Here is a 121,896-nt window from a genome sequence, read left to right as displayed (position 1 = left end):
TCAACAGTTAACTGGTCTAACAGCACCAGGACTGAGTATTCTTCATTACCAGAATGTCTTAAGATCCACACCTTGCCCGAGGATGATTTCTGACAGAAGCTGACTGTTTCCTGGAAAAGTACTGAAACAAATTCAAGGCTGCTAGTATGAAAAGAATTAATTACAGTAGTAAAAAAATTCAACAAATCCTAGCTGAACCCTGAGCAGAAACAGAATAAATAGTACAACAAACAAGACATTGATTGAAAAAAATACTAAATTTTAATTCCACCAAGCAAAATCTAGTGAAATGAGTGCAAAACGTTACAAACAAATTTTATTACAAACATTTTAATACTATTGTAAATAAGAAAGACAACCTGGCAGAACAGGATCAATTCAACCAGAAAATTGCTTACAAAGGACCTGCTCTTGCTCCAACAATATCAACAGCATTTTACAGGCAGACTTCAAGGAAAAACAGATTTGAGCCTTTGAATTTTTATTGTAACTTTACAAAAGCATGTATCTCAAAAAAGCAATAAAGGACAAAAAAGTAGCTCCACTCTATAGGTGTTTTCCTATGAAGGATGTCTCAGAGTTGCAACAGTCTCCATTATATACATTTGTAATCTTTTAAAACTAATTATCCCCTGGAATTAATAACAACCAATATGAAGGAAAACAATATAGCCCAAGAAACACTTTCTTGTTGAGGCCTCGAAGAAAGGTCTAACACAGTTAGAAATGCCATATAAATTTGTCACTCCTACTAAATTTAGGAAAATGCAGCCACCCTTAGTCATCAATTCTTTCTATAAATGTACAAAAGGGGACAATATTGCATTGGATTTTTTACTCTCTTTTGTTGCCTTCTTCAGAATAAAACCATGGTAACATGCTCTTAAAACTGATGTAAGTAACTTTTACTTATATTACTTAGTGCCTATAGTATGTTTCCTATGTCTCAATATATTTTTGAATATTTACTTAAGGATAATGCTTTTCAGATATCCTGGTTAAATAATTTTAAATTATGTTACTACTGGAATTTCAGATGATGTCAGCTAAGTTAAAGTATTTTTTTATAACATCTTTTTATTTTAATATTTTCTGAGATCAAAAGATAGAAGCAATTTTGGCTTAATAGATGAATCAGTCCCTCTGTTGAGATAAGAGCAGTAAATTCCTAAGATTAGAGACACAACAAAAATTGCAGTTAGAATCCCAGTCCTGGCATAGATGAGAAAAATGTTTAGAATTATTGATAATATTTCAGCATACAGACCTACATCTGCATGTAGCAAAACATGAGCCCCATGTCCTAAAAACCTTAATTTTTAAAATACTTGTTTGTATCAATATAAAGTGGGAAATTCACCAAATGTTCTACTATGACTTTAAAAGTTTTTAAAAAGTTATGCATATGCCACCAGTAATGGAGTCAATTACCTTTAGGTAGAGACAAAGTAACTAGATATACTGCTATTACAGTATATTACATATATACTGACATTATTTCTGTCAGAACCATGACTGTGATGGTGAATTTCAATTATTATATCTCTTTAAATTTGCATATATTTAAAAAGATGGTAAAAGTTATTTAGTCCAATCAGTGTTACTAGACTTGTAATTTTTAATTCTACACATATATTCTCAAAGAGATTATTCCATGTAGCCTGTAAGAAAACTATGTATTAGTAGCTGATTTACTGCTGTTTTTCAGATTAAGTGAAAGTTTCTGGTTCTGATCACTTTATAGCCTATAAGAGACTGACCATGCTGGCCCTACTCCAGTAAAGAAGCATAAGCACATGCTTAATAAAACCCCTGAAATCATTCTATTTCATCATATCAGGCAGATGGCACCTTCCACAACACATTTCTCCTTGTTCTCTGCTAGAACAGGGGAGTACACCACCTACTGAAAAAGCACAGGTCTCCCACACAAATCCTGATACCAGAGGGACGACATACATATACTCACATACTCTTCTCGATGAAACCACAGTGTATTTTGGAGGGTCATACCCTTAGAAATAGAGGCTTCCTTGTACCTTCCTGAAAAGTAAACCCCTGAACTACCTTGTACCATTCTTCAGCACCCGATTCTCGAAATAGTTTCCAATATCCTATCTATAATTTAATAGATGCTCTTTCACTTTCATTTGAAAATACTGTGTAAAGCAGCAATTATGGAATGATTGCTCAACTGGCTGTAGTTCTGTAACTGTAACTCAGCAATCTATATACAGAGTAACTATAAAGTGCTTTAGAATTGTTTCACATGAAAGGTGCAAATAAATACTATGTCCTCTTATACGATCCCCCTGGAGAACATAGTCCTGGTGAGTCCACAATCAAATGTTACAGCAATTTAAAAATTATATTGATATATATACATATACACTGGAGAATGCTTCTTTCTCCAATATTTACTGGGGTTAGTGTCTCACGGCATCATAATCAGCAGGCCTGCTGCTTGCCCTCCATTAGCTGTCTTGCTGGATCCAAACACACTCATCTGGGTGGGTTAAAAAAGGTGCAGTGCTACTCTGGCAATCTGCACAAAAATGGTCCCTTTAATGTGCAGAACCTGGGGTTGTTAGTTGATTCCTTCTGACTGTCACTTCATGAAAAGATCGAACTGTCAGCACACTGCAGTATCTTTTTCTCTTTTTGGCTCAAAACTTCAGGCACTGTGTGCAGCACATCCCCACAACAGAATGCTGACAGGTATCAATTGTCAAAATTTCCCAGGATTTGGATTATGCCCTTGAAATAGCTCTAATGAATGTCTATACAATGCATCGTGCAGCACTGCAGTGCTTATAATCTCCTGTTCCCAAAAGATTTGACTACGAATGGGAAGATTATTGCTTTTATGTGTGAGGAATTGAACACCAATGAATAAGAAAAGTGTGCCAATGTAAGAGTCGAACCCCAAAATGATTCTATGGATCACATTCTTTTGTAGTACACAGAAATCCCCCAAGAACAAGCAGTATTGTATATTTCTACAGAGTAATTATTTTATATATTGGGGTAAATCCTGTTTCTACCAAAATCAAGGCAAAACTCCTACTGAATGAAGTTTGATCTGGATTTCACATTATATTTGGAACCAATTTCAAGTACTTTGTCACACATAGCAAAAGTATCAAATAGCCTCACAGCATGCTTGATGCACTCTATTACAATTCTGAATTATAAAAACCTAGTATCAAAGAGTTTGACTTCTTCAAGGTTTTTCTATTCAATTATTGTGGTTCACATGACTCTGCCTTCCTTAACTGTGATTACTACAGACTAAAAAGGGAAAAAGAAATAACAGAGAAAACAGAACACAATAAATCCTATTACCCAGTTGACTGAATAAATGTAGATTATCACCATGTCCATATCAAATCGCCATCCACGGCTATCATCCTCAAAGTCCATGTAGTCCATCCTGTGAGCAGCATGTGGGAAATGCCTCCTTGTTACAGTACCTGAGCGTCTTTGAAATCCTGCTGAAAAACAGACTAGGAGATAAAAATCTTTATAAAACCAATCACATTGAGTTAAAAAAAAAAAAGTTAACCCTCCTTCCCCCATTTATTTACAGAACAAATGGAAGCAGGAAGTCTCACACTTCATTGTTAGGTTTCCTCACTTTGTTGGATAAGAAGCTCTTTGTGGACTTGATTTTGAGATTTAAAAAGTAACTCTGTCTTTCATGTTTGGAAAATAGTGTGTTTGTTTGTTTGGATTTGATACAATAATGCTATCTGCTTATTTTATCCAGACCTATAAAACTTCTCTTCTGGTTCATTCTTCCACTGATTTTGATTCAGTGATCCAAAAGTGAAAGGTTCCATATACTGTAATTAATCTCTTGAGTAATTAATATCTGTATTTTCTAAGTCTACTCATCTGAATTCTTCAGTAATTGAGTCAAATTCTGATGTGTACACATAGTTCAACAGCGCAAATACATTTGAATTCTTATTTCTAGTATTTGAATTTTTTTTTTTTCAAAACACTCTTCCAAATAACTCCTTGCTTTAATATTATGTCTCTATATGATACATATGAGGTTAAAATTAAATTTTTATCCTACTGTTTGTATGCTGATAATACCTTAAAAATATACGGGCAGATGCAAACACAGCCTTTCAAACAGAAATAAAAATCCTGTGACTCCAAGAATGGCTTGAGAGTGGGGTCCTACCAAAACGTCCTTCCTCTTCATTCCTCCCCTGACTTCTCTATGTAGTAAGAGAAGTACTGTAGGAGCAAAGTTCTTGCATATGTCAAGATACGAGGTTAAAGAAGTGTCTTGTACAGCTGTATTAGACAGCAGAGGTGGGACAGGAAAGAGGCTGGGAGCTGTGCTGCAAAGGCAGAAGATCTGTCCAGTTCTGACGATAGACAAGGAGGGAATGCAGTCATACTGATCTAGATTTTTGTTCCATTTTCAGGTAACTCTCAATCTTTATGATGCATTCTTTGATTCTGGAAAACAGGTCTTTGCTGAGCTGCCCAGATTCTTTTCCCCTTCACTGACATCATGGCTTTTGGTGTCTCCAAGTGGGTAGGAAGTGTCCCTTTCAGTATGCACCACTGAACACCAGTGTGCCTCAGCGTGTGTTCCTCAGCTTTAAGCTACTACCGTGCTGCCTTCTAGTCTACCTTAATTACGCCTCCTTGAAATTCCTCAGTCTTCTGTTTTTGACTAATACAAATAATTGTGTATAACTGGTGTTCACATGCCAGTAATTTTCATTTCAACATTCTCAGATCTTACTCAAGGTATTATAACTGAGAAACATTTTAAAAAAATGTCCTAATACAGGACTGCTGGAATTTCAATATTTTTCCTTTTCAGTGGTGGGTATTTATTGTTTCTTTGTATTTTTTTCTGAATTAGCATTTTGCCCCAAACTTTTATATTACAATTGTTTCCACACCTTCCACAGAAAAGTATTTTCTCTCTTTGGTATCCTTTTTAAGAGAGTTAATTGGAGACTTTTTTACTCCAAATTACAAAGGGAAACTCTTCCTCCTGTATTCATTTAATGATTGCTTTACTTAGAAATTTGACTAGACTACTGAGATACAGAAATTCTTTCTCTGGAGAATCACTCACTGTTAGTCATAGCTGCATTTCTTTTAATTTTTTATTTCTAATGACAATTTGGATCAGTTTGTCATGTACAGATACCAAGTTTTTAGATTTGTATACATCAGAATCTCTTCAACATTATTTATTTTGTTTTGGAAACTATACATGAAATCTTCATGCCAGTCAAGAGAGTGATGATATTTTGATGGTTTTCAGTGATTACAAGCAGGCTAAGATTCGTCCCACAGATAAATATGCTATACTGCCTCTAAGAAAAAAAAAAAGTTAAAATTTCCAGGCATTTGCTTCTAAAGAGTTTTATATTATAATACCAAAAAATTTTATGCAAGTGCATGAGTTAAACATCCGCTTAAAGATGCTGAAGATCTGTTTCAAGTGTGATACGTACTTCCTTGGTTTTTATGCTATACTTTAGATTATGTTAAATTAAAGTTACATTAATTTAAAACAGTATCTTTGATTACTGAAAAATAACATTAGTAATTAGTAACAAAATTCTGAAAAATGTTAGTTCTCTTTACATATCCCTCTGTCAAGATGCAGTTTACTTGAAAAACACTCATTTAAAAACATCTCAATTTCAACCCTGTATTTATAAATTTCTTTTCTAACACTTGTAAACATTATTCTCAAATATAAACCTCGATATATGTTGTTATGTTCTGTTTTTTAAATTTGATTTGCAAATGGCATTAAATGTTATCACTAATGATGTATCATTCACTTTGCTTTTTACATGTGAAATATAGTGTGTATTATCCTCTCTGGAGGATCTTAGTCAGGACTGCTACCTGTGCTTTCTTTTTATTTATTTCTGTACTTAAAGTAAATATAACAGAAAATGCTAGATGCTGGGTTTGGATCAACAGTGATAATCAGGGAATTATGCAAACATGTAGCTACATTAGTTTTGACATTTGGACACATATTATCCTCATTTTGCATGTCTGTGCAACTCACCTTAAGCAAACCTGCACTGAGTTTATCACAGATTAGACTTTATAATGTAGTCATTCTACATTCAAGAACAGCAGTTTCAGTATTCTCTAATTGCTCTTCCTACAGAAAGCCACAGAAAAATTGTTGGTGCTGTAATAAAAGTATGTATACAGTCAGGAACTGCTTACTATACAGCATGTGTTATCCCTGTGGCTTCCCTGCATGCGAGTAAAGCTATTCAAAGTCGACAGCCAGTTATGTGGAACAAATTTCAATTCCATTGTTGAAACAGTCTCTTTTTTACCATCTGTAAACTGATTAAGCTTCATCTGAAAAGGTCAGTGGTACAACTATTATGTAAACCAAATTCTGCAACTTAAGAGAGGCTGACGAAGAGTAACTGTTTATTTTCCCTGAACTATATTACCAAATAAACTTGTGTACAGTACTGAAACAAATGATCAGATTTAGAAACCTTGTATGATTGTGTGCAAAGGTTAATGCAGACTCTATGATCCACCCTGTAACTACTGTCTTTAACAAATTCTGACATGAAAAATACCTTTAGATGTCTGTCTCTACAGCTGGAGTGGAAATAAGTCATGTCTCTGCATCTGATTCTAGCCATCTACAGATAAAAACTGAGAGCTGTAGAATTCCTCAAAAACTGTGCAGCAACACAAAGTAGGGGTTTGTATTATGAAACAGAATAGCTGAGGGAGCTTCAAACCACTTATAATCTATTTGCTCCTTTGTATAAAATAAACCCTATCTCATTGATGAAAACAGTCCCTAAATAATTTATACACAGTCATGTATTTGTTAAAACACATATTTTACTTAACTTTCTTTGTGCAAGCCTGTGTTTCTATACCCTGAACAAGAATTTCCACTCAAATCCCATGCGCATGCAAGCACAGTGCCAACAGTCTGACAGACTGTTAGTGGAAACCTGTTACTAGATAATAAAAACAATGCTTTGTGCAAATCAGACTTTTATACCCAGCAAAGCATGCAAATAAAAAAGGATTTTCACCATAGGCATACCTGTTGCATGTGTCCTTGCCAAAGTTTTTGCAACCTCCTGTTGAGGTACTAGTGATACTCAAAATAAGACTACAGACAATTAAAATATTCTCCCAATTTTATAAATTGACTGACCTCATTTTGCTTTGACTAAAGAATGTAAGATATGAGATGGAAAATTTCATTCTAAAAATGTGCCCAAATGAATACCATGCAAGCTATAATAACCATTTACATTGTAAGTGCTCATGTAAAATTAAATTTCCTAAGAACAAGTGTTCTTAGGAAATCAGATGTACCAAGGTCATTTTGATGCAGTGTCGTCTTTCTGATTATGAGCTGCAGCAGATAGAGCTACTGAAAGACTATAGAAAAAAAGGCAGATAGAGATTGATATCTTCCCATATGTGCCCTTGCAGCACCCAGCAGTTTAGGACCCCGTGCTTTGGAAACTGTGCCCAGAACAGTGTGTTAAAATGGCATTGATAGGATTTTCCTTCCTTGCATGTGTCTATGCATACTTTTGAACAAGATCTCATATCACCTCCAATTACTATGCTTTGTGTCCTTTGGTGGAGTAGTCTTAGAGGAAATAAATTGATTTCCTTTAAGGTGAAACTATATCAGAAGATGCACTACAAGAACTCTGATGTGTTCCAGTAATATGCTTCAACCACTAATAGGCATTCAGCCCTTGGGACTGGAAGTAAGTTGCCCCTGTTGCCTAAAATGCAAATGTTGACATCTGGCCCTCAGCACCATTTTTTTTTTCACTATCTGTGATGGCTGATATAATTGCTAATGCAAGAATGCCTCTGAGAGACAGTGAACAATATTTCCTAAAACATCTTTATGCCATTCATAGCTTTACAGACCTCTTGTATCTGTTTTTCGTAATATTCTTTACAAACAAAAAACTTGTAAATTTCCTTCATATGGAAAAGTTTCCATATTTCAGATCATCCTTTACACATTATGCTTCACCACGCTTTATCCTTCTTTGAGATGATGTAATCTAAAATTATATGCAAAACTGGACATGTGGGATCACCACAAATCTAGAAAATGACATCATGTTTTCCATTTTGTTATGATCCTAATAATTCCTGCTTACATTTTGGCTATGGCTGCGCATTGAATGTTTTCAGAAAACTAATCACAGTATTACCCAGATCTCTTTTCTTAAGTGGCAAAAGCTAATATACAACTCAACATAGTGAATATTCTGTATTATGGAGATTGCATAGCCTCTGTGGGTAACTGCTCCACCACTTAACTGTGATCACAGTGTGTTTTTCTTACTTGCAGTCTGAACCTCTCATATCCATTATTGCTCATCCTCCTGCCATGCACCACTGTGAACAGCTGGTCTGTCCTCTTGGTGGTCTCCTTATAGGTATGGTAAGGCTGCTTGGAGATCATCCTCAAAGCCTACCCCCCTCCAGACTGAACAAGCCAGCTCCCTCAGACTCTCCTCACAGGTCAGGTGCTCCAGGCCCTCTGCTAAACCTGCTCCAACTTACTGCTGTCTTTCCTGTATTGGGGGGTGGGCAAAATTGTATTATTTTAGATGTCATCTGCTGAGTACTAGGGGATAAAAACTTCCCACATCTACTGCTGTTCAGACATGCTGTTCATAAAGCCCAGGATGCTGCTGGCCTCCTTTGATGGCAGCTGATGCACAGCTTGCTCTCCATCAGGATGCCCAGGTCTTTTCCACAAAGCTACTTCCCAGGCTGTCTGTGTCCAACCTGTCCCACTGCCAGGGACTCTTCCTTCCCAGGTGCAGGATTCATCATTTGTCCTTATTGAATTTCACAAGGTTCCTTTCAGCACATTTCTCCAGCCTGTCGAGGTCTCTCTGGCCACCCTGCTGCTGTCTATCAAACTGTTCTCTGATTTATTGTCCTCTGCAGATCTGATCAGAGTGCATTCTGTTTCCTCCTCGAGGTTGCTGATGAAAAGAACTGTTAGCTGCTGAGTTCATATTTACTATCACCAGTGAAGTGAATAATTTAGTACCACTGATCAGCTGAATATGTATCACTTTTCCAAATCACATATTAATGTTCTGAAATACACAGACTGTTGTGGGGTTCCAACAACAATCCAATGTAGTTTGCTACATGCTCTTTTACATCATACTTTCCATCTTCTACCTTGGTCTGTTTTTCTTTTTATATGCCCTGCTGAAAGGACCTTTATCTGCTGAAGCACCTGCTTTACTGTTTCAGCCCATTTCTCCTGTCTGTCTTGGTCTCTCTGAATCACAGAATCACCAAGGTTGGAAAAGATCTTGAAGATCATCCAGTCCAACCATCAACCCAACATTAACAGTTCCCAGCGACAACATATCCCTCAGTGCTAAGTCGACCCGACTCTTGAACACCTCCAGGAATGGGGACTCCACCATCTCCCTGGGCAGCCCATTCCAACAGCCCGTTCTGTAAAGAAATGCTTCCTAATATCCAGTCTAAACTTCCCCTGGTGCAACTTGAGGCCATTCCCTCTTGTCCTATTGCTTGTTTCTTGGTTAAAGGGACTCATCCCCAGTTCTCTGCAACCTCCTTTCACGTAGCTGTAGAGGGCGATGAGGTCTCTGAGTCTACCAATTGGTCCTCCAATCTGTTGTCATCTGCAGACCTGATGACAGCATGGATAAATGGACCAAAATTTCTCAGAATTCTGCACTTTTTTCAAGGATAAAGTGTTTTTATATTGCTTTCACAAACAAGATGTCATCTGGAACTTCTTGCATAAACACCAGCCTTCCCCCACATGCACATCATGTGGCATCATATTCTGGTTACGCTACTAATATAATAACTAAATTGCAAGATTGCTAGTTAAAATAAGCTGTGAGATCTGTATTTCCAACAAAGAAAAAGGTATATATTGCTAAAGAGGTTTATGAGAGGATGGCACTTATCCTGTGTGAATGACTGCAGGCATGTCCCATTGACTTCTGATCTCATGTCCTAAGCTCTAACTCAGTCTCAAGCCCTCCACCAAACTCAAGTCCCTGAAGCATCCAGTTCCCCAAATGAAGGCCACTCAATCACCACCCTTCTCAGATCCAGAGTTTTAGTTTTTCTCCTCCTGCTGCATGAAAAGCTTGAACCTCCCTAGCCTCCTGTCTCAAGACATTTCAGCTCCACACACATACTGTCACAGAAGTCAAAATCTCTTTTTTTTCTAGAGAAAACCCGCAAATTCCAAACTCCTCTTATCTCAGAATGCACACCATAACCTCCACCTTTCCTATGCTAAAACTTCTACCATCACTTTTCAAGGTCTTTCTCACTGCCAAGTCCAACCACCTTCCCAAACCTCCCTCACTATCCTAATTCTACCTTCCTTTCACTTTTTCTCTGCTGTCTTTGAATATTTCTTGGCTCTTGCCCTTCTGATTTCACCTATGGGCTTCCACTGGCTGCCAGCACCTTATAACCATGTGTGACTAAACTTACATGATGGCCTAAATATCTCTCCATTCTTTTTCCATTCCCAAAATCCAAGTCCTGCTTTCTGCTAGCAGTTGGGCTTTAGAAAACCTGGATGTAAAATGTACTTAAGCTGGACATAATCCTTATTTGAAACCATTTTTATGTTCACTATGATGTCTACCTTACTAGCTATAGGACTTCTACAGGGCTTTTGGTTTCAATGTGGAAATGTGTGACAGTCCCAGAAAAGTAAATTCTGAGTAAGCAGTTATTTGCACATGCATAATATGCAATTTCTTGAACTCAGTGTGCATACAATACAGAGTCCTTCTGTATATGAACAAATCAGCAGCATTCAGGCAATTTCATGGGGAATACACAGTAACTGCTTTTCAAGACATCAAAGAATGTTGTCTGCAAAGGGTCTAGAAAAGCAACTGATTACTGTGAAAATCTGAAAAACCATGTCCTGAAGCCTTTCATATGGGGCACAAGATTCAATTGCATTAGGGCACTCCTTTTTATAATGCAGAGTGGTTAGGAAACAGTGTTCACTACTGTTACAACCAGCTTTTTGTTTCGTGAATTTCATAGAACATTTGACATAAGAAAAAGAACATCGTGCTATATACAAAACTATTCAGAAATCCCAAAATGTGGTAATGCCACTAAATGACATAAAATTAATCTGTTGAAGTAAAAAGTTTATAAAAACTGCAGTTCTCAGAATCAACCACCATGCAAATAATGCTTCTTGCTGATCAGTATCAGCATAAATATTGGCACTTATATCTAAGAATCATCTCTACTCTCTTAAAACTTTAAAAATCCTACATGGATCTGGGAAGAGATATACACAAATGAACCAGAAATCACTTAGCAATTAAAAGATAATTGCTAAATTACCCAAAATAATTCACTGAATTTCTTATAGCATTTACATGCTTGCAAATATTTATTTCATACTGCTTTCCATATTACTTTCAAGATTATAAATAGGATCATCGATTCATTTTTTTGGTAGCTATTCTCAGGGATATGGTGTAGTTGGGAACTGTCAGTGTTAGGTTAATGGTTGGACTGGATGATCTTCAAGGTCTTTTCCAACCTAGATGATTCTGTGATTCTGTAAAAATGTGTGAAGGCTAAAATACCTCTTGCTATTTTATAAACTAACAATTCAGCTTTTACTGATTAAAACACAAACCATAAAGCTAGCTAGTATATCTTATCAAAGAGTTGGGTTATTTGAAAAGAAAACAAGAAAAAGCTTTAAAATTAATGAAAAAAATCCATAAAGACACATTAAATGCATGCATACACATTTTATATTGACTGCTTTCCATAACTAACATTTTCACTGATTTATTAAATATGAAATCTATATTCAGTGACTCCTGTGACCAGTCTCTCTCATAAATTCAAAGCAAAACTAGAACAACTCATGTTTTGTATCTTGGGCTGTTTATTTCCCTGGAAGCAAATGACTCAAGAAGCAAGAGGTCTGTGGGAGGGCAGAATGAGCTTAGAAAACATGCTCTTCCAAACATCTGTGTTTATTCCATAATTATCAATACTCACAAATACAAGCTAATTGACTAGTTTAAGCACTGGAATGCATACTAAACCAAGAGTAATTAATCTCACATTTCACAATGTAAAAGCCGTTTGACTGTGGAAGCCATGAATGAGTTTTTACAGCCAGCCAATAAGATTTTTTTAACTAACCAAGTGAACTATTTGTTTGCTTTTTTATTCTTCCCCTAAGCCATAACAAACTAAGTACCAAACAGGCAGGACACAATGTAACATCTTTTAAAAATGACTTATAGCAAAACATACTCTCCTACTTTAAAACCACTTTATTTCAAAATTCAATTAAGGGTGATAAAATAAATACACAGATGAAATAAAAATAATATACAGTAATTGAAATGCATGTCCTTGTTTTCAGGGTGCAAACTAGCTCTGTGAGTAAATGAAACACTGGCTTTTCTAACTGCCCTCCCCTTCACCATACTTGTTCTGACTGCAATCCATATAGTTTTGATGACTGATATCAAAAAATGAAGCTGCAGATTCTCCCTCTGAGATCATGTCATGGATCTAACTGCACAGTATGCATACATTCTAGACCATAAAATGTCTTCCATTAATTTTAAAGGTAAGTTTTTCACATATATATTGATGAGGTAGATAAACTGTATCTTAACAGTGAATTTAACTTGTGGACAACTTCTCTCCTTGCCATGACAGTGCAGACAACAAAACCCAGGGAATCTCAAACAGCAACCTGAAGTATTTAACTTTCCATGGTATGTGCAATAATCTACAAGAAAAATTAATTTTAGAAAGTATTCAGAATATTCTATTAATTTTATCATTAATTTTTAATCTATTTTCCATTTCTCTTACACCATCTTTTCACTAAATCTCTTACTCATCATCATCTCAAACTCTATTCACCATCAACACCCTATTCTGTTGTTCCTACTTTTTATCACTGAACTTTTCTAAAAATCATGTTGCAAGTTTATGTTTTCTTTTCATTTGTCATCTCACTGACAAGCTGATCAAGTACTGTATTTCAGCTGTCAGCAATTCTTGCTAAATTTTCATTATAAGTGCCTTCACCCTTTTGTATCATATTGTTGTAATGGCAGCACGTCCCTCCAGTTTCATTCTTCCTTGCAACTCCTCCCTAACCACTTGCACCCCTTCAGGCTCTGTTTGTTCAGACTGCTATCGTACAAAATATGTAGAGGCAAAGCTACTGATATTTATAGGTAGGCTTAATATAATAGCTCAAGATGACTGAATAAGTATAAAAAATAGCATTAAAAAGGATCTTGTACTGATGCTTGTCTCTAGTGTGAATGCTACTTGGCATACTGCTCAATCATCTTTAGATACTTATTTCTTGACTTGCATGATTGCTATATTTTGTTAAAAAAAATTAATACTAAAGATCATTTAACAAAAACTTCACAGATTTTCGTTATACAGTGCTCTCCACAAATGTTTCAGTGCTCAAGGCTTCAATGTTTTAAGCCAATTTTAGTGGAACACTGCAAGATAACAGTTATGCAAACGCTTTCTTAAAAATAAATTCATGAATCGGCTCTACTTGTCTTAAGACAGTCAGTCTGACAGCAAAGGTCAGAGGCAATACACAAGATAGGCATGGCACAGCCTCACCACACCCCTGTGTAAGACAAGGCTGTGTGTATCTACACAAAGCATTTAGCTTATTTGCAAATCTATCTGTCTGGCAACATGCCTCCCTTAATTTCTCCATAGAAACAGGTGAATGACCTATCTTGGAGCCATGACATTGTCTTGGAACAAATTCATATTCAGTCCTAGCTAATGACAACCCCAAAAATTTCTACATCCCATCTGAGCAAACAAAAGGAATATTAATTCCTCCAGAGAATAAAAGATACAAAGCACAATACTGTATCTTGAGAAAGCTGTCATAGTGTTTCTGAACTGAAAGTTTTCTGATGCTGACAGTACTTAACCAGTTTTTAGGAAGGTGACCAAGGTATTATGGAAAGAGCTGTCTGAAAAGGCTTCATATATGTTCAACAGAAAATGAAAAACAAATTTTCACAAAGAAAAGTAACTTAAAGGGTTATAAAGAAAGAAGCTATTTAAAATTAAAATGCTTGTGAAATGTTAGAAAATCCTTCCATCAGTCTTTCACTAAATGTGTAATGGTAGTTATCTCGGACTTTTTGTGACACCATTTCAAACATCCTTTTTTACTTAGCTAAGATATTCAACAAGTCTCCTGACTTTGCTGTTTGCTCATCTCTTGCTTCTTTGAGAAGGTATGGTTAATCTGGCTCTGATCTAATAAAAATACAATCACCTTTTCTTCCTTAATATTCTCACACGTCACCTTGAGTGCTTTCATGCTTACTCTTTTGACCTTAATCAAATTCAGATTTCAGCTTTTGTCTTCATTTTTAGGGGTCTCCAAAACTCTGCTTTGCCCAAAAAATGTTGTCTCACTTTTTATAATTATGCTATGTGAGTACCATATTCCTCCAGAATTCCTAGCAGTTTTCTACCTAATAAGTGCTCTAGGAACAAACTGAACGCAGGTTCATGTCCAAATTATGTAATGGTGTCGATCTATCTGTGTCACTTGTACAGATATATGAAATCCTGTCCATGTTAGGTAGCAGAAACAATGTACATATTCATCCTACTTCCTTTTCTGCTAACTCACTGATAATAATGAAGCCAACATATCCCTATATTCTACTCTCAGACAAAAATTCTTTGTTACTCTTACAGTAAATGGAATTTCTATGTAGGCATCGAATCAAAAGACTGAACACCAGGCAAACTTAACTTTCAAGGTAAGATGTGTTTACACCAGCAGAGCTGAAACTCTTTAGTGGCCACTTCAGTACAAAATGCTCTCCTATGCAGTGGATTTCAGTGCTACGTGGATCAGGGGAGTATGCAGGGGATGCATGTCTGACATAACTTTTACTAAACGTAATTAGTTCACAGCTAGTTACGAATATAACCAATTTTACTGGTCACTGCTCAGTGGCCACAATCTTTCTGACATTCTATTTGGCATAACTGGCAAGGATCACTTTCCACTTCCACTAAAATGCACAGAAAGATACTTGATAATTCTTGCCAGTGATAAAAGCAGAAGGCATCTTTGCTTCCACTTGTTCACAGAGACCTGTCATAACCTTAATTAGTCTCAGCAGAATCTTAACACAAAACATTTTACTCTCTAAACAAATTCTGTGATGAAAGACTACCACTTCAAAAAGATAGTAATCCAAAGTTTAGGGTGGCTTAACTAAGATTATGTATAGCTTTAACTGTCTTTAGAAGTCAAATGATAAATATTTATGTAATCTTATTTAATAAAGACATAAAATCTTTTTATGATGCCTAAGTTAAAATTGTAATGGAAGACATCATTGTCATCAAATTGTAGGATATAAGAACAGGCATACTAAGAATAGACTAAAGGTCTTCCTACACTACCATTCTTTCTCCAACAAGGTCAAACAATGAGGAATTGGTGAATGACAAGAAAAGAACGTAAGAACAGGGAAGCACATTGCAGTACTTTCCTGGTATTCTCTCTCAGCTCCCAGGGGCTTGCAGTTCAAGGATCTCCACAGGCAAATGTGGTATCTTTGTGTTTAATACACTTTACCCCATTTTTCCTCCCAGAATCTGCCATTATTTGAACCCATGCTCTGGGATAATGATAATTTTATTTAATGTCCTCTAGTTCTTTTATTACGACAGTGCATAACAGCAGCCTATTCACTTCTGCCATGCCTCTCATGATTTTAATTACCTCTATCATCCTCCCTCTTTAGTCATCTCTTGTTTTGGCTGAAGCACTCTAGTCTATTTACATATTTCTCATCAGGAAGTAATTTAAAACTGACATCCTTATTTATCTTCTCTGTACCCTTCCAGTTTACTACCTCCTTTTGAGATGAAAGGCAAAACAATGTAAACATTGCTGAAGATCAGTCAGTACCATGACAGTCTTCTTCCACTGCTTGCACTTGGCTTTCATTTTTATTATCCCTAATATTTCAGTACTGTAAGCAAATGTTATCACCTCCATTTCTAGAAACAAATACGCTGGATAGTACAAACAGTACCATATACCCATCTAAGGACCAGACTGCTAATGTCCCTCCAGAACACATCAGCAATTAGAAAAATTTTTCTCTGCTAATGTCTTCTGGAGAAAATGCGTTATTTATTTTCATCCTTTGTCTGGTACATTTTAACCAGATATTAGTGGATGAGAGGACTTTCCTTTTTATCCTGAACACAGCTTTGTTTTTTCAAGCATCTTCGAAAAAGAAACTTCTTAAAAGGTTCCAAAAAATTTTGGGATTTGTAAGCTGCATGGTGAAAAGCACAATACCTCTAACTCCACTACAAGTTAATTTGGGTCCCTGTGGTACAGCTGTGGGACCACGGCTGTGTAAGAGGTCTAAAATGTTCCTAGTTTCTCTTGCCGGCCAGTATGAACACTTGGTTCCCTAAGCAGAAATAAAGACGTCAATCTTAATATCCATTCAGGGACATGTCAAGAAATATATAGGGAAAGGCTACATATAGTATGTTCTTTTGCCATGGCTATTCTATCACAATCCTTGGAGTTGTATAATTTTAGCTATCAACATTACTGGTACATCAGTCTTAGAACATCGTGGTTAAATGGAAAAAAGGAATCCTGGTGACACATATAGACTGGCAAGAATTAAATTCCCTTCAGTGCATTCATGAACCAATATGACTGAGCAGCCATTAAATTATGAGAGGTGTATCATTCTCCTACTAGCTGTGGATGCAGTCTTCAGGACTGGAAAAAGGCTACAAAATATCTTTTCCAATAAGAGTGTGGCTTGGAAGAAGTCTGATGAACAGTCTCTACAAAACAGCTTAAAAGCTAAATAAGGCTGTTGATACTTACACAATGCTTTGGTGCTAATACTGTTGGCAAAACAGCAGGGACAGAAAGTGGCAGTGCTAACAGGGCTGAAGCTTAAGACATCTCTGTGGCACTGACCTTTGTACCCTGAAGTTTCCCTTCCATTTTATTTTGGGTTTTTTTCAAATTCACTTCTGCTTGGAGAGTTGCAAGAGTGAAGGCTGAAGGCTAGTCAGAGGGAAGCTATGACCTTTGGACCTTGGAGCAAGAAATAAGTTTTGTGTTTCTTACCTGATGGACCGGATGGAGCTGAAAGAACTTGTGGGCAATGAAAACAGGTGCGAGTGTTAGGGTGCAAGTGCTGACAAATCAGCAAAATGACAAAGTTTCAGTCAGTGCAGCTGACCTAAGACACACTCAAACAACAGCGCTTGGATTCCGTGTTTTCTGTCTTAGTATACTATACACCTAACAGACGCTCAAAGACAACACTTCCCAGTAATGTGTGTCTCCTTGAGGCAGAAAATTCAGATACTGTGAAGACTGTAGACTGTAAATGCATTGACAGGACAAGAGGTAATGGCCTCAAGTAGTGCCAGGGAAGGTTTAGACTGGATATTAGGAAGCATTCCTTTACAGAACGAGTTGTTAGGTGTTGGAATGGGCTGCCCAGGGAGGTGGTGGAGTCCCCATCCCTGGAGGTGTTGGGTTGACATAGCACTGAGGGATATGGTGTAGTTGAGAACTCTCAGTCTGAGGTTAATAGTTGGACTAGATGATCTTCAAATTCTTTTCCAACCTAGATGATTCTGTGATTCATCTTGTGAGAAATGCATGTGTGCACATTAGCTTTTTGTGATTCCACAAGATATACTGAATGATTTGAAGTATTCTGGCTAAAAAAGGAAATAATTCTGTTGAAGAAGCATTGCATGGTCCCACAACTGCAGTCTTGAGTAGTATATTAAAGGAACAAACAACTTAAAACAAAGGAATGAGGAAGTAAGGAAATTAACTGAAAAAGTACAGTAAGGAAGGATATAATAGTAGGACTTGGGAAAAAATAGCTCAATATAAAAATTATTCTGAGAGATGACTTATACTCCAGCATTTTAAAAAATACATAAAATTAATGCTACACATTCTATTTTTAGGAACACCTATCTTGTTTCTCTTCTCAGTAGATCACAGCATCAGAAACTTGAAAACCAGTATCACTTTTTTTCTTCTTTTTAAACTGAGAATTATGAACTTGAAACCTAGTTGAGGTAACTTTATAGCTGTATATTTTCACAGTTGTTAATATCGTTCCTTTATTGCTTATCTGACTGAAATCATGTTAACAAGAACCTTGAATGAGGAAAGTAGATTTTAAAGTGTTGCACCCCAATTTTAAAGACAGAAAGATACAAAAATGCACCAACAATTATTATTAAAAGGTTTCACAACATTTCTTTAGGAAAAAAAAAAAAGGTAGGAAATTGCGCACCCCTTTTCTCTAGAGAATGATTCCACAAAAGGACATGGCATATGTGACCTACTGAGGTGGTGGAAATTTCTGCTAGTATTAGCAGATGTTGAAAACACTGTATCTTGCAAACCTTGACTGGTGCAGAAGCCAACAGCTTTTTATTAAGTCACTAAACAGATGAGATCAGTAAAGAACTAGCATAGAATTCGTTGTATGTGATATCGAGGAAACGTTTTCTAGATTAAGGGTTTAAAAAACCAGATTAAAATAATGATTTCTAAATAGGCTTTCTCACTTTCAGTTTAATTATCATATTTTAAATAAAAACATGAGCATAAAAACAGTTGGAGGGAACTTCCTATTAGCCTAGGAATAATTATATCTTGAAATAGTCACCAAGAGTTGTAACTCTGAGGTTTCATAAACCTCCCCTTCCCCCCCACTCATTCTGAACACCTAGCTATGTACTTATTCTCATGCATATCTGCATTTTCCTCTATAAGCAGACAGCCATCACCCTTTTACATTACCATTACTATCTTGATTACTCTGTTCTGTATCTTTGGTCTCTGCAATGTATTTCTATCACAGATTTATGCAAAAGCTTCTGAAATAATCCTTTTAGGTCCAGAGCACTAACTGTCAGTCTATTTTTTTAATTCCTGCACTTAACTACACCAGAGTCACTGTTAAATTAAGTATTGTATTTTCAATTTAAATTATCTTTATCACTTCTTTTAGTCCACATTTCTGATATAAAATTATTTTTGGAGACTTACCCTTAGTTTGTGAACTTTCTGTGACTGTACAGCATTTATAGAATGCAATTTAATGTCCTCTAGTCTAATCCAATTTCATGGCATGCAAGGGCTACACTTACGATGTTATTAAACTATGAATATGTAAAAGGATCCAGTTGAGCATACTTGCAATTTAACTATCATATTTAAACTACACTATTTAATGATTTTAAAATCTATTTAAGGAAACCATTGTTTGAGATGTTATTTCTATTGTGCAATTACATTTTTTAAAAGTTACCAAAACTAAAAATAGTAACTAATGTAGTATCTTTATTAATCTCATATAAAACAAGACATTTTAGAGGAATATTTAAAATTAACTTGTTAACTTTCACATATATTAAAAATCTGAATAGTAAAAAAAGATTGGCTTTCCTTCTTGAATTGCATCTCCATTTTATCATTAACTGATCCTTGACCAAACAGAGCATATCATAAACAGAACAATGCCACTTGTAATGTTTATGAAACAAATGGAATTCTGTTAATGATTTTAATTGGAAACAATTACAGTGCAGTATAAGGATAAACTACTCTGGAGCAATTTTCATCAGCTTGAAAGCACAAAAGTGCTAAGGTTTCTTACTTTTTGTATAGAAACTCAAAAGCTATGGATGTTTGCTTTTTGTGGGTTTTTTAGCTACAAGTTAATTTTACATTCCTCATGGAAATTCTCATGTGAAAGAAGACTCTATATTGATTACAAAATCTTTTGGGGTCAGTGCATCAATTCAGGAAAAATAGTAACGAAAAAGAAAAGACGCTTGATTTTATCTACCAGTCCTGCAATGTTCAGAGAAGTCTAAATTAGTACAAACTGGTAAGCTTTCTATAAAATCTAGGCTTCTCAACATCCTTCTCTCCTTACATCCAATCTAATTGTGAGGTCTGATTTAATCAGGCCTAGCATCTCTAAGGAGTGGTTTACTCTTTAAAGTTTATTATTTTTATGTCTGGAGTATTTAAGATTGCGGAAAAGGTTTTGTCAAATGGAGAACTGGAATGATACAATGTTTGAAAACAGCTGCTAGATTCTCAGTGACCACAGAACCTGCTGGATATGAACTAGACAAAAGAGCATACACATTTCTAACAGGGCCACAGATGTTGTCTTATAAAGAGGCAGTTATTCTCACATTCAAACTTGCATGTTTTCATTGCTTTCTAAGCACTGTAATCACATCCCTTTTCACTCCAGTCACTCTACTCATGTAGCCACTCTTTTGTTCTTTCCATTCTTTACATTTTGCTTTGTGCAACTCTAACATCTTATTAGACTCTTACCTTCCTAATTAAACAAAAATTAATCTAATTAGCCCCCTTCCCCTACTGCTCTCAGTGGTATTAAGGTTTGCATTTGAAAGGGCATATATTACAGTGTCAGAAGTCTTTTCCTCCACTATGTTCAGTCTTATACCCCTGTGAAGTTCCCAGGAGCCTCCTAAGGCAGGATGCAAATATGAAACTTTAGATGCTGCCAAGCACAATTTAGATATAGGCCCAGAAAAGCAATCCAGGAAGAAAATATTATACACTCGTGTTTTGAACTGACACAAACCCTGAAGTAGCTTTTATTAAAATAAAAACTCAGAAGAGAGAGACACTGCAGTGACACTTGTATTTAAGAAGGTGAAGTTTCAGTCATTCAGGTTTCCTATTAACTAGATTTAATCATGTTCCCATTCGATGTGGGACTTTTAGGCTATCCTTTGGAGACATGTAAATCCAGCATTCTGAATTACCTTCATAGAACGACATGCCCAATATTCAGGCAGCATGACAATGAAGCTGTATGACCTCTCCAGATCTTTCTTTTATTTTTAATTATTTGTTTTGTACAAAGCTCAGCACGGTAAATTTCATATTTATGAAACATATAATTCATATGACACTATGGAACATATATGAACTCTATCACATACATAAAGTCATGTATTACAATAAACCAATAAGCTCAGCATCAACATCCACACTACATTAACTGCTGTTAGAGAAAAGAAATATGCATCTTTGTTTTTTCTGCCAACAGCTTCCCCTCTGAGTAATACCAAAGATGATACGCTGGTCCTCAAACTTCTCAAGTCTGCTCATTTTTGATAGCTAGGAACACTTCTTGTTATTTTCAGTATCAAATCATGACCTTCTATGAAACAGTTTTGCAAGCAGAGGACCAGAATTTATTAAATTTGACCTGTAGAAAAGCCTGGGTAGACTCACAAAAGGAATATAAAAAGGATGTCCTGGTTTATTTTTTCCACATACTTTTAGAAGCAATCTATATTGTCCTTACAAACAGCAAAAATATATCTGTTATCAAGACTCATCAGAAAAGAAAGTAACTATACAAGTAAACGTAGATGAGGCCTGGTGAAAAAAGGCCATTAGACTGAAAACAGGGAGACATGGGTAAACAGCAGATACAACATTTCTGTGGTCTAACTTAAATGTTTTTCAGCTAACAACCAGTTAATAACCATGAAAATGTTTAAGTGTTAAAGCAACAACAAGAAGACTAAGCCTTCTTCATATACTAAGCACAAAATAAAGCTAAAACACCCACACCCTTTACTTCATTTCATATGTATAAAACAAACAATAGAGAATAATATATAAGATATTCTTTTTTTTTTTTTTTTTTTTTGCATGACTTCTTTCATAAAAGACTGATTCTGATGTTTTTTTTGAGAAGTCTTTATTGACCACACTCAGAACTAGTAACTTTTTTCCCTGAGTAATTTTCTTTATTCCACTGTGCAGACACATTTTTTTCCAAGCAGGAAACTACATACAATTATCCTGATAATGTGCACAAAATTAAAGATTTAAGAATACATAAAAAGGTACACACACAAATCGTCTTTTTACAATTTGAAGTTTGTCTTTAGATTCAGAGCACTGTGTATGAGTCACCCAGGAGAATTTAACTCAGCTCTACTTTAATAATCATCCATGTCTGATCTCCTGTGTCATGTATTAGCTAGAGACTTATTTTCAACTACTGTACTCAAGATGAGTAAAGTTTAGGGAAAAATTTTAAAACTTACCTTCAAAAACTCTGAAGGCTTTCTTGCAGCTTGGCAGAGGCCATTTTGCAGAATTTGATTTTTGAAAATTTTCTTTTAACTTCAAATATTCCATGGGGAAAAAAGATTTGGTAGAGTTGTTCAGTTCTACAATAATTAATGGGAAAGAAGGTATACATCAATGCTGTAAATACAGCAATAATTTCCATACATTTCTACTACAAAATAAAAATGTCTTATCTACTGTGTAATGCTTTTTCTGATTATAACATCTCTTAAATTGTTTTAAAATCACATAAACCAAAGCATTTCCAGATATATCAAGAACAAGTCTTAAACATGCCGTTTTGACACTGTTCCTCTGAAAAAAGCATTTAGGAAAGATGATGTAAAAATCTAGCAAGGTGAAGTACATAATAAATCAGGCTATTTAACTTACAGAACTATGATGACCTCTATGAATGACATCTATCAAAATCACTGTGGTATTAATTCTCAGTTTATATTGTTTTTTGTTTAACACCATCAGTAATGTAATGAGAGGGGAAGAGTCTGAAACTTTTTTTGGAGATTTTTAAAATGTTGAGGATTAACAGGAATTAAGAACACATTTGTAGAATGAGTAATGACATATTGCAAGAGTTGACATAACATTAATCTCAAAAAATCATCTTCTCAGGATATAGTTTCAGGAAATATCTACATGGACTGCAACTCAAACCTGTCAAAACTAACCTATCCATAGCAATACAACAATGGAAAACAATTTAAAAATAACCATATGTTCCTACCACAGAAAGGAAGTGATCTGCTGGTAACAGATGGAGTTGCCAAGCTAGTAGTTAACAGGGAAAACTTCAAAAACCCCCCATTTTGGCCCTTCAAACCACCATGGCTCCAGATAAATACTAATTACAGCAGCTGCTACCATAATTCTTTCTGTACCTTAAAAGAAAGAAAGGTCCTTCACAGATCTTTGAAAAGGCTTATGGATTATTATTACCTGGTTCATTGTAATTGTACATACTTTTTCAATAATCAAGATTTTATGGAAAGATCAAATCTTTTTCTCTGGCAAATTTGAGAAAGCTAAGCTTTTTGTGAGCAGGCTCCAGAAGGAAGAAAACATTCCAAATGCCCTTTATGTAAGAGGAAGGCATTAGCAGATTTGAAGCAAAACCAACATGCTGGTCTTATTCTAAAAATTACTCTGTATTTCACCACGTCAGAACACAGGTGGAATGAGGCTACACAACACATGCGGAGTACAGAAACCTCCAAATCCTTCTATCTCATTATGTGAGAACAGTGCTACTGCACCCATAAACCTCTGTTGGTGAAGGGAAAGAGGCCATTTTCTCTCCTAAATGTAAAAGGAACAAGCTGTCTGTTTTTCACTAGCAGTTTTAAATTTTTATGTAAGAGCTTTATATGCTGCTGAATGCATTTGGATTAAGTAGATTCAGATTCAGAGAAACAGCTTCTGATGAGACTCTGCTTGCCTCTCACAGCATCAACAGAGAATATTTTAGTTTCCTTCTACAGACTATAAAAATCAGCTCAGTTCTTTCAACTTATTGTTCAAATTTGAACACTGAAATCTCTGGTGAGGCATCTAATTTGTGTTTTTCAGAAAAGGCAGTGGTGGTAACTCTTACTGGCTTTTAGGTGGTTGCTTGGTTAGGCTTTTAATGAAAGATCCTTTCAGGCTGGCCAGGCCATCTGTCTTTCTGTATGTATGTGACCCTTTCCCCGACACGTATTTGGATCTTCGATGCACAAACACTACGCTGAAGCTGCATTTCTCCAAAGTGCTGGATTTATTTTATGAGTGCCATATCCGTCCCTTCTTGGCCACACAACATAAATGAAAGTTTAGATGAATGGAAGCACAGAAGCCAACACCTGCTCACTTTCCCCTGATAGGACAGGCAATTAAAAGACAAAGTAACTTGGATCCTGGGCCCCCCAGATGTCAGTATATCCTGATGGGAGAAGGGCTTTTAACAAAGCTTTTAAAAAAGATGGGAATGTATGGCAGACACCATCAGACCAACCTATCTGGACTAGAATTCACTCTCAAAGGAACCAGTGGAAAAGCCTCACTTGATCGAGGCATCAGGCCAGATGAAGTATCCTCATGGGTCAAATCCAGCTTTGTAGCTCTGGGTTAAGCACTCTTTTTCTTCATAATTGGTGGATAATTGACCAGTTATCCTTCATCTTTTTTTGACATGTTACATGCATTCTTCTGTTCCAGTTATGTTCAGTTTGCAAAACTGTACAAGCTAAAAAGTGAACTTCTGAATATACCCTTAAATGTTTTCTTTTTGATATGCCCTTGTAAAATAAAATGCAGTTATACAGAAGGAAAGCTGCAGAAAATATCCAGAATAAGTGAGTAAAATAAGACAACCCAGCTGTAGCATTAGAGAAATATATAAAGAATACTAACAACTTTTGCTTTGCTGACTGCACAAACCTACAGCAGCAGTGACTTTAGCGTAACTTTTAAAAGGCTTAATAAATCTCTTGAATAAAGAAAATATTTAGTCCCCCTTACATTGGTCTGGCACCATTCATCTTTCTTAAAGTGTTGATTTTACTAATTTCTCTCAGGATATGATATCATCATCAATATTTCTTCATAAATTTAAAAGGTGCTCAATACCTTATGCACTGAGAAAGTACAAAAATATTTTTCTTAGTATATGTATAATAAAGTAAATTTAGTGTATCTATTTTCAAATACACTGCTAACTCAAGCATATATTGTTACATACCAAACAGCAGTAACAAAAAGCTGCTGTAAGGGCATATGGATTTATCTCATCTGAAGTTTTAATACTAAACACATCTTCATGTACTGTTATAGCTCTCTATTTACAGTAGAGTCTCAATTTACATATTTATGACACTGTATTTACACTTTAGCCACACAAATCCTTTTCCTCAAAAAAACTACACACCTTTATTTTCACAGAATGGGTTAGGTTGGAAAGGATGTCTTGAGATCAACAAATCCAATGCATCCTGCTCAAGCAAGGTCAGCTAGAGTGGGTTGCCCAGGAGTGTGTCTGGTTGGGGTCTGATTATCTCCACAGATGGAGATTCCACAGCCTTTCTGGGAAACCTTTTTGATCACACTCACAGGAAAAAAGTGTTTTCTTGTGTTCGGATGGAATTTCATGCGTTTCAGTTTTGCCCACTGCCTCTTGTCTTGTCAGTGGGCATCACTGTGAAGTCTGGTTCCCTCTTCTTCATTCCCTCCCATCAGGTATTTTTACACATTGTATATTAAGTACTTAAAGGCTACAAATAATCATGGTAATATTTCATTTAAATGACAGGACTTTAAATGTGTTGAAAAGTTCTGCAAATACATTTTAGCAAGTATCTACTCTCTTTGTGCTCTCCCAGCAGTATTTTACTGCAACAAATCCGTTAAATGCCTTTTAAAAAATTTAAATATCCCTAAAACAATAAAAAGTAATTCTCTATTGGTGAGACACACTTCATCTGTACATCAAATCCAAAGGATCATCAAACATTAAGCAAATGAAATGTGAACTGAGGTTGAAGCTTTCCATCCATTTTCTTTTCTGCAGTGCTGACATAGTCCCTATCTCTGGCCACCAGCAGCTCTCCAGTGAACCAATCTGGGGCAACTAGTTTGTCTGAAAAATATCTGAAAAATGCCTCCTTCCCACCCAAATGAGTTCATATATTTAGCCCAATGAGTTCCTCTAACTGGTCTGCCGTCAAATTATACAAAGTTGTGCCTGTGCAGAGGAAGAGTCTGTGCATAACCAGAAATAGAAGCTGGGCAACTCTGCTGATCAGTGTGAAATCATACTTTAATCTGCATCCTCAACCTGTCATCATCACAGCACTCTCTCAGTTTAAAGAGGGTTGTTGCAAGATCTCTGCAGCATGCAAAAATAAACAAATACTCCTGCATGGCTTAGTCATTTATATTACTTTGTGACCAGTCTATCCACATTTTTAAGTGCTGTTAAGGGCTTAGCTCCAGATCTCATAGTGCAATTTTATTCATGGTGCTTGAATTTACCTTTTTAAGCTTCAGGCATAAAAGGCTGACTTACGTTGTTCCAGGTAACCCATCTACAGCACTACTTACCCTCTTCTATCCCTGTACCCATTCTGACACCAAACACCGCTTATCCACCATGTTTTCCTACTAATACAAGTCAGGAACACTAGAGATGAGAGAGTAAAAACTGTATTGTAAAAACTTTAATTTTTCTACCTGTTTGGAAAAAGACTCGGGCAATTGTAGTGCGACACAGTGGACATGGAGTGCTGGCTGGATTGTCTTTGGCAAGCATCCTTAAGCAAGGTTCACAAAAGATATGGTGACATGGATAGCACATGTAAGGATTGAAATAAACATCCAGGCACACTGCACAGAGATAGCTTTCTTTATCTCTTCTGAGTTCATGCTCATCGTCTGTATGCAGGTTATCATTTGCAGCCTGCAAGAAGAAAAAGAAAACATCTTTTCACAGCTCAGCTCATAACTATTTTGGATAAACCAATCAGCAGGAAGGCGACTTTAAATAACACTTAAGAAGTTGGTACACACTGGTTGTTGAAGTTGGTGATATTCTTAATTTTTAATACAGGTTACTTTTAACAAGATGATGAAACATACTGATAAGACAGGAATGTCACAACAAGCACTCTGTGGGAAAGGAGAACAAAAATCATACGAGACAGTAAAGAAGGAAATAACAAAACCAAAAAGGCTGCGTAAAACTGTACTGTGATCAGATTTTTTCCTTTAAAAGAAATTTTAACAATTTATTTGTAACTTTATTATTAAATACCTAGTTACTTTGCCAGGAAAGGCAAAACAAAACACAAATCACTAAAAATAACCTGTGGATTGTTCTGCCTTTGAAAGGTAATTTGTGAAGGGCACGTTTCAGCAAGAAAAGTGATTCAGAGTTTGAAACAAGCCACAACTTTGTTATACAATGCAGAATCCAAACCTTCAGAGTAGAAAGTCTAGAAACCCCTAGCATCTTTGGTAACTGCTTGTTTTTGCCAGCACATATGCTCCAAATTTCCTTGTACTGATATATTTGTAGGGGGACATAGCTGGACTTCTGAAATGGTGTACATGCTATATGAGTGTAACAACTTGTGCATATTGCCAGGTTCCTGCTTTGACCTTGTAAGATGACTAAACCTTTCCATGTAATCTGAAGATCTTACACTAATGGCAGCCAGGGTTTTTGATTTAAAGAAAAGGTATTTCTTTTCATCTCTGTGGAAGCCACACAAGAGACACTGACTTTGCTCTAGCTCTTCTATCCATCCTCTCTGTTTCACAGATAACAGACCCCAGCGTAGTCCAATATCCAAGAGACCCACTAGGGAGGAACTAAGACAGGAGAGTATCAGACACTGCTGAGTATCAAAACTCTTCTTGCATGTCCCTTAATCTAAATTCCCAATCCTTCCCCAATGATTGCAGTTTAAGTGTCTTAATTTTAAGCTGCCCTGCAGTACCAGTGACTTCTTGCAAGCTCCAGTATCCATACTTAATACTCTCATGATCCTTGCTCAACCACTGCTCTGTACCTCCTGCTTCGCTACTACTCTAATGATAGTCCTGCAAGTCCTTCCAGACATCTATTACTGACCTATTGTTGATGCATTTCTACCCAGTAAATACTACACTGTTCTAGAACAGTTGTTTGATTTGCATCTAATTGGCATACTCACTAGTATGTAACACAGGCCACTTTTGATACTCATAGGCCATGGCAAATGGCCTGATACCGGTATACCAAATATTAATGACAATTGTTATTTGTGCCCACTGTAGAGATGCAAGTCTCTAGATCTGTTTCAGAGATGATTACATGTATAGCTTACTGGTTTGGATTTCTGTGGTTTCTCATTATAGTTAGTCCTCTTCTAGCTGAGATACTGTACACTGCAACTAATGAATAAGCCCTAACATTTATGGGTACTGTGGAGTGCACTTAAAAATACAGAGCAGAAGTATTTACCCAGAATTTATCAGTTCTGGGTAAGCACTCATCCTGCCAGTCCAGCTCAGCCTTTGCATTGCACTTTCTAGAACACCAGGTGCCAAGAGGGCTTGTAAATTCTGGCCTGCTGTGACACTAACATATGGAGATAGTCTGGGTTTAGCACTGTGTCCAAACATAAGCTCTAGTGCAACCCTAAACATCAATCACTGTGTAGCTTTTGTAACACTTATTTCAGAACTAATTACTCCAGCTTAATTTTCTCCATGACAGACTTGAGATAGGCCCAGAAAACTTCAGTGTGTACTGAAATTTACTGCAGAGGCAACTATGCTGTACTGACAAGCAGCCAGCGGTCTGGCTGGGACTAGCTTCTGACTTCTCTAGCACATAGAGAAGCTAAACCAGACACGACTGGGACTATTACTTCTGCTCCATGCTGTAGGAAAGAGTGTTAAAAGTAGCACTGTATGACAATTAATCAGCAGCATTGTTTAACCCAGGCTATCTCTACATTTACAGCACAACAACGTTCACCAGAACAGAATGAGAAAAGGTAATTGCAAATTGATTATAGCTAGGTAATTTTAGAATGAAGGAAGCCTCACATTACCATTTTTTGATAAACAGTGGAAAATAATTTGGCACAGAAATTGAAAAAGTAGTCTGAGATTAATACACGACAGAGATGACTTCAGCAGAAATTAGGGAACACTAGTATGTTCTGACAATGACAAACCCCTCCAATCCAGCTATGTGGTCTTGGCAGTGTTAGGTTAACGGTTGGACTTGATCATCTTAAAGGTCTTTTCCAACCTAAATGATTCTATGATTCTATGTAAGGACAAATCATAATTAAAACCTAGCACAAAACCAAAAGATGGGTGAGGGAAAAGCAAGCTTTGGTCGATCAGTTTTGATGGACAAATAGATAATGTGTACAGAGGAGCTGCCTGTCTCATTGACTACAAGTTAAACATCTTGCATGAGCCGAATAAGTAAATGCGGGAGCTAGAAACAAAATGGCTGAGAACTCAAGGGTGTGGTTGGTTCTGAGATAGGTTTGCAATCACAGTAAGAGGCACAGACAGGAGAATCTCAGAGACAATTGCAATTAGAAAGAAGAACAAAATTATTCTAATATGGAAACTAGGCTCTGGTTAGGAGTAATTTGCTTAGTGGAAGAGCTGTCTTTTCCACGGCTTTGCGCTCCTTCTCAAAAGACCTATCTAGGCACATGGCATCACTTAGTACTGCAAATCTAAAATCAGAGCAATGTTTTTATGCAAGAAGCCCTCATTTAAACAGGCATTGTTTTTCATTTGCAATTAAGCAGTGCCTATATGTTCCAACTACAGCCAGAGCCTCGATGTTTGAGAGCTTTACAAGCACGAACCAGAATGTTGGGTTTGCACAATTACAATACAGACAAAATTGAGAAAGGCCATGTAAACATCAAGGACAGTGATGGGAGCAAAATACTGCCAAATACTTACTGTAAAACCTATTATTAAATAATAATATTCCTAAGAAATGAAAGAAAGGTAAGAGCCTTCAAAAGTGTCCATCTTCCAATTCACTTGGAAACTGCTAATACTGACTGTATCACCCAACAGTAACCCCAGGTATTTCACTGGTTGACAGCAGAAGAATTTTAAAACAAAAAAAGAGAGGAACAGAGGATCAAATTCTGCTTGAAAAGTCTACAAAGAATGTTAACTAACAAGGAATCTAACATAATTTGGCTGGACTACATGAAAGTATTTGATTCCGTCCCACATTCAGGGAGGACACATGCACCAATGAATTACGTGACAGTTAATGTAAAATTTACCTGTAATCATATGAAAGATCTAGAACTAGTGGATGTAGACACCAACAATGAAAGATTCTATATATATGCTACTAGTAAAAGAGAGTTCAGAGTAAAATCTGAGACTATGATCATAACAGTCATAAAACTAAATAAAGCACATGTAACACTTATGCCAAGATGCCAAACTATGGAAAAAAAAGTGCAAAACCCTTCATTCTAAAACAACCATCTCAGAATGATTTGTAAGCTCAAAAATGTTCACAGTTAAATAAAATGATGACCAAGAAGAGAAATCAATTCTATACTTCACATGATTATCTTGCAAAGATAACTGCCTGAAATAAAACGTGGAAAACTTACATAACACCGTATTTCATAGAAATACTAACCCATCAAAGATTAATGATCAAAGATGGAATTTTTTTAAAGGCCTTGAAGTTAAGTGAACATTAGATAAAGTTTTCCATATATTTCACTTTTTAAACAGAAGAATGAAAGCCTAAAGATACCTGGGTATGCTTCGTCCATGCAAACAACTCCAAGTTAGTTAGTAGCTCACTTACTATTAGTGCATAATAATTGTACCAATAAATTGCCCTGAAATGACAGCAGCAGAAGAATCTAAATGCCTCACGGGGCTATGTTCTTTTATTAACCAAGAGTTAAAATAGAATGGCATGGACTGACTCTCCCCATCTAAATGAAATTAGTGTGAAAGCAGAGTCAGGGATAAGCCTTTCAACATGAACATGCCATTTTCAGGGGAACACTCTGCACAACTGTGGTACTAGTAATGAGAAATAATCTGTATATTGGGATGGGATGTGCTAAGCAGCACAGTGCTGTGCAGTATGGAGCACTAGAGAAACACCTAGCAGTGGGAGATGCTGGACTGAGTAGTAATGTTCACTGTGAAATGGCTGAGCATTAAATAGTATAGGATGGTGCTGAAAATTGTGTAAGAGTGATGGAGAGCACTGTGGAACAGCGATTGGTGAAACAAGACATGCATTATTAGTGTGTGGCCCACCAATACAACCAAAAGTTCTCTTAAAATGAGAAACGTTATTCATCCTTGCCATAAAAGTGTGGAGATCCCATTCCAGACTGCACTTGTAACATAACGGTGACTACATGCTCAGCTGGATAATAATCTTTCTTAGTAATTCCTTACTAAAAGATACGGACGTATGTGGTGATCAGAATATATATTCCATTAGATGTTACATAGACTAGTTAGGAGGGGAAGAAATTTATTTCTGTCCTTGTATGCTTAATGTAAAGGGGGATAAAAGCAGTCTCTTTGTGGAAGCTGTTCCTTCACTGTTCTCTTACATGAACAGTACCACAAAAGGTGAACAGTGGTGTTGGAGGCTCAAGAAGCGACATTTTCACCCTTACAAACCAGGATGAAGGCCTAATGTCCTGTACATTCACACATCTCACATTTTCAAAGAGCACAGTATGTATAAACTCCTTTGTTCTTATGGGAGCTGCCTCTCGGTGATCTGTTCCACACTATTTGTAAGCTGTACTAAACAAATCTACAACGATTTGCAGCTCTAAAATAGACTGTAAGCCTTCAGTTATACTATTGTAGTGGTTCAGGCCCTGCTGGGACTGGAGACCCTGTTGCCATTGTCCCTCACCCACCCTCAGTCAGTCAGGGTTGGAAGTTAACCACAAACCCCGGGGTTGAAATAAGGAAAGATTTAATACAACAGTGTAATAAACAATCTGAACAACAACAATAGCAATAATAACAACAATAAACAGTAATAACAGTATACAAGACAAAATACCACAGTGAACATAGCCAGCCCGCCACGCATGCTTCCCATGACCAAAGCCACAAAAGAAAGCTTCCTGCACTGCTGCGCCGGACCTGACCTCAGCATGGTATGAATAACCCGGCTGGAGAGCCCTTCCCCCTGCTGGGGAAACTTAACCCTATCCTAGCTGAACCAGGACATAATCCACCCCTTTGTTCTATACCATCTGTGTTATGTCCAGCTGCCATTTAGCAGTTAACAATAACAAAATAAAAAGGCACAGTATAATTCACGCATTGTTCTCACCCAGAATCAAGTCCCCCTGTGGTACGCATCGGACCTCTCCATTGTCCTGCATCACCCACCAGGTGCACCCAGGTCCTTGGGCAAAAGCAATCCCGTGGATGGGTTTGCCTTTACCTTTGCCTGGCGCAGGACTAATCCAGACCATTTTTCCCAATATATTCCTCATGTGCACCACAGGGACTTTATCCCCATCTACAGCACGTGAAGGTTTTGACTGAGCTGGGCCAGCTCAATTGGCAGATCCTCTTGTGTTGACTAGTCAGGTGGCCTTTTTTTGCTAGATGCATGTCCCAGTCTTTGAAGGTCCCACCTCCCAGTGCTTTCAATGTGGTGTTTAACAGTCCATTGTAGCGCTCGATCTTCCCAGAGGCTGGTGCGTGGTAGGGGATATGGTAGACCCACTCGATGCCGTGTTCTTCTGCCCAGGCATTTATGAGGTTGTTTCGGAAGCGGGTCCCGTTGTCTGACTCAATTCTCTCTGGGGTGCCGTGTCGCCATGGGACTTGGGTTTCAAGGCCCAGGATGGTGTTCCAGGCGGTGGCGTGGGGCACTGGGTAAGCTTCCAGCCATCCAGTAGTTACTTCCACCATTGTGAGCACGTGGCGCTTCCTGTGGCGGGTCTGTGGCAGTGTGATGTAGTCGATCTGCCAGGCCTCTCCATATCTATATTTCAGCCATCACTCTCCATTTCGCTGGGGCTTCACCCGCTTGGCATGTTTGATTGCAGCACATCTCACATCCGTGGATGATCTCTGCAATGGTGTCAATAGTAAGGTCCACCCCTCGATCTCGAGCCCACCTGTATGTTGCATCTCTACCTTGGTATCCCGAGGTCTCGTGGGCCCACCGGGATATGAACAGTTCACCTTTGCGCTGCCAGTCCAAGTCCACCTGAGCCACTCTAACCTTAGCAGCTTGGTCTGCCTGCTGGTTGTGTCGATGTTCATCAGTGGCCCGACTCTTGGGTACACGGGCATCCACATGGTGCACCTTCACAACGAGGTTTTCCACATGGGCTGCAATGTCCTGCCATACTTCAGCAGCCCAGACTGTTTCACCCTTATGTTGCCAGTTGCTCTGTTTCCGTTGCTGCAACCATTTCCACAGGGTATTCGCCACTGCCCACGAGTCAGTGTAGACGTAGAGCCTCAGCCACTTTTCCCGCTCACAAATACCCAAAGCAAGCTGAACGGCTTTCACCTCTGCAAACTGGCTCGATTCACCCTGTCCCTCAGCAGCTTCAGTGACCCGTCGTGTGGGACTCCACACAGCAGCCTTCCATTGTTGATGTTTTCCCACAATGCGACAAGACCCATCAGTGAACAGGGCATATCGCTTCTCCTCATCCGGCAGCTCGTTATATGGTGGGGCCTCCTTAGCACGTGTCACCTCCTGTTCTGGTGACATCCCGGAATCTTTGCTCTCTGGCCAGTTCGTAATCACCTCTAGTATTCCTGGGCGGCTGGGATTCCCTATTCAAGCCCGTTGTGTTATCAACGCAACCCATTTACTCCCCGTGGCATCGGTTGCATGATGTTTGGAGGAGGCCTTTCCTTTGAACATCCACCCCAGCACCGGCAGTCGGGGTGCCAGGAGGAGCTGTGTTTCAGTGCCAACCACTTCTGAGGCAGCCCGAACTCCTTCGTACGCTGCCAGTATCTCCTTCTCAGTTGGTGTGTAATTAGCTTCAGAGCCTTTGTATCCCCGGCTCCAAAAGCCTAGAGGTCGGCCTCGGGTTTCCCCAGGTGCTCTCTGCCAGAGGCTCCAGGTAGGGCCATTCTCCCCGGCTGCGGTGTAGAGCATGTTCTTAACCTCCTGCCCTTCCCAGACTGGCCTGAGGGCTACTGCCTGGGCAATCTCCCACTTAATTTGTTCAAAGGATTGTTGTTGCTCAGGGCCCCATTCAAAATCGTTCTTCTTATGGGTTACGTGGTAGAGAGGGCTCACAATCAGGCTGTAGTTTGGGATGTGCATCCTCCAGAACCCCATAGCGCCCAGGAAAGACTGAGTCTCCTTTTGAGAGGTTGGTGGGGCCATGGCTGTGATCTTGTTTATCACCTCCATTGGGATGTGGCAACTCCCATCTTGCCATTTTACTCCTAGGAATTCAATCTCCCTTGCAGGCCCCTTAACTTTCTCTTGCTTAATGGCAAAGCCGGCCTTCAGGAGGATTTCAATTATCTTCTTCTCTTTCTCAAAGACTTCCTCGTCTGTGTTCCCCCATACAATGTCATCAATATACTGCAGGTGTTCTGGAGCCCCACCTTTCTCCAGTGCAGTATGGACCAGTCCATGGCAAATGGTGGAGCTGTGGTTCCACCCCTGGGGCAATCGATTCCAGGTGTACTGGATGCCTCTTCAAGTGAACGCAAACTGTGGCCTGCACTCTGGCGCTATCGGAATGGAGAAGAACGCGTTAGCAATGTCAGTCGTGGCGTACCACTTGGCTGCCTTCAACTGCAGTTCATACTGGAGCTCCAGCATGTCCGGCACTGCAGCACTCATTGCTGGCGTAACTTCATTCAGGCCACGGGAGTCCACAGTTAGCCTCCACTCGCCATTAGGCTTTCTCACTGGCCATATAGGGCTGTTGAAGGGTGAGTGAGTTTTGCTGATCACCTTCTGGCTTTCTAGTTGACGGATCAGCTGATGGATGGGGACCAGGGAATCTCGGTTGGTGCGGTGCTGCCGCCGGTGCACCGTCCTGGTAGCAATCGGCACTCGCTGCTCCTCAACCTTAAGCCACCCCACCACTGAGGGATCCTCTGAGAGGCCGGGTAAGGTGGACAACTGTTCAACCTCCTCCAGGGCAGCTACACCAAAAGCCCACCGGTACCCTTTTGGGTCTCTGAAGTGCCCTCTCCTGAGGTAGTCTATGCCCAGGACGCACGGGGCATCTGGGCCAGTCACAATGGGGTGCTTATGCCAGTCCTTCCCAGTCAGGCTCACTTCAGCTTCCAGTAGGGTCAGCTGTTGGGATCCCCCTGTCACTCCAGAGATGCAGATGGATTCAACCCCACTGTAGCTCGATGGCATCAGGGTGCACTGTGTGCCAGTGTCCACCAAAGCCTTATATTCTTGTGGGTCCGATGTGCCAGGCCATCGGATCCACGCTGTCCAGTAAATCCGATTATCCCTTTCCTCCACCTGGCTGGAGGCAGGGCCCCTCTAATCCTGCTCATCATCACTCACTTCTTGTAAGAATGATTTATTGGTCCCCTCAAGAGGGTCAGACATAACGTTCACCATTCTATTCTGTCTGGGGGATTTTTGACTGGACACTGGAGCTGCGCTCTTCTTGGAGGACTCCCCTTTTGTGATGGTTTTCCCTTTCAGCTGCTCTACTCGTGCAGCTAGGGCGGCAGTGGGCTGTCCATCCCACCTCCTCATGTTTTCTCCATGGTCGCTGAGGAAAAACCACAGGGTTCCTCGTGGTGTGTACCTTCTGCTGCCTTTCTCTTGGGTGGGGAAACGTTTACTTCTAATGGCTGAGACACCTGTGTGTGCTGCGATCAGCTGGATGACCTGCTCAGCCTGGTGGCGGAACTCAAAGAAGAGGTTGAGAGATTAAGAAGTATTAGGGAGTGTGAACGGGAAATTGACTGGCTGAGTAACACCCTAGCACCCCTGAAGCAACAGGAGCTAATGGAACCAAACGAGGCAGACAATCCCTCATCATCTTGCTATCAGGCAGAAGGAGGGGCCCTAATAGTCGAGGGAGGCTGGAAACAGGTCCCAGCTCGGGGAGGCAGGAAAAATCTCTCCCCACCTCCCTCACCCTCTATAGTGTCCCTTCACAATAGATTCGGGACCCTGGAACTTTTGAACAAAGAAAGGAAGGTGGAAGAAAATGAGACAAACGAAGAAGACCAAGGTCCACCAAGGCCAGGTCATTTCAGACCAGGTATTAAAACCAGCCCTGAAAAGAACCCCAGAAGAGCCATTGTAGTGGGTAACTCCACTCTAAGGGGTGTCGAAGGCCCCATATGCAGACCAGACCCACTTCATAGGGAAGTCTGCTGCCTCCCTGGGGCCCGCATCAAGGACCTCACAGCAACACTCCCTACCCTAGTGAGACCAAAAGATTACTACCCTCTAATGGTTTTTCAGGTAGGTAGTGATGACATCACCAGGAGAAGGCCTAAAGCAATGAAGAGAGACTTCAGGTCCTTGGGAAAACTGCTTAAGGGGTCGGGGGCACAAACCGTGTTCTCCTCCATCCCTTTGGTTGGGGGGATGGATCAGGAAGACTACAGGAGAATACAGCAGATGAATGGGTGGCTCCAAGACTGGTGTTACCATCAGGGCTTTGGATTCTTCAATCATGGGTTGGTATACAGGGCACCTGATCTTTTGACATTAGACAGGATGCACCTGTCCCGGAGAGGGAAGGGGATTTGGGGGCAGGAGTTAGCTGGGCTCACTGACAGAGCTTTAAACTAGATTTGAAGGGGGAAAGGGGCAAAACATCGGCCCATATGAAGTGCATGTATAGCAATGCACACAGCATGGGTAACAAACAGGAGGAGCTTGTAGCTGTGATGAAACATACGATGTTGTTGCTATTACAGAAACATGGTGGGATGTCTCCCACGACTGGAGTGTGCCAGTTGATGGTTACAAGCTCTTTAGGAGGGACAGACAGGGAAGGAGAGGTGGTGGAGTGGCTCTGTATGTGAAGGACTGTTATGATTGCTTCGAGCACAGGTGTATTGAAGAAAGGGTTGAGTGTCTTTGCATTAGAATCAGGCAGAAGGCCAACAGGGCAGATGTTGTAGTAGAAGTCTACTACAGGCCACCCAACCAGGATAGAGAGATGGATGAGATATTTTATAGGCACTTAGGTGAAATCTCACAATCGCTTGCCCTTGTTTTTGTGGGCAACTTTAACTTCCCAGACATCTGCTGGAAATACCACATGGCAGAACGAGACCAGTCCTGGAGATTCCTAGAATGTGTGGGAGACAAAATCCTGATGCAACTGGTGAGTAAACCAACCAGAGAAGGTGCCCTGCTGGATCTCCTCTTTGTGAACAGAGAAGGGCTGGTGGATGACGTGGAGGTTGGAGGCCGACTAGGGCACAGCACTCATGAAATAATAAGAGTTCTCTATTCTTAGAGAGGTCAGGAGAGAGCTAAGCAGGACTAACATCCTGGACTCCAGAAGGGCTGACTTTGTCTTGTTTATGCACCTGCTTAAAAGGATCCCCTGGGAGACTCTCCTGAAGGGTATAGGGGTCCAGGAAGGCTGGGCTCTCTTTAAGAAGGAAGTGTTAATGGCACAGGAGCAGGTGGTCCCCAGGTGCTCTAAAAGAAGCCGGCACCAGAGAAGACCACCCTGGCTGAACAGGGAGCTTTGGCTGCAACTCAGGGGGAAAAGGAGAGTTTTACAGCTTTTGGGAAAAGGGGCTAGCCACACACAGTGATTACAAATATGCTGTGAGGCTATGCAGGGTGTAAATCAGAAGGGCTAAAGCCCAACTGGAAATTAATTTGGCCTCTGCAATCAAGGATAACAAGAAAAGTTTCTATAAGTATGTCAGTAGCAAAACAAAGTCCAGGGAGAGCCTCCATCCCCTGCTAGATGCAGGAGGAAATATGGTAACAGGTGATGAGGAGAAGGCTGAGGTGCTTAATGCCTTCTTTGCCTCAGTCATTAATAGCAAATTTAGCTGTATTGATGAAATCCAGCCTCCACAGCCAGAATACAGAAACTGGGAGAACGAACCCCCTGCAATCCAGGAGACCTGCTGCATCACACAGACATACACACGTCTATGGGACCAGATGGGATACACCTGAGAGTGCTGAAGGAGCTGGATGGGGTGCTCGTCAGGCCATTTTCTATCATTTACCAGCAGTTCTGGCTGACCGGGGAGGTCCCAACTGATTGGAAATTGGTCAATGTGACGCCCATCTATAAGAAGGGTTGGAAGGATGATCCGGGAAATTACAGGCCTGTCAGCTTGACTTCGGTGCCCAGGTAGCTGATGGAGCAGCTCATCCTGACTACCATCATACAACACATGGGGGACAACCAGATGATCAGGCCCAGTCAACGGGTTTATGAAAGGAAGGTCCTGCTTGACAAACCTGATCTCCTTTTATGACAGGGCAACCTGCTTACTGGGTGAGGGAAAGGCTGTGGATGTTGTTTACCTTGACTTTAGCAAGGCTTTTGACACTGTTTCCCACAGCATTCTCCTGGCAAAAATGGCTGCTCGAGGTTTGGACAATCGCACACTTCGCTGGGTAAAAAACTGTCTGAATGGCCGGGCCCAGAGAGTTGTGGTGAACGGAGTTAAATCCAGTTGGTGGCCGGTCACGAGTGGTGTCCCCCAGGGCTCAGTTTTGGGGCCACTCCTGTTTAACATCTTCATTGATGATCTAGACAAGGGGATCGAGTGCACCCTCAGTCAGTTTGCAGATGACCCCAGGTTGGGTGGGAGTGTTGATCTGCTCGAGGGTAGGGAGGCTCTGCAGAGAGACCTGGACAGGCTGGAGCCATGGGCTGAGGCCAACTGGAGGAGTTTCACTAAGGGCAAATGCCGGGGGCTGCCCTTGGGCCACAACAAACCTCAGCAGCGCTACAGGCTTGGGGAGGAGTGGCTGGAGAGCTGCCAGTCAGAGAGGGACCTGGGGGTGCTGATTGACAGCCGGCTGAACAGGAGCCAGCAGTGTGCCCAGGTGGCCAAGAAGGCCAATGACATCCTGGCTTGTGTCAGCAATAGCGTGGCCAGCAGGGACAGGGAAGGGATCTGACCCCCGTACTCGGCACCGGGGAGGCCGCCCCTCGATTCCTGTGTTCAGTTTTGGGCCCCTCACTACAAAAAGGACATTGAATGACTCGAGCGTGTCCAGAGAAGGGCAACGGAGCTGGTGCAGGGTCTGGAGCACAGGTCGTACGGGGAGCGGCTGAGGGAACTGGGGGTGTTTGGTCTGGAGAAGAGGAGGCTGAGGGGAGACCTCATCGCCCTCTACAGCTCCCTGAAAGGAGGGTGCAGAGAGCTGGGGATGAGCCTCTTTAGCCTAGCAGAAAGTGAAAGGACAAGAGGGAATGGCCTCAAGTTGCACCAGGGAAAGTTTAGACTGGATATTAGGAAGCATTTCTTTCCGGAAGGGGTTGTCAGGTGTTGGAATGGGCTGCCCAGGGAGGTGGTGGATTCCCCATCCCTGGAGGTGTTCAAGAGTAGGGTCGATTTGGAGCTTAAGGAGATGCTGTAGGTGGGAACTGTGCTAGGCGAATGGTTGGACTAGATGATCTTCAAGGTCCTTTCCATCCTAGATTATTCTGTGATTCTGTGATATTGGCCCGTGCAGGTGGAATGTAGGACATGTCCTCTTCCACTCTCTGGACCCTCTGAGACAGTTCCTCCACAGCTGAGACCAGGGAATGGTGAGATGAAGGGAGATTTCCCTCATACTGCCGGAGCTTCCCAACCACTCCATCCACTGTCAGAGTGTGGGTGTCTGTCCACCAGGACACTATTGCCAATGCTTTCGAGTGTGCTTCTGGTGCGCTCTTCAGGAACTTTCGCCACATCAGGTGTGTGCAAGGGGCCTGATCTGGGTCCATGGGTGACTGCTCATCATTCAGAACACCATAAATCATATCAAACAGCCAGTTCCCCGGGATTCTGAATGCCCTTCTCAATGCTGGTCCATTTGCCTAGCTGACATAGGATATCATCCTTGTAGGGGTGCCTCTCCCTTACACTGAGCAGGAGTCGCTTCCAAAGGCTGAGGGTGTGAGTCTGTTTCCCTATTTCCCTATCAATGCCAGCATCCTTGGCCAAAGATCCCAGCTGCTTGGCCTCTCTCCCCTCCATCTCAAAAGCACTGGCTCCATTGTCCCAGCAATGGAGCAGCCAGGTGCAAATCTGCTCTCCTCCCAGGCGGCCGAAATCTCTCCACATATCTCACAGCTCAGTCAGGGATAGAGATTGGACGATCATCTCTGGCCCTTCCTCCTGTTCCCGTGCTGGGCCTGGCTCATCCCCATCCCCCACTCTGCGAGCTGACTTTCTGGTACACTTGGTTTTCTGTATTGGGGCGACTGACACTGGCACTGGCTGGCTCTCTGGCTCAGCTGCTGTGCTGGTGGAGGCGACTGAGACTGACTCTGCCTGTCCCTCTGGCCCATCTGCTGTACCAGTAACTTCACTCTCAGACCCTGCAGCCCCTTCTCCCCCCTGAGGGCAGTGAGTGGTATTAAAAAGGACACAGTAGGCATGGGCAAGTCCCTAACACATCACAGTGAGTTGTGACTCCTGGTCTTTGCCAGATTGGTAACACATCCTTTCTAAGCACTCCACCAGTTTATCAGGGCTCTGCATTTGTGCGGGAGTGAAATTCCAAAGCATTGGAGGTGCCCACTGACTCAGGCTTTTCCCCATCTTTTCCCACACCCCTTGCCACTCACTATTATCTGACCTCGGGGCAGGTTTCTGCATATTGCTATTGTTAGAGAAGTGCCACATGGCCCAACACAAGATCTGGCAGGCACCCAGAAAGCACTGTGCCGCAAACACACTGGCCTGAAAACTCCAAAGATAATTGAAACTCTCAAAAACGGAGAGGATCTCTTCCCCTGGCTCACCTATAGCAGGGGTGAGACTCCTAACAAAAGCCCAGGCAGCAAACAGGTACCAGCTCACCCCCACAAACAGAGATACAAACTCATTATAAGCAGTCAGTAGCCAGTATAACAAAACAAGCCCCTCTATACATTTTCCACCGACAACAAACATCAGCACTGGGATCATACACTGGATATAAGGATTAATCCAGCCCCACCATGCAAGCAAGTGGTCCAGCATTGCAAACATTTTTTTTATCAAACAGTACAAATACAAACAGAAAAATTACACCCAACATATTGCTCCAACACACTCTGGTCAGGGTCTGTCCCTTTTTGAGCCTTATTTCAACCCTCTTGTGCCCCACGTTGGTGTGCCAAAGAAGGCTGTGGTGGTTTAGGCCCTGCCAGGACCAGAGACCATGTTGCTGTTGTCCCTCACCCACCCTCAGCCGGTCAGGGTTGGAAGTTAAGCACAAACCCCGGAGCTGAAATAAGGAAAGATAACAGTGTAATAAACAATCTGAACAACAACAATAGCAATAACAACAACAATAAACAGTAATAACAGTAAACAAGACAAAAGCTATACAGAGAAATACCGCATTGAACACAGCCAGCCCACCGTGTGCTTCCCATGACCAAAGCCACAAAGGAAAGCTTCCCGCACTGCCCCACCGGACCTGACGTCAGCATGGTATGAATAACCCGGCTGGAGAGCCCTTCCCCCTGCTGGGGAAACTTAACCATATCCTAGCTGAACCAGGACAACTATATGATCAGAATGATACACCCTAGGTCTGAAAAAGTTTAAAAGAATAGATATAGAGCCTGTTTTGTACAGAAATGGATCAAAAAGAAAAATAACTACTTCTTGGTTGCTGCTAGAAAAAAAAAAAAACCAACAGTGGGTTTAGCCTGACTTCCAACGGCAGCGCCATGTCTATCCATCTATCAGATTGTCCTGCAACAGCTTTTGAACCCATTAGATAATTGTAACCAAATCTGATATAAAGAGCTGTGACCTCAGGTATACTGGCTTCCTGAAAATTGCATAGAAATTGACAGCTAGACTGAGTAGAGAGACTGAAATGAGTGCTATTGCTATGGGAAAGTCTGCAGGTGCTTTGTTGGTTTGAATAGAATTTATCTAGCCTAATTTCTGCAGACTAAATTGGTGACTTTTTATGGAGTTTTAAAAGCAAACTCAGGAAAAAAATTCAAGTCCAAGTTTTAAATGTAAGAAAACCCCTACCAAAAATCTTTACTGGCCAAACTAGCAGGAGTTCTTCCAAATCAGGCCATAAGGCCCATCAGGGTTTTTATGCTTTTGAGAACTCTGTTTTGGTTGACTGGTAAGATGAATGGAAAAGGGCATCTTTTCAGGTGTCTGGCAGACCTAACCTTGAAACATATAAATCGTAATAGGGCAGAGGTGACAACGCCTATGGCTTAAATATCTGAACAAATCAGTAATTTAGTCTGAACTCCCTGCACTCTAAATTTCTTCCCACACAACATTTCAGAAAAACACAAGGGCAAGCCAAAAACTTCCAAGAAGAGCAAAGCAGCCTAAGCAGCTCTCTAGAGCTATCAACTGCCATGTCCTCCATTCACACCCTCTCTGCTGCATTTGGATTGGATAAATTGCTCAAGGGGAAACAAATGAAGGACATTTTCTTCATTCTTCTTCTAGAGAACTTGTGTTTAAAGCTAACGGTGGTTTTTTTGTTTGTTTTTTGTTTGTTTGTTTGTTTTTGTTTTTGTTTTTCCTGTTTTTTTTGTTTGTTTGTTTGTTGGTGGTTTTTTTTGTTTGTTTTTTGTTTTTTTTTTTCAATTCTGTGTCATTTAGAAGTAGCTTTAGGCAGCAGAGATGTTCTTTGCAGATGAAGGCTTCTCACACAACTACTGATAGGATACCTACACTTTCTGTATATGGGGCTCTAAAGAGACAACAATAAATTAATAGAATAAACAATGAAAGTGAAAATCAGAATATTCTCAACACATATTCTCACTCTAACCTCTAGTTAGCCTCTTTCATGTTCCAGAGAAAATAAATTACCTGTCTCCCTGCTTCTCAGAGAAGATACTCTTCTTAATACTCTAATTCCCTTTCCCTCTCTATTTGAGGGGAAATCAAATCAAAGGTCGTTCTCAGGTCATGTTTATTCACAAGGGCTACTGCTTTTCAGACCTGAAAAGACTTTTTGACCCTCCAAACTGTTTTTTCCACACTTTGACTAATCAAATATGCTTTATTTGATTTGTTTAATCAAATATATGTACACATACTAACTTCTAGAAATCTCAAATTGCTTCTATCTTTAGGTAATGATAGCTACAATAGTATTACTACAATCTTTTCTTAATCCTGAATGATCTCATAGTGAATAATAAGTTGAATTTCTTATCTAGTTACAGTTTACTGAATTAATATGCATAGGCCATAGTTGAGAAAATTAAGTATTTATTTTTAGTGTTTACTGTATCCAAACATTACACATGCTACAAACAGTCAGGTCAATAACTTTATGAGTTTATCATACTTCTGCCTAAGATAATTATCCAGTCTATTATTTTAATATTTGAGCACTTCACAAGTGCACCTCATTTAGCTGAATTTATTTTCTCTAATATATATTAAAATTTCTTGTACTTGTCTACTGTGACTTTGTACTACTGTAAACCTACTCGGCTATGATAAAGTCATGAAGTTCTCCACAGTGCTGCTTGGACTTAACTAGGTGACTGTCTTTTCTCAAATCACTGGTGAGTCATTAGAAGGTTCAAGTCTGTTAGCCACCAATTAAAATGCATGCAGAAAAATTGGACAATGTACAGAGAAGATGTTAGAGATTAAAACAGTGAGCCAATAGCTTGAAGATGAGATGCTCATAGAGAGAAAATGATGCTTGTTAGTTATGAACCCTAATGTGTACTGTCTTCTTTCGTTCAGGTATAGTAAGACACAGTTCGGAGGAAGGATCAAAGGTGTTGACAAGGCTGTGCATACTCAACCAATCTTTGAGAATTATTCTGAGTTCACTACTCTCTCAGGAGTAAAAAGATGTTGTGTGATACACCCTAAAATACAAATAAATCTTCTCATATGTTGGCCTGGAAAAGTTTCCTTGAAGATATCATTGAAGCACACAGGAGATAGGAAATAATTTTTTTGGTCCCAGGTGGAAACACTTGGGATAACTGGGTACTAGGATCTAGGAAACTGATATGTATGGACACAGGGCCTCGCTTCAGTGCTTATGAACATCATTCGGAGCGCTGTACAGGAGACTACTCAAGTGACTAGTGCCAGGAATTATGTATTTCATTTAACCTATGTGATGTTGCCCCTTGGATGAGGCCACTCATATCATCATCAGAGCAGAGGCCTCACCAATGGAAGATGTAGGGAAATTAAAAACCTGACAATTCTGTGGAGTCTTGTAAGGCAAAAAACTCGTCAGGTATGGAATGTCAGGACACCTTCATAATGTGGATATAGAAAACCACTGGAAGCATATAGCTTGTGCTTGCCCAGAAGGATCTTCTTCTCTTGCTACCTACATAGACTGCTTTTAAAGGGTCTTTCTGAAGTTCTACACAGGTTGTTACTCAAATCTCTTCTACAATAATATACCCAAGTTCGAACATCTACAATTTAAAACTGACATTGAGAATCAGAGGGCACAACAAAACCCCCTAAAATATATCATAAAACAGAAAGCAAAGGAATTCAATCAACTCCATTTTTTAAAATCTACCATAAAAAGGAATAAGATGCCACATCATACAGATGAAATTAACAGTTCAAACCAAAAATAAGTCAGAAATTTGAAGTGAGAACTGTAACAATTTAAATGGATTATCAATGTGATAAACTCTCCACCACATACAGGCTACAGATGCGGACTATTTTTTTCAAATAGCTAATCTCATGGCCTGTAAATTAATGGAGTAGGTACAAGACACTGAGTGCAAAGCCTACGGGGAGGCTGTTTAGCAGTGTGTAACTACTATATCCCAGCTGCAGACAGAAGTTAACTAAGAGATAGTACTAGCACTGAAATGGCTAGTGTAATTCAGCACTCTACAGAACATAAAGGCCATCCTTGTACATGGGCACTTCACTGGAGTCTAAGTAGGTTCAGCCTGCATTATTCTTTGGAGAAGCAGTTAAATTCAAAAAAATATCAAGGCAATTTGACAATATCTGGCTTTCATAGACCTAAAACTATTACAAAGGAACAATAAAACCACAATTTATTCAGAATGGATTTAAAGTTTTACAGGGCGTATTTATTTAATCTGATTGTTTAAATCAAATTAATTAATGAACATTATTTAAAGCATTTTTTAAACTTCCAGTTAGAGATTCATTGAGTTACAGAACTGTAATAATCTCAGTAGCCTGTTAATGACAAACATTATTTAACAATAGTTAAATGCATTGTTAATATGTTTTCTTTAAAGTAAAAGGACAATTTTAAGTACATAACTAGAGTGTCTTAAGAAAAACAAATTTATAAAATCCCTTGATACATGGCAAGTTAACCAGTTTTTCTGACTGAAATACTTTTAGTTCAGCACATCTTTAATCTTACTTATGTCAGGAGATAAAGACTTAATTTGCAGAAGAAGTGAAAAAAACCTCATAAAAATTGATAAAGGAGAATAAAATTATCTAATATATTTTCTTTTTACACTGTGTACACACAGAATAACGACTATTTTATTCTATGACTGATTCATACTGTTTCAATCAGGTTGAATCAGGCCACATCAAACTGAAAATCCCTTGTGCTAGATGTTTTACATGGGTATTATGTACATATCCTCTTTCTTTTCAAGCTTCTTATATAATATATTTCAGTTTCTTCTCATGATGGATTTGAAATTATTTAAAAAATTTTTGTTGTGCAATTTGGTTAATCTCTGCAGTTCCTTCTATGGTGTAATTGAGCTTTTAAACTTTTGGGATATACATCTAAACTAGCAGCTCTAAATATTATTAGCCTCTTGGAAATTTCTCTTAGGAGAATCATATTCATTGTTTAAGGAACATCTGTAAACACAGCTTTTATTAAAATCTCTTTAAGATCATGGCAACTACTTAATTGACTTATCATAAAGTATTATACCTATTAAATAATTTAATTATCAAGATTAATTCAGAGACAGGTTAATGGAATAAATGTTACTCAAAGTACTTGAATCGCAATCATCCTAATGCTTTACTATTTATATCCACCCCTAAACTAGTATATAAGAAATAAGTGCCATGTTACAAGCCTATCTTTTTATTTTGATTATGCATTTAATAAAACATGCACATTATTTATTCAGGCATTTAAGAGAATGATGCAAGCATTATAGGTAAGTTGGCAAATGAAGCTTTACACCAAAAATAAATATGCAAGAGTAGAGCATCCAGGCACTGCGATTAATGTCATTACACCTAACAATAAAGAAAATATTAATAATCATTCATACTTACTGTAACCAGGATTCCAAACAAAAAGGAAGAAAATTCATTCGCAGAGGCCTTTCTATGAGTCTCCTAGGTTGTGTTGGCCCTTCTGGTGTGAATTCCATGCAAATATCTTTTTTTACAACTTGTTTTATTTTGCTTTTAATAGAAGTTGTAGGGGGAAAAAATGACAGTATTGTCCCTCCTTTTGGTATTACAGATCTCCTTTGCATTTTAGAAACTGAAATGATGTACAACTGGCAGTTACACATGTGATAAACATATTGCTGAGGTTTACAGACATATTTGAACTGCAAGGTTAAGCTATAGTCCTGAACAAGTAAACAAACTGCAAGTACAAAGATTGACTTCTGTTGAGCCCTCCTCTCTAGTACAATGAGAGTACAAGTGTTCTCTAGTACAACCTAGTAGTAAAAAGACAGAGTCCTGTCAATTCACACACATAAAAAGCTAGAGAATCAAGAAAATATTTCTGTTGAAATATTAATATTATACCTGTACAAGTATCATATTTTTCAATTTTAACACAGATTTGCAGAACTGAAATAACATACAATTGTATGCATTTATTTTTGCATTCTATTTCTAGGCTTTGTGTGACTGTATATACTATTACTCTGTTAGGGAAAATATAACAAAATGTTTGTAAAAGAATTTCTGGAACAATGCTGCAGTATGCTCACAGCTTTGCATAAATATAGTCATAATATATCAAACAACATATCTGAAATTCTTCTTATCATTCGTCATAAATCTAAAGCAAATTACAGCGATGTATGACACAATCTGAGTTAACAGATAGCATACAAAAGGTCTCTTTGTTCAGAACACCTACTCTTATCATTGAAATAGATCTCTTCCCCAGCACTATACAGCTGAAAGTGGAGTAGAGGACATGGGAAGAGTGCTGGTCAGAGATGAAGGTCCACTCCTGTTTTGAAGAGCACTGTCAAACTGTTTATAAAAATATATTTCTGCTTCTAGAACTCAGCTTTATAAATAACATCAATCTACAGTTTTAAAATTTCCTGCCAAAGACTCATTGTTCCTGGGATTTGCCAGCTCCAAATTATATTTCTCTCTGCTTGTAGAGTCTACAGCAACGGCATAGATTTGTCTGTTAACAGTTATCAAAAGATCAACACAATGAGAGTTACACGGAGTTCCTGGCTACTAGATATAGTTATAGAAGATGTACTACTGATTTGGACAGAAAGATATGTTTTCTGAACTCTTGTTATGATCTGGACTGGGAGCTCAGGGGGTTGTAAAGGTTCTGTGATCCCCTTGGGTTAAATTAAAGTGAAATGACACCAAACAACCAGTTTAAATGTTTTAGTTGCGGTAGAAATGGCTTAAACTTGGAAAAGGATAATAAGCAATGTGTTTTCTTATAAATCTGTAACAAAGAAAAGAAAGGGAAGAAAAGAAAAAGGAGAGAAAGAGTCAAAGAAATCTGGTCACCACTGCTGAATCCAGCGCTGGTCTCAGGTCAGGTAATCCTGGGTGGTGAGTGCACACACGGCAAAGTTTTCTGTTGCCTTTTAAGTTCATCTTATCAGCTGACTAGCATACTAGACAAAGAGAGGCAGGTATTCTATGAACTCATTTCCATGAGAGATGGGGAAAAGGTGGAGTATGGGTTCTGTGCATGTGTTCGGGGGGATGGGCTACATTAACCCTTTTGTCCAACTGAGTTCGTGGTCGTGATCTCTCCCTACCACCTTTACCTTTTCCTCAGTTTTTGTTTATTGATCAATTATCCAGTCATTAGCTCCATCTGGTGTTGGTTGTTTATCTCTCTTATGAATCTTCTAGGCAATAGTTGTAAATTAAGGTGTAGGTATTAACCTGAACATATGGTTTTACTCAGTCTATGTCTCCTCTCTTCAAGGCTTATCTAAGGAATTTGGCCATACAACTGCAAGGGAGTGGAGCTGTGCACTCTTATACACCCCGTGCTTCCCCAGGCAGATAATTCATTCCTTAGACTAACCACATAGGCCACAATTTGTCTTTGAGGCTTTTCGTGTCGATGAATTTGAGGCATTAATTCCTCCAGTTCCTTACAACTCTCATCACAGGCTTTTTCAAAAATGTCTTTAAAGAAATTTTACACAAATTTCTGAGTAGTATTACATAACCATGACCCTCCTTTCAGTCATTCACTGTGCTGGCTACAAGATCACCCAAATTTTATTAATACAATAATAACACAGATTTGCAACACAGGCTGGGGCAGAAGCGAGAAAGTTCTTGCCTTTTATTTATCAGACAGAAGAGAATTCAGGTAAGAACCATCATGACTATGACTCAAAAGAGGTATTTAACCCAGATAAATTAACTGTGCCTCTATCTTTATTCATCTTGATGTACATTACAGTATGCCCAACCTTGACCCTTCAGATGGGTACCTGTCAAATGTGACATCCTTCTGTCTGGGCTGGGTGCCCACAGTGTCCTTTTCACTGGGCTGGGTCATGCCTACATCTCACCCCAAAACCAAGATACAAATAAGACACACTAGATTTAAGAATCTGCAAGAACCCTCTGTTTCCACAATCGATGTGTAGTTTGTTATATACTACAGTAAAAGAAAGATTTACCTAGTGAGATGAATTGCTTTAAAATAAGTTGCCCTAAAATTAGGGACCTAAAATTATATTTAGACAATTAAATGATTGTTCCAGTTTTCAAAAGTTTACTTATGTGGATGGAGGAACTGGGTGATCATCTTGCTCACAACAATCAGGCCACCTATTTAAAGTGTCTTGGCAGGATTTCTTAAACTCCATCTAATTACTAATTACATAAATAGTCTCCATCTCTAAACAGTGTTTAAAGTACAACATTCACTTACACTGAAGGAAAATAAAGACAAGTAAAGGGCTTCGAAGAATAATATATCTAAGAAACTTAGGTAGCCACATTTCATCACTGTTGCTTATATTTTTTATACCTAGTAAAATCACTACTGAATAATACTAACTTCATCAGAATTGAATCTTTGAATTCACTTCTTACGCAGTTTTGGGATGACTAAAAAATCATACACAGTTTTTCCATAAAATGCAAACAAATGAATCACTGAAATACATACATTTATATTCTTACTTCAAAAAGTCAGGAAAATCATGGTAGATTTACCCTTACTACAAATTTGCAAGAAGTCTAAATCTGTTTGACAGATTTAGATTGACAGAACTTTTACTGCCTTTCTGGAGATTTTCTTTAAGTTGTAAATGACACTTCAAAAAGAAAAAAATGATTTAAGGTTAAGACTTGAGGAGTCATCAATAACAAGAATCAAGATTTTTTTCTCCATTTTGATTACACAGTTACTCTGACTCAGTAAAACTTGCAGTTTGTAATCCATCTGTAGTAGACATTGTAATGCAAAATTAAAAAAAATAAACCACCAAAATACAAAAGTGTTTCAGGTGTAGCAATAGAAAAAGTTCCTTTTGTTTCTTATTTTCATACAACCTTTGGAGAGTGATATTGACATTTGATCCCGCACTGTTTAAAAAAAAATCCAGGTGAATCTGCAGTAATGCAACCCAACTGTTCCATATATTGATTTTCTGACAAATAATATCTAGATGTTCAATTTGATTAATGAATCTCTCCTTAACTCTTAATCTTTCTGATATTTTATCAGAAAATTTATCAGAAATTTTATCATAAATTTTGGTTCTGTGATGGCAGCTGTCAGCAATAAGCACTATATTCTTTCCTTGTCATTTTATTCAGTCATATCCAAAGTCATCCAAACTGCACAAAAGCTTGTTTTCCTCAAATGTAACCACTGGATGCCTCAGTCTGAAAGTGCTGAATGTGGCTGGCTTCAAAGGGGTCAGTTGTCAGTATACTGATACCTAAATAAATGCTCTTTCCAGATACTTGATTTAAGCTGCTGTTATCCAAGTCTTTTCTGTCTGATAGGCATAGCGGAAATTATTGCTTATTTTTTATTTCTCAGTTTAAATGAAAAATCATGTATGCATGCATGCACGTTTCTGTAATATTAGTAATTTCATATATACTTCCATAAATATTTCCTCTCCTACAGAGCAAACTACATTCTCTGAATAGGTATTACAACAGTCAGAATTTATTTTATGCAAGACACGAATTTTCTGTGTTGTATAAGCAGCATATTGCATCCTACTTCATTTTCCCCTGAAGTTATTTATGAAGACGGCAAGGCCATTTTCAATTTTAGGGTGGCAACATTTCTCGTGAGTCTTCCTACAAAAGCCTTGAGGGGTCTGAATAATGACCTCTGAGGATTTCAATCTTTTCTCTCTATTATAGTTTAGTACTGCAGATTTATCTTCTAGTGAAGTCTCCCACAAAGCTTCTCAGAAACCGAATATGAAAATCAGAGATTTTAAAGCTTTTCTTTGGAACCACAGGATGCTGAAATCGAAAATCGAGCTGAACATCTGCTATTTAACATTACTCTGCCTGGATTAAAAAAACATGACTATTAACTATTAAGGTTGGTGCAACATACTCACCAACACAAAGATTTAACAATTACTGTGCTAAAGTCTGTAGCTGACTATAAATAGAATTAGTAGCAAAAAGAAAGCAACCTCAAAGTAATCAGTAACCATGTAAGAGAGAGCATACAGACAAAACACTCTGTACCATTTACCCTTGAGCATCACTTCTCAAACACCATTTGCAATAACTTGTTTAAAACTTAAACCATACAAAGCATCTAGATGGTCCTGAAATTGAAGCTTTCTGAAATTGAAGCTTTCTGAATTTTAAGCAGCAGACTGATGGTAAGACCTTTTCACAAGCTCTGCCAGCTGTCCCCTTCTCTTGTACAGAAATCTCTTCACCTGTCAGCAGTGGGCTATGTGGCACCACTTCAAGTGGCATAAAGTTGTTACAGTTTGATTTATGATACACATGCTAGTCTGCTAATTATTATGTCATAAATTTCTGTTTAAAGAACATATTGCTATGAGATTAGACTTTTGGATCAAGAAAACAAAGGAACACCAATGCTAGAAGACTTTCTACTTGCATTGGTGTTGACATTTTATTAGCAAAAGAAATAAGCACTTGACTACATTTGCACAGGAATTTAATTCAAAATTTCTCTTGTTCTGTAAAGGGAATATAGCCCTGTAGATGACATAGAAGTGGCAGAAGAAAGTTTTGCAAAGACTGAGCCATATGAGGAAATAACAAAACGTGTCTTCTGCTTAGCATTTCAGAGTACTCTGACATGGGTGGTATTTAGGAAGTAGAATTAGACTTCTTGCTTAGAACATCTTGGACTTCAGTCTTCCAGACGAAGCCTCACTGCCAGTTACTAAGCTGTGATCCATTGCTTGTAATGTTACAGTTTCACTCTTGACAAGATCCACTGCTACAGGCTGATCTTGACTGAACATTTGTCTTCTGTGTCTTGGGGTAAGCAAGAAAGGACCTGCCTCAAGACAGGCTCCCACATCTCTGTCTTCAGAGTGGATGTGAGACGCAAAGACAAGTCAGGAAGAAGGGCCAACATGAAGCACTGCTGTTGAGCAATGCTCAACAAAAAAGGATTACTTTTTTTGTGGGATGGTGGACCTGAACTGATCTTCTTGCTCTAATGAAATTAATCCACATTCTGATTAGCTATGTAGGACAGTGGAAACAAAAGTTTCTTTATTTTTGAAAAAATATACCTAGGAATAAATTATGATTCTGCTACCATGGGTGTTCTTTCATTCAAGTGTATTTTCTGTCTTTCTTGTAACATTGACATTCGTACTGCACAGTAACCTGGGATTTATCTTTCCATTATTAGCTAAATATAAAACAGCAATATATTTCATTAATGAAGTGATCTGTACAAAAATGCTGTTTGTGATCTCATTTTCACCTACAAATTATTCTTTTGATAAAAAGTATTTGTAAGAAGAAAATGTGCTTCAGACCTTGTGAATTGATTACACTGTAACAGAAACTTTATTACCGTAATTTAATCACATCATCTCCAGAAACTGAAGCTACTCCAACACATTCTGTTATAATTGAAGAATTCAAATTTCTTGGTAATTTTATGTGGTGAATACATTTGGTCTATGTTCATCTCCAAATAGAGCTCCAACTAACTTTCTTCCTTCCCATCTTGCTTCCATGTACAAATAAGTAAAATGATAAAGCTTCCTTACAAAAAGAACAAAAGACTTTTGTAAATGACAGTGAGTAATAAAGATCACCCATGAAAAGGCAGAAAAACCTCAATGGACAAATTCAGTCCTAAAATAGTTACAATCTCTATAGCTAATTAAATTGCCTTCCAGATTCGTTAGGTCAGTCTTCTCCAAGGTCCTTTACAAGGGGATCCCATTTCACTTACTGACCTTAAGAGTTACAGAAAATTACAGTCAGCTAGAACATACAGGGAACACAATTTTCTAATTAAGAATAATGCAACAAATTGTCAAGCTGTAGTATCTAGATATCTGAAACTGGTAACAAAAGAATAGGAAGGAAATGCTCAAACAATTTTAGCACTCCAGGAAAGTACAGCTAATAAAGAATAATAACAAATAGAATTTAAAAACAATGCTCATCCTTCTGGCTGCAACACTGAGCACATAGAGACAGAGAATTAGAGCAAATAATTTTGATATTCAATTAACCTACTAGCCAGTATCTTAAGAATTCACGAGTCAAAAAGAACCAGCAGCCACATAAAGACTAAGTTAAAAAAAAAAAAAAGTATACTTGGAATAATACAATAAGCTTCACAATGGGTTTGGTTGTTTTGGTTTGGGTTTTTTTTTTTGTGTGTGTGTGGTGTTTTTTGTTTGTTTGTTTGGTTTTTGTGTTTTGTTTTTTTTTTTTTGTTGTTGTTACTGAATTTACTGGGAATATACCGTTTCAGTCAAACAGTACTTTTTAGGGTCAATAAAAAAATCCTACTCTGATGTCAGGACAACTTCTTATAGGAAGAATCCACTTCAAATCCATGTTACATATAAACATTTTCGTGGTTAAGAAGCAGAAACTAAATCCATTTGCATTCTTTATTAATTCCAAAAGCCTGCTGGGCCCTGTCTTTCAAGACCCAAGAAGGAAATAAATGAATAGGACAGAATTCCTTTTACTGAAAAACTGAAATCAATATAGGATGAGACAAGAAACAAAGTGATTTAACTCCATCAAACAGAAAGTATAAATGTATAAAACGCACAAAGCCTTCTGTAATTAAAACAATGCATTTTAAAGCTATCGTACACTTGGCACTTTGGTAAGATTGGGTGAAATCAATGTCCCATTGAAGTCACCTGGACAGGTCTAGGATTTTGTTCTGCAGAATTAGATAAGAAGACTAAGCAGGCTACTAGGAGGTTATTGCAGCAGTATAGCATGCATTCATTCAGAATTAATACACGCACAAAAAATATATTTATAAATGTACAGCTGTAGCTACTAATTTGATGATATAAACAGAGGCACAGAGTAGTCTTAGCAGTTATTTATCTTTCAACAAGAGCAATGTTACCATAAAATATTATTTGTGCATATATTATATTTTGTACATATAATATTATTAGATGCAAGCAAGGTTCTTGTTTAAGGGTTAAAATTTTTCAGAAAGTAGTCAAGAAAAAAACCAACCTTAAACATGATCACCTTCTCATATCTAAAACAGTTCTCAAGCTTTTGAATTTATCTTAGCACTGGTACACCTTATCTAAAAAGCTTAACTGCTCATGCAGTAAAACCACTATATACATTAATTAAAAGTCTCAAGATACCTGGATTTACAGAAGTGAATACCCTGCCTTATACTTCATGCATTTGACCCAGCTTAGATATATAGCAAAATGAATATATAGATTTGACTATGGTAGCCAACATACAAAACAATTCATCATCAGTAGACAACGCATCTCAAAAAGTTCACTGCTGACAGTTTGAAAGTCCTTCAAAGACTGACAATGAGAAGGTATAAAAGTTTGAAAATTTGTAGAAATATAAACAAAACTGGAACACACAGCTTACAATGTTTTCATGTGAAGAACAACTCAATATCTACACAAGCAAAAAAGGAACATCCGAACAGGTTATTTTAGACTCATTGCTCTAAATTATGCAAAATGAATTGCAAATTATTTTTGTGGTAAAGCACTGTTTGATATAAGCTCATATATCCCCCTTTTAAAAAATTCAATAGATTTCTAATACTGCCCACTTCTATTAACATTTTAGTTAAAGATGGTTTTATTTTTAATTATCTATACAAACAGTAAGAAAGGATACTACTTCCTACTTTGCATCAAGTAAAACAGTGGGGGGAAAACAAGGAGAAACTATCAAAATAATTTAACTAGACTTCAGCAGAGAACATACCTCACACAAGAGCATCCCACATAATTCTGGACTCTCGAGTGAGGTCTTGGAAACTTTCCAATGTCAGCTACCAATTTTAATTTCCTTAATGTGGGCAGCGTCCTATGTTCTAGTTTAGCAGCATGGAAAAAGTATTTTCTAATGAGGAAACATAACAGGCAAAGACAAAAGACCCAATACAGTGAAGCAGACAATGCGAACCAATGCCATTTAGTTTGGTTGTGCTGGGTTGGCTGCCTCCTTAATGTAAGTTTATAGCTGATAAACTGTGATCAGTGTTAGATGTATTATTTATCTCAGTGCTTCAGGCAAAAGCAGGGCATGTTTGGAGCAACAAAGCTCACTTCTATGTTGTTCAAAGACCTACCTATCTTAAAAAGAATAAAACTTGTTAGGCTGCATACTTTTCATTTTATAGCCTTCACAGTGCATGCAATGAGAGGCTAGAATTTTATTTTGGGTCTTAAAGGATGCAACCTAAAGTCCTCAAGCAGAAGATACGACATAAAGCCTTTGTGAAGCTCACAAACATTACAAATAGACTGCACATGACAAATTCAAGTCCTCTAGCACCCGACATTTTGTTACTAAAAAGTTCTTAGCCCTCATTCTGCAGATAAACCTTCAAAACAAAATTTAACTGATGGAACAACAACTCAGCGATGCAAACTCCACCCTTCTCAAGCCTGAGTGCAGTCATAATTCTCAAGTCCATCACTGTCAACTTTAGTTAACCACTGATCATTTAGTGGATACATGGGGTATGAAATGGCAAAAAAACAGACTCAGCTGGGAACTGGAGATGCTGCTGGGAAGAAAATGCCAAGAAAAGCACAAAGATGTGTCAAAAAACAACTACCAAAGAGAGAAACAAGAACATTTCTTCATAGCAGTTGGTATATGTCTGTGCTTTGTATTTTTGGCTAAAACAGTGCTGGTAACACACCAGTGTTTTGGCTATTGCTGAACAGTGCTTGCACAGTGACAATGCTTCCTTTCTTCCCACTAGTGCAAGTAGGCTGCTGGTGGGCTTGAGGTAGGGAGTGGATATAGCCAAGACAGCTGACTCATACCACAGGATGTCACGCTTGGCAATAAATCTTCAGGGAGATGAGGAAAGTGGGACATTTGTGGTTATGACATTTCTCTGTGCAAGCAACCATTACGTGTGATGAGGCCCTGCTTCCCAGGAAGCAGCTGGACACTGTCTGCTGATAGGAAGAAATGAACAAATTCCTCATTTTGCTTTGCTTGTGCACACAGCTTTTACTTTCCCTATTAAACTGTCACTATCCTGATCCATGAGTCTTCTCACCTTCCTTCTATTTCCCCCATGAGCCTGTGGATGAGATGAGTGTGCAAGAGGCTGGGTGGGTGTCTGGCTGCTGGCCACAATCAGCCCACCACAGCCTTGAAGATACTGAGCAGATACTACTAAATAAGCGTTTAATTGTTCTTCCACAGACTTTATCTTGTCAGGAATAAAGAAGCACACAGACCACAAAATAATTTTCTTTAAAAAAACCCAAACCAAAACCAAACCCAAGTCATATGTTGCATAATTGTGGAGGATAATTATACAATTACACAATTAAAGAATACAAGAAAACATAAATTTTGCTCTGTGTACTAAACATGTACACAAGTTTTTAGTGGTTCTTCAGCCTGCAATCACAGTGCATTCACACCACTCCTTACATTACTGTACGTAAACTTGGAGATTCACAGCTATTTTTTAAATGCCAGAAGAGAGCACTTCATATAAAGTGCTTTAAAATATTATTTTAAAAGATCTTGTAAGAAGCAGTAATATAATAAAATCCAGTTAGATCTTACTCCTATAATTCTTACACAAAACATCATCATAAGCCCCACTAAATGCTGTTCTTAATTCAGTATCTCTCAAGCATAATCATCCACCTTTAAAAACAAGAAGAAATCATGAAAACTATTCTTTTGCACAATATCTGCACAGCTGCAGTAGAAAACTACAGAGTTAAACTGTACTTCCACATTCAGGGAAAGACAGACTGAAATGACATACTATACAAATGTAATTTGATAAGTAATAGAAAGCAGCACATATTAACTCCTGAGTATAAATAATGCTTTATTATTTCCAAGTAGTTCTAATATAATTAATTAGTTGAAACTATATCAACTGAGTATGTTTCCTAAAAAAAAATGAAGTCCAAATAACATCTCAATTCAAACAATGTGTGCTTCCATTTCAAAATACACAACCTTACTAGATAAAACTTTATATAATCAATATAAAATGCCAGCATAAAGATGCCAAGAGACAACATTCACATCAGCTTTTGAAAAGATTAGACAGCATCTAAGAAAGTTATTGAAAGACGCAAAATTAGTTTAATTTGCAAAATCAAAATACTACTTCTAACTTATTACCAGTTCTAAAAAGGTCAAAGCATTTGATGCTGTCCTACAAAATATCCTTGTCTCCAAAATTGAGAGACATGGATTTGACAGACAGATCACTCAGTGGATAATGAATTGGTTGGATGGTCGCACTTGAAGAGTTGTGGTCAACAACTCGTTGTCCAAGTGGAGACCTGTAATGAGTGGTGTTCCTCAGGGGTTAGTTTTGGGACCAGTATTACTCACCATCTTTATCAGGGCCATGGACAGAGGGATTGAGTGCACCATCAGCAAATTTGCTGATCAAGCTGTGTGGTATGGTCGACATTGTCATGGTTTGAGCTCAGAGCTCCCTCCATCCCCCCCAGCACTGAGAAGGGGAAAATAAGCAAAGACACCGTTCATTCACCCCTTCCCCCCTAGCTCTGAGAAGGTGGGAAGCAAAAGACCCAGGAACTTGAGATAACGACAAGGTGGGATGACATAGTCCTTTAAGGCACAGACTAAAAATGGACTCATTAGGGGAAGGAAAAAAAGAGCATAAAATTTATTACAGACACTAACAAAAACAGGTAACAAGAGTAGGACTGTGAGAAGCATTACCAGATTCTGGAAACACCCTCCCCCACCCCTCTTTCCTCCTGGGCTCAGCTTTGCTGCCAGTTTCTCTACCTCCTCACCCCCAGCAGTGCAGGGGGCAGGGAATGGAGGGGTGCAGTCAGTCGCACCGCTTCTTTCACCTTGGGGCAGGGGTAAACTTCTGGCATTCCTCCCCTGTTCCAGCACGGTCCCCCTCTCACAGCAGACAGTCCTCCACAAACCAACTCTGACATGAGTCACTCCCATGGGTGTGTGGGTCACCCCCACATGTTGCAATCTCCCAGGGCTGACCTACAACAGTGGGGCCTTCTTCCCATGGGGTCCCGGCCTTCTTCAGGCACAGTCACCTAGCACGGGTGAGCCCCCCCCCCCCAGGCTGCAAATCACCATCTGCTCCACCACAGACTCCCCAGGGGGGGTGGCCCTGCCATCTTCCCATGGGATACAGGGGAGTCTCTGCTGCAGCACACCTCCCTCCCTTCTCCTCTTTCTTCCACTGACCTTGGTGTTCACACAGATGTTGTCACAACTTTTCACAAATCTCACCACTCCTCCCAGGTTCCCCTTCTTAAATACATTACTGCAGAGGAGCAGCTAATTGGCCTGGTCTTGGTGCAAAGGTGGATCCAACACGGAGTCAGAGGAGTTTCAAGAAGGTACTTATAGGGGGCCACCGCTGTAGCCTCCTCCCCTGCTACCAAAAAACCTCTGCCACTCACTCAAACCAGGACAGACACACTGGAGGGAAGGGATGTGCCATCCAGAGGGACCTTGACAGGCTTGAGAGGTGGACCTGTGCAAACCTCATGAAATTCAACAAGGCCAAGTGCAAGGCTGGGGCAATCCCAAACATGGATAAAGGCTGGGCCATGAGTGGATTGAGATCAACCCTGCAGAGAGGAACTTAGGGGTATTGGTGGATGGAAAACTGATTATGAACCAGCAGTGTGCACTTGCATCCCAGAATGCCAACCATATTCTGGGCTGCATTAAGAGAAGTGTACCCAGGAAGCTGTGGGAAGTGATTCTGTCCCTCCTCTCCATTCTGCTGAGACTCCACCTGGACTACCGCATCCAGCTCAGAAGAAAGATATGGGCCTGTCAGAGCAAGTCCAGAGGAGGCCGTGTAAATTTTATGAGGAAAATCTGAGAGTTGGTGTTGTTCAGCCTGGAGAAGAGAAGGCTCCAGAGGGACCTTATAGCAGCCTTCCAGTACCTAAAGGGGCCCTACAGGAAAGATGGGGAGGGACTCTTTATCAGGGAATGTAGTGATAGGATGAAGAGTAATTGTTTTAAACTGAAAGAGGGTAGATTTAGATTAGATCTAAGGAAGAAATTCTTTCTTGTGAGGGTGGTGAGACACTGGAACAGGCTGCCCAGAGAAGCTGTGGCTGCCCCCTCCCTGGCAGTGTCCAAGGCCAGGCTGGACGGGGCTTTGAGCAACCTGGGCTAGTGGAAGGTGTCCCTGCCCAGGGCAGGGGGCTGGAACTAGATGATCGTTATAGTAGTTCCAACCAAAACCATTCTATGATTCTATGAAATGATACTGTATCTTACACGTGACAAGTGCTTAGAAACACTTCGTTCTGAATACATATATTAATTATGCCAGAATTAGCTTAAGGGTAGGAGAACAGATATTAAAGAATAGTTAAGCAAAAAAAATTATTTTCACAGGAGGAACGGTGGTATATGGGAAAGGGGAGAATGACACATATTCCATTATACAACTTCAGGTTTGCATCCCAAATATCATTCCATATGCTCAGGCCATACTCTTAGACACTCAATACCTACTCATAGTTTCATGCTGTAAAAATCACCACACTGGTACACTGCAGTATATATAGCCACTTTGACCTGACAAAGGAGATATCCAAGACCTGATTATATCTTGAGACTGCAGGGCACCATCTGGGAGCTCTGATCCAGAGCCAAGTGATTTGCAGGATGGACACAACTAGTATGCTCTGGTGGGAGTGAGCTCTAAGCAGAGTGACAGGACCAGGGCCACTAGGCTTCAGGTTAGAGGATGACTCCTTGGCCTTCTTTCAGCAATTACAAATGTACCCAGTATGTCTAAGTGTCTGACCTAGATCTGTTAGAACCAATGCAGAGTTGAAATATGATCTGCAGTGGCTAAAAGGTCTTAGAATTACACAAAATAGGACCAGAAGAGCCTCTGAATCACTGAGCCCAGTACTCTAAAATTATGAGTGGTAAGACTGGATGCTGTGCCTTCTCCACAGTCACAAATCCTAAACCCCATTCCAGCATCCTGAAACAAGTTCTAGATTTGTACTGAAAGCCAAAAGCAAACCCAACAATCTAGCAAACTAAGAGGAAGGAAATCAATGGCACATAATATTCGGAAGGAAACTATGAACTTGTCCAGAGGTCTGTACTACATACCTGATTTCATCAGTGTGAAAAATTTCTTCCTGGCACCAAATCTAGTCATTAAGCTTCCTAAGAGGCAAAGCTGACCAATCAAACCAGAATCTGAAAAATTAATGCCAAAACACTCTTCCTACCTTATCTCTAGATGTCATACATTTCTAGTGATTGGTGATTTTCGAAGTGCTTAAGTCAGTAGAAACAGTCAAATCCAATGGTATAAAAAAAAAAATCTTTCCTATATCTGCCATGGTAGGAATAATACTTTGAAAAGAAAGGAGCTCAGACAGTGCCTTTGACAAAAGGTTTCTTTAGCATATAAACTCGGTCTTATTTTTCACAAAAAGAACATTTAATTTTCAGTGTTTATAAGATAAGCACATAATCTGACAATCTGAAAGATACACTTTTCTAGGTCCGTATTTCAAAAGGACAATCTTCCAGAAGTTTAAGTTTCACACACTAACTTGAAACAGATGCTGGAGTCTCATTTTTTCTTTACACTCATTTACAGAACAGATACCATCATTTAGCTCTTCATTTCTATTAAATGAGGTTACGAGTGGTGTCCCCCAGGGCTCGGTTTTGGGGCCACTCCTGTTTAACATCTTCACTGATGATCTGGACGAGGGGATCGAGTGCACCCTCAGTCAGTTTGCAGATGACACCAGGTTGGGTGGGAGTGTTGATCTGCTCCAGGGTGGGGAGGCTCTGCAGAGAGACCTGGACAGGCTGGAGCCATGGGCTGAGGCCAACTGGGGGAGTTTCACTAAGGGCAAATGCCGGGGGCTGCCCTTGGGCCACAACAACCCCCAGCAGCGCTACAGGCTTGGGGAGGAGTGGCTGGAGAGCTGCCAGTCAGAGAGGGACCTGGGGGTGTTGACTGACAGCCGGCTGAACAGGAGCCAGCAGTGTGCCCAGGTGGCCAAGAAGGCCAATGGCATCCTGGCATGTGTCAGCAATAGCGTGGCCAGCAGGGACAGGGAAGGGATCTGACCCCTGTACTCGGCACTGGGGAGGCCACCCCTCGACTCCTGTGTTCAGTTTTGGGCCCCTCACTACAAAAAGAACACTGAATGACTCGAGTGTGTCCAGAGAAGGGCAACGAAACTGGTGCAGAGTCTGGAGCACAGGTCGTACGAGGAGTGGCTGAGGGAACTGGGGGTGTTTAGTCTGGAGAAGAGGAGGCTGAGGGGAGACCTCATCGCCCTCTACAGCTCCCTGAAAGGAGGGTGCAGAGAGCTGGGGATGAGTCTCTTGAACCAAGTAACAAGCGATAGGACAAGAGGGAATGGCCTCAAGTTGTGCCAGGGAAGGTTTAGACTGGATATTAGGAAGCATTTCTTTCCAGAAGGGGTTGTTAGGCATTGGAATGGGCTGCCCAGGGAGGTGGTGGATTCCCCATCCCTGGAGGTGTTCAAGAGTAGGGTTGACATAGCGCCAGGGGATATGGTGTGGTTGGGAACTGTCAATGTTAGGTTAATGGTTGGACTAGGTGATCTTCAAGGTCTTTTCCAACGTAGAAGATTCTGTGATTCTGTAATCTTGCATTATGCATGGGGAACTATTTCTTTTTGGGACATCTGTTTGAGTTGTGATTAACTGTCATCAATGCAAAGAAAACTGGCTCTTTGCAGTCACTTGTATTTAGCAGGTCTCATAGGACAGATCCAGAATCACATGAAGGCTGATCTTAAGCTTTCAGTGACAGATAAAGGAGCAGTCTAGCTACTTTCATATAGTGTAAAGAAATAAATTTAGCACATCAGAGACACTTCTGTGCAATGTTAGCTCAAATACATTTGCATTATGAACTTAAAACCAGGAATGTATGGTACTGCATCATGCTCTTTCTTGACAGTGCAAACCATGGAAACAATTTGTATGTAGGCCTCAGTACATTCATGCTAATCATCCTGCGATGCTGGAGAGGACAGCAAAGGAACTCAGGAACACCTGCAGAATTCAGCTTGCTCCACAAGACAGGCTTATCAAACACAAACTCAGCACTTACTAGGCCAGATCCAGAATGATCGTATGTGAAACAACTGAAGTGTCTTTTCAGCATGGTTGAAGAATCCATTTTTCTTGGATTTTTAATTTCCAGCCCTTGAAATACCCCAGGATTCCTAGTACTCCAGATGAAGTACCTACACTGTGCTGAGTATTTTCAAAGAAAAACTCTGCCTGGAAAATGTGACACGCTTTGTTTTGCACAAGGTCAAATTTAAATTTGAATTAGCATATATAATCTACCTTATCTCACAGGCAGATATTTTATCTTACAGTCCCTGGTCTGTCAGTGTTTCTAGCCTCACCATAGCATGTCTTTTTTCTCCCATAAGTCTCTAAAAACTTTTTCTTCCACTGTAACCTCCCTTAACTCTCTAACCATAGCACCTATTTCAGCCACACAATACACTATTTATTTCTAATTTTGTTAACCAAATTCAGTTGGTCATGTGCTTCTTCATATACAAGGTGCTGCTGAGCATTTCATTTTATGACTCCAATTTTTATTGTTTACTTCAGCTGATCTTCACCCTTCTAGTTGGTTGTTCTCTTCCACTGAATCATTACTGAAAGTAAACTGCATGCCCTTGAGGCAGGGGTTATTGAGTTTACTTACACTGAAAAACATCTAACACTTCTGAAGTTCTTGGAAACAAAGATGCTAAGATACTCTACCTCCTAAAGGTTTCATTGAAAATTCTATAAATCACTTCTACAGAAAAGCTAAACACTAAACAAAATATTGCTTACAAACCAAATGGTTTAGTATGAATTCAGCAATATTTAAAACAAACAGTATAGCAGCTTTTATGGGGAGCTCTTACAGTTCTTATGTCTTAGGCACCATCACTGTGTATTTAGTGTAACTGCACACTGTACACTGGTACATTTCTACATTTAACTTAATTTCTGTCCTTCCAAAATGCCATGTTCTTTATTCCAATTTGTGACTAGCATAATCAAGTTTATGTACCTTGAGAAGTAATATAATCTGTGGGCCACAAATAATTTGTGATGATTGCTATTGTTTAGATATACAGCAGTCTTTTCCAAAACAACACTACTGGAAAGAAAAATATAAAATAATTTCTACAGACTTTGGAAGGAATGTCTAATACAATATGATGAAGCTAAGCTAAACCAAATCCTCCTTAGGGAGAGAATGAATCAAGCACAATAATTAGCCTTCATATACTGGCAAACCTTTTACTTTCAATCATGTAATTGTTGGTAGCCACATATTTGGCACAATGCCAGAGCAATATTTTAGGGCAACTCTTTAGTGTTGAAAAATACTTTTTGCTAATTTATCAATGTGCTTGCTGCAGTGGACCATGTTTAGGAAATCTTTTATTCCTAAGGAAAAAAAAAATAGCAGAAAAACTTATCCCAGTGCTTGATAGAATACAAAGTACAGCATGCTACTATGTAATATAATTGTTATTAATGAGGCAGTGCAATAGCTAAAGCTATGATACTATTCCCAGAACACATTCTCATTTTCAGAGCATGTTTTTCATTTTCAGAAATTCTGACATGGCACTAAAAATCTTCTACAAAGGCAAAATTAAAATGCCACTGACTGAAGTTATCTAAAAACATGGCTGGACCTGTTTTCTGCTATAAAATGATAAAAATACAGTAATTTCTGCAATTTCAGGTTAGTCTTAAAAATACTTGTAGAGAGCAGTTAATTGTAACTATGTTTATGATGTACTGCCATGTCCACTCAGGCTACAATTAACACGAAAGTAAGGAGACAAACATGAGAGTGAGTATCTGTCTTTTCTAGAATCAACTGAGGACTAAGTTTGACCTCAGGGTATATCATCGGACTTTGGTTATCCAATGTTATCAGCATGCAGGTCACCCAGGCACAATTACTAGGTAGGAAGCTCCTATTCATTGTTCTTGCATTACTGGGTGGAAATTAAAAAGTACCCCATAGAACTATTAGATATGTTAGTTTCTTAGGAAACACAGGAGTCACCAGATACATAGTTTGCATTGTACCTTTGCTATTTGTTGCCATGCACATTTTTTAACCCAAGAATATGCTCAGTGCCTGGTGGAAAGAGGGCTGTACATAACTAGATGAGCAGGGTGGTTTTGCACTGTAAAATGATCACTGTCAATTACATTTCAATTCAAAAGTGGAACAGACAGCTAAACCAGGGTCTCAGATATGCCCATTCAGAATTAAACGAATAAATGTTTGTATTAATACCCCTAAAAAATTCTCCCACATAAAGGACACTACATAATTGCTGAAGCTGATCATAATTAAATAAGAATAAACACAGGCTTCTTTCTATGGTACTACTGGTCCTCTACATCCCAGGCCCTCCCCCCCCCCCCCATATATTTTAAGATTTTGTATATCACCTAGGAGAACATTTATTTTCAGAGTTAATTTTTAAAATAATGTTTCAGATTCTGCTGCTGAAAAAGCAGTCCTTCCCCCCAAAAAATCCTAAACCCAGTAATCTCTATAGGAGTATAAAAATGCTATAGAACCAACAAACTCCCTGACTATACTGCAAAGCAATGTATCAGTGGACACGGTGGGTTAGAATAATTCATGATTTAAGTCCAGATTATTAAATACATTATATATATAAGGCTACAAAAGCTACAAGGCAGATACAAAAGTCCATGTTAAAAATTTATGAAGATAAAAAATGGATCAGTTTTTATATTCACATTATAGAGCCAGGGTATCAATACACTGTGATTATGCACTAGCCCTCAACTTAATTTCATTTGCAGAAAATCAGTTCTGGATAATGTCTCATATATTTCCACTGAGAATAATTACATTGCTATAGCCATCATAAGAAACATCCATCAAGTGAAGATGATTTGCTGATAGGAAACAGTATGACTGCAAATGACCAAAACTCTAATATTGGCACATTTTCTAGTAGAATTGTTAGAATACAAAACAAATGAATATTCACCAAAAATAACATGTATAAAGCCATGCTTTCATGTTATAGCTCAGCTGATCTGACCCACTAACACTTTACCTCCAACCACACAGTTCCAACCATACTCTTACACTGGCTGCAGCAACCTATGGAACGCAGCATGAGCTGATGTGGCAGAAAAATCAATAGAGAACTATTTAGTTTTTGCCTTTTTTTCCTCTCTGGATCTGGGCACTGTGGAGTCAGATGAGACAAGAGAAGTAGAGAGTTGTGGCCAGAATTGTATGGTGATTTCTTTTCACCCACTGTAACATGATACTACTGCCTACATTGCCTACTCACACTATCATTTAAACTGAAAAGATAATTAGATACTGGCATATTTTGGCACTGCCATGTGATTCTGTGTTGATACTTTGAACAAAGAACTGTGCAAATTGCCCAGAAAGTCATTCATAAAACTATGTTGCAATAGCATATGACTGTCATGGTGAGTCATATACCTTCCTTGCTGCTCATGCTTGGCAAAGGAAGAATGTAATTCCTGAAAAGTTCTGGTTCAGTCAGAAATCCACTGTGCCAGTCTACCATCTGACAGGCCAGCATTCTTAGACAGCCTAAACGAAGTTGTTAGTAGGAACCCTGAAAAACTAAGATTCAGCATAGCACAATCATCATACCTTTTGCTCTGTTCTGTGCCAAAACCAGTTTAGTTAGTAAGCTTGTCAAAAGGTCTGTCCTGTAAAGTAGCAAGTACCTTGAACTGCTAGTGAGCTTCTAGAAGAATGTCCCATAGAGCCACCAACAGGCTTTAAATCAGTAAAGGTGAGCTATTGGCACTGATAAGAAATTTGTACTTCAGCACAAATTTTTGTTGAAACAAAATTTCAACAAAGCACTGGGTTTTTCTTAAATTTGACACTATACACAAAAATTTCATAAACACAAAAAAGTTCAACATTATTGCTCTATACTAAACTAGAGGGGTTTTCCTTCAAGAAATTCCTAAGATCACAGGAAAATACAGAGATGTTCTTGGATAAACCACAGAAATGGCCGTAATTTGCTTTCTACTAATATGTCTTAACTTACCTCTTTCTTAAAAGTAGAAACGGAGCCAAATGAATAAAAGACACTCCATTCTGTGTGTTACACGTTCCCCCACAAGTTCCCGGCCTCTTTCCTCCACATCCAAATATAAGTGTGAATTGATCGGTACCACTCTTTATTTCTATTTGCTACTTCTTAGATTTCACTTCTGTGCATGCAAGAAGTCATAGCCTCTGGAGAGCCTGCTCTGCTTCACCCCACTCCTGTCTATTCTTTGCAGTTCAGCTTCAAAACAAAGCACAGTAGAAGCAGGGAAGGTATATGCATTTGCACTCCAGCTGCAGTTCTATCCAACACAGTAGGAACATGACAAGAGACGGCTTGAAGAAAAACACCTGTATCTCCTCTACTTTCTTAAGCTAAGTGATCTCATTCTTGGACACTAGATTCACAGTTTGTCAGCAAAGTTCCAACTAGCTCTGTCTGTGCCCAGTCTCTTCCCTCTGCACACACAAAGGACCACTTACAAACTAGTATCTGGGGCACAAAGGACTACTGCAGAAGGTGACATGTGAGCTACATCTGGGCCACAGTTTACTAGTTGAGGGGTCTTGCTACAGAGGTTTCAATACCTATGGCAACAAAATAACATTTTAGTGCATATTTCATGTATCATCTATATGGCTAGGAAAACACTGACAAACATTTTTTACAGTATCTGTTTTGAGGTGTAAGAATTGTTTTTTCCACTCTGCCCAAAATCCCATGTTCTGCCTGCTGTTCATGAAGAATTATTTGCACAACTGAACTCTACTTGCAATAAGTTATGATAAAAAGCATACTGCATGCAAAAATAAAGCAAGTCTGTTCCCACAAAATGTGCATACCCATATTGAAAAATGACTGAAGACCAGTGGGAGACAAGTAGGAAAAAAACTTGTCTTAAAGCTCAAACAAGATATTGAAGATAAGATGATGAGAAAATGCACATGAGACTTCAAAAAATCAACGGTGCTGGTCCATAGCCTTTTCATATGGTACCATGTGTACCACATGGAAGGGCAAAAAGAGACAAACTTCTGTCAAGAGCACAGGGAGGAGACTAGATAGAAAAATTTAGGACAGATAAAGAGACATCCTGAATCTCATCTAACCAGACTGCTGGATTTGTTGAGATTCAAAATGCTGAACAAAATCTGTGTTAGAAGAAAGACAAAAATGTATCTGTGTAGCTGAAGGTGATGAAATAGTGGTATAGATAAAGTGAAACAGAGAATTCATAAAACCTGCTGCTAGAGATGAAAATAATATCTTTCACTGTAACTGTGTAAAACCAAGACAGGTTTTACTGAAGTTTAATCTAGAGAACATGTGGAGAACAACTCAGAGCCCATCTCAGCACTCTGGCTGAGCAACCACCTCCTACCGCAGCTCTCCACTAAAAAGTGAGATTATATTTTACTAATAGTGGATCAAGTTAATCCCAGAAGATCCTCATCACATTCTGTACCCACTGTGGTGGGTCACATATTATACTTTGCAGCATATGTCACTAAAATTCGGTACTGCTCACATATTTTTATAAAAACAGCTTCAGTGCGCTACGCAATGCTAAATTTATACTTAAACTAAAGGGAATTGGGATACTCTAAGAACAGAAGAAATCCAGATGACAGACATCTGCACAGTTAATACCATTCTAAATACAGATATATTCCATAGATTAACAATTTCAATCCAGAAACACTCATCTAGTAGTATTTCTAATACATTATTTATATCCTCCTAAAACAGCTTACCTTTAGAAACCAGATTAGTCTGTTGTGCTGTGCTGCAGAGGGAAACAACAACATATTGCCACAGCAACTACAAAAATAGCGTTCTGCTTTTCAGTTTAGTAGTTCCCTGTAGAAGAGATTTGATCATCCAGAAGAAATCTGTTTCTGTTCAGCATTTTTCTAATGTATAAAATCAAAATTCAGTTTGCTGGTATACCAAAATCAGTATTCCTCTTTACTGTAACATAATTAACATACTCATTTCAGTCTGGATTTTGGACCCACATCAAGAGGAGTATTACTTAACAGTACAAGCTGTGTCATTATGCAGCCAAGAGGAGCTACCAGGTTTGCCTGTATTGAATCTTCAAACAATCTCTTTATATATCTTTTCATACAACCTTGCCTGTTTTGGAGCAAGTAAGATTGAATACAAACCCACTTAACACCTGGAAAATATAAAGAATGAAAACCATATTCAATTTCTCATATGCAATGCTACATTCTTCTCTTTGCTGTTCTAGAGTCCCATTTTTCCAATGTTGTCAATAAAACAAACAAGTAGTTCTTAAAACCACAGAAAATCTGTCAACTCTGATGCTAACAGGAAATATACTTAATAGTATCTGCTACTGTAAGGTGTAAGATTAAGTCTCTCTGATCTTAACAGGTATGATAAATTAAGTATATTTGGCATGCATCACACTTGAGGAATATAAGGAAATTAATCTGACTGAAGAACAGCAGGTCCTATATAGGACATGCTGCTTTGGGGCTTGGTTTCTACAGATTTTCGGTTTGTGATTGGTACATTTTTCTTTTGTAAAGTTCATGTACATAATTTCCCACATTAGAACATGTAAGAGTCCCTTAAGTTTACCTATCTTTCTAAAATTTTCTAAATAAAATCAGTTATATAAAGATAAAACTACACCATAAATTGTGGCTGAAAGGGAAAACAAGGGTAAAAAACATTGAGAAAACACACAAAAATGAAAAATGTAAGTTCATTTCCATATGAATGACTGGCACCCAGTTTTTATCTTACCTGTTTCCAGAATCCCAGCTGTATGGTTTTGTTCTAATCACATACACCTTTTTTTTTTTTTTTAAAAAAAAAAAAAACCAACCCAACAAACCCTTGCTATATCCAATTGGAAAAGTCAGAATGCTCCAAAAATCATCTATTTCCAATTCAGGAAGCGCACTGAATATAATGCTCCACATTGCTCGGTTTCTTTCACTATTTAATGTTTTTTAAACATGTCTGCAATTCAAGCCCTTTTTCATGTTTTAATGAATGTTGTTTGCTTTGTTTCTTATGAATTAAATATTGTCTATGACTTATTTTCTTAACCCATTGATTGCTCTGCATGAAAATGAACATGACAAGAATAACAGTGGAGTAAGCACATAGATGGAGTTTTGGTTTTCCAGTAAAGTGCATTTCAGAACTGCACTGTAATTCTAGCTCTCCTCTTCCTGTGACATACTAATTTTAATCTGCAAATGGAAGCTGAGATATTCTAAATTAGATCTATTTGGATGTTCTAATTTTACTTTTAAGAAAAATACATGTAAGTGGTTTTTCTTACCCCTATTTTTTGTTAGATATTCATTTTCTAGACAGCTTTTACCAAATCATGAATTAAAATTTTTGCATTTATGGAAGAATAAGAGAATCACCATTCTTTACCAGTTGCTTATGCTCAGTCTCCCTTAGCTAAAATCACATTTTAAGTTCTCAAGTTACTAGCTAATTACTTGCAATTTGCTTCAGAATCTGTATTATCAGTGCACTTTATCAAAAAGACTAAAGCACAATCAAAATGCAAAATGGCTTTTAAAAGCTATTGAACAAAATATAAATTAAATAGATAATGCCATTAAAAGTTGAGAGAAGCATCAATTTATTTCTTTGAGTGTTTATAATGTCAAATATTTATTTAATTCTACGTAGTTTTACTGATCATTCAAAACTGATTAGTAAAAGCAGTGCAAGCTTTCCTTACTCTGTACATAGAAGAAAATGAGACATACAAAATATGAAAATAAGATCACTTAAAATTTTTTAACTTATTGTGCTACAAAAGATTAAGATTTGATTAAGCTTTCGTCAAACTGTTGGATTTCTTTTGTAAAGACTATGGGGAGGAAATCTTACTTAATGAAGATTAATATATTTGTTTCTGACTGATGGTGTTTTCAAAAATGTTAGAACATTACTGAATCAGAACATTTCTTTTCTTCATGTTCACTATGTCCAAACTTCTTCTTGTTCATACTCCAGTCTGCAGTCATTAGATAGAAAACATCAAATCTTGTAATGAAACATGAAATAATTTTAATTAGAAACTTAGTTGCAAATTACCAATAATGGGAACTGACAGATTTCTATTATCTTTACAAAAAGCAGATATACTCTTGAAAGAAAATTATAATAAAAAAGAAAAAACACATACACATTCCATCCCACATAATTCTAAATTGTATTAAATATGAAGCATGTTTCTAGCTAAGTCATCCATAAAGGAAACCTTTACCTTCTGATGTGTAATAATTTTAATTTAGTGTTGATAGAAAGCATTTGGGAAGCAGATGATATCAGAAAAAGCACTGTATCAATAAAATCTTGGCAATAGGTAGCTTTAAAAACTGTATCTTGTCACAGCTTTAGAGCCACAAGGTTGTTAGACCATAACACAGGAAACTTTTGTTTCGTTTTACTTATTGGTATAAGCCTGTACTTTGGATGTGAAAAAGACATTCATATGCCCAAAAAACTGCCAACTTCAGTTGTAACAGTAGATGCTATCTTTCCTTACATTTAATTCTGCAATGCAGCTACCATACAACATCTCTTCAGTATTTTGCAGTACTATGTATAATAATTCATTTTACCAATCTGCTAATTTATTTTTTCCATTTCCTACTAGAATCACTGATTGCTTATCAACTTCAGAAGCAGTAAGTTTGTATGAAATCTATTCTGTTCTATTCTGTTTGTGTGACATCTTTTTGATACATACAATGACTTCTCAGTGACTACCTGTAGTTTTACCTAAAATAGTGGCAGAAATGTAAAGAAAAAAAAAAAATTTCAGATAGTATTATTTTCTCTGAAATGCAGATATGAGGAAAATAAATGCTTAGAAGTTGGATACCATAAACTTTAAAGGGGAGTCATGGATGAGAAACATTCATAGATACATTGACCACTACAAAGCATGAAGAAATAGTTCTTTAAAAAAAAAGGTGGGGAGTTTTAATTCTCCCAGATATTAGGAATTTCTTCTTCCCTGAAAAAAAATTTTTTTGAAGAAACAAGCCCTGCACTCTACTTAAATCTTCGTGCAAGCAGTATTTAATTTACCTCAATTTAGATGTATTCTGAGAGTTTAGTACCAGGAAAACCAACTAGAAATATAAAACTTACTCAAATTCTTAGTCACTGAGTCAGTAACAATTTGTAGAAGTGAACAACTACAATCCTGGGGCACAAAATTCTATAAAATTTGTAACAATATATTCTTATGCAACGTCTCATCTTAAACTCTCTTCTTGCTGTGTATTTGATAAGGTTCTTCTGGTAGTACACAGTAAATCTCATAGATGTTTAAGAATTCTTGTATTCTTGTTCATTGGTCAACCATTGTTGAACTTTGATTTTTATCTGACACAACTCATATAATTGCAATATAGTCTGCTCTTCACTCTACCTATGTAGTAAGAATCCATGCTGAAATTATGGGATGCACCTAACTGCACACCACTGATACCTAATTCCATGAACAGGTCATTGTCTTTCTTAGCTGAGGGACAGGAAGTCTCATAAATTGTGATGATCTAAGTTGTCTGTGGGCTTCCAGAAAAACTAAAATAATAATTTCTAATACTTACAGTTTATACAAGAAAAAAGCGTTCAGTATTTCTATAGTTGTAGGCTGTTTGCTAATACTTTCTTGGAATGGCAATCAATATAACCTTGAAACAGCAGCAATGATCTGTATGTTATTTATCAAAAAGCATCACCTTTTTGGGGAGACAATCAACAATAAAATACGTAACTTACTTCACTGGGCTCAGTTTCATTTCCTTTCTTCTTGCTTTTGTCCAGCAAGATGCAATGTCTGCAAGGGTGGATTGGGATTATCCATGGCATGGCACATTATACCAGCTGTTTGTTGAGCCTTAGGTTTGTAGCACTACCAGTACAACATTACTATTTCTATCTGGAAACTCTTTCTACCTGAAAACATTAATATTTCAGGTGGAGGTGGCTGCATTTGGAGACTTTGTGTGTCTCTCTTCAGAAAAACTACACATTACCAAGGGTGCTGGAGAAGCACAAAAAGGTGACTTCTTAGCACACTAACCACCAAAGGTGGCCTAACACATGAAGCAGCAGATTTAACAAACGTAAATCATGCACTGGGCCTGAATTCATCACTCTTAACACCTTGTTGCTAATCCAGTTTATGATCAGTAACAGAATTAATCTTCTAATTACAATAATCACCATGCAGTAACAGTAGTTACAATCAAAGCAAAAGCAAAGATAGACAAGCTTTGGCTCAGAAGTTCCTCCTGTCCAAAATTTCTCCCCTCCATGTATTAGCTAGTTAAAAAAGATACTGCTTCTTATTGGTAACCATGTAGCCCTGTAATGCAGTATCACTGCTGCTAGGATTAGTCACAAGCTTTCTACTGAACTTGCCAGGCCTCAGGGCTGAGGCTGGCCACACTTGCTCTGGCTGAACTTTCCTTGCCCCTGCCTGCCACTTGGTTTAGCTCTGACAGCAATTTCTTTAACTGACCAGATGTCTGCAGCTAACTTGTTTTACTTTTGTTATCTTCGTACAGTACAACCACTGACAGTGGTTATTCCATACAGAATGAGATATTTACAACTTTAATATAATGATGCAGCGTAAAGAAATACAGGCCTGCTAAAGATAACAGAGGCCTTGAAAAATGGAGACCCAGGGTGCAACATGGAGGAGTACACACATGGGATCACAGAATCACAGAATCATCTAGGTTGGAAAGGACCTTGAAGATCACCTAGTTCAACCATCAGCCTAACACTGACAGTTCCCAACTACACCATATCCCTCAGTGCTGTGTCAACCCAACTCTTAAACACCTCCAGGGATGGGGACTCCACCACCTCCCCGGGCAGCCCATTCCAATGCCTAACAACCTGGATCACATGAGATGGGGCACTGGATTAGCACTGGAGACCACAACAACTGTGAGCAACTTCCCAGGGCTCTGTTACAGAAACGCACACTTAGGCCTGATCAGAATTCGTTTTAAGGGTAACAAACAGAACAAAGAAACTGCATCTTACATATATAAAAGGTACTACATAAGGTAATTTGGATGTAGCATGAAGCTGCATACCAGTAAGAAAGAGCAAAGGTATAAAAGTGTGTTACCAAACACACAAAAACAAACTCAAGTGGATCCTGGAGTAAAGAAAATGAAACTGTTAACATGAACATTACATTGCTTCCAGTGGACTCCAGATGCTGGCAAGCTGCAGTAACATGCCCCACCACCAGATCCCAAGGTCTGCTGCCAGCCCACAGATCCCGAAGCACAGTGCCATGGACAGAACCACAGAAAGCAGGGAGGAACAATTGAGTGCCTATAACAGTCTCAATGGCAATGTTATTCTTTCCTTTTTCTTTAGCAATTAAATCTGGACTAACAATAATCAACTCTTAGACTTCCGTTAAACAAAGAACAAATTCTCGGCTTTGTATTCACAATGTGTGTTTCAACCATTAATGCTACAGCACCATCAGTGCAATATCACTATTTCAGAAAGAGTAAACAATAAATCTATCAGGGACTGTGAACTCCGTAACTGCATGTTAAACAAAGAAGCACTTCAGTCTTCTGTATCTCAAAGCTTATTGTGCTTTAAATGTAAGATCAACCAGTTAAGTACAGAATTTTAAAACTGCTATGTTATATTGAGAACTTATCCAGAGCAGGAGTAGTTTTGAATACTGAAATCAGAGTTCCCACCTTTCCCAAGTTAGAAAGGTTTATAGTAACATTTGAACTTCATTTCTCTTACAGTCCCTCGAGGAAGTGAATGAGAAAGCTGGTGCAGATATAGCACCAGCTGCGCAAAGTCAAAAGGCTCTCCCACTATTGCATCCCTTAATCTTAATTTTGAGGATTCCCAGCTTGTCAGTCACTGCAACCGAATATTACTTCATATTAAATCCCCTACCTTTTGGTAGAGATTTCAGCATATGGGATTAGGACTTTTCCTCTGTGTTTCTTGTTTCCTTAATTTAAGCAGCTCCTCCAGGACCTCATATTTCCCTAACAAATGTCACAGTTGAGATTTTGTAGCTACTGCTTTCCTCTTCCACCTGTGATTTAATTTCTCTTCCTTTGCTTCTTGCTTTACTTTGGTACCAATATTAAATAATGCTTTCACCTCTCCAACAGCCAGTTGAGGAATCCATAAGCAGTCTGAGAATAATTCTTGTTATGAGTATCATCATAGAAAGAGTGACTGAAATTCAAGTACATAAACATGACAAGACAACTGAAGGACTTACAGTTTAAATGCAAACAAAACAATGCAAGAATTAGAAACCAATGTACACATGAAAGAGACAAGCATAGATTAAGTGAACTAAGGTCATGAGTTAAACCTTTGAAGCCTAGCGTCTTCACTACAAGATGGTCAGTTGCTAGAGAACATCAGTATGGACTTGAAAACTCAAGGCTCAGGGCAAGATAACAGCACCTGGCAGTGCGGATAAACAATGCAGTATCTCACCCACCTGTTATATCCTGAGTTCAGATTAATATTGAGAGTATGAAAGCAAACTCACTTCATAGAAACCGACCACTAGTCACCTTTGTAAGAAAAAACTTTTGTGTTTTAAAAAAGATACAAAAGAACTGGTGATGTGTCAAGTTATAAAATGAAGCAAAAAGGCCAATAATATTTTTTCCAATGGATCAGGATCATTTCCAAGAGGATAGTGCAGTTCTGAAGCTGATGACACAATCCTCCTCTATGTAAAATGATTGTGAAGAGAAATGAAATAAAATTGGAGAAACCACAAATAGTATTTCTGTCTGAGATATTTCAGAAAGTTATTACAAGCTTCAGACATTAATAAACAATGCAAACATATAACAAGATATACACAAAAGGGAATTTATAACTTAAATACTTAATCTTTTTAGCGACAGCAGTAATAAGAACCATATTGGCAATTCCTAGATTTAAATGGTTATTATCATACCCTAACAATGTAATAGAAACCTAAAAATCTGCCACGAACACAAGTGTGTGCATGCACACACAAAATGCAAGTATCCCCCTCACAGGCATTAAGAGCTTTCCCACGCAGGGCAGACAGAGGAAGCTTGGGTCCCTCTGCTGTTAACATGCTAGCTCAGTCCCACACCCACACCCCAGAGCCTGCATCAGCACAGGCCTCTGGGCACAAGTACAGGAAGCTCACAGAATCGCTCCTGTTTACAATCCAAGGTTTATTTACTTCAGATTAATAATAGAGTGCATTCTGCCATAACACAACTTTTGTGGGCACATTTCAGCTTAGTGCAAGACAGAAAAAACATTTGACAGATAAAGTCATCACCTTACAAAATAAACTTAGAGGAACTGCCTATGCATTTACAGAGAAATTCCAAAGACTGAACAGGTCCATTCTCTTGAAAGGCTATTCAGAAAAGCTTCAATTAAAGATAAAAATGAGATGCACAGAACCTTTAACAGAGAGAGCTTAGAAGAGATTCATCTCACATCAGGATTCTGCTCCAATGAAGTACTTCTTAAAAGACCACTTAAATGAAATACTTCCCACTGTCATTTATCAAAATTCTTTCACTCCATCCAGTCAGACGGTTATGTTTTTTTCTCTTTGTTAAGTTTTACTATATGATTGCTTAAGTATACGTGGTAAGTATGCTGGAGATCATGGTTACAAAGTACCACAAATCTGCTTCCTCTTTTAAGTACCACTGTAACAAAAAGCACATATTTACAAGGAAAGGTGTCAGAATGCTGAAGAAAAAGACCACCAAGTGGAACTCGCAAGAAAAGGAAAGATACCTAGACTGGCACATGGGAGTGTGTGGCAGAGGAGCATCCCCTTTTGCAACATGTCAGACTGTATAGAGGATGTGATTTTCTAGATCCACATTTTCCTGAGAAGATATCACAGTGATGCGACACACGGCTGCACTAGCCACATGTGCTGCTTGACACAGTCTGAGAAGTAGGCCTGTTGAAATATTCCATGCCACAAACACAGATTTTCACCAAGGTTACAGAAGTCAGTGCAAAACCAAAATATTTTCCCCTCAAAACTTCTACTCAAAACCAGGTGATTTATTTTACATAATTATTTTTGAATTTTTTGTACTTTATAAACTGTATGCTTACTGATTAGACATACTAGATTTAACAACTGTGTATCATTTGCTATATGAAACTTAAAAATAATGTAGGAATTGGTTAAGCATGGTTTAACAAGAAAATTATCTGAAAGGGTATTTTTCTTTCTTATCTATCACAAATTTGGAATATTTCCACAACATTTTATTATTGAAAGTGACATCTAACAAAGATTAAAGTGGCTGGAGAAGCTGCAGATGACACAACTGTGCAGATGCTTATATACTGTGCTTTTGCATCATCATTTCAGTTAACAGAAACAATGAGGCCTGGAATTTAAAAGTTATTTTATGGACTCAGACACCTAAGAATCTTTAGACTTAACTAGAAAACAACTATTCAATATTAAAGCATCCAGATTCAGAAAGGTTCTTTGCTCTTAGTCTCAGAGAAGCGTTTTACAAAATAATAACAAGTTTTCAATATATCACAATGCTAATTCAAATCTTTCTCTAAGCAAAACAAAAAACCTTTCCAACGATAAAAGAATATATACACACACCATACTGAAAATGCTCTTAATATGTCCCAGACACATCATATTTTCAAGGCGGTTCTTATATTTAATTTAGAGACAGCCTCTATGTATCTCTCTCTTGATCACGAGTTCACTGCTCTGCTTCAATTTTGTACTGTATTCTAAAGGCTCTGTTGACGGTATGTTGGAAAGAGCTCAAGTCATTTGGTGCCTGAGCAGAGTAGAACTGTAAAGGACAGCAGAATACTAAGGGTGAAAATAATTTTGGTACAAATGACTAATGAAAGATCCATATGTGAACTACTGGTGTTCTATATCCTATTGCATTAAACGTAAACCAATGAAAACAATTTAATAGCTAACCTAAGCACAGTCCATTCAAATAAGCGTAGTATTTCTCAATAAGGCATAAATATTAAATTGGACTTGACTACTATAAAATGTAAAGCAAATCACTTTTAAAAAAATAATCTGTGAGGTAAGGTTTACATGAGCTTTACATGTCACTGCACTTCACCTGTGGAATGTTCTCAGATTATCACAACGACATACCTACCCAAAGTGAGAATAATATCTATACTGATGAGAGTTAGTATGTTTGCTCTTGCTGGCCACACAGTATTTTGTAGCAGAAATTTTAAGATGAGAAATTTTCTTTTGAAGGCATACATATCATTAGTCTTTCCATGAATTTCAGAGCAAACAAAAACTTGGTAATTAATTTTAGGTTATAGTCCTGATCTTTCTCCCTTCACCCCCATGAAAAATTGCATGACCGTCTATGGTCTTTAATTCTGTTCTGCTTTTAATGGTTTAAAGAAGGAAACGATGGTTGTGTAAGAATATGTAAAATTTCTGTTAGATTTGTAGACAAAGTATTTACCTACTAAAGACTAATATTTTAAATAGCAACAATCAATTCTTTACTTAAATAAAAATATTTGTGTTACAATAAATAATAAATACAATCATCTTTTAAAACATAAATTTTTCTTAACTGTAAAGTTAACTCAAAATGTCATTACCTAGAAGTTAGAAAAACCTGAAATGCTAGGGCTTTTCATTTAGAAGATTTGAATGTTTAGTTTTCCTTTAATCACATTGATTAAATTTTACTGCATTTTTTCCCACTTCAAATCTATTATTATATCACAAAACAATAAGAAGGACAACAGAAACTAGGTATATATACCCACCAAGATTTGATTTTACACAGAAAAGGTGATCGGGTTGAATTGGAAAACTACAGGTAGAAGAGGTCATAAACCCTTATCCTTGCAGGATATCTGACTCCAGACAGTACCATCTTAAACCAGTCTTAAGAGACAGCACAAAAAAAGTAAAAATGATTTATAAGAGCAAGTCAAACTTCACAAAATAAGTAGCATAATTAATTTTAAACACCTACTTGCTTTTGTAGCCACCGTTCTTGCCTTCTCTGTTTTCTCCTCAAGCTTTTCAACTTGTTTCTTTCTCTCTTATTCAGCTTTTGGTTGAAGGAAATACTTGCAGGCTGCATAAGACCAACAGGTGTGCTGTATTGTTCCTCTTCTACAGCACTTGGTGGTGAAGAAAGGTTCATCACAAAAGGTGACCCATCAGCAATGGCATTCCCAGAAGATTGTCCAGTAGTTTCAAAATCACATTCACTTTCTGTTTCTCTGTGTAGTAATGTGGTAAAGGAAGTAACTTGAAACCTTTTTTGTAGTTTGTCAGCACTGGAACTATATAGGCCCTCAAAAGAACTATCATCTTTCCTATTGGACTCTAATTGCAATCCACCTCGTGTGTAAACAGGTGGATTTTCATTTCGGCCACGGTAAATTGTTCCCATACTGCAAGTTTCATATAATGCAGGTAACAAAACAAGCCTCTCTGTGACATTTAAATCGAAACTACGTGATCTTCTGTGAAAAGGTTTTACAGTGGATATATCATTCATAGGATAGGAAGCAGAAAGATTTCTTTCTTGATTTAATACCTTTAAGGGAAGTCTTTTACTTTTAATCTCAAATCTAGGAGCTCTTACTTCTAGACAAAGTGCTTCTGTTAATCTTTCAGTGCCATTATTATTTCTGGCCATGTATGAAAGCCCTTGATTTTTGATTTCCAAAGTTGCAGTTACCAATTCATGACAGGTATCTTTGCTAAAACCAGACTGAATTTTGAGGAGAGGTAAGTGTTTTCCTGATGATTTTTCCAATTTAACAGACAAAGCTGGCTGATAATCAGTTCGACTTTTGCAGAAATGTATATTTACTGACTGTCCGCAGGAACATTTTGTGTTGCAAACAAAGTTAAAGTCCCCTAAGCAGGCCTCGCAGAAGGGACAGTGAAGTTTTCCAATTGTCCAATGTGCCTATTGATAAGAAAAGGAAAAAACCCCAACACATTCATTGTAAAGAGATGATTAAGAAATCATTACTAGAGTTACTTTCTCCTTTAATAAAAGTTTACTTTTTGTTTTTCAAACACAATAAAAGAGACTTCACAGCAGAAAGAAAATCCATCATAAATAATGTTTTGATCAAAACTCTGTTTGCTGCAGTGATAACTAATTCTAAGAAATCTAGAATACATGTTTCAAAACATAGGTGCTTTGAAATATGTTTTAAATTTGTACACAGAATAATATTGCAATACTAACAAAAACATTAGATTGTTTAAAGTGGTGAAATCAGTTTACTATGTTAATCTGGAACTGGCAAGCACAGTTTCTCAGCTGAGTCTCCTGAGTGCTGATACACTTCTTGCATACTAAGTACAGTGGAAGGATAGTTCTTACAAACAGAATATAGATTTTTACTTTGCTTACCCAATGAAAACTTGAAATGGTACTTGTATGTTAGTGTACGTAGTATTACAAAATAATCTGTGTGCAGACACTATGACAAATCCTTACTACTCTAGAAGGAGACAGGTTTTTTTCATTATTTGTAATTTATGAATTTCATTTTAATCCTAAAGGCACTTTTTCAAAAGAAAATACATATCACAGATCTATAAACTCCTACATATTTGCACAACTCTTTAGTATTTTCAGTAAACATATTCATCTGTCAGCAGAAACATTTTTGAAGATTAAAGTTATGCAAGAGTTTGCAGAATCAAAACCCAGATGAGGAACATTATCAACTCCAGTCACACATTACTCACTAGTGTGCCTAAAGTGGGTTTGAGCCAGGAATACAGAAGCTGCCCAACAGTTCTAGTTAAGGCATTGCTTTCAGTTGCAAATGTCTTTCAAGGTAGTTTGGGAAGAGGATTCCATGACTGAGGTTTGTATGATTGAAAGCTTCAGAGATTCAGAAATGTGCAGTTTCAGAAAAAAACACTTGTGAGTAAAAAAAGGATATCTTTCACTTGAAATGCTAGAAAAAGTTTTGGTAACACTTATTTGAGAAACTTACTCCTGCCTCGTGGGTTAAAACCTCAAAATTTTACAACGTATCAAAGATATGCTTTTCATCACACTTATAAGAATTTGTTTAAATCTAGACATGATTTTAATTTAAGAGAAAAAAAGTCTCTCATTTGTTCACATATGCCCAAATGCATTCAGATTCATGAAAATCCCTTGAATGTGCACAGTCTCTCTGTTTATAAGGCTGACCAACATGTGTACATGCCATTCCCAAAGAAGAATTAAGCAGGTTCAGAGATTTACCTTAAGTCTCCCACTCTCCATTTCCCAGATGCCATGGGATAGGCACTAAAATTCAGGGAAAAGGACTTTCTAGTGCCTTTAGTGAATCTTTCTGGCACTGAGGCACTATGGAATAGTAACCTGGATCTCCAATTGTAGAGGAGGAGTGGTACATGATGGTTAGGGGAGAAGGCTAGGAACTGGCGAAATGGGAATCCAAGAGATGGTAGGGAAAAAAAAGCACATCTCTCTGTCCTATGTGCACAGAGACTGGGAGATGAGGTGCAGGACAAGGGAGTCCGGGACTGATTTAGCGTAAGTTTGGCAATGGACTGTGGAATCATTGACTCAGTAGAAGAAGTAACAGCCTATAGTGGAGGAGGTGGTAGGGGAAAATCAGTAAGATCTGAAAAGGAGCTGAGGGTGCACAGATTTAATGATGGACTGCATAAAGAGGAAAAACTGGGAAGGGTTAGCCAAAGAAGCTAAAACAAGTGATGAGGGATGGGGAAACGAAAATGAGGTCAATAAAGGTCACTAGCAGCACTAGCCGGATATTTATAATTATTGAGGATAAACTCTACATTAATGTGTGTAAGAAACCCAATGAGATTGATTAAGAACAGGGACAGATGGCAAAAAAGAACTGGCTGGGAAGCAGTGGGTTTTTACAGCCTGCAAATAGACTTTGTGCTTATGTAAAATGATTTAGCCTTTGATTCAGGAGTCATACAGGAGAAAATAACACATGATTACAAAATTATTCAGAGCCCAGGAGGATCTGGGGATAAGTCAGAATTATTTAAAAACCCCACACATTTATCCATAAACCCATAGGATCTTTCCAGATAAGTCAGAAGTGAATGAGGCAAGAGTTCCCAGGATATTAAAGGACAAAATGGACACTAAGATACTGAAGGTGTTTATAAAGAATTAAATTCTCTGCCTCTGCCACCAGAGGAGCATTGCTTCTCTGCAATCTTGAGCAAGTATGTTAAGCCTACGGGTTTTGAATTTCCTAGGTCTCCAACCTGACTCTCTAGGCTTTCAAATGCAGAAGTAAATGCTGACCATTTACAGCTAAAGGTGGAAAGAACATTAGTATCAATATTTAAACCAATTTTACTGAAATAATATAACATGCAAAGTACTGTAAAAGACTGCATCTTTATGATTAGGCAATTCTGTAAAGTGGGGAAATACATCATCACTCCTAATTTCCCCTGCTCCCTCAAGATCTATGTTTCTGAAACAGATACACTATTCTGTCATGGACTATTGAAGTATAAGAGACCATTAATTTTAAAAAGAGTTTGTTTAATGTTTAACAAAATAAAACATAGAGCAAAATGATGAAGTAAGATTAAACAAATGTTCTTAATTTTTTAATACTTAGTTTTTTAGTTTTCACAACAACTTTTTCTTTGTGTATCATTTTCAGGGTATATTTGCTTGGATCAGAAGTTACTTCCAATATAGTAAAACTTAGACCCTGAAGTCCAAGCAGAAGGGAAGGCAGATATCATTTTCCTCTCAAATTGAAAGACTCATCGGAGGAAAACTGTACGGCCAAAGTCAAGCACTGTTTCTTATTATATCAGTGCAACAATACTAACTTCTAGACCTAAACTAATTTAAAGAAAATACTCGAACTGAAGCAGTCAGTTCAAAAGGAAAGTTATGAGATGGTTTGTAATTTCAAATGGTCAGTTAAAATTCAAAACCAGCGACACTGGCTTGTCATCAGACCTTTGAATTTGCAGGAAGGTACTTTCTATTCATATGACATATTACCACATTAAATGTAAAAGGCATCACATCATATTCCAACAACAGATCTCTTAACAACCCCTCAGTTGAGTTTTATGGAGAAACGTGCTTCTTCCTGTCACTGTCAACATATGCATTAGTACTGCAAGATATGATGATCAAGACAAACCAAGCCCCAAAACCTAAATAATAAATATAATTTTAGGCATTGACAAAATATGCAGAGGTGCCCATGACAATTATTTGGACAAACATAAATACAGTCATCTATACATGGGCAGGAACAGAATTTATCATTGGAGGTTTTGTGCATACTTAAAAAACCCCCTAATTTAACGGGAAAAAAAGCCTCTGTAAATGTAATGATAGAAGTTACTGAGAAAAAAATCTGTCAGTTAGAAGATATCTGTAATATACACGCACCTTGGCAGAAAAGTGCCCTTGAAATTTGTTCCCCTTACTTATTTCACATTTTGAATGATAAAGATGCAAGCAAAAAAAGATCTACCTTTTCAATGACACATTTCACCCACTCTGGAATGTCTTCTAAGTTCACATGCCACACATTGCAAGACTCCTGAGCAGCAGCTGAAAGTTGTGATGTCTGTTAAAAAAAGAATTATTTTATTGATATTCAACACTCATGTAAGCTTTTTTTGTTTGAATATAGACAGAAGTCAGCTTCCCAAATTCAGTAAATATTTTATTAACAAATTATAAAACTCAAAGAAGCTGGTGCATTCTTTAAGCTAAAAATCAGGTAGATGCTGTCAGTAATCTTCTATTTCTGAATCTAAGGACATTGGACAGACTCCACTGTGGAGATGGTGGTGACTGGAGGTGGTTTGGTTTTGTTTACAAGAACAGAAAGTATGCAATTGTTAACCTTCCAACTATACTCAAAAATTGATATCAAAAGCACTATCAGCTGGCACAATTTTCTAGTAAAGGCACAAAAATCTAAGTTCTAGTTTGTATGAAGACTGAGTCAGCACTGCATAACTATGCCACAAATAGTTTTAAATTAATTTTCTAATGCTTGTTAGAATAGTAGAGAAACCATGGACTCTTAGTAACTTTTGAATTTTTATGTTAAAGTCTTAAAATCAGTTGTTAAAATTTATGAATATGGAAAACCACTGACTCGTATGTTATGAAACTCACGGGAATAAAAGTTTCATTATGCTAAAATTGAAAGTGGGGCTATACATGGAAGACAGAAGCTTTTAGACATTCTTCAAGTAATTACAGCAGACAAGATAGATCCTTTTGCCATGTCTATGCCATCATCTTCCTCCTTTCTGTGGAGAGTACCTGTATTTCAACTAGGATATAATTCTGATTCAAACTGTTCACACTGCATTCGTAATATCAACATCTGGTTTTAAGATTTGTTCTTAGATTTTTCTTTTTTACTCATATTTCACCTGCGTCTTTGACTGAAGTTCTAAAATTCATCAGGAACTGACATATTGAAAACATTATTACTCTCATCACAATACAATCTTTGCCTCCCAGTGTTTTAGGAAGTAGTGTTAAATTGTGTTTTTCTACCTGCTCTCTACATAATTAGAGAAGGAGCTCCTTCAGTCTCGTGCACAATGATGGTGGTTCTCCACTAGCCATTTAATGCTCCACCATTGGGTACAGACAAAGATACCTCCTCCTTTTCACTATGAAAAACTCCGTTTTTCCATGAAAGGAGTTGAAATTTCTCCATCACAAAAAACCACTTCAAGCCATTCACAAAATAAAAACTCCTCAAGTATAAAGCATGAAAAATATTCCAGAATCTCAAGTTCTGTAAGCAGAGTGATTAAAATGGGGCTTATTAATAATACTAACTATATCAGGATCTTATAACAACTTTGTTTCTACCTCTATTGGTCATACCCTTCTCCAGTGCCAAAAATAATGTTGTTGCATTTCTAGTGCATTAATAAAAAAGATCAACACCTTTCATTCTATTTGCTTTTTTACTTAGATTCAAGATCATAAGATGTCAGCAGTCTTCTTGGCATATTTGGAAAGACTCTTTATGATTACTAACTGCCATTATAAAGCAGCAGAAAAGCCTCTGTCATTGTCTTATTCTGTACGAATATTTTCCTGTTTATATTAATAAAGATGGTGTATATTATTAAATGGAATTTTTAGCCTGGCAGAGCATCCCCCAGCTCAGGGCAGTCTAATAATCTGAACTATTTTCATGCACAGACTATTCCCCAGATTTTTAAAATAAAAGCAAAATTTCTGATGTAGGAATATTTGACACACACTTAAGTACCGCAGTGAAAATTAGTATCCGTATTTAAAACACACCTTAGAGAGTTCTCTGTTAAGAGACTTTAAAACAAAAAGTAACTACATTAGAACTGTCAAAAACAGACCGCATTTTTATAGGAAGAATGGTAACACTATATACTCTACACAAGGTAGTAGTCAAACGTATCATGAATAACAGCCTTCGTGCCACAGAACGCAAAGGTGATCACTGCATACTCAGCTTCCCTAGCATTACTGGTTACATTACTCTCTATGGAATCGTCCATACTTTAGTACTTATCTCCACAGGAGATTAATTAGTAATGGAGGGGAAGTCTAATAATTCTCCTTTATTTAAAACCAATGGCACTGGAAAAAGTTACAAACTCCCTCCATATGCTATACCTACTTCAGATGGTTCTTTTCCATGACATTTTGCAAGGCAAACAGAATTTGCTATATATTTTCTACATCTCCAGCAACGTAAAACATCAGCCTCCTGGCTGCTCATTTCAGCTTCTGATTCTTCAGCTCTGTATGTCTATCTGTAAAGACCACAAAACACAATTCAGTCACCTGTTGAAACCACACATACCTTCCTCTTTCAACACAGAAGTCTATCAGTAATCTTTTCACTATAGAGGAGATGAATACTTTATTTACAAACACTCTCTGATCTCTTGTAGCATGTCACCTAGACATTTTAAATAGCAAAGCAAAACAGTTGTTTTTATTTTCAGGTTGCATATAGAACCAGAAAGCAACAACAACAAAAAAAACAAAAATAAAAAGCTACCACACTTCCTCAATGTTTAGAAAAAAGACAAGAGAACTCCACTTTTTCCAGAATATACCCATAGAAATAAGACATTGTTATCCTACACATTAAATACAATCCTACACATTAGATACACACACACATATGTAATGCCACATAACAAAAATGAATGCCAACATAAAACCACAGAGGCCATTGTTTTCTCAATGTGCCCCTGGAAGCTTGCTCCCTTACATCTTGTGTGTGAGAATCAGTGCTAATGGTGCAACAGAGTTTTTCACAGACCTGAATCGACCTCTTCGTAAAAGAGAGACCTAAATTAAGATAAGCATAAGAACCAGACAAGTATTTTTCTTTGTGCGTTGCTGTGTTCTCATGTCTTTCTAGTCTTCTCTAATCTGTTTCCAAAGCCTTCCTTTTCTGCCATGCTTTCTCCAAAGGTCCTCCAACTGTTCTTTATACCTGCTTCTGTTTTTACCCACCTGTGCTAGCTCCAGGAAAAAAAAATTTACATCTACACACTCAACTCAAGCACTACGCTAGAGTTATGCCTAGCTTACAGTACTAATGTGAAAGGGAAGCTGGGGCATAAAATTTAAAAGAATCTCCGTTATCCCACATTCAAAACATCTGATTTTGCAATTCTTCCAATAATATAATTTTTATTTCGTTTTCACTAACTAAAGAAACTCTGGGATCCTCAGTATAGGCTGTCTGAAGAGCAGTTTGGCTTATTGAGCCATACAGACTTCTGCATTTTCCCTATTTCTACCTTTGCCTTTTCTGACTTGTTTTCTGAATTAATCAAAGACTATGAAACACACACATAGAGGTTATTAATTATTTTTCATTTATATCTGAGGTCTTCTTTCAGCAGATTTCTTTTTCTACATATGTAACGAGTCTGAAACAGTTTGACAAGGAAGAACAGAAACAAAGTGTGCATACATTAGACTCCTAGCTCAAGTGTACTTGCAGCTTTTAATAACCAGATCCACGCTAAGCTTAGAAAGTGAAATTAAGGCAAACATCAAATATTTTCTTGTAATGTCAAAATAAATTAAAATGAGATTTTGTTAAGATGCCATTAACATATTTTAATGCAAGTTAAGATGGCCAAGCAAAAAATCGTGGAAGAGACACTTACAGAAAACACAGAATTTACACTGGAAACCTGTACTGTTCATGACAAAAATCTGCCTTGACTTAAGCAGAATGTCTCTCAAGTATTTACCAACCTAGCTATGTCAGTGGTGCTATGTTCTGTACCAGTAGAATGTATAAAAATGCTAGACCTCTCTATGAATGACTTTTTTTAAAAAAAACAAGGAAATTCAGACTCTGAAGGATTTTTACAAGCGGTGTGTATCCCTTTGCTGTGACAAATGCAGCACCAACTTCACAGGGTATTGAAAGAAGGATTACCAGTTATGAATTTGTTTTTATCACTCAAACACCTTAAAGCTTAATTAATTTATTATTCACGATTTTAAAACACACTTCTAGGATGAATTTAATCTTACAACAGTTCAGTGAGAACCACAAATCTAAGACCAGCCAGGAAGGACTGAAAGACTTTTTGCATAAGACTAGCTCAGACATGTTTTTCAGGTACAGCCATATCTCCATGTACCAAAATACATTCTTGAAATATAATGCAGCTAGTGGCCCTTATCTTGCACACCTTATAAACTGTATCAAATGGTATATATTTATATCTCTGTATACATTCTGTTCTCTTTGTGTTAATTGTTGAAAAAGCTGGTTTGCTAACTGTTGAACAGCTGCTTCATTTGAGGCTGGTGATGCTGGAGTGGGGTATAAAACAATTAGTGACAGACATCTGAACCAATAGATAAAGGACTCATGGATAAAGGCACTTGCTGTATTTAAAAGACAAGGTTCAAGACACGCAAACAAAGCCTGTCTAAGGATCACTGGCATTTGAGGGGATGTAAACAACGCCCTTGCCTGAACAATATCTAGCAAGCAAGCACTGTTTTATTGAAAAATAAAAGGTCTTTTTAAAAAATGTGTACACTTCAAAAGTTTCTTCTTAATTCTGCACATACTTCTCATTTAAAAATACAATTAGATAAATGAATGTATAATATGTAATGTGTAATAATCAGCACAGCACAGGTTGTATTTTGTGTAACCAAGAAAGCTGACAGTGAACTACATGGAAAAAAAATCTCAAAAGTGCAAATACTTATCAAGACTATATTACAGTAGGCTGAAGTGTTCTTCTGGCCTAGCATAATTTTAAGAGGAAAATTTCTGTAGGTCTATTAAAAATCTGCATGTACGTGCCTTTTGCAGTTCTTACAGAGGACAGAAGAAATGCTACAAATACACACCAACACATTGCAGAGGTTTCCACATGTGTCATGATAGAAAACATCAAATGAGACATTTCTGTCACATAATTCTGTCATTCATTTTTATTTTGATTTGCACATAATTTCCACCAGAACTGAAATAAAAGCATACAAATACAGGCTTTTGAAGTGTTTTTATAGTTAAATGCAGCTTAACCATAGTATTCTGAGTATATTTTAATGTTTTTACTTGTCTTGTTTTGCCTCTAGAACTATTAAAAGGCATCTTATTCTCACCTTGCTTTGTCTTTCAGGAAAAAAATGCCAACATAAAGATAAAAGACTCCAATCTGGCACTCATAAACTATATAGCGTCACTCTCAGTGGACCTTTTCAGTGTGGCACTGGGTCACGTTTGTTGTGCTGTATTGCCTTCAGATCAGTTGGTTTGTGTGAGCTCACGTTTGCCTCTAAAATAGCATGTAGACATTTCTGAGTGTTAAAAAGCCTGTGCTCCTCCATGACACTCATTTTATGTCCTTCAAACATTTTTTTTTTTTTATGACTCAGCCTCAAAAAGACAGGAGCAGAGGGTCCTAAGGCTTCCTTCCCAAATCAGGGTGTCAGTTCCCTTCTTGAAAACCACTTGTCTAACCTTTGATGGAGATCACAGAATCACAGAATCATCCAGGTTGGAAAAGACCCTTGGGATTATCAAGTTCAACCATCAGCCCAACTCTACAAAGTTCTCCCCTACACTGTATCCCCCAGCATCTCATCTAAACGACTCTTAAACACATCCAAGGATGGTGACTCCACCACATCCATGGGCAGCCTATTCCACTGTCTAATCACTCTTTCCATGAAAAATTTTTTCCTAATGATTCCACAGCCTTCCCAAACTATTTAATTACCTTCTCAGCTTCTATTATTTTAAATTTTCCCCTAACATCTAACCCGAATTATCTGGCAATTTCCCTTATTTGCTGTGGATAAGAGAACTTCTGTGCAAGAACATTTTACAACTTTAAACACTTATTATATACTAGCTCCCCTTCAAACTTGTCTTTGGGCTAAATAAATCCAGCTCTTTCCCTCTTTCCTCACAGATCGCACTTTCTTAATCTCCAACTGCCACTGCTATTTTGTGAACTCTTGCAAATGGGTCAGCTCTTCTTGCACAGCAATGTTCAGATCTGGATGCAGAACTCAAAATGAAGTTTTACCAGCACTGAGTAGACTAGAGAAATTATATACATTTTCAAGGGTTAAAAAAAAAAAAAAAATACAAACTTCACTAGATACATTTGAAAACATTGTTTCTTACATTTATAAGGGCTGGAAACACTGGAAGATTAAATAACAACTCCCCAGCAGCAAACAATTTTTAAGTAATTTCAGCAAGTGATCCTTAAGATTTTCAAATTCATATATGCTCATCAATATGTTAAGAGAAGAGGAAACTGGAATTGTATTTTTTTCCCTTCCTTCCACTCTGTCTGGAAAACTTATGAGCAACACCACAGAAAGCTAGTGGAGCTATTCACAAAGAAAACAACAAAAAATAAGTGAAGGATCAAGCAGCAGACACAGCAGCCAGAAAATTGGTGCAGAGCTGTTGATAAACTTCCTGTTTATTCATCATTCCTTGAATGGGACACTTTCCCTTCTGGCATCCTCTCACTAGTAGGAAGTCCCTTTAGATACGTATATCTAAGTTTCTTATACAATCAGAATTGTATAATGTATTAAACTTTGGCCATCTCTGCTTCAAAAAGATTTCCAGAAAATGTGACATAAAACCCCCCCAAAAATTCTCAAATGTTCAAAGTTAAGAACTAAACACAAAACCCTACATTTCTGTTGAAAAAGAAATTCTACACCAGGTTTTCAACTAGCTTGCCCTCATCTCCAAATGCATAAAAATAAGAAAATTAGTACAGCGGGACAAGTGGTTCTCAATGCCTTTTTGTTCGAAAGTCACCCGTGATCCCTTCAGAACACTGCCGCCATAAAGATTACAATAATAATTAGGTTGCAGCATGAAATTAGGGCAGAGAAACTTGAGCATGAGTTACTGGGAGTCTTGAAAAAATATTAGATGAGTGGCAGCTTTGAAGGATGAGCTGTCCTGGCCAACAAGTGTCCCTACCAGAAGTTCCTGCTCCCAGAAAGGTATGAACTACACAGTTTGTTGGACAGAGAAACAGTCATGGAAGGCATTCAGGTACACATAAAAGCTCGCTGCTATCTTCTGATCTCCGAAGTATTTCTGCTTAAAGAGACACTTCTAAAAGCATACTTAACCAGTGTTTCTCAATAAAGTAGCACTTAGACTGGAAGACAGAATAGAAAGTTTAAAGAACTGCCTCCAGGCTGCCACAGAAGTGAAGCAGCAAGGTGTGTGAAGGGCTGTGCCATCTGCTCCTGTGCCAGCTCCTACTCGATTATGAACTGCTCTACCAGTTCAGCTATTGTGCTATCAGCTTCTCTGTCATGGCCCACTGGTTGATGAGAGAGGGTGGCCAGCGTGTGATACTCTCTCTCATGCAGCAAGAGTAGCCCATGCAATTAAAAAGTAGTTAAGATAAAAATGGGACTGTTACATGCAACGTCTTAATTGGCTAAAAAATCCTACTGCATGCTGCTGAAGTCAACAGGTCTACCACATATAGCAAGACAACGGAAGGCGTTTAAATCACTTGGACCCAACAGCTCAATGGAAAACCTCGGATCAGCGCGTAACCTCTTTCTTGCTCGAGACCCCGCAGACCAGTACTGCCTGTTTCACGCTCTTGCACGCACCATTAGCTGTTCCACAAAATAAAGGGCTGAACAAGCAGGAATACTGTGCCCGCGAGCTGCTGACCGCAAGTCGCCGCAAGACCTCCCGCCCCGCCCGGGCCCCGCCGCAGGGCAGCGGCGCCGGTGCGAGTGCGCCCGGCGGCCGGGCACCGACCGTCTCCCGGCCGCGCCTCCGGCTGGGCGGGAGGGGCCGCGGCGGGCCCGGCAGCCGTCCCCAGGGCGGGCTGGGCTGAACTGGCAGCGCCGCGCCGCGCCCGCACGCCGGCGGGCTCCCGGGGCGTTTCGGGCGCTGACAGCCGGCGGCGGCAGCGCGAAGTTAACTCCGAGAAGTCGGGGCTGTCGCCGCCGCGCTCCGACGCCCCCTCAGGCGGGCGCCGGGCGCGCCCCGGGACGGGCGGCCCCGCCGCCCCCCAGCTCCAGGCAGGTGTCCGCACCTTCGCGCTCACCCGCGCCCCCGACGCCCCGCGGCCCCCCCACCCCACCCCGGGGCCCGGCTCGGCCCACCGGGCGGCGGCGGCGCCTTCCGCCGCGCCCCCCGGCCCCGCTGAGCTTACCGGGCCGCGCCCCGCGAGGCTGAGAGGAGGAGGCGACGCCGCTGGGGCGAGCGGGCGGGCGGGGAAGGGGTTGCGCAGCAGCAGCTGCTCCTGCGAACGGGAAGAGACGGGAGACAAACGGCGTCGGAAAGCGCTCCGCTACCGCGGCGCCTGCCCGGCCCGGCCGCCCGCGGAAGTCGGCCCGGGGCGGGCCAGTCCTCTCAGGCGGCTGCTGCGCCCCTCGTCCCCGCGGGAGGCCGGGCCCTCGCCGGCCGCGGGGCCAGCGCTGCTGTCTCCGGGGGAGAGGGCGGCGGCCGCGCCAGCCCGCGCCGTGCCTAGGCCTGAGGGTGGCACGGCCGCTCGTCTTCTGACTGACAGAGATGCAGCCGGGGTGGGGTCGGCCCCGGCGGGAAGATGTGACCAGGGTGACGAGGCGCGGTAGCGAATTACAGGGAACTGAATGAAAACTCTTCACTAAAACCGGGACAAGACCCACATGTTCCTCCACGCCCGAGGAACAAGCCCAGACCCAGAGAGCTTCCAGTCAAAGCGCGAGGCATCAAAGGGACATCAAAGGGACCGACAAGTGCCAGCAAGCAATCACATACTGGGTGGGGTGTCATCAGTAGCCCCTGAGTATTTTAATAGGCAGCTTGACGAAAGAGGAAGCTTTAAATGAAATATGGGGGAAAAAAATACAAACTTTTGAACCTTTGTAGGGAATTGTTGCATATTATGCCGGGCTGCATGGGAGGAAAGGCAGGCACAGCGCTCTGAAGACTCCGGGCAGCAGAGAGCAGCATCGGGGGCCCCTCGCTGCTGAGCGTCTATGCCACCGTAGTGAATAAAACTGATCAACTAGATGGGTTGTGTTTCCACCTCAGCAGACTTTTGACCTTTTTTTTGATGATAGTCTGACTTGTAGCTGACAATCTGCTAATAATTCACTTCAAACACAGGAAGGGACCAGAGTTATTAGAGCAGTGTGAATGTAAGAGACTGGAAGAGTGCTGAGGAAAAAAATTTAGTGTCTGCCAATTTTCTGGTCTGTGGAGGTGGTTTGAAACACTGAAACCTCCATTTCACTGTTTCTTCTGCAATTATTTAATTTTTGTGATTTTTCTTGAATTTCAACATACATTCCCAGTAGGTCAAGACAAGGTTTTGTTATCAGACAGCTTATCTTGGACAATGTAACAAGGGCTTTCATGGGTGCAGAAGTACACTACCACAATTTTTTTTCCCATTGCTCTCAGTTACCTGATTTTTTTGCTAATATTTGCTCTTTGCTACCCTGTTATTTTTCTAATAGGCTTCCTTGCCACAGCAGAGTTACTTAGTCTTTTTTCTTGGAGTACAGGTTTATTCAGTTCCTGCTATTTAGAGTCCTATTCACGTGAAAAGTTTTTTAAAACAGTGTGATGCAAACAGTTTAAATAACAATGTAACGTCTAACAGAGAGTGTTTTTCTGGCACAGCATGAGGGCAGGGCAGCTGGCCTCTGCAAGGTTAAGAGCAGGTAAAGTGATATACTGAGAAGGCAAATGGATATTGCTTCTGCTGTGGATTTGGGATACATGACAGCATGGCGCAGAAGTTAATTCCAAGAGAGAATATATATGAAGTGCTTTTTACTGAGATAGCCCCCTGAATCTATGGTGAGCAGTCCCAAGATCACTGCCAAAGTGACACACCAGAAACCATACAGTATTTTTAACTTGCTGTTCTGAGGCAGGGATGGTATAGCAGGAAGGCTCTGTTGAAGGCTGTATGCAGTACAACAGTGAACACTGAAACACACTGCAGTATAGTGATTTGTGCATAGACAGTGGCACGCACTGTTTCATGTCCATGGCACGTGGATAGTATATCCAGTTCACAGGTGCTCCAGGAACACTTCTAACAATGGTGGTGTATTTCAATAGCCACATCAGGGATGTGTTGTTTTCCTTGCTAATGGCATTGTTGAAGCTGGAAAAAATAATCCTTAGCTGCCTAGGAAAATGGATGACCTGACTTTCACTCCTGTAGAGATGCTTTGTTTACCTAAATACATCTACTTCAATAGAAGAAGTTACATTTTCTCCAGATATTCCATAGTGCACTAATGACTACCCTAGCCATTAACCCAGTTTCTGTAATCCCTGGACCTTTGACCCAGTGGGATGTCCCCATCAGCTGGGGTCATCTCCAAGACTGGCATATCTATTATTTGATCATCTGTGCTGGAGGAAAGTATTTTAGAAAATGGCCAGAGCAGGAGCATTAGGAGAAATGAATGAAGAAGCAGAAGCTGTTGGCTAGAGCTTTCAGGACTAGATACTGAGCACAGGGGAAGTTTATGGTTGCCATTGCCTGTTTGTTTTCTAAGAAGCTTGCGCACTTGAAGAGCCTTGTATTAGGAGAAACCCAATGAGCAACACTGGCCTGTTTCACCCTTCACTATAGGATTCATTGTTGGAAAACCTTTAGTAACACTAGGCATTACAATAACCATAAAATATAACATTTCACTGTATGGAGATTACCATCTTTTTGCATTTTATTGTCCTTTCAAAAATACACCTGATTTTCAATTTAACTTATTATTGAAGGGCTTTTTCTATTACAAAGCAAATTGCAAGAAAATGACATTTCTTTCCCTTGAAGATAATGTTTTTTCATCTGCAGTTAGGTTTTCAAATCTGATTTGTAAAGCTCATCATACTTCAGTAAGAAATTTAAAGCCTATGCCAAATATCAATCAGTTAATGAATCATTTGCTTTCCTTTTGCTTATTTTAAAAAACCAGTCTAATCAGTCTAAAATTTCTGTGTATGGTCATTGGCTCTATTAGAGCTAGGGAAAACATTTAAGTCACTTGGAACTAGATCTAATAAAGTAAATCTTAACACTATTTTCTTTACTTGTGGTCACTTCTCTGGAATGGAATCCAGAACTTTTTTAAATGCAGGGATCCTCTCTGTGCTTCAGAATCCTGCTGATCGAGGAATCCTGCTATCTTGAGGTAGGATAAAAGAAAATACTGTAAAGAAGACATGTTCTACAAAGGTCAGTGAAGTTTTTTGTATGTGTTCTGTTTATCACCTGTTGGGAACTAGTTTCTGAAGTGAAAGTACTCATACAGAAAAGAGACCTAAGGTCACTTTTTTGTACAACTTGATTATTCATCCCACATTTCCCATAACTTGGGAGAACATACTAGTTACCCATCTAAAGGTAAGAGCACATTTTCTTTTTCTCCATGATGGCACAGCTTCAGAGAATTGATGATCTGTGGGACTAAAGTGATGGAACGTGCCTGTGCTCAAAGAACTAGACAAATCACATGGGAAAGGGAATTTCAGGGATCTTCAAGGACTAACCTGAGTGTTTTACACTAAGCAGACTTGTGAAAATACATTAACAGCCCTTTGAAAAGGGTTTTGTAGTATTTTATATTTAGGTTGGGTGAATAATAAGGACATTACAGTAAAGCTAGTCATTGTACATTTGATCAGGGCTTTTCATTAAGTTGATTCAGTTTAGATTAAGTGGAAAGAGAGACAAAGGATGTCTTCAAGTGAAGTGCTTGACTTGGAAGAGTGAGTTTAGATAAGCTAGAGAAACTGCAGTGATAACTCAGTCAGTCTGAACAGCTCAGGAGTTTGAATGGAGAGGATATCTGAAATGGAAGTTAAATTTGTTTAAAATACCAAGAATTTATATCTGAGCAAGAAAGAGACTTGCAGAAATAATGCCAGACCTAAATGGATAGTTACTTAAAGAGGGATTTTAGAAATACATGAACACCTACAAGGAACAGAAAAGAACAGAAAGAAATTAAAAAATACTGATCAGCAAATAAAGTTATTTCTTAGAATGTAGAGCTGGAGTAAAAACTGTTTAAACTGAAGCTGAATTAGAACTTACAAAGAATACTAAGAACTTTACAACCTTGGCTATTAAGGAAGTGGAAAACTAATGAGATTCAGGCAAATAATGTGCAAGGTTATGGACTTGGAGACTGCTGACAAGAATTTCTGCTGTCAGCAGAGGAATAATCTAATGGAAGCAATAAAGAGGAGGAATGCTGGAGTATACTAATTGGTCACAGGATGTTTGTGCATTGACAATGTGATATAGCTCTGAAAAGACAAACTGTGATCTGGACTGTGGGTGAAATACACCCAGTACATGCAGGGGAATATCGATGCTCTGTTCATTCTTTATTTCAAATAAGATAGTTGTGGTAATCTATTTTTCAAGAAAGAAATTTGGAGTAGTGTAGGCACAAAGAAGTAGTACTATCATAATAAAATAGATAGAGCCTGCCTTATGAGAAGACAGAAAGAGCTTTGCTTACTCAGTTCAGCAAAACAAATGCTGAGAAAAGTCTTTCTTGATAGGTATTCAGTGAGGCAATAAAGGATTATGACAGCCTTATATAGCCTAGAAGATGTATGTAAAAAAAGCAGGTACAAATGTACAAATTAGCCATTAAGAAATTTAGGGTGGAAATTGAAGACTTGTAGTTGTTCCACCAGGGAGTTTACTGGAAGAGCTTCCTAAGAAAAGTATTGGAGAACAAACCTGTTAAATGAATGCACTACCACTGAGTGAAAACTTTAATTGCTTTCTACCAATTTCTACTGAAAAAGTTACTTCATTTCAGGCTGCTCTCATAAACTATATAACACTAGAATTAAAAAAATATTTCTCATTGGAAACTGCTACAGAAGTACAGAAGTACAAATGAACTAATTATCCTGTTAAACTGAAAATTGGTTTCAGTGTATAGGATCATGAAATCAGTTTAGCTTTTAAGCAGTGTTTTTCTTTTATATAAATATATGTGTGCCTGATATATGTAATCTTATATTTTAGAAATATTAGAGAGAAAGTAGAGAGAATAAGCAACTTGTCTGACTGCTGAAGAAAACAGTGTAATCTCTTTTTCATTTTAGAAGACACTGTAGGTTAAGGTTTCTCGTTTTCCTTGAGAACAGATAAAAATATTATTTTATAAAACCTGTTTAAGTGGACATATACTATGAATTAAGTGGTTTTGTATAAATAATGATTTACACAGATTTTGCAGTTGTAGTAAATTATTTTTTATTTTCTATTAAAGATATTTTGAACTCTTCTTAGCTTGTTAAATAGCTGGAATTTATCAGCTAAAAAGCTTGGTATATAATAAATCACTGGGCAATAAATTAATCTCTAAATTACTTTAGAGTTAGCTTTTTAGGTACTTGTTCCAGTGTTATGTAATTAAAATATTCAATTATGAAAAACCTCATATTCTTGGAGAATTATATCCTTATTCAGATGTGAATTTCAGTTGAGAAGATAGATAATTTGTAAGGGTGATTCCCTGTTCCAGCACTGAGCAGAATGCCATTAGAGCTAGTGAGCAAGAACATGTACCCATGTAATCATGATGCTGAACTCTCTTTATGTAGAAGTACTGATGCTACAGACTAAGAGAACAGTCACTTTTATGGCCTTTGACAAGGTTTAGTCACATCTGTCAAGAAAACCCACTTTATGCTTCACTGTTTGAAAACTGAAAAAATTGTGAAATAGTTATTTTGAGGTTTCCTGTACTAGTTACTGGGACTTGTGTTATCTTTATGCATTACGAGGAAATACCTCACTGTAATCAAGCTACCTTAGAATTCTCCACCTCTTTGTAATTGGTGTAAAAAAAGGTTGTAATGATGTTGTCCATCTTGGTGAGAAAGTGCTGTATTCCTGCAGAGTGTAGCTCCAGCCAGGGCCTGAAGGCATAAGAACAACAGAAATGAAAGTATCTTCATTCCTACACATGGTTCATCAGATTTTCTGTGAGAGATTGGCTTGAGAATTATCATGAAGTGTTATCCCTTTGAAAATTTTATCTGCTTAGGACAGTATAACATAGAACATTCTTGATTGAAATGCACAGTGAACTGTAGGTACGGTTCTGAACAAGGAGTGGGGTGCAGGGTGCACTGCTCAAGAAGAGTTCTTTTGAAGGTGGTTCTCTCACACAGGGATTTCTCCTGGTGTCTTCACCAGTTCCCTGCTGAGTAAGGGGTTGGTGTTACTATTAGTGCCTTTTCATTGATCGCACCAAAACTTTCCTTCTGCCGAGTCTCCATTTAAATCACCAAGTGTGAACAGAAAACTTCAACTAGAAACAAACCTTTTAAATGCTTTTAATTTTCATAAGACCTGACACATTTCAGGGGCAATGGATAAAAAGCAAGCTGCCTTTTACATGTTGTGGGATATATATCACTTTCTGGAAATAGTTATTGTGGAGCTGTTCAGGTTAGTGAGACCTTTTAGAGTCAAATAACCTTCTTACTCATCTCTGCCAGAGATGAGCACCATGGCCAGACTGACCTGATGGGACTCTGGGAGGTCACGGCAGAGGCCTTAATGACTTCTGTGAGATTCTGATGGCAAGCAAAAGATAAAAGATGAGGGGAAGGAGTGGAAAGTGGAATTGCAGTAGCCGCAGATGCCTGTGGTCTTGTTCTGACCTGACTGCAGAAAAACTGCACAGTTCACAAAAGTGATGGAAGTTGAACTGTACCATCATCTGGTCTGTCCCCTGTGCCATCCCCCAAAGGCCTGATGTCTTCCCTGACTGCTTTCTCATCAGGACTGAGGGCACAGGAATACTGTCTTCCCACTTTGGAGCAAACAACTATCACATAATTTTTGGAAGAAGGTGTCAAAGATCCACATTTACATCAACAAATCTGTAAAAACTGCTGTTTTGAAATCTAAGACACCAAGTGGCCAAGTATGTCAGGATGTACTTGGGAACAACATGAGCTCTTTCCTGGGATTCTTATAGCCAGAGACAACTTCCAGCAGTTAAAAAGGTGATGCAGAATGCAGTTTGTAATCATATGCATATACGCTTGTAGTGCAGTTTGATATCATATGCAACTTCCCTCTTTTGTGTATATAATAAAAAATATGCCCATTAATTGAATCATGAAAGTGAAATTATGCTAAGAACTTTGCTTAGTGTCAGAATTTCTAATGACTAACAAAACACTGAAAAAATAACTGCTTTAATAGAGGGGGGAAAAAAAAATGCAGATAAAAATCTTTCCACAGAAGATAATGAGAGTGTGATCATGCAGACAACTGTTCTGTAGGATAACAGTTGTCTGCAGTTGAGTTTATTTCCATTTGCCTTCACTCCCCCAACTGCTGGCTGCATTGCCAAAACCAGACTTAAAATGTACTCAGCATCCTGGTGTTAAACAGCTTTCATTAACCTAGCAGAGTTGACTGACTCTTCATATGCATTATTCCACATTGTGATAAATGTGCTCTCCTGTAAGTCTCTCAGGACAAAGTTACTGCTGAATGAGCCCAAAATAAATAGTAGTCACTTATAATGACTTAAACACAAAACTTGGAAAATACAAAAAAAAGTCAGGGTTTATAGTGAGCTCATTAGGTGATAAATACTTCACACTGTTCAGCAGAATCTTTAGAAGATATGAGGAAGAAAATTTCCAGAAATCTTGCCTGTCTGTTCAGCAGAAACTTTAGAAGATATGAGGAAGAAAATTTCCAGAAATCTTGCCTGTCTTTCCCCATTCTGTATGAAACTTGACCTAATTACAATGATTACCTTAAAATAAATTTATTTTTAAAATGGAAAGGAGTAAGAAAAGGAAAAGAAGGAAAATGAGAGGGAAAAGAAAAGGGAGAAGGAGGAGGGGAAGGAAAAAGGAAAAGGAAACAATTTCTATATATCTATATGTGGTAGCAAGGCATATTCTCATATCCTGGCATAAAAAATGGTTTTGTATGTGGTTTGTATGGGGAAAGAACAATTTTTTGAACTTCAGATATGGAAACTGCTACAGGAGTGTGAACACTGGTACAAAGCAAACATCCAGGCACTCTAGCTTCCCTTAAAAATGACTATATTTCTCAAGCCTAAAGATCAGAGATATGCTCATTATTTTTAAAAAAATTGTCTTGCTTTTACATTGGGATTTTCTACTGGAAAAAAGATTTAAACTCAGAGCCTTTGTTATAAAAAAATCTGTATTTCTGAAAAGCTTTTGCTTTTCACAATAATAAGCCAAAGACCTCACTGAATTCTACCTTGGGAAACCAAATCCATCAGGGAAACTTGTTAGCACATCTCGTAACAATGGTTGAGGAGAAAGCTGAGGTACTCAACAACATTTTGGCCTCAGTCTTCACTGGCAACCTTTCTTCCCACACCTCTTGAGTGGATGGACCACAAGACAGGGACCGGGGCAGCCAAGTCCTTCCCACTGTAAGATTAGATTTGTGACCACCTGAAGAACCTGAGCATACATACATCTATAGGAGCTGATGAGATACATCCCAGACTCCTGAGGGAATTGGCTGATGTAGTTGCCAAGCCACTCTCCATCATATCTGAAAAGTCATGGCAGTCAGGTGAAGTCCAAGGCAACTGGAAAAAGGAAACATTGCACCCATTTTTAAACAGAGTAGAAAGGAGGACCCTGGGAAGTACCGACCTGTCAGCCTCACCTCTGGGCTTGGGAAGACCATGGAACAGATCCTCCTAGAAGCTGTGCTGAGGCACATGGAGGACAGGGAGGTGATTTGAGACAGCCAGCATGGCTTCACCAGGGGCAAGTCCTGCCTGACCAACCTAGTGGCCTTCTGTGATAGAATGACTACATCAGTGGACAAGGAAGAGCTACAGATGTCATCTATCTGGGCTTCTGTAAGGCCCCACATGGTCCACCACAACATCCTTCTCTCTAAATGGGCGGGATGTGGATTTGATGGGTGGACTGTTCAGTGGATAAGGGATTGACTGGATGGTCACATCCAGAAGATAGTTGTCAATGACTCAGTGTCCAGGTGATGAGTGGTATCCCTCAGGGATCTGTACTGGGACTTGTACTGTTTAATATCTTAATTGATGACATAAACAGTGGGACTGCGTGTGCACCCTCAGCAAGTTTGCAGATGACACCAAGCTGAGTGGTGCGGTTGATATGACTGAGGATCGGGATGCCATCCAGAGGGACCTGGACAAGCTTGAAAAGTGGGCCCATGTGAATCTCAGGATGCTCAACAAGGCCAAGTGCAAGGTCCTGCACCTGGATTGGGGTAACAAGGCAACAATCAATACAGGCTGGAGGATGAAGGGATTGAGATCGGTCCTGCAGAAAAGGACTTGGGGGTACTGATGAATGAAAAACTGAATATGAGCCAGCAATGTGCAATTGCAGTCCAGAAACCCAACCATATACTTGGCTGCATCAAAAGAAGTGTGGCCAGCAGGTCAAGGTTGGTGATTCTGCCCCTTTACTCCGCTCTCATGGGACATCACCTGGGGTACTGAATCCAGCTCTGGAGTCCTAAGCATAAGAAAAACATGAATGTGTTGGGTCCAGAGGAGGCCACAAAAAGGATCAGAGGGATGAAACACTTCTCCTATGAGGACAGGCTGAGAAAGTTGGGGTTGTTCAGCCTGGAGAAGAGAAAGCTCTGGAAAGATGTTGCTGTGGACTTTCAGTATTAAAAAGGGGCTTAGAAGAAAGATGGGGACAGACTGTTTAGTAGGGCTTGTTGCAATAGGACAAGGGATAATGGTTTTAAGCTAAAATAGGGTAGATTCAGACTAGATACAAGGAAGAAATTTTTTACAATGAGGGTGAGGAAACACTGGGACAGGTTTTCCAGAGAGGTGGTGGATGTCCCATCCCTGGAAACATTCAAGGTCAGGTTGGATGGGGCTTTGAGCAACCTGATCTGGTTGATGTCCTTCCTTGTTGCAAGCGGGTTGGACTAGATCACCTTTAAAGGTCCCTTCCAACCCACGCTGTTCTGTGGTTCTATGATTCTATGATTTAGACAAATTAAATTCATCTATTTGAATTCATAAATACCAGTACAAATAAAATGTGGGAAACTGAGTATTTTCTGATTAAGAATTTGAATTTATTAAAATAATCAAGCTTAAAATAATTATTCATTCATGCATAAAGCATGAGAGGTTAGCCAGTTAATTAAAAGGATATTTTCTTCCTTTGAATTGTTCCCATAGTTTTTCCCTCTTAATAAATATGGGTCTGAGTTGTCTTATTTTAACCAAACTAAAAATGATAGAATTTATTTTGTCACAGAGGATGTCCAGTCATTCAAGATACAGCAAAAATAATAAAAAAATATAAAATCTTCCCAACATAATCTTTACAGTCAACATGATCTGTGCACTCTTTATAACCTACTAGTACATGCAGCTCCTGCTTCCCACATCCACTGAGCTGGTCCACTCACATTACTCAAGCCCTCAGGGCAAGTACAGTGATTTTTTTGGGGGGTGTCTTCACAGATGAGCATGGCAGAGACTGGATCTGTGACTGATACTCTTAAATGATGCTACTGAATAACAGTAGCAATGCAATATACAGTTGGCTTGTAATAATAATTTTATATTAAATGGCCAATGCTTTGACCTTTGGTCCATGATACCACTGTTTCAGAATGTGCCAAATACTTGCTATAACACCTCTTTTGCTCTGCTGCAGGAATCTAAAATCTGATTGTGTCTGTTTCAGGTTTTTTGTTTTGATGCACTTTTTTTTTTTTTTTTTTTCCATTTGGTCAGACTATTAATATTAATGATATATGAGAAACAATATTTGTTGATTTTTGTATTAACAGTGTTATACTTTACAAGAGAGCCTGAGGTTCCTCTTGCTGAATGCAGCACAGCAAAATCATTGTAAATTAATATACAATGTAAATAGTAGGGATTATAAAAAGATGTTCTTTAATTTTAATAAAGTAGTAAAATCCTTCCATAGCATTAGCAGGTGGGTGCCCATAACTATGTTCGCACATCTTCTAACCTGAGAAATCAGATGTGTGCTTTGGCATGTTTTTAACATAATATTTTAAAAACAAAGTAGAAATGTTGGGAAAATTGTGTTTTCGTCTATCCATAATCTTTCAAGAGGGTGAATCGTCAATGATCAGGACCAGTACACCCCTGATCTAAACTGATGGTCCTGCACAGTTATGATCCTACACTACACAGGATACAGTTTCTCACACTGCCTGGTAGAAAGTACATGCTCGGCGTAGCCACAGAATCCAGCTCTGTGTATCTGCTTTTGGTTTTTTACATTTTCCATGTTTCTTCTAACGGCATTTTTTAAATGCACTTTTTGATACCTGCTTAACCTGTGTATTTTTTTTTTTGTAGTAATAGTTTAAAAACAATTTCCTTTTGTCCACTTTGCAATCTTTTGCATGTCTTATCTTGTCAAGGTACTACTCTTCTTGTACTATGAATTTTTTCTGCCATTTTCTAATTTGCATTCAGTGTTCTTTTTTACCTTCCACTGCTTTTCTTCTTTTACTTGTTTACCAAGTATCTCCTCTTTCCATTAAATCTCTCTTAATTTTCAGAGCTCAACAGGAACAAGCAGACCGTATCCCTTGCTCACATAAAAATACGTATGAAGTTGCTTTATGTAAACCACTGACTGTGCTTCCAGACAATGGGCCACCAAACGAATAGGAAGAGAGAAAACCGTAGATTAGATCCATCTGGAAAATGCTGGGTTGAGATTGTAAACTGTAAAAGCAAGAGGGTCGAGTGACCAGCAGAGGGAGTGATTTCCACAGCCAATACCCCTCTGTTAGGAATGCCGACTCCAGCCCCAAAGAGTGCCCGCAGAGGCACAAGCATTAAGCTGGTGAGATGTGTAACAAAAAGAGATGGCTAAAGCAAAATACGTGAACTACCTAAACAAAAAGCACTATCTTGAAATGGCTGCAATTCTTACTTAGCTAGCAAAAAGTTTGAGGAATTCAGGAGGTAAGAATATAGAAATAATGGTTAGCTGACTAGAAGTACTGAGGAAATAATTGTTATTGATGATGGTGATATTTATCTTCATGATTGCTACAAATGAATTATTGATGAAGTAAGATTAAGTCTTTAATAGGGAAATTTATTTCATTACTGGAACATGTAATTTTTCATACCAGTTCATTAGAATGTAAACCAAAATGATACATCTTGCTGAAATGCTTACTGGTTAACAAAAAATTCACCTCTAACTATGGAAATTATGTAAACAAATTACAAACCCAAACAACTCGTAAAAGCCAACCTATGCAATGAGTAATTAATTCACTAGTAGTGCCTGGAACATTATGAATCTCATTTTGATCAGTACATTCTGAGCAAGTAAGTGTTTTTGCAGAACGTTTGTTCTTGATGTTTCTAAAGATTTTCCTGAAGTACATTCCTGAGAATGAATGGAAAAGGTAGGCTGATTTATCCACAAGCTGTCAGTAATTTGCAAGCAGTCATTGATCTCTCGGAATAGTGAGTTCTAAGAAAGGTGTGGACTGTGCTAAAGTATTTAGCTATTGGTTTTTCTCAGTTTTTACTGGAAACAGAGAAAGGTGACTAGAGATGAGATGCAAAGTGGAGTGACCTGAATGACAGCCCAGCAATTAAACTGACCCAAAACAGCTAGTAATAATGTTTGGTATCTTCTTTTCTTTCCATAATTTACTGAAATGAATTTTCAGTTCTTTTAAAAATAGAGGTGCTGGGCAACAACCCTCTTGTGCCTCTAGATTAGAAACAAAATTAATGGTCTTGGTTCTTATGAGCTAAAGCATAATTACTCAAAGTAATTGCGGGGAGGTAAGTCAAAAGTCAAAAAGTCAATATTAGGAACAATATCATTCAATGTGCCTTGTTAATTACTCAAATAACATTTTAATATATGGAATGGCAGTGTTCTAGGACACCATTATAGATCAAAGCACAACATAAACAGAAATTATAGAATGGTGTGTAGTTTTCAGAAGGCATACTGTAACAAAGTTTATTAACAACAGGCAATACTAAATCACAACCTAACACACACCCAGTGGAGCTCTGGATGAGTAATCCGGTCTATAGTATGTGCAGGTTTGTTGAAACATGGGTGAATTTAGGAGGCTTACTATTGTTGACCTTTAGGTCGTGCCAAATGCCAAAATAATAATTACCTAGATTGTTGTCTTTAGGATGGGTAGTGAAAGGATATTTTTCTTTGTTGAGGGGTGTTACTTTGTTTTGATAGCATTGTCTCAATATATCAAAACTGTATTATAAACTGTTCACATAAATTACTCATTTAATATGTGCAAATACTTGTAAAATTCAATATAAAGAAACAGAAGCCCCCCAACAAATCCATCTGAAAATTGCTTAATTACTTATATTTGCCCAGCACCTGCCACATTAGAACTCAGCATGGCTTTGGTCATTAGGAACTACTTTAAAGATATCTAGTAATAACATTCAAAGGGAGAATTCACAAACATGTTGCTCACCATAATTAATTGCAAAATATTATGGTAACTTCACAGTAGCCGCAGCTGAAAGAGGGAGGCCTGTTGTGCTTGGCTGAGACAGAATGCTTCTTGTAAAAAACCCATCTCAAGCTGGGAATCATCAAAGAGCAAAATCCTACAGGTATTGTCATCTAATGAAATAGAAGTATTAAATCAAATAATGGACACCTGTGACTTATTTTAACAGTCCATTGCACTCTGAAAAGAAGACTCAGATTTGGCTGTTCGATAACAGCAGCCTAATTTGTATTCCTCTCATAAAGGAACGTGATACTAGGTAATGTTTTCATCTTAATTTCTTTTCTTGACAAGAATACATGCAATTCAGATCTTAATAGAAAATTAAAATTTCAAAAGATAAAGACGATTGAAGTTCTTAGCTAGGGAAAACATTAAACCTGAAGTATTAAGGGATGACAAAGGCTATGCTCTGGCACTCTCAAAAGAACATGAAGATTTCTACATTTGTCATTGAGTCTAGTCAACATGCAATGTCCACAAGAGCAAACTTAATGACTGGGAGATGGCTGTGGATGACCCACTAGCTATTTCTGGCTCTAGCTGCTGTGATTATTTTAATCTAGAATTAAGGAATGTAATTCTTCTGAGTTATTTGTATAGATATGGGGTTTGAAATAAATTATATTTTATATGAATATGTGAATGAGTATTCCTGACGGGCTGAGTGTTGAGAAGTGTTTTGCTAGCAAGTGTAATTTTATCGTATTTTTTTTTAATTTGAGATCATTCCTTCTCTTTGGGTGGTAACAGGTTTCTAGGGAGAGTTAATAGCTTATCTTAGACTGACTGATGTGATCAGAAAAACATCAAGGAATGTTTCAGAAGGCTGACCTTCTTTGAAAAGAGACATCATCATACTGCAGAGAAAATCCCAATATCATGATATAAATGGCTTAAGTATTTGTGAGTACAAGACTGAGACACACTTTATTCAGACATGTTGCTATATTCACTTACTTCATCTTCACCTACAGCCATATTTTCAGCAATTATAGGAATTTACTGATTTTGAGGCATCAGAAAGCATCTTCTACATGTGCCACGCTAAGGTTAATTAACTTTTAGATAATTGACTAATGAAATCTCTTTCTTTTATGTGAGATGTATCAATGACACTTTAATCATATATGTTAACTCCCACCATTGTCTCGCCATCAGACTGTCTCCACAATATCCTCTAAAATATGAAGTTCACCCAGTATTATTTGTATTATGGAGATACTTTTTCCAAGGAAAGAGTGGTGGAAGGGACAGCTAATGCAAATTGACTGTTGTATGTTTTCAAAAGGGCATCAGGTTTGCAATATCAGAACAATTGAAATGACTGGCACATTGTTTTTTCTCTGAATTGTCTGGGAATCAATAACATCATTTGGTAGATGCTTTTGACAGGCTTCAAAAGAGGTTGGAATCTATTGAAAGAAATGGGGAAACAGTATTTATAATTAGATCTTCGCAAGAGCAGCTACTGCTGGTAAAAAAAAGTATTCTCCTTTGGCAGAGGTGTTATTTCACCTTTACTCCTCCTAAAAGAGCCTTCCTTGCTCTGGCGTGCATTGTTCTAGACATTCACCTAAAATATCTTGGATTCATTTGTTGTTACTGCTTCTGTAGTCACCATTGTATATTTGGTGTAATTAACTGTCAGCTCTACTACCAGTAGTATTTGCCTTGAAAAGAACTTGAAGTAGCTTTAAAAGATTAAAGTGAATGTTATTTCTTGTTTTGAATGTTGAATCCCCCAGGAACCCACCGTTAGTAGGAGTGTCATGTGGTGGCAATGTGTTTGCTGAAGTACAGTAAATGTGTAGTTTCTAAAAGTTCTAAGGGAGCAATGTTTAGGAAAGTGAGGTCCAATATTTGAGAGAAACCATGAATGTATGAATATATGCTTAATAAACATTTGCACACACAGATATGAATTAAATAAAGTCTTATATTCCAATGCAAGATGTGATAAGGGTTGACACTCAGATTTCTCATTTTCATAACTGGTTCAGAAGGTAATTTGTCTCCTCTCTCAGATTAGGCAGGATCTTTTACTCAGTATACTCTTCAGGTCACAGGGGGGTGCTTTTCTACAGGCTATTAAAGATTATGACTTGCTCTAAACTATAGACGTATACCAGACCTGGCCAGAGAATCAAGAGCTGTCCACTTAAAGCAGCATTGAGGTAAGAACTGATATTTCCCAGGCTAAATCTAGCTTCTGCTGAGCTGTGCGACTATGGCTAGACTGTCAGAGGTTCCCCAGCTAGGTGCTTTAAAGTTAGCACGATGATTGCTAGTACTGGAGCTTGAATGGTACTGAGTATGAACAGACATGTATACTCAATGGCTTCTCAAGCATAGTTGCAGTAGGCTTTAGCTGTGAAATGTAGTTTCATTTCTGTTATTGTAATTTGTTTAAAAGTTACGTTTATTTATAAAGTGCCTTGATAGGAGGTAACTGAATTTTAGGTGAGGCCTTGTGTTTCTGACTGATTTTTTGTCAGAATTTACACTGTGGCAGAGCAAGTCTTTTGGCACCCTTTGCTATCTAGTGTGTCTCTTTATTTTAAATACAAACTGTAATGTGTGTCAGTAATGGATGCTCTGAGTGGGGATTTACTGATTCTTATTGGCTCTGCCAAGTTTCATCTGTAAAGTATATACAGATTTGAGCTGGCTGTGATTGCTCTTTCCAGCATGTCTGCCATAACTTTAATATTTATGTTGTATTAAACAAACAGAACAAATAAATAAAAAGCTGCTTGATTATTAGCTGTCCTAGGCTGTCCAGAAGTCACATATTTTTCCCTGAATAGAAAAAGACCATGATGAGACATTACTAATGTGCAGAGAACCTTCATTCCAGAATATTGATGGAGGAAAAAACCCAGAATACATCCTGGTGGATTCCCCTTTTCATCAACCAAACTAAACCAAATAAAAACTAGGAAAGATTATGGGTTTTATGGGTTGGCATAAGGCACTTCAGAGCTCAACACGGGTAGTACCAAGACCATGGCTGTTTTTAAGGGCTAGATGCTGCCCATCTTTTTCCTTATTTTAAAAGTATGAAGGAGAACACTCCTTCAGTACATCAGTACTACATCCTACATCAGTAGGATGTCAGAGATTCTTCTCAAACCTCTAGAATTTATACTGAAATCACAGATCTCTTCTGGGCTGCTTTTATTGTGAAAATATTTCTGACTTTCAGTGAGATACACTAATTCTCTTTCTTACTCTGCAACCCAGTGACAGGCCCTTACTTCTTCAGGGAAATAAAGGTACATTTGACTTCATATTTTTCTGAATGGTTTTGCCTTTTGCTGCTCCTTTCCCATCTATTGAATGGACCTGAAATGGGAGAAAAAGGGAGAGGACCTGAAATGAAGAAAGAGACAGGCAAGAATGGTTTGAGGGGATGGAGGAAGAATGAGAGTAATAGTACTGCAGCTTTGAATAAAGAGACACAGAGGAGACAGTTGTCTAGCATTCCACCCAAGAAGCCTTCCAGAAGTTGCCAGCTGCCTTATGGATTTGAGTGTGTGGCTAAATGCTAATACTAATACTAATTAATGCTAAATTAACATGAATGTTCTTAAAAGCTTACTGTGGCCTTCTTTGGAGAATTCAAATCTCAGGGTACAGCATATCAAAAACTAGATAACTAAATCAATTTGATCATTTCTTTCATATAATTTTAAATTTTGATCTGGTACCATCTTTACATTAAGGATGAGTGTACTGCTTATTGCTCTTTTGGAACCTGATGGATTCGTTACACTGAACTCTTAATCCTTCTTGCGTTCAAATAGAGTTGTATCAGTAATCAAAACAGAAGGATGGTAAAATAGAAGCAGCGCATATGGTAATAAATCCCATGAAAAGAACACAGACTGTAGCATAAATCTACCATCTGCTCTAAGATACACAGACTCCCTTTTTGCTTACTAGATGACAGATAGATTACCCACCCTGTTAGCCCACGTTGAAAGGGATTTTTCCACCGTCTAGTAGCAAATCTAGCTAGGCTGAAATTTGCCTTGTACCTAGGCTTGCCCTTGGTGTATGGAAGAAGTCTAAGGTGTTAGTTCTAGAAAACAATCTCCCCTCCCACAGAGGTGTTACTCAAGAGTCATTGGAACAGCTAGTGGTTTCTCAAAGCATGGTGAAAGGGAGGGGCGGAAATTTCTACTAATATGGCAAATAAGCTGTAAACTCACATTTACAATTTAGAAAGGCAAGAGTATGAAAGCACAGCACTGTCTTCTTTAGCTAATGCTTCACTTTACCATGGCTATTTTTTGCAGCTGGAATGTCTGCACAATGGGGCCCTTTTCTTCCAGATGTTATCCAGCAACCTTAGTTTCTTGTATGTATAAGTAAGACTTACCTCTGTTCAAAAGTAGGTCAATTCAGTACTTTGTACTTTCTAAAATTGTTAAAGTTCCTTACTTCTGAACTGGAGTTTCATGCAGCAGAATGAGACAGAAAGGGAGCTATTTTCCACCTCTTCAGAAGCAGCAGTGATTTTCTTGCCTTGAACAGAATCCTGCTCCACACCCATGCATTTGCTGCCAGGACTGCTGCAAACATGTGGAAGAATCTTCAGTTTCTGTAGACGGAATCTGAATCAGTATCTCTGAAGTTTAACTCTTCTCTTTCTACCCTCTGCTAACTGTGATCAATTAACTGGAGGAGTCCCCTGTGGTGAGCAAGTACAATGGTGTAACATGTACACAGCCTTAAGTCCTGGAACTGGCAATTGTGCTTAGTGAGGCATAATACCCTCAAGTCTTAATGCTTCATCATAACCCTGAAATGTCCTTTCATATTAATATTTCACCTCTGAATATAGCATACTTGACAGTATTTGAAATGTCTACATTTAACTCCAGAGTTAAGACCTCAGACATAAATGAGGCATTTCAACTCTGTTCTCTGAACACTTATTCCACATCGCTGATCTGCATTCTCATTTGGATCACACATAGGTTTCAAATACAGAGCCACAGCTGCAGATAGAGGAAGTAGAATGTGAAAGGCCCAATCTGCAAAACTGCAAAGCACACAAAATTTAAGCAAGTCCTGATAGAAATCTTTGAAACTCTAAAAACATAGAGAGATTTGTTCACCTTCAGTAAGAAAACAAATAAACAAAAAAAAAAAAAAAAAAACAAACAAAAAAAAAAGGAAGAGAGAAAGATAGAAGGTTTAGGTACTAGTTAAAATTTTAATGGATATTAAAAATGCACAGATAGACAATCTGATTGATTGAACTGTATTTCCATGTGTTTTATGCTTATCTTTCTTAGAGTGTTTTCTCATTGGTTGAGAGGTCTGTGCACTTCCAAACTGAAAGCGTCTTAAGTAAGACAGTGTTTTATTTGTTCTTCTGCCTCCTTGAAGGTTTCTGCTAGAAAGCTCATTTGTTCTACTTTTTCCTTGTTTGAGATTTCTTAGGCTCATATGAAATGAGGAGACACTCTAGAAGGTGGATGGGAATAAAAATTTTCCATTCTGAGTACATCTGTTTCATATCTAAGATACTTCATTTCTTTAAAATGCAGCTTAAGCAGTAATACCCCAAATGCTTTTAACTTTTGGATAAGCAGCAAGGGCATGGATCATAAAGACATATCAAGTCAGTTAGCCTTCTCTAATATCAGCCATTTTATTTTGGTCGGAATTTCTTTGAGAATTCATCATGATTCAGATTAGGCTTTTTCCTCTCTGTCTTCTGCAAATTTTGAAGAAGCTCTTGAGATTATTTTCTGCATCAGAGACTAGCTGGCTCTCTGGAACTCTCGACAAGTATGAACAGGAATGTTAGAAAAAACTTTTGATACTGTTTACCATGTAGATATTATTATTATTGTAGAGAAATGGTGCAGAAGTGCCCATGCAGGTGTTGAAATTATATATATATATATATATATATATATATATATATAACTTTCTTGCAGAGAAAAACAATGAGCAATTCCATCTTTGTTTCAGTATGATGACTACCTAGCCATTACCCTTCACGTACACGGACACTGGCATCACTGTCTAGATTATACCAACGCTTAACCAAGCAAACTACCTCAAACAGTTCTCAGGCAAAAGAACCTCACTGTTATCATCAATTGTCTTTTTGAAACTTACGAGTAAATTGAACAGTGCAAGGGAATGCTCCTGAGCACTGAAATTTCATTGCACATGTTGTGAAATTTTTTGTGTTGTTCCTAGTATATTTTTGGCCCATGCAAGCTTGCGCTGTTCCAAATATACTACCAAGCCCAGCTTGTGGTAAACTACAGATCATTTCCACTAGATAATTTGTATCTGCCCGTGTTGCTTTAGAGGCTGACATAATTAGTAGTCTGGAAGTGAGCTGTACTCTCCTGGTTGGTATCATCAACTAAAGTTATGATATATCAAGTGACACAAAAGAGACTACAGAAGTTTTTTCATTGGCATAATGAAGGCCCAGTAAAAATCTCACTTTGTAAGGCTCTCTTTCTCCCCCTTTCAGAGTAGGCATCCAGAATGACCTTGGCTCCTTTACATCTGGCTGAGCATCCTAAGACCAGCTGATACATGAATTTGGTTACCTCCTTCCCTCAAATCTCAACCAGAAATGGTGATGCTCACTGTAACAAAATCTTTGCATACTAATGTGCAGAAAGTGTTGCCAACTCTCAGTCACAGGATTTACTAGTGTGAAAGCATTGATCCTCTTTCTTAAAATGCATCAGTGAGTGCATTTTCTCACTCAAACTAGGCAATAAACAAAAGCTAAAAGTGCAAATGCATACTAAAAGTCACGGACAGTATACATTAATGAAGGAAACTTCATTAGACATTATGATATAAGCGAGAAATGCCAAAGACATAAATCAGGCAGCGTATAAGCTAAGTTTCTGAATATCACTCTAACAGGTGCTTGCTCTGTGTCTACCCATCCAATTTAGACCAGCTAGTACAGATGCTAAAAGTGCAGACTCTGACTGAAGGTACTGTGAGAAGATAATGTAGCTTTACTTGAAAACAATTGGTAATACAGTGATGTAGCTGAATGAAAATTATTAACGCATATTCTCAAGGGCAATATTCTACTTGTTTAAAGATAAACTCTTGAACACATATAAGGCAAAAGATTTAATTTTTAATCACAGCTGTCTAAGTTAAATAGATTCTGCAGAAGTCTGAGTTAAATAGTCAAACATATCATGTCCTCACTAGCGATGGAACTGGAATTCTGTCTTTAAGACCAGTTGAAATCTGTTTTGCTTCAAATCCTAAATGACACTGAAGCACTGACTGAAGCCTTGAGTTTCATATCATTACTGCTAATTGTTAAGGCATCCTTTATCCATGACCCTGATGTCTTCCTACATTCTGGAGCAGTCTCATTCTTCTTCCTGGATAACACAGTATTCTGCTTGTCACATACTACATCTGCGGTGCTGCAGATTCTACCTGAAAGAGTCAGAGACAAATAATGAAGTTACAAAACCAAGAATAGCTGCAAGTTTATTACCACAAATGTGGGAAGACCTGTAAGTGTTTCTGAACAGTATTTCTTACTCTTGACTGGAAAACAGCTTTGAAGACTTCAGTAATTTCAAGGATTATGTGTTTGAAGAGTTCAGTTTCAGAGTTATCTTTCCTTCCCTCTAAAGGTCATTAATATAAGATATAAATAAATCTTGAATGGCAGTTATATATTTGTGTAGTGTCTGTCCATTGAGAATATCTGTGTTAGCTTTTAAGCTGCTTAATATTTTTAAAGCTGCGCATATTTCCTTCATGTACCTTATGACTAAAGTCATACTGAAATTGCATAGGGATGAGATATTAAAAATAGCTGTGCAATACAATTAATTGCTTGAGGATTTCATAGGAGAAGAGGCAAAAATGCCATGATTCTTTGGACTGCAAGTAATGTATTCCACAAATTATAATGAAAACCTCAGAAAAAGAGTACAGCTGCTTTTGTTAAGCAAACAGCCTTGTTTTTTCCACAGCTGCTGTTGTAAACTTTTCTCAGCTATATTCCATGATTCCCAGACTAGTGTACCCTGAATAGAACCTATGAGCAGATTAGAATAGAAGCAGTTGGAGTCACAGATAGGAAAGACTTTTGAGATTTGGAGCATAAGTGGAGCTCTGTTGCTCTCTCTCCTCATGTAAAGTGAGCTGTACAGTTCTGGAGACATGCACAGGAAGGTGACTGATCACTACTACAAGTTCAAAGCATTAGGAAGAAGTGTGAGAATCCCCAGACCAAGAACATTCATTTCAAACATACAAAAAAGACAGTGGATGAGGTAAGTGAATGCAGTATGTAGTCACAAATTCTAATTTCTGTGTATGGCTGTATGGATTATGAATTATAATAAGGCATCTAGAAAGTTTATCTCACTGCTGATTTTCACTGGACTCTTGACAGCTTGGTCATGGCTTTTTTGTTACTGACATCCATGGAAGTCAGGCTGTTATATTGACTATGACTTCTAATGAAAACAAAATCAGTCATCCTTCCTTGCTTTTAAAATAAGGAAACACTAGTTTAGCAGAATCCTAATAATTGTATACTCCACTCTCATACAGAGTAGCAACTAGAGCAGACCTTTAATAACAGTAGTATTTTGGTGACTCTCTTGGAGTTGAGATGTGACTTTGTATATGAAATCTGGTATTTTTAAATTTTTTATTTCTGATTTCCAGGGTGAACCTCTCTGGCAATTAAATCAGGGGACTGCATTATGACCGCAAATAAGCTGAGCAACAGAGATACAGGCAATACATTCTTATGAGGACACTCTTCAGAATAACAATAGGCCATATCTTGTCTATTGACAAGATATCTTGTCTATTGATAAGTGTCAAGGTCACAGCCTTGACTTATCTGTCTTATCTAAAAGCTCCTTTGAAGGTCAGATTTACTCATGAAGTCACAGGTATAAAAGAAACCAGTTTGCCTACAGTCCCAGTGTGTTGACATGGAAGTGCCCTTTTTGTTATTCCATTTATATGATTATCTGTGAGGACCAGAGTTCATATTTTCCAAATGGTCCATCTATGTTGCTAATGAAGTAACTGGGAAAGACATAGAAAAGTATTGTAGAATGAAACAAATCGTTTGAAGGATAATCTCTAGGTGATGTAACTGGCAAAAATAGCAACCATCCAAAATGAAAAATGGTGTGGGAAAAATAATCAACAGTCTGTCAGTTTACATCAGTTAATTATAAATGCTTCTCTGTATCAATCCCAACTTATTTTTTAACAGGAAAAGGAAGTAGTTGCTTCACTATTAAACATGTTCAGGTTTCTCTTCTTCATCTTATGGAGTTTTGCTGCTTTTTCTGCTTCTGCAGATTTCACCTGGTCTCACTGTCAACTTGTAGACAGTTAAGTGGGCAGCCCTTTTGGACTTTGAACGTCATTTACTTCTCCTAGTTGAGCTAAAGACTTTGATTCCACTTGTTTTCTTTATACTATTTTAACATCAAGTTCCTACATGTATAGTAAGTATAATTATATAATTAACATTTATGATTCAAGGCATGAAAGTTCTATTTCAGTAGAGAATTAGTTGTCACAGAATCACAGAATTACAGAATTGCAGATTGGCTGAGATTGGAAGAGACCTCTGGAAGTCACCCTGTCCAATCCCACTGCTTAGGAAGGGTCACCGAGAGCTGGTTGCCCTGGATCATGGCCAGACAGCTTTTGAATAAAATAGAATCATAGAACCATTTATGTTGGAAAAGACCCTTAAGATCATCAAGTCCACCCATAAACCTTACACTGCCAAGTCCACCACCACTAAGATATGTCCCTAAGCACCACATCTACATGTCTTTTAAATACCTCCAGGGATAGTGAGTCAACTACTTACACGATCAATCCATTCCAATGCTTGATAATCCTTTCAGTGAAGGATTTTTTCCTAATATCCAATCTAAACCTCACCTGGTGCAACTTGAGGCTATTTCCTCTCATCCTATCACTTTACTTGGGAAAAGAAACCAACACCCACCTTGCTACTACCTCCTTTAAGGTAGTTGTAGAGAGTGATAAAGTCTCCTCTGAGCCTCCTTTTCTCCAGGCTAACCAACCCCAGTTCCCTCAGTCACTCCTCGTAAGGCTCGTTTTTTAGACTTTCACCAGCTTTGTTGCCCTTCTTTGGACACGCTCCAGCACCTCAATGTCTCTCTTGAAGTGAGGGGCCCAAAACTGAAAACAGTATATGAGGTGCAGTCTCAATATCTGCAAGGAGGGATACTCCACAACCTCTCTGGGCAATCTACGCAAGTGCTCAGTCACCCTAACAGTGAAAAAGTGTTTCTTGATGTTCAGAGGGAGCCTCCCGTGTTTCTGTTTGTGCCCATTGCCCCTTGTTCTGTCACTGGGCACCACTGGAAAGATCCTGGCTCTGTCCTCTTTGCACCCTGCCTTCAGATATTTATATAAATTGATAAGATTCCCCCCAAGCCTTCTCCTTTTCAGGCTCATCAGTCCCATTGTCATTGCAAGCAATCACACACTTAGGATCATGGGGTCAAGTTGCTGTTTTCTGAAAATCTTTTACTTATGACAGGTTTAATTAGAGGAGTGCAAGTTTTTAAAGAAGACAGTTATGTGTGGGATTTTTGACAGCATTGATTAATCTGCTTTCTATTGATTTCAGTGTGAGTTACTACAAACCAACCTTCCCTTTTCAAAAAATTATACATCATAATTTGCACTTCTCACAATAAAAATAACCTGTGATTATTTTCTCTTTCTTTAGAATTTTCATTGCAGCAATGTGATTGAACTCAGAATAATAAAAATAAACAAAAATCAGATTTAAGAGGTTCTTGAGTCCTCAAATATGTATTATGAGAGACCTGTTCAATATCATAATTCAACAAACTTTCCACTGGCTAGTGTAATTCTTTTGTTAGACAACCTGTCCATGCCAGGTGTGTAGAGAATCGCATATTTTTTCAGTCTGCTTTGCAAAAGTTCACACTGCCATACAAAAATCTGATAGAAATTGTGAAATATATTACTTTTGTTGGTAGAATTCACTGGGTTCAATGCACTGTTATTTCAAATATCACAATGCGTTCTTGATCAGGGACATGTCTATAAAAATATCATAGTTATTTCTGTATCAAATCTCTTTATTTTCCTTTTTTTTTTTTTTTTTTTTTTAACTATCTTTATGTGCAGACACAACTGAGATCAGAAAATCAAAGTGTATTATTTTCTTCCAGTGCTTGGTAAAGATGTAGTTCTGCATATGTCATATTCAGCTGATAAAGAGTTAAATTTTTCTTTCTCCTCTATAGCTGAGCAGCTCTCTTGCACTAATAGACACAGTAGAGACTTACTAACCTTTACTTTATGTCAGCTGTTCTTATACTTCTGTGAACATGACCCTGTACAGTGAGGGCAGAATTTAGATCTCAGACTAATAAAACTAGTGGACTGTACACATCAAACACTGAAGGAGCTCTGTTCTTTTATCGGGACTGAAACAATACAAAATGGTAGAAGACTGCAGTCTGTGGTCCAATACAGTAGTCTTCCAGCATCTTTCTGCAAAGCTGCCCCGAAAGAAGACATAGCTTTTGAAGGTTTCAGTTGTGTTGTTACCATGCTCCACCAAGCTTTTGCATGGAGCCTAGTTAAGTCATTGAGGATTGATTAGATCAAAGAGTGGTACCAGTGCTGGGTAGAGGGTATACTAGACTGCATGGACACACTTTTCTTTAGTCCCCATATGTATAAAGTGAGAAAAAAAAAAAACAACAAAACCACAAAAAGCTGTTTTGAGGACTAAGAAACAAAAAAATAGTTTCACAGTGTATATAGGTCTTCTAAACTAAAGAACATGTCTTGTGAGAACAGGAGACACATTAGTACATAATCATCCTGCTTCTACACAGAACTTCAAATATCTGTACTGTTAATTTTAAATAATCTGGGTTTTTTACTTTTAAAAAGTTGTAACATGTTTTAATCTCACAGGTTTCTATTTTAACAGTCCTGTATTTAAGCCTCTCTTCATCAACAGCCATGAAGAAATATCCAAATTAAGAGAAGATAATTTTTCCTGACTGAGATTGGGTCAGACTACAGCTAGACTGAGATATCTGCATGAAGAAAACTGTTGAATAGGGCTTTTGTGAGGATCTTTATTGAATATTGGAAATAGTGATGAACATCACTTGTCTCTTTGGCAAGATATATGAGCAAAATAAAAATTGCTGAATTTGTCCCTTTCACTAAAATGACTATGAAATGAGAGGATTGTCATGTCATCTATTCAAGTTTCCACTCTTTACAAATAGTTTTGAGGGATTTTCCTTTTTTGATGTATCAACTGGTTCTACTCAGTAAAATTTATTAAAATTGATTCTGATAGAATTTGCTCTGTTGCTCAGAACTGGTTGTTCTGTCTTTGCACACTTCTCTTCAAGAAGATACAAAAGGTGCCCAAGAGAGATAGCCAGCATTCAAAGTTCTGCAGTAGAGAATATTTCTTAATTCCATCAACAGGGCATTTTCTATGTATGGGAGAGCATTCAACAATAGATTTGCCTGGCTGGGTGTGTCAGTGGACATGACATACAAGAGGCTGTCTCATGAAAATGATAACCTGTATAAAAACATCTACCTTCCCTGCCAACTTGCTATACAACATTGCATAATCTTGACTATAAACTTGTCTATGTATTAAAATTTTCTCTTCATGTTTATCCTTTCAGATCATTAAGTCATGAGTCCCTAGTTCAAACTGCAGCAACATTGATACTTCCAGTTACAAAAGTCCCCCATTTTGTCCTTGTGTGTTGAACAGGAGGCAGCCTTTACAAATGGAGATCCTTTTCGGTTGCCCACATATGTAAGAAGTTGCAGCAGCATAAACTGAAGCAGCTTGCATAAAGCAGTTCAATGGCCTAAAAATATATGCTTGATCTATTTAAATTATTGTTTAACTGAATTAACTTGATTCAGTAAGTTATCTGTGCAAAATAGACATAAATAAGTGATCAACTAATTTAAGTGTCTCTTCTATAAGGGCCTTTTCATAGGTTCTCTTCTCAGTGTACATCTCCTTCCAGGTAAAACTGGGATTTTTTTGTTTGTTTTTTAACATTAATTAGTATCTTTAAAATAACATTTTAAAAATCTAGCACAGACATATTGTATTTTGAATGTATTAGGTAGTCAAGATAAACTCTTATCTCAAGAATGTGATTCATCCAGAGTTCTTTTTGACAAAATCTAGTATGTTAGATAATTTGCCTTTAAAAAGTGACAGATTTAACAAGTGTTAGCTAGCACCCCAGTAAAGAAGCACAAGCACTGACTGTTGTGCTCTGAGGTGGTTGTTTCATCGCTGCTTTAATCTAACCTAAATGCTCTTTTCTCTGCCTACAGCCACTTGTTCCTAGTTCCTTTCTTATGCAGGTCTTAGTGTTGAGGTGAGTGAGCTTGGCCCAGGAAATAATCCAGCTAGAAATAAATAGCTTAAAAGATTAATTTTCAGCTAGATCAGTTTCCTGTTTTATTTCATCAAGTGACCAAATAAATGATCATGTGTGTGCTGTGAGTGTGCTGATGAGGGTTATGTAGATGATGTAGATCACCTCCTTCAGTAGCAGCCTGCATTTATGTTGGGATTTACCCAGCAGGTAAGCAGGTAAGCAGGTGGTCTTAGCCAGAAATGACAGACATCTGCTTCCACTGATAATTATTTAGAAGTGATCCTAGTTACATTTTATCTTATAGTACTTTCAAGATTGTTCAGTAGATCTAAAATGATAGTGTCTTAAGCAGGTCCATCTGCCTTGTATCCAGTCATAAAGTTTTCACAGAAGGGTAACAACTGTATTGCAGTTGCTGAGTTTGAAATATCCTCAGGAAAGAAAACCAGGGTGTGAGAATAAGCAGTAAGAAATAGTGAAAATTTTGTACATGGCTACACATAATAATTTTTAAAAATTTAATTTGTCATAGACAGGGACAAATTTAAATGTAGCAGTGCTAAACTGGTTAAGCAAACCAGCGCTTCTGGGTTTTCGGTTTTCTTGTGACCAAATGCTAGTACTCGTTTGAAACATGCCTTCTATTTAGCTTCGGAAAAATTCCAGTTAGAATTTCTACATCATGGTATCTGAAGGGTTGTTCAGTTCTGTGTAACCTTTATCTCAACAGGTAAAAGAAGGAATTATTTGCATTTTATTATTAATTTTATATCAGATTTTTATAATAATTATTAACATTTTTTCAATAAGAAATGTTATTTATGTGAAGAGAAAAAAAATATTGAAATCTATCAGTGTTGGAAAGGTAATCATTCCCTTTCTTCCGTAGACAGGAAAACCTGAAATACAAAAAATAAAGTTATTCAAATTACACACTCATTCAAAGGCTGCTGATGGATTTTTGTATTCTAGTGAGTATCAGCTACTACATTATCCTCAAGATAGCATTTTACTGTAGTAGGCAAATTTGGGTGGCTACAGAAACAAAATTTACACCTTTCTTGTCTACCTGGTAAAATCTGTGCTTTAATCAGTCAGGCACAGCTTAGTTCAGACAGTTCACTGTGGTGCTTTGAGGTTTAATTCACTGTAGCAATTTGAGGCTTGCTCTCCACTACCTAAGTCTAAATCTAGCTTTAGGCAGGTGTAACTAGTACAATTGTCTCAGATCCTATGCTCAGAAGTAATCCCTGACCATCTGCTACACCAACAAGATCTATGTGGGAGGTGGATTGTTGATTATAAGCTTTTATGAGAAAATTTGCCAGACTTCTTTTCTCCTCAGTAAAAGAAACTACCTTATATTTAAAATCAATTGAGTTGGTTTTTTTTGTTGTTGTTGTTTTGTTTTGGTTTGGTTTTGGTTTTTTTTTTTTTTTTTGACGCTAGATGCAAGAGCTGTGTGGTAAAATCACCAAATGCTATGTTTAGCACTTAAAAATAATTTCATTGAATTTGCTGTTGCATTGATGTTTCCACTTTTCTTGGCATTTTAGCATTCTCAACAAGAAGCAGGACTAGTCCAAAGCTTTAGTGTGCAGTACATATAGCATGAGATATGCCATCAGAGTCTGCAAATCACATGAGAATTATATAATGTGACAAAACTGGATTTGTCCATAAAAGGAAGAGATTTTCTCTTTGGATATTCCCTCTTCAGCTTACTCTCCCTGTTCTCTGTTTTTTCCAGCACTGGATCTGCATTGTTTCTATTACTTTTTTACAAAATTATGGAATATGACACAGACGATTCAGCCTTGCCAGATGTGTTTGTTCTAGTTATCTGATATAAGCACCATGCACATATTCTATTCTGGTAGCAATCACTACCATAGTGAAATTGTATCAGTTTTTCCTGACCTATTCCCAGCTCCCCTTGGAGGTGAAATTATAAAAAATGGCATCCTGGTGCTGCCCTCATGTTGCAGTAGTTTTTTATGTGATTATAAGCTGTAACCACTAGGAAAATTGGTCAGTTAGCAAACAGAGTTTGGTGTTGTGGTGGGTTGACCCTGGCTGGATGCCAGGTGCCACCAAAGCTACTCTATCACTCCCCTGCTCAGGTGGACAGGAGAGACAAAATATAGTGAAAGGCTTGTGGGTCAAGATAAGAACAGGAGATCACTCAGAAATAACTGTCAGGGACAAAACAGACTTGACTTGGGGAAATTAGTTTTATTTATTACCAGTCACATCAGAGTAGGATAATGAGAAATAAAACCAAATTTTAAAACACCTTCCCTACCACTCCTCCCTTCTTCCCGGGTTTAACTTCACTACTAATTTTTCTACTTCCTCTGCCCAAGTGACACAGGGGCACAGGTAATGGAGGTTGCAGTCGGTTCGTCATATGTTGTCTCTGCCGCTCCTTGCTCCTCAGGGGAGGACTCATCACACTCTTCCCCTGCTCCAGTGTGGGGTTCCTCCCATGGCAGACAGTCCTCCATGAACTTCTCCAGTGTGAGCCCTTCCCACAGGCTGCAGTTCTTCATGAGCTGCTCCAGTGAAGTCCTTCAGGAACAGGCTGCTCCAGCCTGGGTCCCCCATGGGGTCACAAGTCCTGCCAGCAAACCTGCTCGAGTGTGTGCTCTCCACAGCCTCCTTCGGGCATTCATTTACTCTCAGTGGGCTCCTCCATGGGCTGCAGGTGGAGATCTGCTCCACCGTAGACCTCCATGCGCTGCAGGGGCACAGCCTGCCTCACCGGGGGCTGCACCGGGGGCTGCAGGGGGGTCTCTGCTCTGGTGCCTGGAGCAACTCCTCACCCTCCTTCTTCACTGGCCTTGGTGTCTGCAGAGTTGTTCCTCTCACATATTCTCACTCCTTCCCCTGGCTGCCTTTGAGCAGTTTTTTCCCCTTCTTAAATAAGTTATCACAGAGGTGCTACCATCACTGCTGGTGGGATCAGCCTTGGACAGCAGCGGATCCTCTTGGAGCCGGCTGGCATTGTCTCTGTTGGACATAGAGGAAGCTTCTAGCAGCTTCTCACAGAAGCCACACCTATAGAACCCCCACTACCAAAACCTTGCCACGCAAACCCAATAGAAGTGCTTCCAACAAAAGTTAACATCTCTCTGACTGTTTTCTGCAAAACATTTTTTCCAGATTCAGTATTTTTGTGAGATCAATTTACCCTTGGTAGATACCACTTCTGTTATGTTTTCTTTTAAAACAAGTAAGTATCCTGAGCAATAGATTATCAGAGGCACTTCTCCGGATGAAAAAAAATGTAAATGAAATATTTAAATGTAATAGAATGGAAATATAAAATCTCTGAAAGTTTGGCCAAGGAAAATAGGTTAATGTTGTTCTCCTCACATTATTATGTGATTTGCTGTCAGGTATACTTGGCCCCTGAGTTTCAACATGTTCATCTAGCTATTAGGAAAAAGATGTTCTTAATATTCCTCAATCTGCTCTCAAGTCCCAAACCGAGAACCTGTTTTCTACTACATGGGAAAACTGAATGTTGTGGTTTGAGCCCAGAGGGCAACTGAGCACCATGCAGCCATTCACTCTCACTCCTTCCCTCAAAGCACTGGGAAGAAGAAAATGAAGCAAAAGTGTCAGGAATGGAGATAAGGATAGCATCCATTAATGGTCACAGGCAAAGACAGACTCATTAGGGGAAGAAAAAGGATGTCACTTTAATTCAAAACACTAATGATAATGACACTGAACAGACAGAATGAGACAGTGAGAAGTGTTACCATGTCTTGAAAAAACCCCACCTCCCACCACCCGTCCCTTCTTTCCAGTCTCAGTTTTGTTCCTAGTATCTCTACTTCCTCACCCAGTGGTGCAGGGGCAGGGAATGGGGGGTGCAGTCAGTCCACTGTTTCTTTCTCCAAGGTCGGGGGAATCACTCCTCTGCATTCTTCCCCCTGCTCCACGTGGCATCCCTCTCACAGGAGACAGTCCTCCACAAACTCTCCCCACAGGATACATCTTCTCGAGATGCTGCAGCATGGGTCACTCCTCATGTGCAGTCCTCCCAGCACAGAACTGCAACAGCAGGGGCTGCTTCTTCCCACAGAGTCCTGGGGTCCTCCACAGGCCGCAGGTGAATCTCTGCTCCTCCAGTGACCTCCATGGGTGGCAGGGAGGGTCATCCTG

General features: G+C 38.5%; 1 protein-coding gene across 1 annotated transcript; it reads right to left on the bottom strand.

Annotated features, from left to right (window-relative positions):
• Positions 1-280: 280 nt before the first annotated feature.
• RNF180 (ring finger protein 180) lies at positions 281-84,917 on the bottom strand. Its single transcript, XM_074931834.1, has 6 exons — positions 84,814-84,917; positions 82,648-82,743; positions 78,132-79,082; positions 26,537-26,762; positions 22,288-22,413; positions 281-3,494 (listed from the first exon to the last, which is right to left on the bottom strand). The coding sequence occupies exons 1-6, from the start codon at positions 84,913-84,915 to the stop codon at positions 3,292-3,294; spliced, it is 1,704 nt and encodes a 567-aa protein (XP_074787935.1). The 5' UTR covers positions 84,916-84,917; the 3' UTR covers positions 281-3,291.
• Positions 84,918-121,896: the final 36,979 nt, after the last annotated feature.

Source organism: Athene noctua, chromosome Z, assembly GCF_965140245.1.
Source record: "Athene noctua chromosome Z, bAthNoc1.hap1.1, whole genome shotgun sequence".
Taxonomy (NCBI): Eukaryota; Metazoa; Chordata; class Aves; order Strigiformes; family Strigidae; genus Athene; species Athene noctua.
The sequence above is the reverse complement of the archived record's forward strand: the minus strand, read 5'-3'. Positions and strand labels throughout refer to the sequence as shown.

Coding starts and splice junctions, on each gene's coding strand:
- RNF180 (XM_074931834.1), bottom strand. CDS start 84,915: ATGAGCAGCCAGGAGGCTGATGTTTTACGTTGCTGGAGATGTAGAAAA. Junction 79,083..82,647: donor TGAAATGTGTCATTGAAAAG/GTAGATCTTTTT, acceptor TCTTATCAATAG/GCACATTGGACAATTGGAAA. Junction 22,414..26,536: donor CCGAGTCTTTTTCCAAACAG/GTAGAAAAATTA, acceptor TAATTATTGTAG/AACTGAACAACTCTACCAAA.